Here is a 105,322-nt window from a genome sequence, read left to right as displayed (position 1 = left end):
TAACATTCTCAATTATCAAAAATTCAACAAAAGAGTTGTGGACCTGTCGTACAACTTTTTATTCTGAGTCAAAAAGAAAACACATTTTCCATGTGCATTCGAAATACAAATGACAAAGGCAGACAAAATGGTAAAAAAATATCCCCGGTGAAAGTTCATCATTAATGTCAAAGGTATTTTGCCTTTTCTCGTCCACTATTGTCTGTATCCCACTGTCCATTGTTACATACGGTGGCTCATTAAGTATATTTTTTGTGATAACAGTACTTTTATTATATTGCTATTAGCGTATATTTTGCAATATGCCGATGTTTTATGTTCAATTTATATGTTAAAACTCACTTTTATAATTCATGTTTTTAAACAACAACTGAGTGTTTCTTCTTTGGCTTATGGCCAAAGAAGAAACACTCAGTTTGTACAATATTAATAACTTTATTACAACTCGAACATTGTTAATCCATTAAAATTTGAACCGAAGTCATAAAAATACACGATTAATATTCTTAAAAGTGCAAATTGCTTTTAGTGTCTGTAATTCTCTTTCTCCGAGCAAATTTCTTCGGTTTGCGAGATCCAACTTTAATAACAAGAATAGTAGACATTCAGCTGGAAGAGTTTAATATTACTGTTACAGCCCGTTTTGATTGCATGCCGAACGAAAACTTGGTAGTCGTACCGAAGAATTGTCACAAAACTTTTTTAGACTGACAATCAAACTAGCTATTTAATACCATCTATTTAAATAAAAGCGTAAGGCAATCATAACATCTCACCTGCAAGTTTCCTCAGTTACCTATTCCGTGACCATGGCGCTTGCAATAGTGCCGAAATATCGGAAACTCAAAATTAAGGCACATGGGAGCAATCCCGTCAGTAATAATAATTATAAAAGCGTAAGGTAACTGACTGACTCACTCATCACGAAATCTCAGAAACTACAGTTGCTAGGAGACTCTGCATGGGGATTCCTTTTAGAACATAGGTGCTCACTAAAACGGGATTTTGCATAATTCACCCCCTAAGAGGTAAAACGGAGTCCACACGCACGCTAGTAATCTAATAAAATTAGACATTCAATAGAACTTAATATAATAAATTAGATATGAGTGATATACTCTTATAAGTAACTTATGAGGCCATCCTGAAATAAGTTACGCCAAGAAATTGCAATTCATCCTGCATTTATTAAATCCAAGGATAACAAACTAGAATAATTTACTATACCCAACAAAAACAATAAATCCTCTTACAACCCAGTACATTTAACTTTCAATTAGAAATATCTGTATCACATCCCGTTAGTGAATCACTGGTTTAAAATAAATTGCACGAAAAGTTTGCTAGCCCGAGCCGTCTGCAAGTGGCGAGTTTTGCGTGAAGTTATTATAGCGCTTAGCATAGTGATGTCTGTTTGCAAAAGCTTGTTTGCTAGAGGTGGGAAGAGTCGCACTACTTTTGAAATTCGAAAAAGATTGAATAGGTATATTTTCATTCCTCGAGGCTCGAATACATTTTCAGTAACCTGCCACATATTTTTACTAAGAATAATTTTGAATAAGAATTTTGCGTGAAGTTATTACGGAGTACGTAGCAACGTGATGTCTGTTTGCGAATTCTTGTTTGCTAGAGAGGTGGGAAGAGGCGCACTACTTTTGAAATTCGAAAAAGGTTAAACACATTTTCAGTACCTAATCTGTATCCTAACGACGGAGGTCGATACTTAGAATTCGTCTTACCCAAATTTTTATAAGAATTTTTAAAACGAGAATTTATCATGAATTTATTCTGGAGCGCTTAGCATCGTGATGTTTGCAAGAAAAGTGGGAAAATTAGAACTACGCGCCTACTTTGAAAAAATTGGTTTTATACCTTTTCTGTCTCTCCCAGTTCACAGTGGAGGGAACTTCGAACTCCTCGTTTAATATTTATTCGTTGCTGGTTTCAAGACATTTAGCTTTACCAGGGTCTACTCAATGTATAGATACTACTAATGCTAGCAGTATTTTATAGTATTCATAGATGACATTTTAACATTTTAGGGTTCTCCTTTAGTTGAATATCTGCCTAGATGACCACAATGAGACCTTACGTGTACAATTGGTAAAAACACGTACAGACAACAAAGTGCCAATACGAGGAAAGTTTGCAAAACGTCCTCTGATAATATAAACGCAAAGTTTGTGACGATCGATGGATGGATATTTGTTACTTCTTAACGCAAAAACTACTGAATAGATTTCACTAAAACTTTACAATGTTTAAGCTTATCGATGTTTATACGCAGTCCCAAAAATATTCGTTCGTTTCGACTTGAAGCCGTCCACTGTTTCCACTGCCTCCCACGGATTTCCACAAAAAACGCTTCTGTACTACCCGCGTTCAGGTGCTTTCAGTGACCTTGTGGTACGACGCGGTCGCCACACGACTACTTTTCTGCCCCATCGGCCATCAATTGTACAGGCTTTGCCATGCCCACTGCCACTTATGGATTTGACTCACTAGATAATGTATGATTAGGTTCTTTGACCTCACCGCAGACCACATTCTAGTATAGCAAATCTTTAAACAGCGCCAAAATTATAAAATAGTTGACATCTGCGGTTATTTTCTAGAGCTGATAGTAGGGCCCAGTATGTGGAGTGGCCGTCAAGACTCAGTCTGGCCGGTTGTTAGCTTAACTACGGGCTGTTATCCACCTGCGGTGCGTCGGGCTGTTGGCCTCAAATTTAGCAGCTCCCGTTAAATTATAATGGCTACGAGCTCTCTCTATTTCAATTAAATACCTTTGTTAGGTTGGTGTACTCTAAAGGTACGTATGGGAGTCTACATTGAGCCAATTGAATAAAATGATATTTTATTTAATGAAGGACGCATTCTTGCGTACTTCTCATAAATAGTGATACGTAGCAATAAACCCTAACTTATTAAGTAAATTAAAAATATTCTAAATTAAGGAAAGAAAAAAATGTAATCCTATTTTTATGATTTTTTTTAAAGTTTTAAATCTTTAACGATACACAAAGCCAAATAAACGTTTCCAAAACCTAACCAGCAAATTCAATGATTCAAAACCGGAATAAAATTATAAAACGTCCGTGGCTGACGTCATAAAAATTCAAATGCTAAGAGACGTGTCAGCTTGCCCCCGAAGAGGGTTAAAAGCCCGCGGCAGCTGACGAAGTTTCCGTATTTCCACCTTCGTGCATTATTATGCTGGCAAAAAGACGCCCCACTTAGTTAACGTGAAAGTAAACATTACGTTAAGAAAATGTGTGGGGGTGACATTTTTTTTTGCACGATTATTATCTAACATGCTTTTGTCCCCCATCCCTATAGATTTCGATCAGTCGCTGAAAGTCTTTAACGCAACACATAGGTACAATGAAAATCACTTGATTTACCATAAGCGTATAATTTTAAGAGCGTTTTCAGACCTTTTAAGAAATTATTGGTTTCCCATATCAACTTTCATCCCCTATTTCACCACCCAAGATTTATTATTACACGAAAAGGTGGTCAGATCTTTTCACATATTTTCAACTCATCTTTGTACGAAAATTCACCAACCAATTTTAAAATAAACAATGCGAGAACACGTAATTTTTAATAAAATTATTTTATTTTATAGCATCAAACCATGGATTTTTAAGCAATCTAATCCAATGATTAGATAATAAACAATAATACTCATGCCGTAAATGTTTCAATTTTGAAATAACGAAATACTTAGCTTTATAAACGGCCTAGTTTAATATCGGTCTGCTGTCTTCGAAATTTTGTCAATTTCCTACTATCTCGATGTGCTTATTCTGGAATGACGCATTGAGATTGTGTTTTGCCCATCTGGACCGATTCCAAGGGTCGATCTTGATAATTGATAGGAATCTGCCCAAACAATTCATAGCTAAATGGAGTAAAACATTAATATTCATAGAAACACCCTATTCCTAAGTTAAACGAAAAGAGGTCAATAGCAATCTTAAAATAAAATTTTAGGACTTGTTTTGACGTTAGGTCTAAAATTTTTAATAACTTAGGTTAAGTTCTTTAGACTCCACCCGAAGTGCATGTGTATTACAATGCTAAATATCGGGTAGAGTCGTTCTATCAATGTAACGTAGTAATTTAACTTTAACTTAAAGTTCATTGAAAATGTCGACATGACGTACTCAACTAATGTCACAAAAGCATAGTCGTTATGCTTCAACCACACCAATGCGTGCAGATCGCCATCGCCGGCGCGATCAAAGGCCAATGACAGGTCGCGCGACCCAACAGTTCACGCGACCTGTCATTTCCCTATGATTGACGAAAAGACAGTAAAGACGAGTCTTACAATTTTATTCGTTCAAGTGAAACAATAATGTGAGACCGGAAAGGATATTCAAGCGAAGAATCATAAAGCAAAAGGTACTAATAAATAGATCCACAACTGTAATATCCATACAGAGACTAGAGCCATAAATCTGGATTATTAATATCATTGCAACAAACCGCTGCAGCGTATCCTTTGATATAGATACGTATCTGGCTAGACCGAACCCAGCTTCCATTAATCCGTCATCAAAGAGCTAGATCAAATGCGTGGCTGGAAATGGTCTAGACTAGATTAACGTTTGGAGGGTGCTGAAATTATATTTTAGTTGGATATTGCTGAGAGGGGCGAAGATTATGAATAGTACTTTTTCTGGATTCCATTAAAATTAAGACGCATCTGTGATCCAGTAGTTAAAATCCACCTGTAGAATCAATTTTATGGCACGACTAGGTAATAAATTTCTAATTGAAATTGAAGCATTGGGTGCAACAAGGGCGTATCTCGTAAAATTGAGTTTCGAGAAAATTGACGATGAAAGTTTCAATGTCTTATATTTTTTTAATGTTTATGATTTGACTTACACTAACTTTATTATTTGTTAGCCCCATGATTTAGCAATAAGATTAAGGTATTATAACTATTTTAAAGCAATCGGAAACATCTTAAAATGCGATTTTTTTTACTCGTGTTATCCGCCCTTGTTGCACCAAACTGGTAAACAGATAGGGCGTTAGTTAATTTTTTATTTTTTATGGAAAATAAATAACAATTTGAATACTTATTTTATTAATTGTAATTAAAATGTAAGTCAAACATGTGTATTTATTTCAATCACCGTTAAAATATTAAACTTTCTTAATATTTTTTTCGAGTTTCGTGTTTTAATCAGATTTATCAAAATATTCACTAGACTGAAAGGAATCTTCCGAATCAGCTGCAACTGGCCTGGAAGGTCCAGCCTGATCCTCCAGGTCTGCCTGGAAGGTCAGGACCAGTTTCAACCAATCATTTGGCTCACTTTTAGCTAGGTCCACGGACCAAGTCGCCGGATTGAATTTTTAAATATTTTCTTCTTTTTTAAACTGGTTGCCGCAGTTTCCAGAGCTAAAAAGGTGAACCTTCAATATTTTTGTTAATAAATTAAACACCAAATCAACACAAATATACTCTAGAATCTTAGAGTGAGTCCATTTGCCGGAGGAATAAATAATTGAAAATTCAGTCTGGTGACTTGATTCGTGGACCAATCTAAAAGGGGGCCAAGTCACTGGAAGACTCAAAATTAGTCTTCAGTAATTTTTCACAATAATAAGTTTTTAAAAACTGCATACAGGTCGATTTAAATGCACTTTTGTTACTGTGTGCAACAAGGGCGTAGCGCCACTTGTGACATAAATTATTCTCACGCCAACAGGGAGCGTCTGATCGAAACCAGTTTTTGGGATGTTAAACTAGATGGTACAGTGCATGTTTTGATATAATAACATCAAAACGGACTTTCGGTGCGGAACGCCCTTGTTGCTTCCAATGCTTCAATTGCAATTTATCTGGGATTTAATTTCGCTGGAGGATAATATTTATTCATGCACACACTACACTTCGAGTGTTGACATTTTGATAGCTAAAAGGCAAAACATACGAGTATACCTAATCAATAAACAGATCCAGTATTAAAATACGAAAAAATGCATAATTCGGCATAAGTGGTAAAGGTCGCGAGAAGAACCTGGATGCGGGCAGCGCAGGACCGTTCATTGTGGAAAACCTTGGGGGAGGCCTTTGTACAGCAGTGGACGTCATTTGGCTGAAACGAATGAACGAACGAATTCTAAGGCTGGATTGCACCATCTTACTTTAATAGGCTAGTTTACTAAAAAAATTTTTTTAGTCCGTCATGTTTAATATCAAAAAATATTGGACACATACATATATATTTATTTCTCAATCTAACAAATAATTACATATTTATGGTGCGTTGAAGTTCCTTGCCACGTCACAAAGTGCAGCACTTTTATGCACTCATTGACGTCACGGGCCTCTTGAAAAATACGTGTAGAGTATTTTTTGAAAAGGTAACTGACGGACTAATTAAAACTGTTGCTTTTTGACCCAGGAAACATCCCTATTGTAACAAACATCAAAAATCTGTCAAACTCCATGCCAAAATTATCGTTATAGTTACTATTAAAGCTAGGTGGTGCAACTCAGCCTTAAACTTTTCCCGCTAAGTACATCAGAGGCACGAAAAAATGACTTTTACAGTCAGCAACATAAGTGGAGCAAGAACTAGACCGTTATAAAGCTAGGGGCAGTAGATTAAATCGAATGACTGTTGGAAATGGTCGCTCAGACGAAATTGCTTTGTTTCGGACGAGGCTCTGGGGACTAGATTTAAACTAAACCAGGACCTGACCAGTAAAATGTTGCTGACATCTGAACGTGCCTCCGCGGGGACGCATCGTGGAAGGTCAAACTGTTTTTTGGAAGGGCATGTCACCGCGATTGATAGTCCGGCAGGGATTGACCTCAACTATGAACATTATTCTAAATTGGTGTCATAAAATCATAATGGCCGATCCTTAAACTTTGTTTTATTTTTGGTGATATGACTCGTTTGTGGACTATTCTAGGAACCAAAGATGAAATTTCTCGACGGGAGAGTGGTAAGTATAACATTAACGTGTAGTAGCGCAACTTAATACATTTCACATTAGAAATACATATTAATTCTAAGGTTTTAGAGTCACGCTGACGCACGCTCACCGTCAGCGTTGACAAAGCGTCGGCGCCGAGCGATCAGCGTCACTCAGGAACATTCCCTTCAATCACATACATATTGATCTGACACAGCGCCGACGATCAGCGAGCGGTCAGCGCGATTGTAAAACCAGCCTAATGTGTTTCTAATGGGAAAATTGGTTCTGTACTGTTAATTATGAAAAATCTAAAACGTTAAAATAACGGTATCGTTGTGGCCAATGAGATGCTGTCATAGTGACATTGACAATACGTCAATGTCACGCTAGCATCAAACGTCAGAATAGAGGGACGCGCGGACACGACTCCGCGCGCTTTTGTGCTAAGTGCTAAGTGATGAATTGTATCTAAAATAAGGCAATATAATGTGAAAGATGAGTATCCAGTGTTTTATTTATGTGAATAGATCGACCGGCCTCTAATAGTACCTATCATATTATGGAGTTGTCCAAACAATCTCTGCATACAGAAATTATCAGAAGCACTAAACATTTCGTATTCCAGCCTCGGGTACGACCCATTTAGTGAATTAATCGTTCAACCGAAGTATCCTAAACACCCAGGTATTTCAAAACACGATTACGTGCAAATACTAAATTCGGAGCGCATCGGTGTGCAGAAATTCACGTACAATTTCCTGTTATATCATTCAACTGGTAAAACTGGGAATATCACGTTACAAATGTCATAACAACCACTAATAATATTTGCACAGCTAATGTTTGGGATAGAAAATATTGTCACGAACGTGAATAATTAATTGCGTTTTGTAACTAATGAGAACGTACGTTCCATACCAAGCTTCTGTGAAAATCCACACCTATTCATATTCATTTCGCAATGTTACATTCTTCTTTATTCTTGGAAAGGTATGCAATTTAGCACTATGTCAGTCATGTAAAGGAAACAAACTAGATTTAAACATCTCAATAATAAATAAAGTTTTAATAAAATCTAACAATTATCATTTTTAAACGATCATAGAATTATTGCGTATAACGTTTACAAAAGAATATTATTTTGTCGTCTTCAAAATCAGTATGAAATAATATTAAATGTCTAAATTGTGGTTATAAAAAGTCCAAATCGAGAGATCGGCAATTATTATTTAGGTCTTGTTTTCATAAGTATACAATCAGAGGGATAAAATCGGTCCCTCGTAACTTCTTTATGCTACTTTTATTATATTACTGCGTTCAGTTTTGTTTTTTTTTATTTTATTATTATTATATTAGATCGCCAACCGGCGCGATCAAAGGCCAATGATAGGTCGCGTGAACTGTCATTTGCCTTTTATCGCGCCGGCGATGGCGATCTGTACGCGTTGGTGTGGTTAAAGCTTTATTATTTTTAAGCATACACGATGATTTTGTCTCGGCAAGTCTTTGTCAACCACCATAGCAAGAAAGATAAATACCTACAGCCTAATTACAATCTATCTCCCCTCTCTCATCCCCCCATTAATATCTGAATCTACTTCCAGTAAACAATTCTATAGAGGTACTTTGCTTGACAATGCTTCAATTAGCCTAACAGGCAATAGTTGGCCCAGAATAAACCGTCCTGGTATAAAGCGGTCCAGGATTATTAACCGTAGCTATTATTCCCTCGGGAGTAATTACCCAGTAGACTCACGATTCCGGTTAGCTCTCCCACTTTTTATTTGGGAACTTTTAATTACTTGTATAAACACATGTATCCCGGATTGGGGATAATTAAATTATATCAATTAGTTTCGAGTCAAACCGGTCGAATTGGCAACTCCTTTGGGGAATTAATATTTAAATGCGGTTTGTTTCTTATTAGCCCTTCAATACGGGTTCTGTCTCGAGGGTTATGAGATAATCACATTAGTATTTTAGACAATTCTGACTTTTCGTAAGCTGCTTTTTAATTCACAAATTAGTCTGGAAATGGTCTCGAAGCATTGGCAGGGTTGATTTTAAAATTATGTGAAATAAAATAATAGATACCTAAATTTTTTAAGTTTTATGTGCGATATTTCAAGTTTATACAATTCTCCATATTTGACTTTTCAAAGTCCACCTACATCAAAGCAATTCTAACTTGAATGGTCTCTAATAAAACAAAAAGTCATAAAACTTTTCTAAAACACATGCTTAAATCACTGCAACAATATAAAACGCGCCTGAGTTCTTGAACTCATAAAATCAATCACAAAGTGAAATTTATAGCTCTACCTTGCCATTTATTTATGGAGAACCATTCGCACTTCGTAAGATAATAAAATATAATCCTAAATCGGTGTTTTCGATTGTTTTAGTTTTATCACGGTGTAACAATACCGATTTTATTTTATTACAGCTACGCAAAAGTAGTACACAATTATTGTATGCCTACTTATAATGTTACAAATAAAAAAACGGAATATTTCTGAAGCTCCTGGTATGAAGTGGTATGAAGAAAAATGCCACTTCTTACAGCCGAATTTGTAGAGCGACATGACTTGATTAACTCCGTACATATTAGATAGGTAGCACACTCCTTAAAAAACGTATTTACAGTAACTGTAAAAGTTTATTAGAATTGATTCAAATAAAGCAAGCGAGACAACTATTCAAAAGGATCGAAGAATCAATACGATTCCGAGCCCTTTCTCATCTCGCTTCAGCTACCTACCTACGTCTAGATTTTAAAAATAATAAAGAACGAAAGGGCTCTCCGGAGCAATTGTACGGGTCCTGCTGTACCAACAAAGAAATATCAACAGAAATAACGGCTATGAGAACTTTTTCTACTTTATATTATTGTCGCTCACATTTTCATCCAAGAAAATGAAACTGTTCAAGTGTTCATTCCTAAATGAATTACGAAAGAATATTCTCTTTCAGACACGGCATGAAAATATCTTTGTTCCACTAATTAACTCAATTAGTATTTCTAATTTAATTGCCAACCGTGAGTGTACACAATGTGCAATCATTTGGTACTTAATTAATTTGGGCTTAATTACTTATGGTATCAATCTTTGGGAGGCCGTGAAGCGTGAACGTTGTCTTACACACGAATGATAATTATGGTAAACAGATTAAACATACGAAGGATAATCCCTAATCTTAAATTAATTTTCCGTTCGCTCCTGAATGCTGATTAAATACGAACCCAGTGGTATGTTTTAATTTGAGATCATAACTTGTTTCAAGCAAACATGATGTGTGATCAATTAAAATTTCATTTCAAAAAGCGTAATAATCACTCAGTTCAGAAATTCTATTTACAAAAATCAGTGCTTGCTATATTTGAAAAATAGTCCTGTAAATGCGCAGTAGATTAAAATCAAACAATAAATAGTTATTGTTCGATAATCTCACAACAATCACTATCCACTTCTGATAAAAGCAAAATGTAATCGCCGACGATGCTCAATTGTTTAGCTCACGGTGCTTTAAAAGTTAATGTAAATGACTACTGCCTAGATAAAATAGAATAACCTTTAGCCCTTTGTTTACTTTCACTAGATTTTGTCACTGCCCTCGCGTAATTCCAAAATGGCGGTTGAAATAACGCCTCGCTCTAAATTAATCCTGATCCCGCTTTTCTAGAGCCAACCAGGATCATTGAAACTAATAGAATACAAACGTCGACTCACTTTAAACAATTTCATGATAAATTAAGATGAAAATGTTTATTGAAGCAAGATAATACGAGTTTAGTATTCCATTTTCGAGATGAGAAACATCTAAGTTTGAATTTTCGTGTCTGCTCCGAATATTTTTCTAAACAATTTTCTGAATTACGAAAGTTTGTGTTCGCTGTAACTATAAATTAAAAGAGCTCTTAAATGAAAGCACATATCATACCAATGGTTTGTGTTAAAACAAAGGTGTCCCTTGTTCGATCACCCATCAAAGTAGAGTAGCTTCGTGGTAGATCGTAAAAAATATTGCTACGCGGAGTGTACTAAGTGGATTACACAGATAAAAGGAATTCTCAAAACTCGGAAAATGAAGCTAAAATGAAAGAATCTACCGTTGAACTGAAGAAAGTACAATAATCGTTCTGAAAAAATTCAGAAGATTAAAGTGTTTTTTTATATCAATTAATCTTGAGAGGTACTAAGCAGTGTTAAGAGTCAGTTCAAAGGATGTGCCGAAAATGTAAGATGCTTTAAAATTTATTAATGTAGTAGGTATTAATGTCTTCAAAGCCCAAAGTTTCATATCTTTCACTCACACGCCTATTCTTTTTTTACAAAGTTTCTTCACTAAAATACCGCTGAGTAGGTGGATGTTTTACGTTTGAGAGAGAATAAAACTGTATAATGTAATTTGAAGGCACCATGTTTTTCTACGCTTCATAAATAAAATAATGGTGGGCCTATTATAAGCTCAATTTACTGCTTATTCTTAATGGACCATGCTCTCATGAGCTAATAAATACATTAACTTTTATGAACAGCGCGCGCAAGGACATTGAACATTAATATTTCTTATAGTTCCAGAAAATCGATATTTTTTGTATGAATTCGTATGATCTCGCAGTTTTATGTTAGTTTAAAACCTGTCGTTTCATTTCGCTAAGTTCAACGAAGAACAAATGATCTCAGCGCATAGCCAGTTACGCAACCACCAGACTGATGCACTTGACATCGGTTCCTAATACAGATATCAAATTTCAATGTATACTTTACGCTCAGTAAAAGAACAGAACCCAATAAAAGTGTCTATGAGCGATTCCCCGCGCGAAAATTTTCAAATCTTTCGCGCGTTACGAAACATTTTCAAATACCCGCCGCCTCGTCGTAACAACTTAAAAGTAACTTTTATCTAGCTTACAAGTGCTAAATCTTACCTGTCAACGTACAAATGAACTTTTGGGTGCCAGAAGGCAAGTGAACGTCACTGAAAATTGTCCAGTCCGAGTCCGTAGCACGCACTTTAAAGTTTATGTGGAGGCATCGGCGCGAAAGTTGCGGCGGGCGGTCGAGCGAGTGGCAGGGTCGCGCGCCGCCCGTGGAGTGGCGGGCGGGCGAGGGCGGGCGGCTGAGGGCCGAGGGCGGGCATGCGCAGTCGCCGCCCGCGCCCGGAGCGCGATGACGTCACGCTCCCGCGACTCAGTGCCGCCCGACTCTCCTCGCACGCTTCGTCTGGGCTCCCAGCTCGTCGTGACTCATGACTATCCATAAAATGCTCGCCGATGTTTTTCTTTATTGGTGCTTGAAGCGCAGAAATGAAAAAAATAGTTTCGCTTCGTTTTTTCGGGCGCGAGATGTTTTTTATCGTTTCTAGACCTTTAAGCAGCTTTTCTCTCATGCTATGAAATGGAATCTTTCAAAATATAACTACTTTAATGAAAAAAATAGAAGGATTGCTTGCTGATAATTATCTATAATAAGTATGATAATTATTTGCTCTGAAAGGTGCGAGAATTTTGCTACGACTTTTGCTATAATATACTTCAACAGCTTAAAAAATAACTCTTCTTCGGCTGTAGTTTAAAAATAATAAGAATTCTGATTTTTTCGAACAATAAACTAACGTCAGAGCGATATAAATTTCGCTTTGTAAAATGTAAGCTTCAAGGTATCTGTATGAATAGAAACAGAAAGTTTAAGAATAGAAAATTTTCCATTAGAGAAAACTGCAATTGTATCGACACCCTACATTCAGTGAGAAACGTTTCTTTCTTACAGACGCAAGAAGGAAATAAATAAATAATTCCCGTTGGAAGACAAACAAATGGCACTGAACACTTTATATAACCAACTCGAGGCGCACATTTCAAAACTTTTACCGTTGAAAAGCATGCGGGATTCTTTCACGGTGGATTTCCGATATTAAAACAGAATCAAAGACATAAACCTATGTTTTTCTCTATAAACCTATGTTTATTGTAGTAATTTCTAGAACCAGAACTTTTCTAGAGATTTTCCAAAAGATTTTATTGGACTTTTTAAATCAGTTTGATATTTTATTTGCAGAAAGGGTAATACAATAGGATGTATTGAAATAACTCCGGTATTAAATTACATAGCGAATGTTTAATGTTTTTTAAAAATTTCATAAAGGTAAGGTTGAGATCTGAAATTAATATGAAAGTAATAATAATTTTAATAACATTCATTTCATTATTTGTTGAACTGACGTTAACTTTCCAAGATTCGGGAATAAACTTATAGATATCTCATCGTAAATTTATGGGATCCCCTTATTCCCGAATGTCTAACGGGAAAAATATGTCTTTCGACATTTTTCTGTAACTTTTTTTTAATATGCTTAAAAGGGACGGCGTGGTTGGCATTAATGGGGCAGATAAAAAGTAAAAACAAAAGGCACGTTTTATTTAAAATCCTTTGAATTTGTTTAATATATGGCTGAATTTAGTTTATTAATTATATCCAAAATGATGCAAAATATTATAAAGTATTTAATCGTTGTTGGACTATACGTTTGTATAGTAGGTACAGACCTACAAGTAAAAAGTTTAAAGATATTCTAGTAGCTGACTTTAGGTAATAATAATGCGTGTGCAAAAAAAAAATCAACATAGTTTGCAATCTTATTAGATTTATACAGCAAGATGTACCGCAAGGCCCGCGAAGTATTATAGTTGAGCTATTATACTTCGCGGGCCTTTAAACTTAAAACTTAAAACGCAATTACTATTTACTTGCACATTTTGCTTACGTGATATCAATACTCATTATAACAATTCAAGCGATCGTGGTCCAAGCAATGCAGGTAGGTGTTAACTCCGCCAATTACAATGAGTCAGTTTAACAAGCATATTAATCGTCCTGATGGCCGCCGCTAATAACCGACCGCGGTTTGTTCAGCTGATGCGAGAGGTAATTTATTCTTGTTTGCTCCCTAGTGCATTGTGTTCAGGGCATCGTAGGATTGTCTGCTGAAAAACGAAATCGCAACTCATTTGTCTTAACTGAATAGTCACGAGAGCTACCAAAGTTCAACAAGAACGATTGAAATATACCGAATTAAACCTAGTTCTTTTTAATTAAGAACATCGTTTTCAGTATTTTCTGCCACTACCAATATACTAATTTCTCGCTTACAATTTATTTCAGCACCGGCACTTTTCTTTTTCAAGGCATCGCAGAATTGGCTGTCGAAAAACGAAATCGCGACTCATTTGTTTTAACTTCATAGTTGCGAACAAAGAAAGTTAACCAAGAAAGAAAAAATATATTAGGCATGCTTACCTAGCTTTTTTAATAAGAATATGGTTTTCAGTACGTTATGCCTTCTTGATTACAGTTTCAGCTTCAGTAATTGATATTTTTAAGACTTTTACATTTTGATTACGAATAAATTGGCTGGTGCAATGAGTTAGAAAAAGTTTACATTGTTCAAAAAAGCTTATCTATCATCAGGGATGACATGTATATGTTACAGGAAATGTATGAAATCCGTCATTGTATACAATTCCTAGGAATTGTGTATAATTCCTAAAATCACCCGGAAATGTGTGATGTAAATTATATTAGACACATTTCCTTGGAAATTTACACATTTCCTAAACAGCAATCGGAAATGTATAAGATTTCAATGAATACGCGTGGACTTGCGGTGCTAGGGGAGGGTATTGCATCATCCGATTATCTATCGAATCGCCAATTTTTTGTACGCCTAATTGTCTATGGCACACAAATTTTAAGCCTAAATTTTTTTTACACAACATTATTTTTATTACGCCACTTTTTTTTTCTCCGAAACTTAAATAGCGCTCGGCGGCCGCTACCGCGGCAGCTGTGTATGTGTAAGGTCGCAAGTCTAAACTAACCTAACCGAAACTTTGTTATCCAGCTACAGGAGTACTAAAACCTTCATGCCAATAATAGTTTAATAAAAGAGATGTTAAAATTAGGGATTTCCAATACTTCAGCGTAATATGCGTGATGCCGAAAGAAAGGTATGCCAATAAATAGGCAAATATTTTTTTCGGCCAGGCTAAACAATAATATTATTGTGAGTTAAAAGTACATATCGGCCAATGTGGTTTGGCTGAATGAAATTTTAGGAGTACCGAGGGGCACCCGATCACGCGACCGCGCTAGTGCCGCTTAGTTTTATACATTTCCTAATACAATCTTGGAATTCTATAAAATTCCTAGGAAAACTATACATTTCCTAGGATATGTGCGTATTAAAAAATCTCTGAAGCAATATTTAGTACATTTCCTAAAGAGCTTCGGAATTTTACACATTTCCTAGGAATACGATACAATTCCTAGAATTCATACATTTCCTGTAACATATATATTTCGTAACCGACCGCTAATTAATGTTTCTTCATTATTTACAGGCAAATTGACGGCAATATAACCTGATGAAAAGAAGTGAGAAAGTGGTACGAACTATAAGATGAAGGTGATGAAGGTGATGAAGGTATGTGATTATCCGAGCTTATTGACTTAGATCGTTATAACACCCAGATCGTATTAAATGCTGCGTAATAATAACACGAAATAATTGGTGTAAATTAGTTAGCTTTAGAAATTAATGGAGTGTATATTTTCAAACGAAAATTTCTAACGTTTCATCTACAAACTTCCGAGCTCAAAAGGAAAATGTATTTCTCTTCCGAGCCTTGAAAATTACACGCTTTTTAAGAATATCAAGATTTGTTCTGTAGGAGGAAAACACTGTAAGTTATTATCTGAACTCTGGCCGATTTTGGGTGAAACATCAAATACGTTTATTAAGAAAGGATACCAGAATTTTATTATAATCATTGAAACAAACAAACTTTTTTTATTGTGTGAGTTGCAAAACTGAGACTACATAGCTGTAACTCATAATATGTAGGTATACCTGTATTCTGTATAGTGTATAGGTTGACGTCATAGAGGCTCAATATGTCCACAGCAAAACACAAATATTTATAACCGCTCTTAGGTCTGGTGGTATGACCACATTGACCACCTGCTTCAGAACTAGAGGTACCGGGTACGATTCTCAGTAGAGGAAAGCTTTCTCGTTATGAATAAAAAGTAGTTCAATTAACAAACGATTTCTTCTGGTCACTTTTTTATCTTTGATTATTTTTCAAAAAGATTCAGATGCCGTTTTTAGTTTTTAGAGGTATCTAGGTACTTTTATTATCAGACGATAAATGTATTAGCAGCACATCGAACTAAACCCAGTGAGATCCTATTTAACTGTACCTAATTAGTGCTATTTTGCAACAAAATGATATAGTATCGACTGTAACAGTAGAGGTCTAAAAACCAAAATGTATTGCCACGGATATGTAAATATAGAGACTGTACATAATATGTAGATATCGCGTTTCATATACCTATTTGTTTATACGTCGTAACGTGTGCGCCGAATTACTGATTCAAATTTCATGATGCGACCATGGAAGGTGTCCGTAGGACGGTTCATTTCTTTGAAATAATAATTTGAATTGTGGTACACGGAATAATGTGTGCCTTTTTAAATTTTACATTATAATCAAATAATGTACGAGTGTTATAATCGAAAACATAATAAAAATAGGAAATCAATATTCCAATTGAATTGTGGTCTGATAGTAGATAAAAAAATAATAGCAATCTTAGTAAAAATAAAACGTGTCATTCCTTAAAATTGTACATCATAATAAATAAGAAATTAGGTAAATACATTTACTAGTCACAAAAGAATTAAAGATCCAAAGAGGTAACTTCCCTCACAGGTACGAGTTTTCAAATTCTTTTTCCAGAGCCCGGTCAGCTTTCAATATAAAAAACTTTTGTAAACAAAAGGGGCATTCCTCCATTCGTATTTGAGTTTCCTATACCGTTTTTCAAAGCGAATTCCCTTTGATAGTGAGAATGCTCCATAAGACTTGCTAAAGAATTCCTGTTCGGCTGTAGGTGCACCGGATGATAGATCAGAAATCGATTTGGTCCTTTCCGATTGTGTTTGCGGACTGTACGGAACTAAAACAGGATGTTACTGTATGTTACGTTCGGGAATTCTGTGGTACATTAATAGTGCTAAAGACCGCTTTGAAGAATTTTTAGAAGTAGGTACGATATTGACTTTATTTAAAAAAAAAGTAAATATCATCATCATCATCATTTCAGCCATAGGACGTCCACTGCTGAACATAGGCCTCCCCCAATGAGTTCCATATTGATCGATTGGTAGCAGCTTGCGTCCAGCGCCTTCCTGACAACGTAATTTATTATATGTATTTAGTCGGTATTTATAAAAATGTTTTAAATATGTTATATGGATAAACTGCTATAAAACCATTCTTAATTTAATAAGTTTCGCCTCTAACATCAGCTACTTATTTATATAAAAGTATAATAATAATGAAACTCCAAGAAATGGTGAAAATTAAACTACTTTATTCAATGCATCAAAGTCTAAAAGGCACGTTTGAAAGTGCAGACATTTGTGAAAGTTAGTGCATAATATTTAGAACGACTGAGATATTACGATGTTAAAATATCAAGTTTTCTACGTGGAAAGGAACTGGGAGCCACAACTTTACCAAAATCGCAATCAAAATTTATAAGGTGGAATCTTCGTGACTATATTCCTAAAGTTAAACGCATAATATTATAAATACAAAATCCAACGATATTTAGGTAAAACTGTTTATTTTTTAGACTACAATAAATTGTAAGATACAGTCAATAGCGAAACAGACAACCTACCTAGTTTTTTTGTTGTAAAATATGTAGAACTCGTATTTATTACATCATACAACATGCCTTGATGTGCCTTAGTAGGCCGCGTGGTCCGTCAGTAGGTAACTCAAATTGAATTTTATAAAAATACGTACGAATTAAATAATTAAGTGTTGTCCTTGGCGTGTCTCTGTAGTATTATAAATATTTTTATCATTTTCCTTATGAAGTACCCATCAAAGTTAATTTCTTTTTTTGGCCACTTCTTAGGCAAATCTTGTATCTACATTTAATTACGTATATTGTTTCATTCAAGTGTACGATCCAAATTAAAAAGGTCTTCCTTTAAAAAGTTAGAAGGTACGGATTTTGATTCCTAAGGCCCGGTTTTTTGATTCGTAGTTAAATTAACCAATGGTCAAATTTGACAGATGTCAAATGACAAGTGGTTAAATATCAGAAAAAAATGTTTTTCGAACAATGGTTAGCTTGACTTTTAGTACATTTTTTAACGAATTGTTTACATTTTGTTAATATTTAACCATTAGTAGCAAAATTTAACAACTAGTTATTTTAACTATGAATAAAAAAACTGGGCCTAAGGCCCGGTTTTTTGATTCGTAGTTAAAATAACCAATGGTCAAATTTGACAGATGTCAAATGACAAGTGGTTAAATAACAGAAAAAAATGTTTTTCGAATAATGGTTAACTTGACTTTTAGTACATTTTGTAACTATTAGTTTACATTTTGTTAATATTTAACCATTAGTAGCAAAATTTAACAATTAGTTATTTTAACTATGAATAAAAAAACTGGGCCTTAGTAGCTAACTTTTTATTACGATGAAATAAGATGTTCTATATTTAGAGTAAAGAGCGCCATCTTCCAACTATGCCTAAAAGGAAATACCCATTGGTTGCAGACTGATATCAAGTGTAGAGTCACTACTTATTGTTGAAATGTAGCGGCCTCTACCGTACTATAGAGACCTTAAATAACAATCGCGTGAAAGTACAGCGCAGATTTGAGAACGGCGTATAGATGGCTCTATTTGTCTTGCAAACATATCGAGTAAAAAGATTCAGCAGGTATTCTGTGATTCGTATTTCAGTAAGGTATTTACAGAAAAAAAAAAGATGATAATTTTTCAGATGGAACTTATATGCTTTTGAAATCTAAAAGAATAGTTTCGTAAGAAGAAATTGAATTGGATCAAATATGTAATTGCTCAAAAATGAATAATAAATAAATAAAAAAAAAAAAAAAATATCCAAATGGTTTGTCTCAGTTCACTTTTTTATTAAAAAAATTAAACTAGCTGTAGCTAGGTTTTTGAACGCCAAACAGCGGCTGGAGCGAAAAATAGAGATAGTGCGATGAATTGGATGTAGCAATCTTTATTGAAATTGGTCTGTAAGTATCCTTGTTAAAAATGTGTTTTTTTTTTTAATTTAGGACATGGGTAAAATATGATTTTTATATTTTCACATTTCAAGATTCTACAGCAAAAGTGGATGAAATAACCTTCACTTTGAACATGGTTCGTTTTTATCAAAATAAGAATTATTATTTTTTGTTTTTATTTACTACTTGATACACTGTGCTGATCACATGGAATGTAACCTTTACTCAATACAGGCGTAGTTTTTTTTTACCACAGAAACTGGCTCGTATCCAACTTGAACTAATCCACTATAAAAGAATAATACAAAATTGGAAAGAAACTTGTAACTCCGTGACCTTGGCGTTCACTGTATGCTGGCCAGAGTGACCAGGGACGACTCCAAAATGCCAATACCTGCCGCAGAATATTACAATTAGCAACATTCCACACAGAAAAACAATGTCGAGGCTATAAAAACGATTAAGATTTACTAAATTGCGAAGAAATAATCGTACATGCGATGCATGGAAACAAAGTTATTGTTTTTCAAAGTTAAGTATTCTGTTAAAACTAAAAATTGTTTCTTTGAGATACAATATTTTTGAGGTTTGTTTTAAAACTTCAGAGTAACTTCAAAAATCATTAAATAAACTCGCAAAACTAACTCAGCTGTAAAAATTATAGTCTTCTTAAATTTACGATCTTCATTAAAAGGTCCTTATTTTTTCAACAGCAAAAAACCCATCACAAAGCTTTACATAATAATTGATAATAATATCTTAACTCCCCACTTGAGAGTTATTTATAGGATAACAAGAACTGGTTGATTTGTCTTCTTAGAAACTTTAATGCGAGGAAGGAGCTGCACACAATTACCGGTTATGTATCCGCTATGGAACCGCAAATGGCTGATTATTGTAATGCAAACAGTGTAGCAGAATGACTCTATAATCTGGGCTTTAGCACTTTCAATTGTTTTCTTCAAGGGTCAAAGACAGAAATGACGCTCACTGAATGAAACGTTAGGACTTAAGAACAGTGACTGAATTTCTTGCGCTGCTTCTTCTCAGCACTGGCCCATTTATTGTCCCGAAGCAGTTGTAGGGTTAATACTGGGACGTGTAAAAGTGCTTTTTAAAAGCCTATTTGCAAAAATAAATGAGTTTTATGAGTTTAACTACACACTAATATTATAAAGGCGAAAGTTTGTGAGTGTGTATATTTATTAGTTCTTTAAGTCTAAACGGTTAGAGCGATTATAATAAAATTTGGTATGGAGGAGGTAGCTTTCACCCTGGATTAATGTATTAATCCAGGGTATCAGCGTTGTCAATGGTTTGACATAGGCTACGTTTTACCGCGGGTAACACTGTGGGTCACAGCTAGTTTATAATAAGACGTTTTGAACAGGACGTCAGTCGAGAGTTTGCAAGACCGGTTAATATAACATACTTCTGTAGTGTTCATATTAAGTATTTGTCTCATTATACTGACCTAAGTAGATATTTCCCGGAACACACATAAACCTTCTAATAATGATTTATAGTTTCTATACTCGTATAAGAAACTTACCTAGGGTAATTCCAGGATACATGCCCCAGTGGGATAGGTGCCGCGATTTTAAGTACACTATGTTACAAGCAACTTAGCCTAAAGTTATAGTACGTATAATAGAAAGGGACCTCCCCGTACCACTTTTCGCCTCGCAAACCATCAAAGAGTGCGTTCGTTTAGCCAGTGAGAGCAAAAATCTTCCGCGGCCAAACCTTAGCGAGCGTCGAAATAAAATTGGTAAGTATCTTTTAATGCATAATTTTTTTGTCAGCTGTAAAATGAAGCAGATTTTTATATAATTTGATAGACTATCTTATAAATTAGACGGGACAGCCATGTTTAATTCGATTTTTAGTGTTATTATATTTTTTATTAAAAAAGGCACCTATCCTATGCTAAAAGGATAGTTGCCTAATTTTTTTTGGGTATAGATGCCCTTAGGGCCATGTCCCATGCACCTAGGGGCATCTATCCTAACCTGCTCTTTTTGTCACAAGTAGCAAGTAGTTAAGAAGAAAAAAAGAATGTAGTACGGCTAACCTTACGAAAGTAATAATAGGGCGCCCTTCTGATCAAATTACCTTTTTACCCGACTGCGCTAGAAGGAGGGTTATGTTTTTCGGGTGGATGTACTATGTACTATTTTTTTAATAAAAAATACTAAATTTCATTTTTAATTCATTCATAACAAACAATCTTAAATAATAATACTTGGCTTGTTTGATTTCAAAATGTATTTTGATCCTTAGAATTCAAAAACTGTATTAAGGAGTCATCTATCCCTGCATCAGGCATCTATCCTTTGAAGCAATCATACAGTGAGTCTTCTATCCCCCACATTAGGCGTCTATCCCACTTTTTAGAGGTCAATTAAAATGGTATTTACTCAGAATCGGTATAACTTAAACTAAAATAATTATAGTAATATCATAGACGAAAGACCAAAGTTTATAGATACTAAGGTCAAATTGTTGATAAAAACTTACTGACTGAGTTACAGAGCTGTTTCAAAAAGTGGGGCATCTATCCTGGACTTACCCTACATAACACAAACAAGTGAGCTTGGCCATATGGACCAAACATATTAGTTACTTTTAAAAATATCAATAAATTAGAATATTTCCATTTATCTTATATTCTGATGTCACTTTTTGCTGTTAGCCAATTAATATCACAAAGGAAATTTTGTTACTTTCCTACCTCATAAAATAATATTCAAGGTTATTCACATCACCTTTATCACAGGCGGTTCTTCGTATATCAAAATCATTAATTACAAAATACGGCTCAATCTTGATAATATCATTTCTGAACTTTGACATCATAGTTCAGTATAGATCAACGACGCGTTGGAGATCCAATGATTTATGTTCCAATTTAAACGTATATCTGAGACTAGCTGTGACCACGACTGCGGCGTACGCGTGCAAATAGTTTGAAAAACATTAACCGTTTTTGCAACATTTTTCTTTACTGCTCCACCCCTATTGACTGTAGAGCGATGTTAATAGCCTAAAAACCTTCCTAGATAAATGGGCTATCCAACACAAAAATATTTTTTCAAAAGCCCGCGACTTCGTACGTGTGAAAATAGTTTGTAAAATATTTCCCGTTTTTGCAACATTTTTCTTTACTGCTCCTCCTTTATGGGTTTTAAATAGCTTAAAGCCTTATTTGATAAATATGCTATCCAACACAAAACTATTTTTTCAAATCGTACTAGTAGTTCTTGTGATTAGCGCGTTCAAACAAACAAACTCTTCAGCTTTATAATATTAGAATTAATACTTAATAGATGGCTTGATCTTAAAATGTTATGCATGGTAAATACGCGCACACATCCGTCTTTCGCAACTGATTCAATCACTCCGGTTCCAAGCCAGCTGGTATCCTCTAATTACCTTGCTATAGGCAGTGTTGCAAACTATCGACGATGAGCAGGTTAATTGATTGCTCGTACCAATAAATACACATTATTTCCACACGTCAGATCAGCGATGGCATCAAGATAAACTGTGCGAAAGGTCGCGATAAATGGACACGCCCTTATCAATGTAATGTTTTATTTCGATTCATCTTCATCTTATTGGTCAATCTAGCACTCACCTTTTTATTAAATGCAACTGTGAAACACCGTAATGCCTAGGGACAAGTCGTTTGTCATTTCTTTGCGGGGTTCATTAATGATAAGTATAATTCTCTTATTTTATCAAATGTTCAGGTTTGAGGTTTTGAAATGGCTTTGAAATCATTTTATTGTTCAAAACCCGACTCAAACTTAGCGTGCTTAAATTTAACAATGCCTTTTTTATTTAAATTATAAATTAGGTTTATTAAAACTTGAGTTTGAATTACCTAAGTATTGATTTGAGTGTCATGTCGGAATACCTGACAAAGATAGGAAAACCGTTGTGTTTAGAGACATACCTAATACGGGAGTTAGCGGGAAAAAACATTTGTATGAAAAAATCTAAACCGCGTAAGATAGATGAAGGGGGTAAAACGGGATCCACGCGTACGAAGTCGCGGGCGGCCGCTAGTACCTAATATTAGCAATAAAATTAATACAGGAAAAGTGCTGATAGGTACATAACAGAGTCCGAAAATATGACAACTAACTTATGAATAATGGGTTCCCCTAAAAAGAAAGCCTAAAAGGCATATAAGATTGATATTTATTATGGATCTCTACTCTTATTTTATCTTTAGTTATGTCACAATCACAATGATTTATTTTAAAAAAATCATTGGTTACGATACTTTGATGTTAATTTGACATTTCACATTGCATTTGAATGGGCGTAGCTAATGTGACTTGGCTGGTGGTAAAGATTTATATATTTCTATCATCATCAGATTCGTGACTGAGCTCAGCTCTATATCAAGGAGCAATTATAAGAGTATGTCAAAGGTTGGCATTCCTTCGGTTTGTCATAGGTCATTGTTTGTCAAGATCACTTTTTGTGACTGACATCAGTGTCATAACTATGTATGATGGGAAGTTACAGGTATTGACCATGGTTTCATTGACTAGGCAATATCCAGTATGAAGAAGACACTTGTTAAAGTTATCTTCTTTCTCGATTTATTAAGAACGTTTGATTGTATAAAATAACTAGGAAAAATATGTCTAGGCCGTGCAGGCAGAAAAAAAAATGATTTTCAAGTTTCGTCTGTGTGTGACAAACTACATATTTGACATCATTGCTTAACAACATGCTTACCTAAGTGACTTATTATTTTGATTATTTCATACCTTATTCCAGGAAATCGGACTTAACTCTTTCGTGATTTATATAGTGTCTACTATACGGCTTTGAATTCCAACTTAAGGACTGATAACTGTTGAATTAACACAAATATTTCAAATGATTAATTAAACTGAGTGTATATCAATCAATGTACAGTCGCGGAATGAAAAGGTTCGTCACCTTAGTGTCGGTTTTCGCTTGCACTAGGTACTGTAAGAGTCAAAGCTGCCAACATAACCGTGCAAGAAACAGTGCTGCTAACATTTAAATAAATATGACGTTTGCTAACGAATAAGGTTTTGCTTGTTTATTTTTCTATCCCATCAGTGCAATGTTACAAAATGTAGTTTTTTTTATTTAATAGATAATGGCAGGTTGAACCAACAAGAAGGTTTTAGTTTATCAATCATAATAATCTTCTTGACAAGTTAAATCGTCAAACAACTTTAATTTGAATAAGTTTGAACTTTACTGAAGAACAGTTAAAGATTATATTCTCTAACTCGAGATTATTCTGTAACATAGTTTCAAAAGGTAATATGTGCTCGTGATTCGTTGAAGGAATCAATTTGAAAACTGACGAACCTTTTCATTCCGTGACTGTACAAAAAGACATACGAAGTGGCAAAAGAATATAATTCATAATTAATTACTTCAGTTAGCTTTTTTTGTCGCTGTTCCTACGCAGTTTACAAGTATTTTTACTGTTTTATGATCAATAGGTGTTGTTGATTGTTAATTGGCAATTTTAGGCGAATTAAAATATTTAGAGATTTATTATGATCTATGGTAATTTTATACAATTTAAGTCTCTACGATATTAAGGCAATAACGTTTTTAGTTTTAGTACTTCTTTATTGTTAGTTTTACTTTTTATACCTAAGTAGGGCGGTCAATAGATTTGCAAATTCACGCAGGAAAAATGGAAATAAACTTGAAAATTATAAATAACTTGAAAAAATCGAACTGCCTAAGGCGGGAATTGAACCCACGACCTTCCGCTTGCCTCCAGATGCGACTCCAAACGCTAAAAAATTTAATAACTAAGGAAATAAACTTGTCGTTTTATTCACATAATCAACTTAAACTGCAAATAGTGGTACTAAAATATTAAAAACATGCATCATGTTATGCTCACCTGTCATGTTTTCTAAATTCAATGCTAAAAATCAAACACATTCGGCCTTACAAACTTGTCTTCAAATGTTAGTCATTTGACCGACAGCCCATTGGATCACGTTTAGTCAACCCTCAGAATGTCATGATCACCAACTAATTTGACATTACTTTAACGAAGTAACATATCAGGTTATCTTTACTTTGCCGTGAGGATGACATCGTAATCGCTGTAATTTCTTACGTATACGTTAGCTTGGTGCCCTCCAAACTGAAATTACAGCCCAAAAGTATGAAGTAGTGTAATGATTGTAGTCGAAAACATATATCACACAATTTTGTGCACGCAAGTGGGACCCTTATGGGTAAAACCATAGCGTACTTACGTAAAGTAGGTCAAAATTCAATGAAAATTGGAAGTGCGTGTAGTAAACGTCTAGCCATATTCACTACGTACACGGGTTGTATTGGATAACATTTATTGTTTAGATTTTGTAAGTTGTTTATATTTATCAATGAGTTCAGTAATCTTCTTGTTTTATCTTCTAAATCTTACTGTCCGTACTGATATTTGCTTCAATATCATCATACAATGCTAGTGATCTTCTATAATGAATTTTCTTCTTAAATCATATCAATCTGACTGACTCGGAGGGCACAATAAGTCGCTGATCCAACCAATTAAGTCATGTAAGATACCTCTAACGGATACTAAAGTCTATCATGGTCATGACCTAGGTTATTTCAACCCTACTATAAAAAATCATATGCCTTAAAACTTGCCTCAAGCTAATTCTACACCAGTAGATAATAGACAATAGCATGAGTCCTAACACATTCGAATTAATATAATTAGCCAACCTTGGGAGATAGACGATAACGCGCTCTTGAACCTTCAATCGCTCGGTGAAATGGTTTGCATATAATAATTTCTTAATCGATACGGCATATCGACTAAATTGGATCATTGGGTTGCGTGCGAGGCCGCGGAGAGCACGACCGCACCAGACTGCCTCTCCATCATTCAGTATCAAACAATACCACTGATGTAAACCCTTGAGCATTGCAACATGAATTCCATAGAGCTTAGGCGAGAAGAAATTAGCTGATTAACCTTGCCGGTAGGCGCACTTTACTTGGGAAATATTCATTAAGAGCCATTTCACAAAAATATTCCGCGCGAATTTAGGTAAAAGCTGTCAACGCAACGTCAAAAGAGTAAAAAGAACGCTGAAATGGACAAAAAAATCTTGAGCCGTGACCGTATTAAGACTTTATTTAAGTTATTAATTTTAAGGTAGAATGAGGTATTCAAACTTGAATAAATAATTTAAATTTTTAATAGAGTTTATTAAGTCTTTTATATTTCGATTCATAATGAAATACGAATATGTATAATATGTAAAATATATATTAAGTACAAAATAAAGACAGTCACATAGTGAAAAATAAATCTGCCCCTTACAGCTCCATCATCGGACCCTGGATACAAATAATGAAACACGAATAGGTATAATATGTAAAATATATTAAGTACAAAATAAAGACAGTTAGTAAATTCGTTTCATTAATGGTCAACAACAAGGATCTACCTATCTTTCGCAGTTATTAAATAATCTCTGGGTGTTGCTTAAGATAGTAATTCATGCTTCCAAAATCTTAGAAATTCGCACGAAAATGTAAAATGGCTCTTAAGACATTTTCGCTTCAAATTTTGACAAGGCTTAAAGGCAGTTTATAAACTAATAATAGTCTGAAATTGACCAATTTCGATAAAGCGTTAAAGTAATATTACAGAGGTGTTCATATACCTACATCTTTCATTTAAAAATAATTAATTCGACCATCCTGTCAAGAGTGTAATATAACTGAGAAGATATTTTATTTTATTTTAATGATATATTATGTGTAAAAGAGCTTTTATAAAGCCAAATTTTATTTGAACTTACAAATCTATGAAATTGCTAATTTCATAGATTTTTATCCTACACACGGTTTTTTCTAATATCATACTAATTACAAATAATTATGTCATTTGTCTCTCTATTTATCAAATTACAAATTTGCTGACCTTTGTTAAGACTGATTATATTTTTATTGCAAAAAAAAATTAAATAACGTACCTACCTACCTTCTGTGTAATTGAAAAGTTTACATGGTCACTTGGAACTTTACTAACATAATATAAAATCAACTAAGAATTCAATCTCTATCAAGCTCATTCAGGATTGCTACTAGCTGCACATGATTTATCCTTATCGTCGGTATCAATAACAGTATGTAAACTAGTTCTTGTCCTGACGACAACTGGTTAACACTTATCCGTTTCATCGGGTGAAGGCAACGAAATGAGTCAACAAGTTTCAAACGATAGGTAGGTACCTACCAACCTGACATCGGTCACACAAATCAGTCACAGTTTTAGGAAAACTATTCATTTTAATAATATTCATCGTCCATTGTCATGTTCGGGGATAACCACGAAGGATATTACTAATTTGTCACGAACTTTAATTTTTTCCAGGACGCCAAATTTTTGCTCACCAGGAAATATGAACAATCGATTCTTGATCCTTGAATCGTAGCTGAACGAACAATGATAATTAAAAACGTACAGCTAAAATTACCCAAGCGTCCAGTGAGCCAGTGCATAATTATTATATCACAGATTATATGAATTTCCCAATAGGCTCAGTAATTGGATCATACATTTGCATATTATGTTTTCCAATAGATCTACACATTCACGCCTTTTCGACGTTACACATATTTTAACAATTGAAGAATGAAAATTACCATAAACGTCGCGAAACAAATACAAAACAGCTGTTCATAACTCTTTGCTTGAACACATTCCTGAGCTGCGCCTGCACATAGCCTAGTAATCACATTTTTTCCGTTCCCTGCCTTCACCACGCAAGGAAATAAAGCAACACTCGCCTACAATTTCAATGAACCGTGACCAATACTTTGCATAGCAATAATTTGCCTTAATCTTGCACAAATATTCCTAGGTGTTCATAGTAAAAATGCATTTTCCATCACGTGCGGAGCAGCGAATCCTCTGTTTTTCTCTTTCCCTTACGTGGTAGAGCGGCTGCAAGGCGACGACCGCAAGGTCTCGCGCGCAGCCTAGAGTCGCAAGCACGCCGCGCACAAGTAAAAGTAACTTTTAACAATACCTTGTCGGCGCCTGCGCGCTGCGTACGTCAGTTTTGCCAACTCTTGCAGCGCGGCACTACGTATCGCTCTTTCGTTTTTTTATGCTTACGTTTGCGCCGGTCCCAGAAACAAACGAGTTTTCGTGTTTACCTTGGACCTTTCCCTGATGGATACCGTCAGAAAACTGTTGTGATTTTCCTATTGCTCGTGCTTTGATTTTATGTCAAGTTGAGTTTGTACGTTGATGAAATTTTGACAATTTCATAGTTGTTCCACCTGCCGGCAAAATTGGATGTTACACTCACTCGAACGTAAGTATAAATATTTTTTAGACTTAATTAACATACAAATTAAATAAATAACATAGCATAACGTAGGTACAAGGCTAATTATGAATATGTAAGGTAAACGCGTTAATAATTCAGTGCGGAAAGAGATTTTTTTTGCATCTATTAATTATATCAGTATACCTACCTACATTCCATCTAAATTAGTTTAACCCTGGAACTAAACATAGATTAAACCATAAAACGATAGAACCTTAATTATTGTTTGCATCGTATTTTTTGTAGCTCTATTCACGAGATATTTTTCTCATGACTTATACTGACCCCTGCACGTATGCATTCGATTTCTACCAAGTGCATTTTCTAGTACGATAAGCTTATATTAACAATAATTACATAAATAATGATTAATAAAATCATCTATTACCACAGCCGAATGCAATACTGATAAATTGTTGTTATGCAGTTCATTTAGTCTGTCATATTATGCTAAACGTACGAGTATCTAGGTTTTAGTACTGTAAATGTACATTATGTAAGGGCAAATTATAAACAATTTCCCGTTTGCTGCGGCCGTTTGTATCGTTTTCAACATAGTGGTTTATTAATGAGGTGACGAAAGTAGCGACTTACTAGTTCAGGGGCGTAATATCAACTCTTAAGGAGACTCGATGTAGTACATACACAACTAGCAAACGCTTATTGGCTTTCATAATCAATGATACTAGAACTTAGCAAAAGAGAAATTACGAATGTCGTTTATTTATTAAATTGATATGAGGAAATGGGGACAACGATAATGCAATTAGTACCCATTTAATTAATCAAGAAATCAATTATCTACACTTTATAAACAAGATTCTCTAAAGTCAAGGTTTTCTAATTAAACCCACTAAACCGTGTAAATCATAGCAAAATAGTATCTAGGTACAATTAAGTGATTTTTTTGCCAATATCGACACTAAAACAATGTTTCCATTTTAAGACCTCGTTGTGCAAATACAATAGTATATTTAACATAGTGTAAAATATCGTCTTAAGAGTATGAACATTTCGACTAGAATATTTATAAAACGTTTTTCCATAATATGTTTGTAACTGTCACAGTCATCTATACAGGGTGTTAGGTAAATGGGTATATGAGCCGACACTAGCCCATGTTAACATGGTCATATAAATGGTATGATGAAGTCAGAAATATGTTATCATCATTTTATTTTTTTAAATTTTCAAACAAAAAAAAATTATAAAATCCGATTTGTATGAAAATTAAAATAATTAAAATGAAGATATCAATTTTCTGACTTCACCATACCATTTATATGACCATTTTAACATGGGCTAGTGTCGGCTCATATACCCATTTACCTAACACCCTGTATAAGTAAATATTTATTCGGTAACATGCACTACATAGTTGATAATACCCACAACCCCGTGAAAAACTCCTTTATTTTCATAAAGATTGAAAAATTAGACCCTCCATATTTGGCTAGTCTATACTATTTTTACTTTTACTATAATATTATAAAGCTTTTCGGATAGATCCAGTTTATTCTGTAACCTATTAATATTTGGCTAGTCTATACTATTTTTACTTTTACTATAATATTATAAAGCTTTTCGGATAGATCCAGTTTATTCTGTAACCTATTATTAATACCGTTCGATAGAGCTTATGAAGCACTTTCAGGATCAGTAACTAGTTTATTGATATCTTGTATAGTTTAGAAATAATCGAGTGAGATCACTTATCGTTTCCACCCTGTAGAAGGGGTCTGTTTTCAAGTGCATTCAGATTGTATTCTTATCTATCATTAGGCTCAACTACTCACTAAATGTCAACCACCATAAGGAGTTAGAGCAATTAATTTACACAATCTTGGTTTGTCTATATATACTGGGCAGGGTAAAAAACTTCGTCACCGCGATGCAGGATTGTATGCGCGGTGGAGTTTGCCATAGTAAGANGCTAGTTTAATTCCATAAAATCAATGTTTAAAATGAACTTTGGCAATAACCCAATATAGCAATACTCACTACATCAAACACTATCTTACGTCCTTATTAATATGAGGTCTCACAGTGTGCGTGAACGCATAGGATGACATACGAACCAATCACAGAACTTCAATCTATTCAACGCTGTGCGTTCCATAAGCTAGGCTTCACTTTTGAGCAAGTATCGTTTGTGAGTACGGGCGTTAGTTTACAATATCTTATCTAAAGCCACATCTTTGTTTGACATTGATAATTCAGCAAACAAGAACATGAATTTGCCAATAAGTTTCAATAACTGTAGTTCATATAAGAGTCGATAGTACAGCCTCAGGCTTGAGGGCAAGTGGTCACCCGGCCAGTCGGCAACCAGCCTAGTGATTAGGCAGCCTGCAATCGGATCAACAGAACTGGTTTGGTTTCTTACTTATTGTGGACACGTGTCGTGTCTTGAATAGCCACTAGTACGAGTACGGCTATCACAATATCTTAGCGCAGCTCTATTATTAATACACCAGTAAAATACGTAACAGACCATGCTGGACTAGTTGTTTCAGCTTATAAATCTGTTATTTAACAACAACACGGACACAATACTAATAAATTAGATTTAATACTGGAAAATATTAGTATATATTTTTACAGTAACTAGACATAAAGTGACAGGTAATAATTTTAACAAAAAATCGCAACTTTTTTGGATCATCGATCAGTCGCTGGCATTCGTTTTTTTTTGTTTTTGTAATTTCTAACTAACAACCAAAATGCATCAAATACTTTAATTTATGTAGTTAGACAGTCAGTACTCATCAACCAAATGTAAAATACGGTCAGGTATGTAATACCTGCTTGCCTGTATGCACCGCATGCCATTTATTAAGACTGTTGCATTGGTACTGACCATAAATATACTTTATGATTAAACAGTAAGAGGACAAATTTTATTGGTCCACAAATTTTATTGGTCCACATATTTTACTGTCTCTTTTCTGTAACACTTGTATTGTACCTGTTCAATGACCGCATAACCTCGTGGATTTAAAAGTTTAAAAGGACAACATTTTAATCCGATCGAAAAAGTATAAAACAAGTAAGGTTGGGTCGCCTAATATGGCCTGCTTGCCAATAAGTCATGTCTTTGAACTGACAGTTACTGAAAAAAAAAATATTCTTTTGCTAACTCTACTTTTCTGAAAAAAAAAACAGGCTAATGACAATAAAAGTGATTTTAAAAGATGGACCATAATTACAACCGGACCTCATTAGGCAAATCTGTCTTAGATTTATACATTTTCGAAGAGACTTTAGCTAAAGTTCATGCAAAACACGTTGACGCTAAACGTTTGTATCGATACAACCAGAATACATATCGCAGAACCTCATGGGCATAACTTATGGTAGACGAAAGCAGTTATATCAACTATCGTATTTAACTCACGAATTGCCCATACGCATACTTTACTTTCCCCTATCTGATTTGCAATGCATAGGATACGATAAAACCTACTAGAAGGCTTTATAGTTGGCGTTTTTTATTCGGATGCCTTCATGCATATTCAGTTTAGATTGCTAAACTCGACGGTAACACTAAGTGCCTATATTGGTACATAAATGAGAGTGTGTGCTACCAGGAAAAGGGTATTTTTATACCTGCCCCATAATATCGAAGTCGCTAATGAGAACCTTTTCGTTTAACTTAATAATATGAATGTAACATTAAATACTTTTTTTTTTTCGGGAAAAATGCATATAATTGAGTCCCTATCCTGTATGTATATACATAATTACATATATCGCAATCAAAATCAAATTTCAAATTCTTAGTATTAGGTATTAACTTGATTTGCTGTCATCGTCATCGTTTAATCCGTAGGTACTTACTAATTTTCTGAATTTAGTAATTCTATTTCAAAATAGATTGCATATTCATCGATTTCGATTTCTTTTCCGTTATCATAGTATTTTTTTGCAGTCATAGTGAGTCGCGTAGTTTACTATACATCTTGCATTGAAGGATAATTCGATTGGCTGCATTATGTGGTCACTGAATAGTGATGAGGAAACATACTTTACCTTCAAATTGCATAGACTCGCCTTATACCAACATACACCCACTCTCGTCTAGGTGAAAAAAATCACAAAAACATGTTAGATAACTAGACTAGCTACGTCTCTACAATCTTGTTTCGTATTCAAGTGAAAACTTTAGTTTGCAAGTCACGTGTAGGTACTTGTATTAGAAAACTCTACGTTTACTCATGTATTATGATACAGTATTAGGCGTCTATTAATTGCAAGAACATTATGAAATCATCTTTATGAATGTCAAAATTCCATCATGACTGTAGTAATTTGAGTTGATATTTTTATGGTAAGTGCTTCAGAAAAAAAATTGGCATTGAAAATAATAGATAGGTACCTAATTATGATAGAATTGATTATGAGATGATATTAGTTATTTTTTCCTAAACTAAAGAAAATTTTTTGCTGAGAAGTATGGCAATTAAAAGTTAATAAAAGTGATCCATAATTAATTAGATTATAACTTCATTCCTTTTGGATCCATGAATTGAATTCGTACGTTAACTTGTTGCACCATGTCAATTAATAAGTCTATTTATTGAAACTGGTATATCAGATGTTATTTAAGACGGTATTTACAAAATCTGGCATTCAGAAGTCTAGTCACGCTTAAGAGATCATCTGGTAGGTGCAGCATTCCTATCTCAGAATATCTAAGAAATTATTCCACAAACCTGTAAAGAATTACTTGTTCCTGCACTTACAATAATTTTCGTATTTTAAACATGATTTATAGCTTAGAACGGAATGAATGTAATACGTTCGTCATTTCAAAATCCACCATCTTAGCATGATGAAACATATTCTAGATGAGCTAATGTCACTAGCGAATTAGGTTAACGATATAGTTTATTCTTTAGGATCAATAATAATTATCCCATTTACGACGACCATAAAGTCTGCTTAGTAAGAGGGTAATAGAGCATTTAAGTGAATTCATCAATCAATTCTCGACCTTAAAGGTGGCGCAATTAATAATCGCACGCGCCCACCGACCCGGTCCACCGAACACTTTCCAACGACCCAGCAACAGAAAGCCTGTTTTTTTAAACCTGAAATAATAAAAAAAAATAACCTTGGACACTTATTGATTTCGAACTCTCGCCTAAAAATAAACAAAACACTGCCTTTCGATCTTATAAACCAAAACGTTTCTTTTGCAAAAACGAAAGTGTTCTACATTCGCATTAATTACAACTGTTTACATTGCAATAGATAGTGTTAATTGTTACGATACAAATAGTTGTAGACGACAAGAAAGAGGTTGCATAATGCATTGTTAGAGGATGCGATACGGTCGGCGAGTGTGTTGTTTTATCTTAATAAATACCATTGACAATAAGAAATTATTTCCAGTAGTGCAATGTGTGTTTTCTTGTCGGCAATTGGATAACGAGGTGTTTCGACACGTCGACAGCTGTTTAGCATGCGGCCGANCATAATACAAAAGTCAATTTCTTAAGAAAGCTTGAGAATAACGAATAAAATAAAAATAAATGTTGAGCTCCATACAAAAAAAAAGGAAATTGTCAATAACTTATTAAATAATAACTTTATCAAGAAACGTTACATAACATAAAATATTCCTTTTTGGTAAAGGAACACATTGGCATATTTATTTTTTCAAAATTCGGCGCTTGATTTTTGAGCGACGCTAAGTCTATGAAGCTCTAATATCAGCCCACCGTGCGACATGGCGGCCTCGGGCTCTCTAATGTTTGATGACTTTGACTCATCCCGGCCTTCACTTTTTGTTGTATCTTGACACATGCATCTATGTACAGACAACAGCATATCAGACTGTACATTCTTGCTGCAAATTAGCACCTATCACGTCTAACATAAGATACCGCCATACTAAGCTTGATATGCCATCGAATGTACCTACATTCTCGGCTAGAACAGGTAGCGATAAAAGGTTAAAGCTGGTTTTGTGTAAGCAATCAATAACAAAGATTTGCCTAAATTGGCAGAATACTGCCTTATTAGTTATTGAGGAAGACATATTGTTATTGTTTATAAATAGACAGCACAATTTGTATGAGAGGAAACCCATGCTATGACCCGAATTTAATTTAAAATTCAAAGATAGTTAAGAAATGGGTGCAAGCCATATGAGTAGCAAAGGGTCTAGCATCAACAGGCCCCCTAGGAGTTTCCCTACAGTTTCTAATCAACCGGTTGACCAAAATATCATAATTTTTCTACTTCAGAATTCATGAATCTGACATAATAGAAGGGTTGAGTGGACAAAGGTCTTAACTAACAAAATGAGTTATGAGTGTTTGAAAATATTAATCTGCTCATACCACATTTGAATCCTGAAATGTATGAATGCTTGTCAGATAACACCTTTGTTAAGGTCTGTATTTTTGACACGTAACAAAATTTGCGTCTTTTGAGCTCATTAGTCGATTTTATCATCACTTAAAACCTATGTTCATGCAAAAAAGTTTTGTCAGATAACACCTTTGTCCACTTACCCCTTCAATTGATTTACAATTTATTGCCTGAAACCTGGGATTAGTCAGAGTTCCTGGACAGTAGTTACGTACCAGCATTCGCTGACGGCCTTAATACTAGCGGGATTAGTGTTACCATATAATCTATCATAGTAAAATATAAATACATAATAGCTAAATGACACAATCAGGAATACAATCATGATGCATTACCTGTCTGAAATCGTCGTGATTCAACCTTAACGCCCACGAGTCAGTATAAGCTCCATTAGCTTATGTAACCTCAGGCTGGTCACTCTCATCATTGAGAGCGTATTTAAATGTTTACTATTATACGTACTTGAGACAGACCCTGGTATGTTATCAAGAAACTGGACCTGGATTCAGCGGGCACGGCTTACACCTAAAGGCTTTGGAGATATCTCGCATGGCTTATCATTTGACACATTCCTTCTCGAATTTTTTATTGAAATAATAGTAGAGTTTACTCAGGGTCTGAGAAAATTAGACCGTTATTTAGACGTCAGATGGTCTATTTAGGATAATAAATAATAATAAAGATATTATGATTATGATTATGATAATACCTGTAGCGACAATAGCCCAATGGTATACCTGCCGATTCGAGGGTCGGTAGTTCCATCCTCGTACTTAGCCAAGGATATTTTCCAAGCAATACGTTTTGAACGCAATAACTTTGAAAATACATAGATAGGTATAATTGTATGAAGCAACAACGTTTAAGAATTTAAATCGAACTTGATTACTTTTAATAGCGAAACTCAGGATACTTTACACCATATTAGGAAAGTATACTAAGATAGTGTTAATAGTTTAATGTCCCTTAATTCGAATAGTTATCGATATCATAAAAACAACAGTCCGGATGTTTGCGCAGTTGGTTATTTTCTAATGAAACATTGCGGTAAAATCTAATTACAAATAATATGAAATATTAATGTCGGCCGTTTGGTGTAGTGGTTCAGAACGGACTACTATGCCGAGAGGTCCCGGGTTCGGTGTCCTGGGTGTGACTATGTATAATATTTATGTATTTAAAAAAAAGTATATAAGTAGTATATCCGTTAAGCTAGCACCCATAACACAAGCATTAAGTTGCTTACTTTGGGGCTAGCTGGCGCTGTGTGAAATTGTCCAAAGATTTATTATTATTAAAAAAGATTTATTAATTACAAATAAAAATATATGTTTATAAAGTCTGTAATTTATTAATTATATTGATTGGTAAAAAAACAAGATTTTCACACTTTTTTATAAAAATAATAGTCTCTTCTTAACCTCCTCAACCTGGCGAATGTTCTGTTTGCCTCTGGTTTTTTTTTAAATAGTTAAGTGTTCATTGCAAGTGCAAAAAGAGAGGGTCGTGCTCATGCCCCTGCCACTTAGTATAGCATCCTGTTTATTTGTAAATATGATAACTCTAGCATGTTAATGTCAAAACCTTTGCTAAGTATCTATCCACATAACCGCATCACCAAACTTCATTCGTACACTCACGGTCATTAACTTTGACATTTGCTCACGCTGATTGCTTTATGCAAAAACTGCATCGGTAGCACGTTCGCACCCATACGGGCGTGATTGCGTTTAGTCGCGAAGGCCGCGGAAGAGATGCGCCCGCGCCTGCACCGTGACGCAAGCGGTGTGGCAACTGCAGTTACGTGCTGCGTGCGCGGTACGACCCATTTGAGCGCCACGACCGAACTTACTCACTGTCATGTTATTATGTTGGTAGATCTTCAGTGCATACAGTGATATGAGCAGTCGATATAAGACTGAGAATCACCAAAAAAAATGAGAATCAGAAAAAATAATAGGTACAAGCACCATATTGAAGCTGAAATTCGACCTCCTCTAATTTGTGCTTTATTGAAAGATATTAAAATCATAATTAAGAAAGAAATACCAACACGGCCAAAAAACTTTTTCAATTTTTTTTAATAAATATTCAACAAATTCACAATTTTATTATAACAATTTATATTAAATTCTCGGTCAAGAAACCATGTTTAGAATAAAATCATGTTTAGTTCTTGTCAATTCCTAAATAACTAATATTTAAGCGTTTAACTCGACCCTGTACTATTACTTATTCTGTGACTCGACTTAGGACATTTCGTAATTTTACTCTACATTGCTTGAATTTAATAACCTATTTTAAGATTAACTGGCACTTGCATTATCGTAATTTTAACAAAATTAAAAGCGGTTGGAACAGATTTCGAAAACGTTACAGCAACTCAACAACAGCCCGTGATTATGGGTTATCTCATCCAGTACTGCTTTATATTACGGCTTGCCGAACAACAATTCTAAAATGTACGAGAAATAAAATTGCAAGAATCCAGCTCCTACAAATTGATCTATTTTCGATGACACAACAGTCGACAATACACTCTTTACTCATGAATCACCAAGGATGTATCATTGAACAGTTCTTGTTTATATCTTACTAGTTTTTGCCCGTGACTTCACTAGTGTTAAACTTTAGATTCCCTTTCATCCCTTTACTCGTAGGGGATGAATTTTGAAAAGAAAAGTCCATTCTAAGTGTCATAATAACTGCGAGCTAATTTCAGCGCAATTCTTTCAGTCATTTCAGTGTCTGTTTATAGATCACTTAGGTCTACTCGCACTTAACGGTTGTTTTATACAGTGTGAGTCACGATAAAGTGTACATATGAAAATAGATGAAACTAGACCTATTTTTAAAGAGGTCAAAAATTTTTTGAGGTTTTTTTTTTTATTTTTTAAAGAATTTTTTTTCTTCCGATTACTTATTGCAAAGAAAACGTAATAACTTTTAAACTAAGAGGTATATCCTGATAAAATAAAAACAGTAATAATGCTAAATAACAAGCAATACTAAAAAAATACATGAAATACTCAGAAAATGGCAACAAATAATAAAAAAATATACTTTTTGAAAAAAGTGTTTTTTTGGTTATTTGATAAATTTCTCCAAAAAAATGCCCGTATATATTTTTTTTATTACTTTGTATTATTATCTATCGTATTATCTTTGTAAAACTAAAAATCGCATGTCTCTATCCCTATCACAACATTTGCTATGCTTCTTAGTTTAGAAGTTATTACGTTTTCTTTACAATAAGTAATTGGAAGAAAAAATATTCTATAAAAAATAAAAATAAAAACTTAAAAAAGTTTTGATCTCTTTTTTGTCAATAAAAATAGGTCTAGTTTCATCTATTTTCATATGTGCACTTTATCGTGACTCACACTGTATTATGTAGGTATGTATGTGCCATATACAAGCAGAATGCAGACTAATAGTTAGATATTATTATTTATACCAATTACGTTACTATTATAATGACCGAAAGAGCCTAGTCGATCACAGTTTCATGTTCAGTGAAGCTTGAAACTTACATAAGATAATCCTTATGATGATTATTTTCTAAATCAGGGATATTAAAATACCAAGTTATTTATTTTTTAGATAAGAAATAATGTGTTTATTATAGACTCTATGTGAACACAGAAATCTCCACGAACGAATGCGCGGTCAAAGGCTAGTTATAAATATTATTATTATTATTCCAATTAAATTATGCACGAACAAATCAATTTTCTGCCAATGTATCGGTTTAATTTCAACAAATTGTGTCAAATTCACCGATTACAAGGCTATTTAGATTAATGTCTATTAAATAGAGTGTGAAATTCGTATTAAAATCAAGATCGTAAATAATAAGCTTTAACGGAGACACGAAAACATTATTACCTTGTTTATAACTAACATAAATTGAAATATTAAAATATGTAGAAATAGGAAGGTAATTGAAGAATAGACTTAGTACCAATGAGAAACTACTTACAGTCGGAGGCAAGACTAGCATTTTGTAAGTATTAAAAATAATGTTATCGAAAGTAAGTATTAAGTATATTTTTATTTTATATAAAGTGTATTTTCGCGACTAAAATGAAAACTGCGATTGAAAAATAAATTTCGTATTTCGAAAATGCAAAATTTGGCGCACTAAAATCGCAAATGATGTGAAGTTATCAAACTTAATAATATATGTGCGATTTTATTTTTTATTTATATTGGGCGAAGTATTATTAGCAGTTACCAAGAAAAAGTTAAATAACAAAATGGAACGCGCACTGCTCACTAAAATCTGCATTAAAAATCGATCTAAGAGAATGCTATTCAAACATAGCTTTAGAGAAGTAGCTGGCAATCTGAATAATTACATGACCGGAAAATAGCATTGATCGATATAGCACGTATCGACTCGGTTATTGTTGTTCTTGGTTATTAATAACTCGATAAGTAATCACGGCTGCGCACGCGACACTCAGATGCGCGGTCGATGCCCCGAATTGTTGTGCTCGCGTTTTAGGAACGTTTATTTGGGACACGTTGCGAATTCGTTTTGTAATTTTGCATGATGTGCGAATTGGGTACCGACTGCCGACCGCAGGCCTCAGTACCGGGATGGTAATGGTGCCGTTACGTTTGAAAGAAAATGTATCACTACTGTTTATTTGTATGAACTTTCTCAAAAACAACTTTAATTTTTTCGTTCTAGTCTTTTCTTTTATTCGCAATATACCTATTGCGCAATATAACCTATTATAGCATCAGACACCACAGCCGTGTTTTAGCTTGGCGTGCCTCTGCATTGCCCGTGAGATATAACACTTTACATGAGGAAAAACTAGCGTCTGTATCGCGAAATGAAAATAACTATAACATAGTTTAAATATTGAAATCAACCAATCTAAGGCTTGAATTCCTTTTATAAATATTTTTATAACACGGGCTTGGGATTTAAATATTTCTGGAAAATTTGGATTTTCCATAAGCAGCTAGACTTACAGATACATTAGTTTATTCTCTACATAAGTATGTATTTTTCCCTACACACTTGTAAAATAAAAACAATAATATTGGCATTAATGTTTTTCATAGACTGGTCGCATTAACCTCGGCCTTTATTAAGAACATAAGGTTATTTACTCAGTATACCTACAAGTAGACTGATCATATTACAGAACATATTTACATAGAGTTCATTAGTAAACCTCAAATATGAAGTAACTCTATAGCCAAATGTTGACTCCCAATTGGCAAATATTAGAACATGTTCCTAAATTAGTAAATAGAGTAGGTTAGAAAAAAACTACCTACAAAATACAAGTTTTAATGAATTATAACAAATTAAATCGCCAAACAGTGCATTAAATAGCCTCTTTACTGTTTTAAGCAAAATATAATGTTGTCTACTAGTGGTAAATATCCGTAATAGGCACTTGTATTTTTTTATGTGATAGGAGGCAGACTATTTTATTTGTATAATTTAGCCCACTTATCTTAGCATCACGGAATACACAAATCACTACCTGATTCACAAATCTTAGATATTATGCAGATTTTGTATTCCTAAAATGTAATATTATTAGGTAAACATTTCATTTACATCTAAAATTTAGTCCTCCTTCTTATGTAATTCTGCATAAATACGATGTGAGTAACAGTTACAGTATGTAAACGCACGAAACGCAACATTTTGTGCGTAAGCATGTGAAGTATTGTGCCTTTAAATGTTAACATTTTGTTCACTTTTAGCACTCTAAAACAAAAGACGCTAAGTATTGAGGAAAACAAATGAAAGCTATTTGAAGTTGGCAGCGTGGTAACCCTGTTCTCGGGCGAATACCTAGCGATGACGCCGCATTCCAGCAGCATGTGTGCATTGAAAATGAGCCTCACTGCCGTTATAAATAAGCTCATTTTTATTTAATTATGCAATCTTGCGCATTGTTCGCAGATCACGACTTGCCCACACGAACTTTTACTCTCTATTTATTATTTTTTCTTGACATGTTCTTGGTGTAAAAAGTAACCTACGAAATGCCTACAAAATCTATTTTACAAACTCAAATAAATTGTGAAAGTCGTAGAGGCACAGCGCACCGCGGCATTTTTGCGCCAAAATATTTTTGCGTCACTTTTACGATGCCGCCAGAAACAGACCGTAATAAATTAAACTTGTGACAAAAACCTAAAAATTGTTGCCTCTAGACGTGAATTGCATAATTTACGCAACGTAAAATAACAATATGCTGAATTTTACATGGGCAGTTACCTCTGAATAACTTAACTAGACCCAAAATAATGTATGACAAGATTTTTACTGCTCTAATTTTTGTTTATGTAAAAAGTTATTCCTATAAAATGTAACAAGTAGCAATTATAATTTAATGGTAAAAAATTTGCATCGTAATTGAAATACTGAATTGTTTTCACCGTTGTTTTTCTTGGTGTGACGCGAGTGTTACAATTTTATTGTTCTCTAATCGAGTGTTACAAGATGGCTCGCGAGTGTGTCTTACATTGCGCAGGTTGATTGTGAGAGTGTCCAGGTGATAAGTTATCGCCATCATCAATGGTCACGACCTCCTCAGACAACTCACTCGGTCCTTAACTTTCTACTAACCATTACCAAGTGACATTTGCGGGCAATTTATAGCCCTCTTTCGTTGTTAGATGGCCGTCTTAAGAAAAAATTAATAGACCCACATACACCATAAACACTAAATTTCATAGAGCTATTATGACGTAATACGTATAAACTAAAGACCACTAAAGAGCCTACCAAAGATTGTTACTTTAGTTTTATTATTTTGAGTCGTATCCGCTTATTATTATCATTACTTGTTATACGAATATATCCAATTTTTATTTTAAGTTTCATCAAAATCCGTACCGCATTATTAGCGTGAAAGATTTCTCACGAACTTCCGCGTTTTATTTGAAAGATCACGATTTAGATATGGCTTGCTATAATTGTAACATTACACAAATAAACAAATAATTATTTGGAGCAAAAATCGTGTTGAAAGCCATAAAGTTTCGTCTAGACAATTGTACGTTGCAGAATTAGTATGATTAAAGCGGTAGACGTATTATCCGCTCTAATCTGGCTTGACACAGCCACTCTGCTGTTGCACCTTTGACCTTGCACGTGCTACTTTCAAAACACCGCATTCCTTATACACGGCGCGATCCGCCATCTATTGTTCCTTGGTAAACTTTACACGGTGGAATTCAACATATTCGCGCCGCCTTCCGGACCGCGCTAACACTCGCTCGTACTATTCTCAAGTCACTCTTTTAAATTGTTTGCGTTACATCTTGACTATTCGCTATTCAAGCGGAATACCATTGCGTTTTGTTTTGGTACTAACGTGAATTTAAAGGATGCTGTTAGATAGGTATCTAGGCTGTGAGAAAATGGTTTAATAGCATTCTAACTTCAAGAACACAACAATTATATCTTTATAAGGCAACCAAAGAATCGTTAAAATAATCTTTAACTTTATCAGTTACATTACAAATTGCGTTCATACGAGTATTATGAAGCGGAACGATTAAGTTATTTAAATGCGTTCTACTAAAACATAACAATATAAAATAGTTAATATCGGGCATATCCGTGATACCGTGGATAGGTAGGCGTATCTAACGTTATTCGCGTTGACGCAACAACTGCCGGATTTAATGGCCATATCGTGACAGCTGGCTTCCAGGTGACACAAAAAGTTAAAACCAAGCAAAGAGTTCGCGCGCTAAGTGGACGGGTTCCGTGCGGTACACAAAGTAACAACGTAATAGCGCAGTTACACTATGCGGGAAATTGATTGAGAATTCGAGACGTATAGTGTAAACACTTTTCGTCGCCCATACCATAAAGTCTGTAAACTCTTGAAAAAGAGGCTGACAAAATAGTGACTGAGTTACTTGCACTGCTTCTTCTCAGCACTTGCCCATTTATTTTCCTGAAGCAGTGGTAGGGATATTGAGACGTGTAAAAGTGCTTTTTGAAAGCCTAACTTGCACAAATAAATGAGTTTTTTTTACTTTAATGTGTGTGCTCGCGGTTTTCTTCGATTGATTTCCCGCATAGTGTACCATAAGAACTATGTAGAGCACTAATTCTTTCAAGATAGAGCGAGCAAATGTACATACTAAGATACCGATTGTAATGCAAAACATCGCCGTAAGCTTAATATAGAATCTTAAATAAGTAAATTCGCATTCTATGATTATCCGTTTATGCAGTTTAGTTTATGTAGAGTTTCTTGATTCTTATGAAAGCTTTTGGTTGATAATTTGGTTTATTACTCAAAAAGATAAAGAGAAACGATATCAGGTTACGAAACAGGTACTATTACCTGTTTCGTAACCTTGTTTAAATACAAATTCGTGAATCGTAATCTGCAGCCCGTAAGAACTAACCGTGGGAGATTTTATTTCTGCAATTTTTTATGATACGGAACCCTAAAATTCGGTGTACAGAAGCGAAAAGAACTCGTGACTCGCGTCTAGTGAAATTTGCAGCCACGCCAGGGAAACCGGACTATTTTTATACTTCTCACTTTAACGCGCAATTTGTTTTTGTTTGTGTAAATCACCGGTAAGCGCTCGGTAACTATCAGCGTCATTTCTTACACTTTTATCTTGTATCGATAGTTTTTTGTATTTCCGCGAGTGTTGAATCATCTTGTCATCAATACGTAGAGAGATAATACTACGCCCGCACCTCCTCACAAACGATGCTTGCTTAAGGGCTATATTTCACCGGGACACCATGGCGGCGCAACCAGTCGCAGCTACCAACAAAATGTATACAGCTCTATAGAGAGTTACTCACCTGGTGTCCGTTTTGTTGCGCAAAGCTGTATACATTTTGGTAGCGGCGACTGGTTGCGCCGCCATGGTGTCCCGGTGAAATATAGCCCTAAGTGAAGCAGCAAGTCGAACGCACAGCGTTGAAGTGTGCAGTGCTCTGCACTGTTATTGGTTCGCATGTCACCGTGTGCGTCCACGCGCACTGTGAGACCTCATAGTAATGTTTGTGAATAGTAGCTTTGATAAAATAAAGTATACTTTACGATAGGAAACCATCTTACAGATTTATGATAAATAGATAATGTTGCGATTACTAAACACAACACACTACAGTTAAAATAAAATAACGCTTAAAAGATAAAGCAAATTGATATTATGTATGTTTCATACTTACCTACATACATAACAAGCAGGTAAAACAAAACACAAACAGTTTAATTGTGATTTCACTTCATAGTAAGATCTTTATCATGACAACAAACTGTTTTTCTCAGTTATGTGATCATTATGAACGCGTGCAATTGTTAAATTGGACCGCAGGTGCAGCTGTTGACCGCGAAATGCTATCTGAGAAATTAAATAACTTTATTTTATAAGATTTTTAAATTTCGCGTTCCATTTCAACTAGGTACGCGACACGACATTTATGAACGCCCAAACGTCAAGCCGTGAGTACATAATGTAACTCATTCGTAAATGTCGCGTTAATTTAAGACCCGTCTTTCTATTTTAACTTTATTTTATTTTATAATTCTTGCGCAGATTGAAAATATTTAGACAGTACGTACGACAGTATTTATATGCATTTATTTTGTTTTGATACAGTGTAAAATGATTAAGAAAATAAATTAAGTTTTCCTTTAATAGATCTGTGGCCAACAAACAGACAAATGATCGTATCAATTATTTTTATGCATTAACTAGCGGCCGCCTGCGACTTCGTATGTTTGGAATACTCTCGACTCTCTAAAGCACAACATTTATAAAAATTTTGCTGCGGTAATGCACTCTATTGTAATTTGATAATAAAGACAAATCTCGATTAATATGATGTGTCCTTTTTTTCCATGACTTGGTATTCGGTATTCGGCCGAATAGTACCTATTATTCGGCCGAATACCGAATACCAAAAAAAGTGGCCGAATAGGCCGAATACCGAATAGTAGCCGAATATTCGTGGCATGTCTAGTTTGGATCTCGTTTTACGTATCGTACGCGTGGAGTTTCGTAAAATCCTTTCTTAGCGGATGCCTACGTCATAACAATTACCTGCATGCCAAATTTCAGCCCGATCCGTCCAGTGGTTTGGGTTGTGCGTTGATAGATATTCACTATGTCAGTCAGTCAGTCACCTTTGGTTATACTTATTTATTATATTTATATTTAGATGTAAAACTAAACGAAACCTTAAATCAGGACGCAGGACGTCTTGTTACTCTACATTAGTACAGTACTGCAGTTGCGATCTTCGTGGTAGAGGTCAATAACGCTCCTGAAATATTAAAAAATATGCAAAATCCTCCAAAACATTGTCACGCGTGTATCTTTAAAAACTACTGGACCGGCTCGGACACAATTAACCTACTATTTCCATTCCAACCCGCCCGAACATGTCGAAATACCATTAATAAGGCAATATTATTTATAACGACCGACTTCATAGGCATCCACTTAATTACTGGTAAACAATGGCAAACTGGTACTAAAGTTGTCATTACACACTTTTCTGAGCACTTTTATAGTTCTACTCTTAAGCATTAAAAACGTAAAGTTGATTGAAATCATCAGAAATTTCAGTCAATTAGAAAAGTTTTCTCAGTCCGTTTCTGAATCATTTTAGATGTTACTGGCATAGTTCATTATCAGGTCATATTGTTTTCAGTACAAGAAAACGACCCTCTCCAATAAATCAGTTGAGGCTATATAAGACCTACTACCGTATACAGTTAATGAAATAAATAGTCATTGAACGCTTATTTACCGATCAACTTTTACAATTTGTTTGTTTTTTTAGGTATGATTTATGTTTATACATTTTGTTTCTGTTTTACATCGCCTGTATCAACCCTTTTAAACACTCGAGGTTTTTTAATTCATATAAGTAAGTCATATCTCTCAACACTATTATTTATTTAATTATAAGATAAACTTTAGCACAATTAAAAGGAGCGCAATTAGTTACTGACCTTGTTATTAAAATAATTTTGATAACCCAATTTTATGGTTTTAAAGATAATCACGGAAACAGTTTTTCAATTGCATGATCTTTTGTGATGATACATAAAAATATTTATTTTAAAGTTACTCGAAAAAATTTATGCGTAAACGTATATAGTCGCTACATTGGCGTAAAAGGTATTTGTTTGAGAAAATGTGTGCGACGAATATAGTCTCATTAAATGCTTGTTATGGCGGGCAATTCGCAAACAAACCTGTGTTTTACCACAGATAAATAATACTAGTGTTTTACTAATCACTGTCAATGGTTGCGCAAGTTCCATAGCACCATAACTGATGTTGGCAACTGCGTAAACTAGCATGCCATGGAAAAACGTTTGTTCCCAAGCGATATACGCATATTAAAATGGCATTAAACAGATGCTACTTTTGTATTTACTCAATACTCAATACTCAATATGTTTATTGCTTCCATAATAGTAGGTAATATAGGTGTTACAGTGTGATAATACAGTTAATTATGGACCCTGTTGGGCGCTGCAATTTAAAATATAAAATATAAGAGAGGAGGCTTTTTTAATTATTAGATTAATAGACTGATCTTATTTTATCATCTAGATATTCTTTTATAGTGTAATAACATTTTGTACTTAAAAGCTCTTTTAGTTCTTTTGAGAATTTGTTATCATTATTTTCTTTCAATAGATAATTGGGCAATTTATTATAAATCTTTATGGCCATATTATAAGTACTTGAAGAGGATAAATTTAGGCGGATGGTTGGTATCATTAACTTATTTTTATTTCTTAAATGGTATTGTGGACATGATTCTTCACGTTTTGTAAAAAACTCAAAGTGGGAACGGACAAAATTACAAATATTTAAAATATAAATACTAGAAATTATCTTATATACTAGAGTCCTTTAAAATACTTTTTAGTCCACTTTATCTCGTATAATATTCAAATAATACAGGATGTTTGTTGATTTCAATCATCGCCATATTTATTTAGGTGATTTATTATGACTTACATAAACGCATTATCAACTAAAAAAAAGAGTATTTTCCGTGCGACATCAACTGTACTGTGGCTCGCAATACTGCAATACGTCTACACTGCGACACCATCGAGCTACACGCGGATCGTTCGCTTATCATGTCGGATAGCCTACTGAAGGAAGCCACGTAAAGTAGTTAGTGTAAATAGGTATTTTTCTTTGACCAACTAAAGTTAAAGTTTTTTCGAAGTCAATTTTTTTTACTGATTCGTGATCAGAATAAGCTACCTAATCTACTCTGTAAATATGGCGAGGATTGAAATCAACAACCTGTATAATGATGCTTAGGAAACCTTCCTTTAAAAATACTTTATGCATTGGTCCTATTTATAATAACATACCGAAACTTGCTCAACAAAATAAACATACTTACACATTCAATACTCTGTATAGTTAACAAGGTAGGGCTCTTACAATGCAACATTTCATATAAGCTTGATTTATTAACGTATACATTTACGCAATTAACTACGAGTATGTAGTGTAGGGTACCATGAATGAAAATCATACAACATTGAAGCAAGTAAACAGTTTGTAAAACAAGGTACTTAATTATATCAGTCAGATTGCCGGCGGGTTGCGCACACGCACGCCTGTAAAAAAGACATCAACGCAACGCAATATTGAAACGATATTACAATTTTTCTATAACGTTACTGGTGATTACATAAAGTGTTCTATGAACAATGTAGACATTTTTGAGCATTATAGGGGAACAGTAAAATTGATGTATTATCACAATGAAAGAACTTTATATTCTTCATATCGAGTAGGTACCTACAAAATTAATTGGGGTTTAAGTTGTTGTAAGTTAATGTGATGCTGATTCTAAAGCCCTACTACCTACCTCGTTAAAACCGTAATATATTTTAAAATCTCATTAATCATAACGGAATCGAAAATGTTTGCTCGAATTTTGCAAGCTAAAATATTTTGTAACTTAAAATGTGAAGCCAAAAGTAACAGTCTGACATTTATTTTTACTTTTGTCATACAATCGCCTTTTGATGCCTTGACCTTTGACACTCCTGAAAGTCAAAATGAGGCAAACATTCTACGAGCTTCATAAAAAGCTCTGCTTTATGAAATTATCACAAATCATACGTTATCTCAGAGCTAGAAAGAAAAATAAATCTTTTACTCATTACTAGCGTCCCAAAGCAGGCTTAAAATAATACGGGATTTGTAAAAGCGCTTTTAAAAATGGCTATTTGCAAAAAGAAGGTACTTATAAGATTTAAAAAAAATCTTATTTATTCTTAGTTTTGACTTTGAAAGTCGCGGTGTGGAAAACGGTAAAGTCATCGTTTTTTTACGATAGGTCATAATTTAACACTTTGATAATCTCATAGCAAGGCATGAGCACGGTATGACATTATCATACAGTTTGGCAGCTGTCGCTTCGCACCGCGCCACACACCCACTGTTTGATAGACAGGAGCTTAATAAAATTAAAACAATAAATAAATAAATTGACAGCCAAATAGAATTTAAGTATTACAACCACATAAATAGTTTCAGTCGCCTGGACATAGAATGTTAACAATTGAGTTATGTAAGTGTGTCATTTGATTACTAGTTATGGTGTATTACTTCTGTTAAAAGTTTCATCAAAAGTTTACTTAAATTTATGTTTAGTATGTGATAGGAAATTAATTAATTAAATTAAATTTTAATTTAGGTAGTAAATAAGGGAAAATGACACATCCAGTGGAATAATCGAGTGACAATAATTATAATAGGTGCATCAGTGTGCTTACCATGAGTTTACGTTAGGTGTGCTCGCTAGCGACTGCGTAAAAAAATGACATTTAAATGTATGACATATTGTGCAGCGCCTCTAGCGGCTACTTTCAAGAAATAAAATCTTCATAGAATTTTTTGACGTATTCGCTAGCGAGCTCACCTAACGTAAACTCATGGTAAGCACACAGAAATACGTCAAAAACGTTCAATAAAACGTGGATGCAAGAGGCGACTAAGGATAAAAAATATAAATATCAAGCCGGGAGGTTGGTCTGGTCTGTGGTCTATCCTCATCTGGATAGTCATGGGTAGTGTAGGCCAAATTATAGAGTCTGGTAATTTGGAGTCGTGTTTCTGCAGTGGAGACCAAATAACCAATGGTTTTATGATGACGAATGTATAATGTTTTTTGATTTCTGCATAATGTCTCTTTTTGTGCATAATTCGATCAGTTTTAGAAACCCACTTAGCAGCATATGAAAGTTGCATAAAGCATTTAGGCCCGTGCTGCCTTGTGTAACAAATTATTTGTTTAAGCAACAGTTTATAGCATTACTTAGTCAATGTAGCCTGATTTTCCGAAATTGCTTCATGAATATGTGCTGTCGAACTTCACGCTAGTGTTTGTTTTGAAATAATACTTAATGCTATTTAGATTAGTGACTAAAATCAAACAAAACACCCGAAGTCTTTTTTATATTTAGTCATATTTCTAATTTAAGTAATACATAAAAGCCTTAATTCTGGTAAGAAAACGCTTTCTGAGTCATCGCATTTCTTATTATTTAACCATAAACAAAATTATGAATATATTTTATTCAAATCTAGAGACATTTGAGAAAGACGACCAGCAGTAAAAAACCAAGACTACATAAACTTGACAAATCATTCGTCTACATAACATATTATGGTACAGTAGAACCTTGATAAATATCCTCCTTCACTTTATAGACACGTAATTTGGATATTCCATAACTTTTAGTTTTAAACACGCTTAAAACTAAGTTAAAACTTGACAAGACCCATCACTGATTATAGCCTTCATGTAGAGTTTTTCTTACTGTTTGCCGACATCCATGTCTAATTGCAATCGGATGCAACATTAAAATAAATATTACATGTACAGTCGACAACATTTATGTCAGCTTTGTTGTAAAAATACTATTTCAACCATAATAGGATGCCACGGTATTTAGCATGATGTCCGCTGGATTAACAAACACAAGCGCGATCGTAGCGCCACCGCGGGGTCAGATATGGCACAAGCGCGGCGCGTGGGAAAGGCGGTGGCATTTAGGTGTCAGTGGACGAGGCATCTCCGTTACCTAACATTACAGACGACAGCACATCACACTATACATTTCCGTTGCAAAATCGATTCTATTACAACTACATAAGGTACCGCAGTATTAGCTTGACGTGCTGTCATCTGTACTATGCTCGACCCGCAAATATAATCAATTTACTGAGCTACGTATGATTGACAAGCCTTTTTTTTAATGTAGCGCCGAGAGGCGTCCGATGATTGTGTGCAATTAAAAATGGACAAATCGATTATTATTGGGCAATAGTGCAGTGAATAGTGACTACTGTTCGCCAATATTGATAGTTCTACATGGAGATTAAATGAATTATGTTCAGCATAAGACGTCTAAGGTCGAGTGTACACTACGGTTTTTACACTGTTTTAAACGCGCGACTGTATCGCGATATTAAAACTTCATAGTAGTAAAACTCTACTTTATTTATTTTAAAGTGCCTATTAAGATGCATTCGGTCATATGCAATAAACAATTACGATCTTATTGCTCCATTTGCGCATGTTTTGCCTACTTTTACGATGCATTCTTAGAAATAATGAAATATGTAGTTAAAATATAATAATGACCTATTAACATCGGGGGTGGTTTCACGTTTGCTTCGATAACGTTAGTGAAGGTAGCTATATCTCCACTGCATTGTATGTAATTGAATCGCTCCAATAATTCACAGTGTGTAGAGGACCTAAGTCTGGATGATAAATAGCATCTTATAGAAATCACTGCAAAGTAATTCCAATTGCTAGGTAATAATTTTAAAATATTACTTACAACAACAGCGTTATGAATATTATCGTTAGATAACTATAAAACAACTTGAAATTATATTACCTGACAAATTATATCGATAAAACCTACATTATAACTACATTTTGCTGGACGGAAAAGAAAACCTGTAAAACGACGTCACATCCGAAGAAGATATCAAATATCGTTTCTACAAGCGGACGCTTTTCTCACGAGTGCACGGCACTTGTGACAATAATTAACAGTTGTTTACAGACATGTAGCACGAATCGTTTGCCAAAGATGTTTCCAATTGATGGCATCGCTGTAGCGAATACCGATTACCTTGTGCAACAAATTTTATCGACAATTCCGGAAATCGATATGCGATATCGGTATTAAAATGTCATTTTTAACAATTCGTCATGTTAGACATTTTTATCGTTTGGTGAAAACTTTATTAGTAGACGAATTTTCCGTCGTTTATGTAAGAGATGACTAGTATACTCGTAAATCCATTTACTGAACGCCGAATATAAGTTAGCAGTCAAATAAACGCATTTAAACGAAAATAATAATATTTGTGGTGTAATTACTTAAATATTTTAAAATAAAATAAAGAACAATTTTTAATTTCAATTGTAGATTCATTCATTCAATTATGAAAAAGACCTTTATAATTCCTAACTCCACACACAAACAAAATCAAAATCGATTATCTCCGGTGTATTTGATTTCGTCAGATACAATGACTGCTTCCGTCAGTCTATCATGTATCTCAAAGATCGTGATATTAACTTGAAACAGAACAATGACATTTAAGGCAGGATTAATAGAGTGGTTAACCGTTGCCGACTCTATTCCACGCAGTGACCGATTGATCAATGTGCAAGTTCACTCACGAAGTTTTCTTTCACGTCTTTATAAAGTTATTTATTCTCTACATTATAACAACCAAATAGTTCCAAATAATAAACCTTTTTGCAGATACGCACATACTCAAGGCCACCGCTAAGTTATTTTAGCGATAATTTATGCAGTTAAAACAAAATGTTATAATGCAGCAAACACGATGTGAGCCTTATTCACGTGTTCTTAGGCTCGCCAACACCGGTTTGCTCGTTTGCTTTGCAAATAAATGCTAAGCCGAACAAAAAGTCTCATCTTACAAGTGGCCCTACTAGTATTACGATTTCCAATACCATTGTTTGATTCCGAAACGCGGAAGATGTAATGTAACCACCGGATTAACCCAATCTGGTTTACCAAGGCTCAAAAACAATGCGATGAAACGAACACGAAATACAATTTGTTACACTAATGCATCAGGTAGTTAGTTACCAGAACATGTTTAGGCTACAGCACGAATCGTGATTTTGTATGAAGTCATTAACTTCAATCATAATATAACCATTCATTTCATTGATTAATATTACATAAAGTGATCTGTCGGCCATTTGTAATAAAGATGTTCTATCTACCGTAAGATATTAATCTAAACTTTGTTGTAGTTATAATGATATCTACGTCATTATTCGTTTCCGGTATTAGGGAATACTTAATTCTTTAAGCAAATCTTTTATCATCATCATCGTTCATGTAGTCTTTAGGAACCTACTGCTGTAGCACGACCCTGTCTAATTCACTCTAATGGAGGATTTGGCTTCCACTTCCCACTCTGGTCATACTGGTTGGGAAGGCCTGAAGTTCGCATATTTGATCCTTAATCGCCTTTTACGATATTAAAAGCAACTTACAACAACGCTTTTTAAGAAATCAAGCAACTAGGACGACAAGCATGCGTGGGTAAAATACGCGAAGTGTAGGTACAACATTTTTGTTCTTTCTCCCCAATCCACGTAAGTGAAACAAGCATGATTGTTACAAATGTAAAACCTCACGCACTACTAAGTCATGTTGCATCAAGCGGCGCCCTTCACTTAGCATGCGGGGTGGTGCTGGGCGCCTATCTGTAGTCGGCGGGCGCTCCGAGCGGGCAGCCATTAATTTCTGACGAGCAAAGGAATTCTTCACAATACAAGTAAACACAGCAGATCCATGTTAAGAAGATCGATTGAGATTCTATCAAACTGGGGGTAGAGGGACATTATCTCACGACTTGACTTAAAAACACCCCTGAAATCACACAAAAATGGTATCAAGATTGCCTTCACGCGTTAGGTAGGTAGATTGTTTTGAACATTGCAGTTTTGAAACAACCTGAATTGTCTCGTATAAAAGAAAAATTGCATCGGAAATACCTACGAAGTCTAGGCTATTGATTCGGTTTGCTGCATGCTATCAGTGTGCCTACCATGAGTTTAAGTTAGGTGAGCTCGCTAGCGAATACGTCAAAAAATTCTATGAAGATTTTATTTCTTGAAAGTAGCCGCTAGGGGCGCTGCACAATATGTCATACATTTAAATGTCATATTTTTACGCAGTCGCTAGCGAGCACACCTAACGTAAACTCATGGTAGGCACACTGATAAAAATGTAAAAAATAATGTAACCGGCTTGCCAAATGGAAAAACACGTGTTAGCCGCGAATTGCCTCCGTCTTGACCTTGCTATCACCGCGGCGTCGTCAGATGGGTAATGGAAAACCCTATGGCGCCCACGCGTTGCTAGAAGTACTAGTCCTTCTCTGCCCCTCGATTTAGAGTAGGTATTCTCCGTTTACAACAATCACGTTGGGTGAACAATTATTGTATTGTGTGATTGGTTATTATTCGACGAGGTCGGAACGGGCGTGAGGCGCGCGACCCCGCGTATGCCTTGAGACTCATATTTTTTGCATCGGACAAATCGGACACCCAAAAACTAGGCGCGCTTTCTGTCTATGAATGCGGTGACAGGTTTAATTAGGTATGTGGACAATACGACAATTGTGCAGATACAGCCTTCGATTTTCGATAACCAGACAGGCTCTAGTCTTTATCGATGCAAAGAGAACAATAGGTAATCATAGAACTCGTTTTTGGAATGACCTACAACCACCATCTACATCCTCCTTCAGAGTTTCCTAAATACACTATTGGGGTTTTCAAGAAAGAGAGTAGACAGGTACACTTTAAAAGACGGCAATCTTTTCTGGTGTCACGAATGTCAAGGGTAATTGCTTATTCAGTGGCGGTGATGCTCTTTTGCTCTAAAAGAAATAAATGAAATGCGTTTAGCATGTGAGTGTTTTGAACAAGGTACTAATTCTGTGTGTCGGGTAATGCTAAGGCATTAGATTTAAAGCTAGCTATTTAAATACAAAGTGCCACAATCTTAGGAAACCTAGATTCCAGCCCTGGTGCTCGATTTAGCTTTTTCAATTTAACATGTTGTATTCCGGATTTTAAACTATACAAACAAACCGCGTATTAGTGCATCGTGCATCGTAATAGTGAAAATGTAGGTAACTGGGTAAGCGTATACGTAATTGAAGAATTTATGGCTATTTGCCAGCTGATATATTTCACATTGTTTGTTCTTTGGTGCTAATAAAAATGTAGGTATATTTGCTTTTCCTTAACATTGGAACTCCTCGACTTTATTATTATTTTATTATTATTATTACGCATTTACACGTAAATAAATAATTAATAGCACATTAAATAATTCAACAAACGTGGAAATGTTGTTGTCACTTTAGTTTAATATCACAGCAGTGATTAACTCTACGTAATGTTATAAACTACAGAGAAAGTAAATTAGCACTTTGCTTTTCCGTGTGTCAGTTTTTGTTGTGTATAATCAGGCTTATTTCTTCTATTCGAATAATGTATTGACTTAAGTAATGATGCGATGTTAAACTGCATTAAGTCTTGAAAATTATTTCTGATTTTTATCGCTTTGACGCTGTGGAAAAAATGTAACTAATATTTACACGGTTGTGGCGATTAGCTACAACCAATATGCTATTTAAATTAATATCTTTTTGACAATCATTAATTCCTATCCATTTGACAAAAAATATCCTATACCACAATCAAATTGATAAATCTAATGTCACTGACATTGACAGTGACCTTTTTTCAGTCGCAATCGNCGCAATCATAATAATTAATATTGTAACTGGTTCTTATTAAGAACATTGTCAATTGGTAAAAATACCTTTTTAAATGGAATTATATCATCGGAGAAGCGTGGAAATGGGCACGGCCCGGACCGGTTCAGTGACATTCGACATTTGCCTCGGTAGTCGTCACATGAAGATGACCCCACCTCACGCCTTTTAGCATCAAAAGGACTTAATTTTACAAATTACTTTGTCGCCACAAAAATGCTGACATTTCGATGTTTCCTGTCAATCTGGGCCTCTGGTCGTAAATTCGGTGAGATATGTGACCTATCACATGAATTTAATTTTGAAGATTTTTACGAGTTTCTTGTACCTATATTGTAATCTACTAATAATGCGAACGTCTCTATGTCTGTGCTATTCTGTTTTTAGGTATTATTTTCACGTGAAGCCGCATAACTGACGTGAATTAAAATGTAAAAAAAAGCACTGAAACAAACAAAGTACGGGAAACCTAATATTTTCCTTTTTTTCCTGGAGAACTTCTAAATCATTTTGACTTATTTTTACTTAGCTAGAGTTCAAGTAAAATGTTTACAACTTATTATTATTTGGTCATTAATAAAGTGCGTGTTCGACCGTGGAAATGTAAAGACTTTCTTTAACAAACAAATGTCTACGCAGACGAAGTCACGGGCGAAGATTATACATTATTATAATCTTTGATTCGATTGGATTACTATCGTCAATGGAATAGTCGTTGTTAACACATCATCAATAAAAATATTACATAATCAAAATATTCACACAAAAAGCTAGTTTAGTGTTTTGACAGGCTTTAGTTTTGTACAGTCAGAGTCAAATAGTTCGTTACACTCAAAGTGACCAAAAAGTTGATAACACAACCTTATTCCGATTGCAACAAAGACGTGTTGAGAACCTTTTTTTTTACTACTGAATTATTTGACGCTGACTGTACCGTCATTCCAAACTGATTTGAAGCTTTGTAGTGACAGTAATGATATTGCTATTCGAGTAACGAGTACACTTTCGTAGTCCCAAACGAATCACGTTACATAATAAAGTAATCACTTAAAGCTGACCAATTTAGTTGATGATACTGATAGAGTGATAGCCATTGTTCTTATACAACTGACCTACAAAGATGACAATCGATTATACATATCGTAGGTTGATAGACGGTTGTGATTAATAGTTTCGAGCCAAAGATGGAACTTTAATTGAAAGTGGGCCTTCCAAAAGTAAGACGACAGATTAAATGGCACTTATGTAGTTAAAATAGGTACGATTTTGCAACAAACATTCACCCGTATTCACAAACATTACAATGAGGTCTCACAGTGCGCGTGGACGCACAGGGTGTCACACGAACCAATCACAGAGCTCTATTCAACGCTGCGCGTTCGGTTTTCTACTTCACTTAAGCAAGCATCGTTTGTGAATACGAGCATTAGTCTGTATCCGTCTAGTTACAGTACAGTTGAACATCGTACGAGTACAATTATTATAATTACTGTAAAAACAAACTATCGAAAGTTAGTGGACCATTAACATTCTGTAACTGCCCAATTTATCGTTACACAATTGTGCATAACGCACTTTTTTACGGGAAATCTTACCTCCTGTAACCGTAACACCTTATGTTAGACCACGCGAATGTTACAGCATTACACACCTTTCCTAGAAATACGTAATTCTGAAACACAGATAAATCTACTAAAATAAATGATGAAATGCATAAATGTAGTTAAATTTTAATTTGATTGTTGATTTTATTTAATAGTGAGAACCAATTGATGAATTATTTTGGTAGAGATAGATAAAATTAAGTCAGTATGTGAAACCCGCTAAAATACTGAAATCGTGTTAATTATGCTGAATAGTTAATTGTTATTTGTTACGTTTGACAGAACCACCCACTCAAGCAAAACCGCGGACAAAAGCCAGTAAGCACATAAATTACTGCTGCCCATATTTCTTTCAAAACACCAACTCTAGTTAGAAAGTAACACAAATGTCCGTAATTATTTGTCTAACATGTTCAGCCTTGTCACAGCCAAAACAAAAACTGTGTCACAATTTAGACAAGCGAAAACCACGTTGTCGATTATTATTTTGGCGTATCTAAAGGTCTAGTACCCAAATATGTCTGAGATTTATTACACTGCTTAAGTTCGCCCAACTTTACGGAGGTGGACTTATAACGGGTATCTAATTTAAATGAATAGATTAAATTAAACTAAATTGATAGGCAGTTAGACGTTTAATTCAATAAATTGATCTTTGATTTAATTGAAAAAAAAAAATGTTTAACAAACAAAATTATTAGAAATTGAGAGCGAAAAAAAAACGTAAATGATGAAAAAGTTAATGTGCATCGTGCATTTTCGACGATGCAAATGCTATGCCACATCATAATCCTGGCCAGTTTCATTTTACTTTTTGATCAGAATTAAAAAAAAAGGCCAAAACGTCAGGGTGACATCGAGCGATAACATTTTCTCTCCTATTTTCTTNTTCTATTTAAATTTTCAAATATGGAATTCAACTACACTTTCTATTGTTGTTCTTAATTTAACGATTGTGTTTTGTTTCAGGGAATGCGTCGGTGGGTGGGCTAGTGCGTTCGCCAGGCGCGGCGGGCCGCGGTCACCATGCCGAGCTCACCGGTCGCGGCCACCGACTAGCCGACACGCTACTGTTTTTCACCGGTTGTTGAGGTAAGATTCATAGAATCATTTTCAATTCAAACAAAGAGAATTACACAAAAAAATTTAAGATGGAATGGTCTCCCGAGGACCTTTACTGGATTACTTTTACTTACCTACTTCAGAGCACGCTAAGCTCTGAATTAAGATAAGTCTAAGTCGAAAAATAATAATGGAAAAATCTTTAGATATTTATGTAGTGTTGTAATACTTTAACCCTGGGTTTGGTAACCAATTACTTTAATATAACAAACATCAAAATTCTGTCAAACTCCGTTCAAAAACACCGATTAAAGTTGTAGTTACGGTTAAAGTTAAGGTGGTGCAACTCAGTATTAGCTATTTTTCTTCTATAATTTGCGTTTGTAGTCCCAAATGATTACCTACGTTATTCGTATCCTACAATTATATCAATGTATGAAAAATTTATACTAAGAATAATTTACGAAACTTTCTCAAGGGAACGATATGATTCTTAATTTACAATGGACATTAGGTATTCCGACCACGCACTTTTGCCGTGAGATTTATTGCCCAAATTTAATAAAGCTTATCGCTCATGTCATCGTATCACGTAAATTTATATTTTAGGTACAAAAAATGCTTTTTGTTATATTTTAAATTCACCTTGTACGCCTTTTCAACCTCTTTGGCCAGAGTGCAAAATGTAGAGTTAACAGACGCCCGTATTCACAAACATTACTATGAGGTCTCACAGTACGCATGGACGCACAGGGTCACACACGAACCAATCACAGAGCTCTATTCAACGTTGTGCGTTCGATTTGCTGCTTCACTTTTAAGCAAGCATCGTTTGTGAATACGGGGAAGAGTGTACTTTGCAGTTTGCGTTTATTGAACTAGAGTTGGTTGTACTTCTGCAATGGAGACTAACGCCCGTGTTCACAAACATTATGAGGTCTGACTTGGTTAGATTCTCTAAGGGACTGACAGTGCGCGTGGACGCAAAGGGTGACACATGAACCAACCACGCTGTGCGTTCGATTTGCTGCTTCACTTAAAAAAGTGTCGTTTGTGAATACGGGCGTAAATGACCTGGTGATATGTTCTTAAAAAAACATATTTTCTAACAGCTAGGTTGCTGAAAGAACCCCAAACAAAATATCCATTACCTGGCATAAGGAAGGAATTAGCATTTTGTAATTGTTCGCTTCGTGACCATGACAATGGGTATGTTGCAAGCCGCATATTTCTATTTATACTTAAGTACTTAACCTAGTAACTGAATTTTTTAAACGTTTTTCAATATGTGGATAATACTTTAATTCGTTCATTTGCATAATAATTACCAGCCTTGATTGTTAATCAAAGCCAATTGGGACACGTCATAATATTTCATACTGCTACTTTAAGTTTTTTAATCACTTTTGGTGATAAAACTAAGGATTTAAATTCTTTATACAAGGATACTACCATTTTATTTGTCTTTATACCAAAAATATCTTTTTAATTGTTAATTATGGATTAATTTACATAAATTAAAGCATTATAAATATCTTAATGCAGTTATAATCGATATCCGAAACAAAATTGGAATGATAAATGCATTCTTAAAAAGACTTAAATTTTCACCATCTTCTTCTTCTTTTCGTGTCGACAACAAACCTACACAGTGTCAGCCCAAAACTCCGCCACAAGAGTGGCGTTGTCAGTAGCACTTATCAAATCCTCCTGAGTGCAGTTGCTTGGGCACTCAGGGCATGACATCAGGTGCTTCATTGATTGGGGAACAAAACCGCACCTGCACTCCGTGCTCAAGCCATCCAAGAATCCCCACCTGGCCAGATTGTCCTTACTACGGCCAACCTGCGTCCGAAATCTTTGTGAATCTTTCTTATTTAATAGCACCGTATTAAATAAGTTTCATCATTTCTTAATCGCTTAAATTAGCATTAAAATCATGTTGATCCGTAGATCGTATCATAGATCGAATCTGGTCACACTACTGGTATTATTTTATATTGCTTTTGTAAGGATTTTGGTAACACTTTTTTAATTTGACATTAATATCATTCGATGACGAATAGGAAAAATATTCCAAAAGAAACTCGGATCTACAAAATTTTTACGAATGAAGTGAATTGTTATTTCTTTTTTTTATGGAACTTGGAGCTTATAAAGGAACTTGGAGTTTTTTATATTTTTTTTTGNTATTTTGGATATTTCACATTCTTTAACCTAACATTTATTGAAGACGTTTTTATCACTATAACATATCCACTATAATGACTCTATTAATCATTTGACATGAATACCAAACAAGCAAATAGAAAAGTTGAAAAGAAACTGAACCGTACGAGAATTCGCACAAATCACTCATGTCGCAAGGCTGTAAAAATGTGATAATTATGAAGAACATTACGCGACTAGGATTTCCCTAGTAAGTCATACTGTCTCTGGTTATGAACAAAAAGAGCTGTCCTCATTCCGTAGTGAAACTCTAAGCTACCATGTCAAGGGCGGCGGACAAATTGATATTACATCTGTGAGAGTTCGCTGGCGACCTGCAACTTACCTGTTGTCACGTTTTTATTCGACCTGTTATCAAATAGTCGCTGATACAATTTTCAACTCTCGTTTATTGTTTTATTATACAGAAAATCAAAGTTATGGGTAAAATAGGTAACATAATTAGATACTTGTAATATGTATGTGTGTAATCGGCATATTATATTTATTTCTAAGCACCGTAAGACCTACTGTACTAGATCCTAGATACGATGTTATCTAAATATTAACTTGACATACAAGAGAAGTCTGCTTATTTTACTATACTGAGATAATGTAGGTACTGAACCACGTTCAGCAATTAATTACGGTCATAAAATACAATAAAAACCAACTTCGTTGATTTTTTTAGTTAATAAATTAAACTAATTTCTTGAAGTGAGCATGTAATTGTTTCCCAAAAGGGTGAATACAATCACGTACATATACTTAAACCTTGACTTCCTTTTTGCAGTTTGCTGATTTATATCTAAAAGTAATGCTGAAATCGTAGCCCAAAAGACAGTGACAGATCTCGGAGCGTGAAAATTAACGCAATGATTTTATGACCTTGAAGAAATATCTTGGGAAAATAAAATGAAAAAAAAAAAGAAAAAATTGTCATTACTATCATCAGATCATTTATTTTATAGCCTTTTCTGCAAGAGCATGAACCTCTCTAATTAACTACAAACAAAAAGTTGGGGAGACCTAGGTAATTTTCGCATTGTGCCACGGTGCTCCCGCGACATCCATGGGAAGAGTTGAGGTTGCCTCATTCTACCCTGCCGGAACTTCTACTAACTACAAACTATATTTTACACAATAGCGTCTATAGGTATGCGGATTCCTAAAAAGCAAACGTGGGCATTCGTGACCCACACGTAATTGAACTTTAATCGGGTATTTCATAGGAGCAGAGCACGCCGTTTGATAGGTCAACGAGCCGCGCCGTTCTAAAATTAGCATCTGTTACTAATGTCCTCTGATAAGGCGTCCGTGCCTTGTTAATGGACGGTAATGCGACCATCCGTCTGTCTGCACTTAATTAGGACTAGGCACGGGGAATGATTAAAGCTTAGGTCGTATTCTTACTCCAAACTGTGCTCTAAACGTAGGTACATAAGTAGATCTATCTCAACTAGGTAAATGCATTGGATTGGTTATTGCCCTTATCTGTGTTATGTTATTTAAATACTTTTTGAACCTGTCTGCGTTGTATAGGAAAGCTTTTTTTAAACTGACCGATAATCTAAACCAAGGCATCAGCCTCAACGAACCTAAGAAATCTTCACGTCAAAGAGTTTTATACAACAACGCCTTCCAATATTTAAAAGGCGCCGAGGCGAGGTATCATATTTATTCATAGCACCTCAATGTAAAGTGTCAAACGATTGGTTTCGGCAAAGTCACCAGTCACCGGTGCTCAGATGTTTCCACGTTAGATAGATTACACGTCCCAATACCTCGCATCTGACATCCCAGTCGCTGGCATGTCTTGGTGTGCTGTTATTTGAACATCCGCAAGATTCTCTGAAAGCCTTCTTGTTTATTAAAATTGCCATCTAAGGGCCATAGCAGATTTGCTACTTTTAGTATGTGCGAACAGCGATTTTGCGACTGTATCGATAGCATCGCGATTTTTCGGCTTCAAGCGTTCGGACGCGGTATTGGAATAGCGCGTTTTAGCGACTGTTGTCACTGCGTCGAGCTTCCGAAAAGCGACTCAGTCGCCGCCGTTGGCGTTTTTAAGTGTGCAGGTGGAATGTCTGGTCTCTACATTCAGCTTCTAAAAAGCAGCTAAATCGCCGATCGCCGATGCTTAAAGTAACATGTGTGTTGTGGCTCTAATGTGTTCACATTGTCGCTCACCTCATAAAAAGTGTATTGACAAAATAAGCTCGGTAGAACTGGTATATCTGAACCAGGAAAGGCATTGCATTAAAGGCTAACTTAGGCAATAATTGGTATTTACAGTGTCAAATAGGTCATATTTTTTGTTCCTACATGGATTTCAAATGTCACAATTTGTATGAATAAACAAGAGTTCTTTTCAGAACTAGCATGCATAATTGTTTTTTAGATAAACATACATAAATGGTTAACCACAGCGAACTTGAAATAATTAGTTTAAATTAGTATGTGTGAAGAGAAGTAAGATTTATTAATAGATTCAAAATCACACACTAGTATGTCTATACTTAAAGTTTACTATTAAATATTCAATTGACCACTATGACCCCATTATTGAAACAACAATGCTTTTATAATACATACACGTTATAAACATTAACTTTAATAGCACGTTTGTTATTACTACGATATCATAAATCTTTCGTATGGTTAATGATGTCATAATTAAGGTTATTAACGATTATATTATCGGATTTATTCAGTGGATATTGCGAGGTGGAGATGAAGATTCATACAGACCTTACAAAGGCTGATTGAATATTGAAGCAATCTATTTCGAAACGTTTATTGATCTCCTTTTGAACTTATCAGCCGGGTGACCGTGCAAATGTTAATTCTCAGTATTGCAAGTATTGCGCTGGCTGCAAGCGATCCGCACTCATCGGCATCAATCATCGTGATGCGATTTACGAATCGTTAATGACATGCAGAAACTTCAAATCATATTGTTTTGACCCACTTACAAAACAATGTAATGGTACTTACATTATTCTGTTGTAAATAATGAAGGAATGTTCTGGTCCGAGTGCCCAGTGGACAAATGACTAAGGTACCAAACGTCCCGACTTTCTTCATAAAGCTGTGAATTATGGCTAGTGTTATTGAATCTCTACGGTTTGTTTTGCCAAGTAGTATTCGCGTTTATAGTCTACACTTATTCATATTATGAATTTATATAAACAATAGTGTTTATTGCGTTTATGTTTTGACGTTATCGTAAAAGCATACATCGACAATTTAATAGCCTTGCTCTGCAATGTTAATAGCTGGCAATTTCTATTTTATTACTTTCTTGGATTGAGATTACACTAGGTGTTTATTTGAGGTCACATAACAGTCAGTTACGTGGTTTTATCTAAAAGCAATATAAAATAATGAACTCAACTACTACACTACAACAACCATAATATAAATAAAATGGGATTTAATCAAGTATATTATTAAAACGTTGTACCTTTAAATGGCAATCCAGAAATACTTGAACGATTTATATCAATTTATAATGGTTTTGACTTCGATAAGTACCATTTTATTCAGATACCAGTCATAACTTATCACAACCTTTTGTTTAATAGATACTTGCTATTTATGTATTATTAACACAAAAGCACGACGTCTATTTACTACAGCTTTTAAATTCGATTTCGTCGAAGATGAACTATCTTGTTCTTATGAACTCTCATAACGAAAGAGAATACTTGGCTATAGTAATATTATGACCCATGTTACAACACATGATAGGAGAAGGTAAAAGTTAATTTTATGAAAATTAATGCTTTTGCTCATAGAAACAAACCATCATTATACTGATTTACAATACTTTTGTCTAGTCTTATTAATTCTGTGGCTAGAATCTGACACACTTCCCACGTTTTCCTGGTTTTATTACGGCAATCTGCCGGCTGAAAAAATGAAAGATGCTTAAGCTTATCCATTCAATTTTGATCTAACTCGGTCATCCGTTCACTCTGTCTGGGTCCCCCGATATGTCAAGTGCTGACACCCGCTAGGTTTACTTACCCACTTTGGTAAGCTTTCTCTATCATAATCTGAAGGTAGAAATTGAATTTATACCTTACATTATTAATTGATGTCATGAGAGATACTATCGAGATAAGATTTCTCTGTATTCTCTGTATGTAGGTACATAGGAAACCACATTGGCATTTTTTGTTTGTTTTGAACTGACTCTACGTTTGCCCTCGATCTCAATCTGGTACCTAAATGTTAATCAGATCAGTTTTTTTTTTCAGTAATACCTGTTCAATCAAATCATAAAGTCATTCTCGTTATCGAAAAGCGTCAGTTCAAAATGTTGTTCAGTTCATAAATTGATTTAATTCAAAGTAGATCTAGCGTCATCAATGCACATAAATATTTTGAAATAAACACAGCAATTACTTCGTTTAGGTAATCAGGTAATAATGATAACGAAAAAAGATGATCTCTAAATTAGCTAAGTATTTAATCTATTTCATAATCCTTAAGTGGCCCCAACATTTAACAAGCACTTAGATTCGAATCGTGTTTGAAACTGGCCGATAAAAATTAAAAAAGTTTTATTCTGAAACCGCAGAGAGCACTTGTTAAGGTTTAGCCAAACCAACGCGTGCAGCCGGCGACCAGACTTAAACGCATTGATCGCCATCATGCACGCAGGCTGATCTAGAGTAGATGATAGTAGTGTTTAGTTTATTAATAAAAAAACATTGAATGTGGGCCCAGTTACTGGAAGAAAAAATGTGTATTTAAAAATTCAATCCAGTGACTTGGCCCGTGGACCAAGCTAGAATTGGGCCAAGTCACTGGAAGACTTGTTGGTTGTCGGTTTGGCCGAACCTTTAGAAGGCGTTGATTGACACGCGCTGCGTGGGCGCAGCCTTGGGCGCGCGGCTACCGGAACACGCTACCGGCGTTATCAGACACACATCGCCAGCTTATGCAGTGATATAGCACTTTTTAATAACAAATCTTTGCATTGTTCGGTTCAACCGGACCCTAAACGTTTGAAATATATTAATTTGACTTTGGAAACCTTTTTATGGGTACAAACGCGAATGGTATCAGAATTTGATTTTTTGTTGCAAAATATCACGTAAGTAGTTATTACCACTTTGAAGTCAAATGTTTATGTTTATTATGTCCTCTGTGCATAATTTTACTCTAAATTCGGTATTTCTGAACTCGTAAGTCTTCATTACTTTTAATAGAACCGTTCATACCTAATTTGATCTCGAGTTAAAATTTTGTATTAGCTTGTCTAACTAACAAAAGGATCGTTACTTCGTGAACTATACCGAATAGAGAGGTAAGGCAGATAATTAATAATGTAAATGCGAATGAGCAAAGGTTCCAGTGATGCGGCGAGCTGGAGAAGTGTAACGAAATGTCAAGGGCGAAGCATCGCGGAACGCGAACGGTTGCCTCACTAGAAATTACGATCATCCGTGTTACCAAGAGGTTTAGGCACGTTTACAGTGCGGGGAATATGCGGGGCGTACTTCGGTTTTCATTTATTAATAAGATCTTTACTCTTCGGTCTACTTTGTAAAAAAAAAAACAATAAACGCGAACAGTTGCCTCACTAGAAATTACAATCATCCTTGTTACCAAGAGGTTTTAAGGTTTTAGGCACGTTTGCTGAGCGGGGAATATAAGGAGCATATTTACTTCGGTTTTAATTTGTAATAAAACCTGACAATATTGTCGGCTGCAAGAAATCTCTTTACTCTGTGGTCTTCATTTGTTCTAAAAAACAGTAAACTCAACGGTTGCCTCACGAGAAATTACGATCATCCGTGTTACCAAGAGGTTTAGGCACGTTTACAGTGCGGGGAATTTGCGGGGCGTTCTTTGGTCTACATTTAAGAGATCACTAAATAGAAATAAGTTTACTCTATCATAATAATTTAAATGTATTTACAAACTAATAATAATATAATTAAATAAAAATAATAAACGAATCGGCCTACCTTATATGTATAATTTAAGACTGAAAACGAGCCCAAATATCTTTATGTCGTGATCTGTAGCACCTAATATAGAAATAGGTAAATGTCGGGCTCTATATTCCTTCAGTGAAATCCAATAAATCGAATCCGTTATTGATAGAGTTTCAGACCGAAACGAATAAATTTCATAGATTTAGGTCGTTCTACGAGACGCCACTTAATTTTCAATGTGCACATTAAAAAAAGATTCAAGTAAGTATGATTGCGAACTTCAACAAGAGGCTTGAATCTATAGTTAAGTTTGGATCGAGCATTGAGTGTCATTCTAATACAAATCTTAACAACGACTTACCGATACCTATACCTGTTTAACTGCCGACTCATTAAGTAGGTTAATATAACGAATGTGTAATTGTGTAATGCCCTTGGAGGGTAGGTAAATAGATCAACCACAAGTAATTGTCTTGTTCTATAAAATATTACACCAACTAATAATAAATTACGTCACTTAGTAGCAACCACTAAATTGTTATTGAATCGAACGACTACCTTTAATCCTTGGGTCAGATAGGTAATTAATCTCTATTGTTCAACAATTTTGTTTTATCTGTATATCGAAGGTTCAGCTAATGTGTTGTGAATGGTATCACACCTGGTTCAAATATCAGGGCCAATGTCAATCTACGCATATCAAGTTTTCGATAGGCGACTGTCGATTCCGCTCCAATAATGTTTATAGTGAAAAAATAGTAGATACAGCATAGTATACATACAAGTTACGTACAGGTTGATGGTTTTATTGCCCTCTTCTTATTCTTCAAATTAAATAATAACAAAGAAGTGGCATAAAGATGTCGCATAATTAATTATAAGTATAGACGCTATAACCTTGAGGATTAATGGGAGATTTTGCAAACACTGGAAAGTGTTTTCTTCGCCATGACTTTTATGAAAGCCTGTTAAATGCGACTCTTAAAAATGACGGTCACGTATCATCATGTGTGTCAACTTTAAAAATAAAAAGCTGATCGTATGAAAGCAACACGCGTAGAACATTAGCGAGCTTTCAAAGTTTCGCTTTAAAAACTCATCAAATCAACAGCCTGTATAATTCAATTAGATGTAAAATGCAGTGGAGCAAAAAGTTGTATCTGTTTCAAAATAAATGTAGTTGTGCAAAAACACTTTATGCCTACCTACCTACTACACTTAGAATTAATTAGTATCCTTATTAAATAGCTACCAAGCTAGAACTAGGTTCTTATTTCTATCAAATTAAAAATAACGAACGCCATCCAGCTAGTAGTAAATCAATCGCTTCACTGAGTTTTCGGTTTTTTAATCGAAAGTAAACAGACATAAAAAATCTAATATCAATATTACAAAATTTAAAAACGGGTTTCAAACTTGTAAACAGACATTTTACAAACAAGATAATGCAACAAAAACCTAATAGCTCAGTAGATACAGAAAAGTATCATTTTTTAGTTCATACCGGGCGTTACGAAGAAAGTAAAAGTTTAGTTGGCTTGCATAAGTAGCACCATTTATCGAGTTAGGCTTAGATTTATTGCATGAGTTATGTAAACTACTACTTGGAGAAGAGCTCTTTGATCTACATTTACGAGTAACATTACCTGCTTGTAACTAACTACATCTATGTAAAATAGTCGGAACACGTATTAACTCGCCTGATGGAGATTATAAAGATGCGCCGCTCTTTCGTTTAGTATGCAACAGTCAAGGTTCATAATCAACATTTGAACTAAGTCTTGAATAAAGTTTTTATAATCTTATGAAGACGATGATTGACCAATCATTAAATCTTTTGGAAATATTCTCATGCAAAGACCGTCAACAGTAGATTAAGTGTAATTAATATCAGTATTTTTTAACTATATTGCAATTAATTCTAAGGTAAGTGGCAACACACTACCTCAACTAGCAGATATCTCAAAATTTGCAATCTTCGTACCGGGAATTCACTGAAAAACAATTTAACCCAGACTAAACATGACGATGTTACGAATTGCTAAAATAGTTTTCTTCATCCTATTAACCATCTACCTGCGTTGCTGAGCGACAAACGCAACCCTACGGGACGGTCACGGTGCGATGCGCCCGCGCAGCGTTGCGCAGTCACAGTCACACACCCCGCTTTTACTCGCCCGTTTTCATGAAACGGTTCCATTACGTAAACTGTATCAAAAATTGTATTCACGTAGAACAGCCGGTGTCTCTGTAATGTTACAACATGTATTAAGGTAATTGATATTTAATTAGGTGCCCCCGGTTTGTAAATTAGTCGCGAAATGCTTATATGGTTGTAATAACGAGCCGCTATTTGTTATTGCATGGCACGCACGCACGCATGTTGTTCGTATGAAATGCCAGAAACATAGTGTTGCAAGGTACAAAAAATATGGGCAGTGCGATGTTACTATACTGGCCCAAGGCTTGTTTATGACTAAGCTATCTACAATCGATATAAGCTTTTTGTAAAAGTAAATTATGTTTGTTTATGAATACCTATGTTGTATACGTAACGTAGCCTGTACCTTATGCGATAATGGTCTTGTACCTTTATATTTCTCAGAAAATCAGTAACATAGCACAGACTGTCTGGTTGACTAAGTAATGCTGGGCTGAGAACATTTGGTACACTTTCATATAAACATGTTTATGCCAAATACAATAAACGTGTCCCTAAAGTGCACTAACGTAAAAAACGAATTGCTCAATTACAAAACCCTTTTAAATTAACAAACAAAACTTTGCCAATCTTTGAATTGATCTTTCTATATGATGAATAAACACCTTGAAGATTAGAATAAGTCATGGAAAACATAATTGTTGCCCTTGGCTTACAATAACAATGATTTGCAGTACGAGTAGATGCACATACCCACAGCCGCCTACCGCGTGGAGGATCTCTCTGGTGAATCACCAAAATACTCATCATGACTTATCTAATTGATACATAACTTTTAGTACTCATTTCCTAAAAGCTTTAAAAGTTATCAATCTGCTCATTTAAATAATACAGAGTGTTTCTTTAAACGTGATAATGTTTTTGGCACAAAAATAAAATAAGTCCGACATTAATTGGGGATGTGGAAAGCATTGGGGGAGGCCTATGTTCAGCACTGAACGTCCTATGGCTGATATTATGATGATGGTGATTAATAATTGTAACTAAGGTCCTATATGGACCAGGATTATTAAATGAAATGGTTTTACAGGTTCATACGATTGTTGTACCTTCTTAAATTTTAAACAGTTGGTAGCGACTGAGACTCGAACCCGGTATCCAATACAAAGGAAATAAACCGTGTCATTTGCTATCATACGTTTATGAAGGTAAAATTACGCCCTATATTGTTGATACCCACTCGGTAATTATGCATAAATATTTAGGATCGATTGACACTGAATAATTAAGGCTGGGTAGCACCATCTTACTTTAACTTTGTCGAACGTCAAAAATCTGTCAAACTCCATACAAACAACATCGGTTATCGTCAAAGTTAGGTGGTGCAACTTAGCCTAAGAGTCTTTTGCAGGACTTAAAGTTCTCTATACTACAGATAACGTTTTACTTGTTAATTTTTAGACCACCGTTAATAGAAACATAGTAGTTAATAAACATAACACAATAGCTTAACATCCCGTAGTACGTCTTTAAAACGACAGCCACAATATAAAGTTATTAGACAGTTAACAAGATAACACACACAATACACGTATCATAAATTAATGTGTAGATCCTTGTGTTGATTGCGCTAATTGCACGTTAATTCACAGTAGTTCCTATATCTATGGTCGAATCGATAACTGTGATTATTTGATAAGATTTTACTTCTAATTACTTACTATTAACTTTATGAATCTTAAGCTGGGTTGCACCATCTTACTTTAACTTTAACAAACGTCAAAAATCTGCCAAACTCCATGCAAAAAGCACCGGTTATTATAACGATAACAAATACTTTTTTACAGTTAAAGTTAGGTGGTGCCATTTAGCCTTAGAATTTATAATTTTGTGTGTGTTGTGCTCTCTTGAAACGATTGTTTTTATCTTCCATTATGATAAAGTAATTTATTCATAAGTCATTATTACAGAATTCGTCTCACTCGCAGAAGACTCCAAAGAAATTGATTGCAATAGATGCTTTCTCCATTGTTGATGGTGGCTTGTATGCGAGATGTCACTTTTGTCGTTGGCTGTTACGCCCCAGATACTGTCTGCGTGAACAAATACAATACCTTGCCCGCCATACAGATCGGAGTTGCATAAAATTAAATTAATAAATTCAATAGATAAATTTATTACTACAGAATTAATAACTACATTGGTGCAATTAATATTTCTCCACGCGTTCCACTTGAGCAAATGCAATAGTTACTTCCTAAATTGTTTGCAGATTTAATTGCAAGTTAAATTGCATCTCCACTGACGTTTGCACGCGATTCAAGAGTATTGGGCTTCACGAGGAAGTCCTGGAGTACGATTTAGCAATTTGTACGTCATGTCAAATCGTGCCAAGTTTGTTACGGCAGCGGCCTGTATGCCATCACGTATCGTTTTTCGTTATGCTTGCTCATCCGTGAAATTTACTATTCAATATAAATTTACCAAATCATTCCCATTTTTTCCTATTGCACTGGCTCGTGCCTACAGCTAGCACAGTTTGAACTGAAACTTTTTACTTTTATTTATTTCACTTGAAGACCACCTTGAGCAACTTGTGCTTATTGAGTGACAAATCATTATTATGTATTTGCTTTAGTAGATTGTATACCTTCCAATTTGGTAACAAGATTTCGGCTGCTAGGTAATTAACTCGTTTCCGTTGCAATTATGTCCGCACAAGGTCAGCACGACGAAAAATAACTTACTTTCAAGTCAATGCAAATGTTTGAATCTGCCAAAGTCTTGGATCACACATATGTCATTAAATATATTGACCCAATTTTGTCTTATTTACATATATAGAGCTCTTGTGGCTTTGATTGCACGTGAACTTCAACAAGCACACGTCATTATTATTCTCCATAGATATTGACAGTTACAGTCTTTTTTTGTTGTGTACCAGCTTAGTTAGATATCTAGGTAGGTACTCAATCTCTGCATAATTGTACAATTTTATTTTACCAACAACAGAGCAAAGAATCCTTAAGTGTTTAGCATATTCTTATGCTCATTTTAAAAACAAAACGATGACGTATTGTTTTGTGTCATAGCCCACACAACATTAGAATGACAAACGGATGTACAATCACATTCAATTAAAATACCTCGTGGAAGTACATTACGGAAGGTATACTGCAGTAAATAAAAAGATTAGCTTGTACGGATACTAACGAAAGGTCATGGGAACATACATCTGCGTAGAAGTTTCGTTTCACGTTACAGAATGACAAAATAAATTTTAATGACCATTCCGAAGACATGCTGCGTTTTCGGTAATAAAATTATTTACGGTTACGATGTTTTAGTAAGCTGGACGGAAATAACTCATTGGCTTCAGGATATTATCCAATGCAGTGAAGGTAGCGATGTATACTGAAGAGTGCTCGGCTAATGATTTCAGTTGCATAACATAATTAGTATAACCAAACCATTCGTAATTTAATATAGAGCAGATAAATTTAGATAACGTAATCGTAGAGCAATGATTCCTAGCTAGGTAAATGAACATAACAAAAAAATGGGATAAAAAGTATAAAAAATAAGCGCTCAATAGAGTTCTTCAAAGTGGTTCGCAATACAGTTTATCACTAAGAGATCTGCCATTAAAAAGATAGAAAAGCTGATAGTGGCGGCTTATTCTGATTCTCACGATGTTTCAGACCTTTATGACTCTTATGTGTTGGTATTAGCAACTTTTGAGATTAAGGGATAAGTAACTGAAATAAATGCCAAAACTTATATTAGCTAGATGAACTAGCTAATAACAATAAACTAAAATTTTGTGAAAGTACTGTGTCTAATTTTTCGTGGTACTGTCATTAAAAAAGTTAAAAAATAAGAATTGCTAGAATAAATTGCCGACCGATTGACAAATGCGGGTTCACACGCATTCTTACCCTTCGTCTCTGTTCGCCATAAATCCATTGTTTTTGTCCACCTTACGCTGAATGTGAGAATATCATTCTCCATTAGAACTGCTAATAATAGACATAAAATCGACAGGAAATCGCGGCTTACATAAGCACGGTGGTCGAGCGATGCTGCAAGCAACTGTTCTTACTCCATGATATTATAGTAAACTAAATATTTGATGACAGACTTACAAACTCTACGTTTGTAAATGCTAATGACTTACATCTGTTTTTCGGAATATTATGCAATGTTTATTATACAATGCCGATTTCGGCTGCTGCGAGATTATGCGGGTACAATTTCGATTCCCAGTAGGACACAGCTAGGCTTGAATCAAGTTAATTATAAATTCGTCACAGTTTCTCCTTTACAAGTGCTTTTAATAGCCATATTAGGCCTTATTAAGTTTTTTTTATTTCAATTCATTCTCTTATGAACCTCATATTTAATAGGTACATGTTTAAATTCCAAGTGAAAGGTTTAAAAGTAATGTATAATAACAATAAAGATACGTTAGCTAATTACAGTATTTATTTGCCTACCATTATCCAGGGACATCAGTATAGTTTGTAAGTACACTGGAGGTCAAATGTCGTCGCGAGACGTGGTCGTCTGCTTGATATTATATAACGACGGCAACGCATGGGAACTTTTCTGTCGAAATGCTACTTGAGGCTCTATTCCGAAAAACAATTGAAATGTATTCGACTCAGTCCATCTCTCTCGTTTACGAGGTAGCTGGAGTGGAAAAGCGAGAAGGGTAGAGCCGATATAGAAATCGATTTGCGTAGTCGACCCCAGAATGCAAATGCCAAGTATGCCGACTGAGGGACATCGCACACGAATCAAATTATGCAGCGTGCGCACTGAAACTAAATAAGAACCTAAGATACCTTACATTTTAAACTCTAAGAAAACGCAATAAGTTATAAATTAAATTACTGATTGTAAAAGTGGATATCTCCAAAATTCATTAATGATTTACCTAAGTACAAATAGTTTTGTGAACTCTACTAAAATCATCATCACTATCAATATAAATAATAACAATGATTAGCCCAACATAATACTCTGGCTGGTTGTAGCCTGCAGCGAACAATGCTAGCGTTAAAATGAAAAATTTGTAATTGCCTTCTCTTCCCACCTAGCCTTATGTGTGCGAACTGCCTTAAGCATTGAGTAAGTAATATCCACAGAAATTACACGCGTATGAATGACATTATTCCTATTTAATATGGAAACTTGCGTTTCTGTATTACTCAATCTCACAAAACCTGTTGACAGATTAGCGTATCGGTTAATAAACAAATTTGTATGTAAATTTGTCATTTAATATAGAAGAATTCGCATAACTTCTTAATTTATTGTTGTGTCGCACATCAATTTAGGATATCCTGTTAATTACTATATAATTCACAAATATTACATAATAAAATATAATTATGTAATACGAATACGAAAAAGACCGTAGATAAACTTCTGCAAATATTTTATTTTTAATCTATCATTGAAGTAATTATAAAGTGTTTTATCGAAAATATTTTACTTTTAGCATAAATCATGTAATATTCTCGATACTAGTACATTCACGATTCCATAGAGATAAGAAATGCATCTATTAAAAGCTCCATCTGCATATTTTAAGCTACATAACACTTGTAGTAGTAGACTACTTAGAATTCTAATTTGAATGTATGTGGAGCTGTATTAGAACTTAGATTAGATTTTCCTTAATTAATGTCTAGCTACCTAGATTATGTATTCAGTTTGTCTAATATGCAACTTCATATATAAACAAAAGCTTACCGTAGTAATTAGAAATCGGAAAAACAATGAAAACAATAAGGAAAACGCACGTAATTCGCATTTGGTCGTGGAACAAACTTACACACCAACCTCGTTACTGCCACTTGAATGAGGAGCGAGTTGGTCACGGTAATTATTCAATCAAAAAGACATCAATCATCGTAGACAAACAAAAAAGTTTTGAGAAGTGCAGAGGAAACGTCGGGGAATGTGACGGAGGCGGTGACCTGTCTGTGGAGGACAAGTCTAAAGAGCTAGAGTGTTGCTAAATTAGTGTAAGCGTATAAAAAAAACTTTTCTGTTCTTGCATATTTTACACTGACTTCTTGCACCACCTTACTTTAACCGTAACTCTAACCATAATCGATGTTTTTTGTGTGGAGTTTTGACGTTTGTTAAAGTTAAAGTAAGATGGTGCAACCCAGCTCCAAAGCTTGTATCATGGGTTGCACTGTCAAGGAATGTAGAATTGTAGATAGCCCACTGAAATAGGGTGATCGCTATAGTAATTAGCCAATACATAGTTATTGGCCAACTTGCCTAAAATGAAAAGAAACAAGCCTAATGGAAGTTATTAAGAGAGGAAAAGAGACAAATATTTTTTCTGAGCAATACGCAGTCCAATGTAGTAAATATTTTTGTCTCTTTCTTATTAACAATCCAATATGCCAATAACTATGTATAGGCTAATTACTATAGCAATCACCCTACTTATTTTGGAAATGCAATATATTTTTTCTTACAGAAGTTTTTTTTGAGCGTTGATAGAGCCAGTGAGTTCTCACACACAGCTCTATATCAATCTTTACTTTCTAACAACATCAGTTAAGTCTTTAAAGCCATCAAAGTTCAAGTCTCTTTCATGGTCTCAATGACATAATTATTATAATCCATAAACAGTAAATTCATCAATGGCAACAGCTTATCCCTTACACCAAATCCATGACGGAGACGTTACCCACGCGTTCCCGGCGTCCCGTGCGTACTGACCTTCATCCTGCCGACTCATCAGGATACGCACTATTTGCCACCAAGGGCAACGACCTGCATTAGGTAGTCACGTAACTGCCGTTATCGCCGTCCATTGTCTGCTAGAGATGTTTAATCATTATTTGACGTTAAACTGTCTGTACTTCCAAATGTAAAGTTTGTTGTACGATGTCAATTGATGCATGCATGTTTTACAACTTACATAATTAGTGACACGAATTANACGAATTTTGGTGAAAATTGCAAACAAGCCGTTATGAGGATAAAGATCCTAGTGTAGAAAATACAGACAGCCTTTTCGTAGAGCCTCCATTCTCACAGTCAAAAAGTACACTTGTGATGACTAGAACTACATGGCAGACCTGTAAATAAGTGATGATACAGATATTCATTACTTCAAACCAGACTCAACCGAACTGTCCCACGCACTTACAAAATGGATCCTGTACAGTCAAAGATCGTCAGCATAACAATCAAAGTGCTTCCTGCATTTTGACGGATGCTGAGAGGAAAACGCGTGACTCAGCTTCAATCAGTGTCTTTCGGGCGGCGCAATTGGCGCGGCATCCCAAACAAGACACTTGCTCATATTTCCTACAAACGACGCACGATTATATTGTCCCACCGCGTTAGGGCAAGCGCTCACGTTCGCGCTCATTCTCCCGCCGACCTAGTGTTTACCGAGCTCCTACACGGCATATTGCGAAAACAAATTGGGCAAAGCAGACCATTCAGGTATGTTTAACTTTTCAAGCTGTTGCAAATTTCAGAAGTTTCGCAATTGTAACAGATGTGATTTAAGATGCTTTTTAAAATACCCAACATCCATAAACGTAACAATTGTACGTGAGGTGTAGGCGAGACGCTTACGATAAGCGCAATCGAGTCGTGAATCAGTCGCGGGATTAAATACATAACCGGTAGTTAAATGCTCCTAATATGGCCCAAATAATATTTTCTGCGCGTGTCGACATAGGTCGCAATTATTAACTTAATTGTGTACTGAGTGGGTGACCCATTGTTTGTGGTTTTGTTGTTGCGCATATCACATGCGCTATCTATGACCTGTCTTATTCGTTATTTATTCCAATACTTCGTGATCTCAATCGAAGTGACACAGATTTCTTAATAAAGGCGATCTTGACAGAGCTGCCCAATCATCGATCACAAATGTCGATATGGAACTTCTACAATAACTGCACTGCACCTACTTATTTTCTTCGTCACGATTCTGTCTGGACGTTGCGTATCAAATTCGAAATATGACATTTGGATAAGTGCTATCATAGAGAAAGGATCGATGACCGAATTGATTGATTTCGTTATGTGTCCGATTCTAGCTTTGACCGACGAGGAAACATGTCAATTAATTAATTAAATTCGCATTAATTTAATTCAAATATCTGATGGTTGATATGTGAAGTTACTAGATCAAAAATTAATTCGTTATTTACACCTAAACACGGAACCAAAGATTTTCTTGACTAATTTATACGCACATCATTTATTTCATGGTTCATCAGATTCACTGGCGATGGTAAGTTTGATTAATAACGGTCCGAATCAAAATGTCATAACCACATGTGAATCTTGACCCGATGACCCTAGATCATATCTGCGATTAGACAGATAATATCGAGAAAAATACTTTTGAATTGCGTCATTATGATGGACATCATCTGTGTCAGTGACTTTGTATACATGGAAAGCGTTTTTCACAGTAGAGCGATTTTCAACTTCATTACTATAAGAAAATATACTAATAAACCGAAAACATTTTAAATATCATACTTACGTAACATCGTTTACTTTTACTTGATCACCTAATTACTAAATACCTAAAGAAAAGAAAAACGCTACTAAAACTTATTAATACAGATCACAGAAAATAGTGGTTTTCCAACAAGTCTTGACAGTCTTCAGGTGATCGTTGCAGATTATTGCAGATCGTTCGTCTTCGTCGACATTTCACGTGCAATTAAACCTGAAAAGAATAGCATTCGAACTAAATTGGTCTCTACTATTTCCTTCGTGAGGTCTCCTCCGCAAAATTTCAACCGAACCCAGTGCTCTTGATCGAAGACAAAATATCGAAGATTTATCAACCAATGCTATTGGTAGGAATGATAAACAAAATATCAATGATATATCGACCTGATCTTGCAGAGTAGACCCCTATTTACGAGGTGAAGTTCGCTATTATCTTTTCAATCACAAATAGGCGCGTATTCGTGGCCTCCGGTAACACGGTGACCGCCATCGGGCGCGAACATCGCGACACACTTGATGACATAACGGACTGCGCCGGCGCAAGTACACCGTTAGTGCTTGTGCACTGTCTACTCAAACTTTATGTCCACGCAGTAAGGTCCACATTTCGGACAATGCTGAACATTACCGATATTTGTTCATGGAGATCAAACTGCCGACAGCTTTTAAAGGTGAAGTTAGTCTATATTGACATAAGGTAGTGGCTGAGTTTGTGTTTTCCTAAGGTATGAAATCACTCGCCCATTTTGGAGGCCGAATTATGTTGTTAACAGAATACTCGTAACAACATGAAAATGTAGGTGTCACNTGTGTCATATACAAGTACAATTGCTTGCATAAAAGACTCTAATTTATTTCTTTATCTTTTTTTTTGGTGGTTTTCACGATTCTACGTTACTACTACGAGCCGTTGACAGCTTTCAGTATATCGAATTTCTATTGTACATTGGTATGCTCACACAATGCAAGACGTTTTAATTATTTACTCAATACAATCCAGCATTAATTTGTATTGTACTCCACTACCTCACTTTTATACCTTTAAGAAAACCCAACACTAATGTAACTTTCTCGGTACCCAATTGTGTAACATGTAAGCACAATCTTCAATGGACTAGTGTAACATTTATCAACCGTAACCCAATAATTTATTGTTCCGCATTAAATCAATAACTTATAATTATAATTATGAAGACGTTACTGAGGCCGTTAAGCAAAAGGTAATTATGTAACTGGATGCCTCCTCAGTCATAATTATATCAAACAATGTTTTAAAGGTTTTGGTATTATTAAACCTGACACCTGTCTTAAATTAATGAAACAACAAGTAATTATAGTGGCGAATAGACCACTCTTGTCTTTGGATAGGGCGTAATAGATTACATAATCTAATTAACCAAATTGTGAATGGAGCGAAATAATGAACTCTGATGAGCATCTGAACCCGACTCTATGTTTGACTTGCGCCACTGAGGTCAAGCTAATTTAAAAAAAATTGCCTACTGAGATGATGGGCCCCAATAACTTGAGTAAAAAGTTTCAGATGCTGTATTTACATAGGTTACTTGCAAATACAGCATCTGAAACTTTTACATTTTAAATTAATTGTAGGTAATGCTTATTTTTAACATTTATAGTAAAGTGCGAAATACTAGTCATTACTACAACAACATATTTAAATTATGCATTAACTACCTACAATTTATTCTGTCCCTACATGAAATACACAGATATGCAGTAGTAGATGTGATTTGGCAAACAAAATATAATCTGATGTCCTGCTGTATAAGGCCTACTAAGTTTGAAGCAGGCTAATTTGTGCCATAGGTAGAAGAAGAGTAGCAAAGCATCGTTACTTGCCAGCATACATTACCCACATCTATACGTCATCTACTTTCATCAATCATCTTGTTGCCGACGCGTCATAAGAGCTTTCTACTCGACAATTGCCGTCAATTAACGTACTTGTCTTGTAACAGGCTACTTGTTCCCGATATGTCAAACTTGCCCAGCTTCTGTACAAACAGAAAATTAACAACGTACCTATACAACTTTAACTAGTAAGGTTACACGTTTCCCTTTAGTTAATAACACCATCACTTACAAATTTTCCACTGTTTACTTTTGTACAAGATCATTATTTTCAAGTTAACTCTATTAAATCTTGTTCATTGATTAAGCTGTAAAATTTGTTTATAAAAATGGAGTTTGTCAATCAGCATGATAATAAAAGTGAAGTGGAAATAAATAAGTTAAATCAAACTAATGCTGTCAGGTGTAATTAAACCTACAATGTGGAAATATCAAACGACAAAATAATAAAAGAAACATTAGTTAATAAGTAATAAACGACACCTCTTGCGTTAAAACTAAATTAATTACCAGAAACACTTAATTTAATATTACCGCTTAATTTAGGAAACTAAAACAAAGTGTTGTCATAACAAGTTTACTAATTAAATGATAAACTAAAATATATATTTTATAAAGACATTATCAGTGCTACTAGTAGTTTCTTGACAAGCGTTTCATCACTCGCAGGTAACTATGCAATTTATTTACCGGTCTATTTCCATGTTACATTTCAACAATTACTTTGTTTGGTGAAACATTTTAGGCTTGGAGCTCACTATCGAGGCCTTTGCTGTATTAAAAGGAAAATTGGACAAGGTCAATTTGCATAAAATCATATTGAAAAGGCTAATCGGCAACTTTCACGTTGACATTTACTCAAACTTATATTCAAACTCAATAATAGATTTTAAAGTTGTTGGGTTTCAATTTTCAGTCACCTAAAAGTTGATTTTTATTGTTAATCATATTTTTAGAGCGTCAGTTTTTAAACATAAAAATATGTGATTCCCGAGAAAACATTAGAACTTCGCAAACAAACATTACATATTTGTAACAACGAGAAAGAAACATGCATGGAAAATTAATTAGTACGAAACGCGTCTGTCGATCATGTTAGTTTTCAATTGACATGGTGTTAAGCGCAAAAATCACAATATTAGTTTATACTTTTTAATCAACTTTATGTAAGGACGACGGTACACCAAGCTACACACTGCGAAATGTAAATATTGTAATATGCCGTAATTTTGCAATAATACAAACTGATTTGCTAACTGTTTACGCATTTAAAAACAATTTTATGTTCAATATATTTAATTTGAATATTTTATTATTATAATAACTTAACAATAATAAATTGACAAATGATAGATTTGCTCGATATTTGATAACATATATAATTTTGCCCGCGGCTTCACTCGTGTGAAATTTAGTTTGTCACATATCGTCATAAATTATAGCTTATATGTTATGCTAGGTTATAAACAATAATACTGTAAAGTTTCATCAAAATCCTTTCAGTAGTTTTTGCGTGCAAGAGTAACAAACATCTAGACATCCAGATATCCAGACATCCATACAAACTTTCCCATTTATAATATTAGTAGGATAATATAATATCAGAACTATTTTAATACGCATTCTTGATTTGTTATTCGTTCCTTTTATTAGCAACGGTGATGTGACCAGTGAGAAATGTAACCACAACTTAACTGTGGTATTAAACTGCTTAGATTGTTAGTAAACAAGTAACAAAGGCTGTATCGGGCTCTAATTACGAGTCCACAGGACATGGCGCAACGTTTTTGGAATTCATCAACGTAGTAAAGGCTGACTCGAGATCAATCCGTAATTGAGCAAGTTTCGCATTTTACAAGGATATTTTTTATATGACTTCTGTTCGAATTAATTATAAACTGCAAATGGTTAAATACCCAACTTAAGTAATAAAATATTTCTGTTGAATAATAATAGTTCATTTTAGGTTTACGAAATGATAACTGTGACGGACAGTCAAATCCAAAATTGGTTTCTGATTAGGCTACTGTACCGTTTCTATTTTATACTCATACTGTTTATTTCCTTAATAAACAAAATAAGAAAAACAACTGAATGAAACGCATGAATCAGCATCCCATCAAAGTAGGTACATTTTGTGGGAGTCACGGGGATTAAGGTCTAAAAGGCATACGTTCAAATTGTTTGAAACGTGGAACTCTACCATAGCAAAAGTATTTTACGTTACAGACTGTGTTGTATGTAGAGTTCCGTCAATCCGCCCTGAATACACCTACGCATATTATTTATTTACTTGGTCGATGTTTACTTTTCTATGTTACATTGAAAAATATTAATTTATTAACCTGAGAAAGTCTACGGAGAAACCAATAGCTTTGTAGCTTAATTAGATTAGGAAAGCAGTTGCCTTGGTAGCAAAAGTTTTCAATTCCCATCGGTGCTTTTTTCAATGTGCAATATTATTAGCATTGTTGATTCTAATTAAACAATACAACAACCATTAATCTAATTAGCATCGTTAAAACAATATACAGGGTGGAAACGATAAGTGATCTCACTCGATTATTTCTAAACTACACAAGATATATAAAAACTGGTAACTGATCCTAAAAGTGCTTCACGAGCTCTATTCAACGGTACCAATAATAAGTTATAAAATAAACTGGATCTATCCGAAAATTCAATGTTTCCAGCTTTCATACATTTAGTACGGCCACAGTCATGGCACGCATGTCTTGATAATATTATAGCAAGTAAAGCCTAAAACCAATGTTTTCCATGAATAATTTTAAATTTGAATGCAAATTACGAGTTAATTTTAAGTGTTTGTTATTTAATAAAAAAAATTAACACTTCCAATATTGTGTGGCTGGCATACATTTAGTATGGAGGCTGAAAACATTGAATTTTCGGATAAATCCAGTTAATTCTGTATCCTATTACTGATATCGTTTGAAAGAACTCGTGAAGCACTTTCAGGATCAGTAATCAGTTTATCAATATCTTGTATAGTTTAGAATTAATCGCGTGAGATCACTTATCGTTTCCACCCTGTAGACGTAGTTTTCTAATCAATACAAAACTTGATTGTTCATATTTCAGTACCTTCTGAGGTAAATGAGTGAGACGTATAACTCACAATATACTAACTCCTCTGTAGCCAGGATCTACAGACTGACCGCCAATAAAAACCCAAATTTTAAAAATCTGTCAAACTATACAAAAATCGGGTTAGGTATTATCTGGCCCACCGAAAATCTGGTCCGCGGACCAGTTAACAACTTTTTTAAATACTAGTCTTCATCTCGTCCGAAGGTCCGGGCCAGATAATACCTGTAAAATCACTAGGGTATAACTCGCCCAATCTATAGTGATATTTAACAATCTGTTCTTAGTTAAAGGATTCGTGATAAATTCTTAGTTAAATAGCAAAATTCAAATTTCAAGCCCTTAAAATTTTAAACTAGGTAATAAATGACTAGTGCATCTAAAAAGTGGAAAAAAAGGTACGTTCACGGTCTGTTGTATAAACCATTGAAAAATTTAAAACAAGCATCATTTTTAGGGTTCCGTAGTCCTGTCAAGGAACCCTTATACACTCGACATCAAATAAATCGCACCTCCCGCGACAAGCACTTTCAAACGTATGCATCCCCACTTCCCACCAATATTGGCACCATTTAAAAGCCTAGTTCTAAACTTCATTCCATTAAAGGAAAGGTTTTTACCCCAAAAATGTGTCTTTAGAAGGATCCAGAGTCACTTAAAAAAAAAGGTAGTTACGCTTGAGCCAACTTTTATGGCTATAAAACTGTTAAGTTGGGCTTGGGATCTATCGCTATCCATCTGTTAAAGAGGACATGTGAGGTCATTATTTGGTTTTAAAACCATAAAAAATGGTCTTATTGATCCCAGAGGTGAGCTCAAAGTGAGGTCTTTTTTTAAGTCACATTTATGGTATATGTTAATCATTTACTAAGAAATTAAATGTTATTTTCGTTAAGGATATTTATTGGGCTTTCAAATAACACCAATATAGTTGGGTGATTGTGTCAGAAGAAAATCTTTAAAGTTCGCGTCGCGGAAGGTGCGGTTTATTTCATGTTGAGTATAGTTTTGATATTATGTCTGTCGGTCTGTCCGAGGTTTTGCTTGGAAACTATTGAGAATCACGCCGACAAAAAAAAAACAAAATAAAATTTTGAAAAACAAAATTTTTTTTAGGGTAGCTCCCCTACATGTAGTGGGGATGATTTTTTTTTATCTACCTCATTGTGTGGGGTATCGTTAGATATGACTTTTTGATTTAGGGGTTTCTAAGACTATTTTTCCTTTTAGGGATCCGTTTGCAAATGATTAAAGTTTATAGTGCCAATTTTTGTTCGAGTAGGGCCTACTTTTAAAAATTGCAGTTTTTTGGTTTCTGTGTCTGGGTGTATTAATTAATTTTGCAATATCTTCCGATGTACAGGACCTATAAGCATAAAAGTAAAGTAAATTCGTTCGACAGCTAAAAGAATATGCAATAATTGACATTAAAAAGTCTATCAAAAACTCTCATTGAAATCTTTATGAAACAGTTGAAACATAAAAAGGATGCTTGTTTTAAATTTTATATATTCAATGGTATAAAAAAATAGACCGTGAACATAGCTTTTTTTCCACTTTTTAGATGCACTAAGTCATTACCTAGTTTAAAATTTTAAGGGCTTGAAATTTGAATTTGGCTGTATAACTAACAATTTATCACGAATCCTTTAACTAAGAACAGATTGTTAAATCTCACTATAGATTGGGCGAGTTATACCCTAGTGATTTTACAGGTATTATCTGGCCCGGACCTTCGGACGAGATGAAGACTAGTATTTTAAAAAGTTATTAACTGGTCCGCGGACCAGATTTTCGGTGGGCCAGATAATACCTAACCCCAAAAATCACCGGTTATTATTATTGTTACGGTTAAAATAAGATGGTGCAACTCAACCTCTCTCACTGCTTTGTGCGCATATGAATAAGACGAGTGTATCTCAATATTATCGAAATCTATTGACAAAATCGATAGGCCAGTTAGACTGCCCAACTAGCGTGTTAGTTGCGTGCGCGCAGGCCGTTCTAGACCGCGGTTCTGCTCCAGATTCGTCGGTCCACCGTCTTGCATAGGAAACCACGCCCTACGACAATCTGACACAACCATTGCAACAGCTTTCACGCTATCGGATAACATTCACCACTATTATGTTAACTGGATTTAGGGCACTGATTATTAAATAGCCAATATGACACTTATCTGTCCTTTAGTACTATTTTGTAACTGCAATTCGAATGATTGGATATTTTATTCTAAATTTATGTACGTTGATTGACTAACGTTTAATGGATTGATTGAATAATAGCATCGTTAATGATCGAACGCAAAAAGGGTTAATAAAAGTAGTGCTACTTTCTATAATGGACGTGAATCGTGCAGACATATATTTTCTTTTATCGGCTGTCAATAATCATATTTGCTTTCACACTTTGATGTGTTGTTACATAAAATAAAGACGATTGACCCAATAAAAGTATCACGCCAACAATAATCCAATGAGTGTTAAATCACATCGTAATGTAAGCCGAAATACTATAGATATATTATTCGTAATAGCTTTCAAAATCGAATTGTACAATCTCATATTATAACTAGGTACCTAATTGGTATCGGCAACTAATTAGTAACTTTTAGATCAAAATCAGCGCGGACTATTAAGTTGTCGCAAAATTAAATGTAATCTTGTCAAATCGAATATTATTATCGAATTTTAAAGCCTTAATTATAATTATTGGTGGCTTATCTATCCGGTCCAGTAGTTTTCATTCATATCTCTATTTCCCACATATTAAAAATTCTTATTCAGAAACAATGTTTTAGCATAGTTTCGTGTTCCACTTCCTCTATTTCGTAAACTGGGAGTATTCTTCGCGTTTAATTATTTTTATTGTTATTATGTAATTTTGGATGAGGCATATTGGAACATTTCATTGTAGATTTTTAATTGTAAAGTGTCGCAAGCTATTGTTGTGATCAGCGTGCGAACAATCTGACCGCCTATTGTTGGTCGTATATCATTGTTTGCTTTAAACTTTTTGGAGCACAAGAAAGCATCGATTACTAATTATCGATCAAACGTTTAGATAAATGTTACAATGAATGCCTCGAGCCTATAATTAATACGTTACTCTAAGCTACGGCAACACAATGCGCTTTAATCTCGACATCGGCTTAGGTCGCAAGTTTTAATTGCCAGTCCCTAACAAATTCAATGTCAATAAGACTTTATGATGTGTTAAAGATGTGGAGTAGTGTGGAAACAGGTGCGAATACCTCACTAGCTATTTATACTACCTAAGTTTAGAGTTAAGTTCAAACCGAATGATCTCCTGATTTCAACCGAAAGTAAATAGAGACAAAATACTAGAAATCACTTATGTAGTATTTGGCCCTCCCTTAGGAGGGCAAAAGGGTTCTTATCTATCAGATTCTCGTATTCAGCAAGCAAAAGTAAGTTGTTGGCGACAAGTCTATCAAAGAGAAATTATCCACGCTACCCAAATGTCGTCATTAGTCCATTGATTCGGTGGTTTTCCCACGCTCCAACTTTGGTTTGCGGTCTAAATAACTTGCTTATTTTTTTCCCCCATCTGGCACCAATTCCTGACTAGGTATAATCTATTTTTATTTGTTACTAAGTCATATTGTTTCTATTTTCCAGATGCGGCGGCAGGCTCGGATCTCAGCCGGCGGCGCGCTTGTGGTGCGCACCGCCTCCGCCCTGCAAGGTGTGATCTTTTTATAACATAATACCTATTACCTACCTACGTACTGTTTCATCCTACTCATAATGAGATTCTATTGAAATTCAAGCATTGTTTTAAATTGCTTTCACATTGATTTATTGAATTTCAATATCTGGATCACTTGTTTTCCTATTTTGAGAGTTTTCAGATCAAAATCTGTATTGTTTGAAAGTTTGAGAAATAAGCAATCTAAGAACACTTTACATTCGATTTCGCGCAGGTCGACCTACCTAAAATTTATCACAACACTATTGGATAAGATTAGTCGTATTTTCTCATCATTATTCATCTTTGTTCCTTCGACTAAGTAACGGGTATTTAACCAGTACACATTTTATAAGTCTTCATTGGACGGAACGTTATTAAATTGTGTGTTATTACGTTTCAGTTTGGCTGTGGTTGCTGATATTCATATTTCAGAATGAATTTCGAATATCAAGGTCCATTAAACCCGGGGTAAGCATTATATCATACACTTTTTAAACCAAATTACAATTTATTATATCCTAAATTGCTTAGATTAATTAATTGATAATATTATATGCTTAAGAATAATTTATAATTAATTGGAAACATACTCGTACATAAAATACCTATTTATCATCATCTAAATTAGTATTACAGTAATTTTCCACATTCTCTCTTCAAATTCTACAACGGCAATCTAGTGCACTCGCTTAGGGCTTAGGGTAAGGATAGTTCTCTTTGTGATACCGGTACCAAATTTTAAATCTGAAATTGTAAAGTGCCTGGATCAAAAGTAATGTCGTCATCAAAATGGCAGACGATGCATTTTGAAAAATACAAAGGACTCTGATTCTATGAAGCCTTATTTACACATTAGCGGAAGAATGGTGGGATGCATCTTCGTGGATGAAACGATCTGTAAATGTTGTTGTAAGAATTTCAGTAGGCAAATAATATCCCTTCCCATCCTTACACTCTATGAAGACACACTCAGCATTATAATAAAATTTTAATCGTGTTTTTCTCCCAATTCCAGTACTTGGACTTCGACAATCTACCCGAGACGAATTTCACATGCGCGGGCAAGGTGATCGGCGGGTACTACGCTGACCTGGAGACGTCCTGCCAGATGTTCCACGTGTGTACTGTTGGCCAGCAGGACGAGCCCATGGATATCAAGTTCCTTTGTCTCAATGGCACTGTGTTTGACCAGGTACGGCCTCAGAAAAGTACATATACAGTGTGTCCGGGCATGTAGGTAGTGATCAAACTTTAAAGGCGTAATCTATGAACAATTTTATCGATGAAAATTCCTCTTAATTTGGGGCTTGACCCATTTCTCGAAAAATTACATCGATTTCAGTTTTTAATTTTTAGTTTACACCTCTTCTTTAAAAAACAAGTGAAAGCGTGGGTAGCTTAACATTAATAGGCAAATATTATACACTCGCGAGCAAAAGTATGGAATCACTTACATGAAGTTGTTTCCACGCGATCTTGTGTACTAACGAATTTGTTAGTAACTATAAAAGTAGCACCATTTTAAAGATTAAACTTTTAACTTTAAATTGGTACCAAATTCATTTAAATCACACCAGTATTTAAAAAGATATCCCGGCTGATGTGGAGAAGTAAGAAAAAAGACATGTACCAACTGTTTGATACGTCGCGAGTTGCGGCCTATTTACCCCCTATAAAAGTACGTGTTTTCGGATTTTTGCGTTCACACGTTGATCCATACACATCTCGGCTTCTTTTGACACTTTACCTGGGATTCTACACCTTCAGAATCAGCACAAATCGTTGCACTATTGCAAGAAGGGCTAAGCCAGCGGGCTGTCGCACGTCAGCTCCACATAAGCCAGTCCTGGGTTTCAAAAGTTTTCAGACGCTTTCGGGAGACTGGTGGCTTTATCCCGAGACCAAGTTCTGAACATTGCCGGTGCACATCGCAGAGGGAAAACCGTTTTTTCATGTCAACTTCTCTACGAAATCTTCATTTGACTGGTATCGACGTCCAGCAAGAGCTCAGAAATTATCGTAGGATAGCTGTTAGCGAGTGGACAGTTCGTCTAAGATATGAGCAATAAAATTTGACTCCAAAAAGGCCTGCCACAGGCTGGAAACTGACGGCAGGTCGCCGACAAGCACGCTTTCAATTAGCTCGCACTCGGAAGGCGAATAATGGAGGCGAGTTTTGTTCTCCGTTGAATGCAGACTGTTTTTGCAGTGCAGCAGTCGAAGAGGTCGGGTCTATAGACGGCCTGGGGAGCGATTTGTGCAGTCCTGGTTCGCTAAAACATTGGCTTATGGGGGTGGCTTGCTCGACTTCCCATCGAGATGTGTAGGAGCAAATTGAAAGCGTGCTTATCGGTGACCTGCCGTCAGTTTCAAGCCTGTGGCAGGCCTTTTTGGAGTCAAATTTATATCATGCGATAGCCAATAAAATTATCTATTAGTAGAAGAAGAAAATAGACACAAATTTCATATATTTTATGGGAGTAAAAATGGATTGAATTAGAATTGAATTATACATTACTTTTTTCACTTCTTTTTCAGTTATTTTCCAACACAAGAAAAAACAGGTCGTTAAGGTATGTTTTATTTGCATTGTATTATTAGTATTTGAGCTATTCTACAGAACGAATGTAAATTTATTAGTCAACGTCTATTAGTTTCGACGTAATTGTTGAACAAAGATACCCCTTCCCAGCGGTTTCCATAGCGCACGCGACATGCGAAAATGCACTGCCTGAAAGAATCACACAACCTATTCCGATTACTATGGAAACCGCTAGGAAGGGGTATCTTTGTTCAACAATTACGTCGAAACTAATAGACGTAGACTAATAAATTTACATGCGTTTTGTAGAATAGCTCAAATACTAAAAACACAATGCAAATAAAACATACCTTAACGACCTGGTTTTTCTTGTGTTGGAAAATAACTGAAAAAGAAGTGAAAAAAGTAATGTATTTTTCTAATTCAATCCATTTTTACTCCCATAAAATATATGAAATTTGTGTCTATTTTCTTCTTCTACTAATAGATAATTTTATTGGCTATCGCATGATATAAAATATTTGCATATTAATGTTAAGCTACCCACGCATTTATTTGTTTTTTAACCTTTAACCGACGACGTGCGGTCTCACAGACCGCTCCGGTTTTTTAAATTTGTGGATTGCAATGTTCTACTTACTCCCGTGTCCCGGGCGTCTCAGTACCTTCGAGTTTAGTTGCCCAAACGCCATTACAGATAGTGGTTACATCGATGAGGGCAGTTTTAATAAGATAATTCGATTTAAAGTTCAACAGCGGTCTGTGGGACCGCACGTCGCAGACTACGTGACTTTTTTGTACCATACTAAAACTTGATTTTTTTTTAAACGACTCATTTTTCGTAAAAATGATGGATCTTGGGCCACTACAACCTAGGAAAAGGCATTTCCTAATGATATATTGATATTTGGACATAATATTATGCAAAAGATGGTAGTCTGTAAAAAAATACCGCGAAACGGGTGGTAAAGCAAACAGTGACATGTATTCTAGGCTCTGACTTGCCAAATCAGCCTGATGTCATTGCACTAGCTGCAAAAAAGACGTACATTTTAGTCCACTAAAATTGAAAACGAAATTATCTTACAGGTGTTACCTATGCATACCGAAAATGCTTGGCATGCGGTAAAAAAAATATCCTGATTGTGCCTAATGTTCACCCTACGTCAATTTTTTTTGTGCCTGTAATGTACGTGTCATTTATTTTTATTATATTCATTATATTCACTATATTTAGGAAGGAGTATAGTTTTTCTTGGTTTGATTCAAATTTACAAGTTATATTGGTATTATTGAGCTCTAATGTAATTTCAATGAAATTAAGGATCAAAAAAGTTTTAGCCATATTTAAATAAATAATATACATTGATTCCTCACAAATTATACGTATGTTTATTTGTAATAATAGTATTACATCATCATAGGATGTTCTCAAAAAATATAAAACCAATATACTTTTATACAAAAAAATATTACTTTTTGAGTAAACAATATAGCGGTCCCACAGACCGCACGTCGCAGACGGCGTGACAAAAAAATCACGTCGTCGGTTAAAGGTTAAAGAAGAGGTGTAAACTAAAAATTAAAAACTTAAATCGATGTAATTTTTCGAGAAATGGGTGAAGCCCCTTTGAAGTATTTTTATCGATAAAATTGACCCTAGATTTTGCCCTTAACCCTATACATGGCAAAGACGGTTTTGGTTAATATTTGTGATTTACACTATGAATATTGGATTTAGGACGAGTAAAAATCATGTAAAAAATACGAAAAAAAATCTTAGGTATGTAGTTTTGGAATTATAGTATGTATCTTTAAGTGCACATTGCCAGCTTTGTAGTAAACTAAAAAATGGTTTAATTGTTAGTAAAAATTAGTTATTTAAATGAAAATTACTACAAAACCTTAAGCTATTCCTTATTTGAGAAATAAAAAATAAGTATATTTTACAAGAAACTGAAAACAAAGTAAAAAACCCACTTCAAAGTCTGTAACGCCTTGCAAGTATAGCTGCATTTGGATGTATGAGAACCACTCCATCAGCGTCGTTGGAGTATCTCCTGAACCTCACACCCTTCTTACCATCCAGGAGAAGCAAATGCAGATAGGACACATAGGAATCCTGCAAGAGCATTAAAAAAATACGAGGGGTATTGATGCCAACTGGTACCGAACTGTGTTCACGTCTTCGATTGAAGATAATTTGATACCCAACTTACAGTGGAAACGCAAGATAGCAGAAATGGATCCCTGGAACTCTCTGGGAAACTATGCAGCAGTCGAACTGGCTGAAATTCTTCAATCACCAGCTTTATAACCAGAAGCATGCAGCAGCCTGCATAGGCTGCTCGCTTTTTGGGGGTGATCTGGGTTGTTTGGAGTAGGAAGATAACCACCCAAGAGAATCAGGAGGCTAAGTGTGGCTTCTGATTCATCAGCTGAAGTGTCACCGCCACTAACTTTCGACCTGGTTCCAGATTTTGGAACCAGAACCAGCATTTTGCGCGCCTGATTTTGTTGCTGAAGCACAAAGTTGTCCAAAAAACAACATTCTTTATAACATGAATTAAAACTCACATCGGCATATAATTTACAGCTTTAAATATTACTAACTAATAACATGATCCCTTTTTTATGCGATAAAATCTATGAAAAAAATCATAAAATAAAGTCAACGAGAACCTGGCAATGTGTCTTTAAGGATACNAGTGTTTATTATTTAATAAAAAATATTATTACTTCTATTATTGTTTGGCTGCCATACATTTAGTATGGAGGCTGAAAACATTAATTTTTTGGATAGATCCAGTTAATTCTGTAACCTAATATTGGTACCGTTGGATAGAGCTTGTAAAGCACTTTCAGGATTAGTAACCAGTTTTTCGATATCTTGTAAAGTTTAGATATAATCGAATGAGATCACTTATCGTTTCCACCCTGTATGCACATTAGCGGAAGAATGGTGGGGTACATCTTCGTGGATGAAACGATCTGTAAATGTTGTTGTAAGAATTTCAGTAGGCCAATAATAACCCTTCCCATCCTTACACTCTATGAAGACACACTCAGCATTATAATAAAATTTTAATCGTGTTTTTCTCCCAATTCCAGTACTTGGACTTCGACAATCTACCCGAGACGAATTTCACATGCGCGGGCAAGGTGATCGGCGGGTACTACGCCGACCTGGAGACGTCCTGCCAGATGTTCCACGTGTGCACCGTCGGCCAGCAGGACGAGCCCATGGATATCAAGTTCCTTTGTCTCAATGGCACTGTGTTTGACCAGGTACGGCCTCAGAAAAGTATATTAAGTGGTGCTATTTGGGGATTTTAATTCAGTCAAAAATCTGACCTTAGTCCAGATAGCTTAATCAAAAGCATTCATTACGCTATCTGGATCAGCTGTATGTCGTAAGGTTTTGAATTGCGTATTTAATTTGATATAATGTACGAGTAGATGACGATATCTTTCACATTCTTCTGTGATGTTACTAAAACCACAGAATAATAATAAGTCTAAAACTCTATAGCAGGTAGCTTTTATAATTTTGTTAAATTATGCTATCATTTATATTCATCCAACTTAATTATGTATTCGCTTACTAATGAGATATTTTCATGATTTCAGGAGACCAGAGTATGTGAAAGGGTAGATGAAGTAGATTGTACAAAGTCTGAAAAGTTTTACAGTTTAAATTTAGAATTATATGGTAGCACTGCACCTCCTATTATACAACCAGAACAAAATAAACCTCAAGCTGAACCAACAGAACAATCGCAACAACATGCTAAACCAAGCAGTGGAGAAGCTGATCCTTCGATAGACGAAACTCCTACTACAACTCAAGATAAAACACAGGGTCATTCCTCAGAAGTACCAGATTCTACAGAAGACCCTGTTCAAGAGTTCAAAAAAGATGAACAGCCATTCAACGGACAGCCCTCGCAACCACCTCTCCCGTTATCCGAACATGATGAATTAACTGAAGGTAATGCTATTGATCATAATTCTATTTATTAAAATAATAATTAAAAGTGAGTAATTTCTAAGTCTGTAAGGAAATCCTTAGTTAATAGTTGCTTGCAGCATTTTTGTAAACAAAATGTGTAATATTTAATCCCGTTTTAATTCTTATTTTCTTCCTCTTACAGAATATCAAGATGAAGACGAAGAAAATACCGAATACGAAGAAGATTACTCCCATTCCCAAAGCTCTACAAGTTCAGTAGCTCCGACCACGACAACTATAGCAACGACCACCACAACGAAACCACCGCCGAGTTCCGCAATACCGCCGCCGCCACCTTCTATCAACCCGTCGCCGCTGCCCCAACTAATATCGTCACCATCACCAGCAGTATCGTCACATTCCCCATCGTCCTATCCCTCACTGGCACCATCGGCTTCACCAGGGCCAACGCTAGACCCATCCCTGCTGTCTCCACAAGAATTTATTTATCGACATCAAGGACCAGGATCTGAAGCGATATCATTCCAACGAAATAGTTTTCGACCGGCAGATGGAGTTTACATCACACATGCCCCACCACAACAATTTGATCACTTCCAATATGAGTCATCACGAACTGCACCGCGACCGGCGGCAGCCAGGCCTGCTGCTTTTGTACAACGACCGCAGCCAGCACCTTTTCGACCGACGACGCTTGATCCTAGAGACCAGTTATTAAGACCTGGCCCCACATTCCAGTCATCTGAGAGACATGAGACGGCGGTTAAGCATAATAAACAACCATATCCATCACCTCTGCCAGCTCAACGCCCGTTGCCATTCAATCCTTACTACTATGATCGGAAAAGAAGTGATGATTCTTCCCCTGAAGATAAATCTTCGCTTTCAGCTCGATCAGTGCCACCACCGATCGTAACCGAACGACCTCCGACTAAACCAAAAAGTCCCCCGCGAGTTATCGTCACTGCAAGTGCCTCCGTCAGCGATAGTAATGGAAAGAGACTAAATTACACTGTCGGCAATGTCGTCAGTGCGGTGAAACCTATAGTGCCTATAAACTATGACGACTATAAAGAATCTGATCTAATATTCGACCCATTCTTTCTCGATGTGCCAAAACTGCAAACTCGACGTAAAACTAGATCTAATAGCAAAAGTAAAGTGTTCACAGTCCCCGCTACCGCTACCGTGTCTTCGGAGACAACTTCGGCAAAATCTGCTGTAACAACATCGCCTGTTACATCACGAGCGACCACGACGGAAAGATCTACTTCAACCACTACTCCAACGACAACGACTGCATGGAACCCGAACGATTATGTCGACGATAATTACGAGCCGCACGCTTACGTACCGCCAGTGCCTCCATTAGCAATATTAGTGCCGCACGATCGCAATAAATACAGGAAACAAGATAGGCAATCGATCAACGACCTAGTCGAGGAAAACTCTCGTCAGGAAAAGTCGAAAGTTGGTCGTGCGGAGCAGCAGTCTAGGCCGACGTCAACGTCTGCAGCGCAGACAAGCTCTAGTCAAAATGTGGGGACGGAGTCGGTGGCGCCGCCCGCCGCCGCGCCGCCCCCGCCGGCGCCGCTCCCGGCGCCCGCCTGCGCCACCTCGCGCTCCACTGACTGTCGGACTCGTGCCTAAAATTAGCTCATTTTATACATAGATAGTTCCATAATTAGATAGGTAGTGAATTTTAACAATTTTACGAGAGAGGTAGCATCGAAACTGTTTCGCGCAAAACACTGGAACTTCCGTGAAACATTTTAATGCAAGTGATTTGTACATTGATAACAGAATCGTTTACGCCTAGTATATTTATGTCTCAAATTAAGACCATTGTGTAAATATATATTTTTAATTAGAGATGTTTCTACCACTGTGTTTAAATGTTGTCATATTTTGTGTCTAGCGATATTTATGGATGTTTTTGTAAATATCTTGAATTAAACGTTTCTATACTGATTCGTATCCATTTATTTTAACTCGGACTTTATAGAGTCAAAAATAATATGTAACGCTGGATGCAAGCCGTTTCCAACCAGCCAATCTGGGAATCATTGGAGGAGGCCTATGCTTAGCAGTGGACGTCATGTCCTGTTGACGATGATAATAAAACATTTCCTCCAGGGTATGACCCGAATTCCACAAAGGCGGTGCAGAGCAGAGCGGAGTGGAGAAATGTTTAGAATACTTATTCAATCAGATTTAATTGTTTCCCTTTTATTTCCACATCTCCTCTCCGCTACGCTCTCATAGAGATTTTAATTCACCAAGCAACCAACCGATCTCTTTCTTAAAATCACGTAAACATTGCACATTTATGTCTTGGCTATCGCAATGACATTTTTTAAATCAAACCAAACGCCAACTCGATTGTGTGCAAAATATTATTTCATTTATAATAATTTATTATTAATTTCTAGTAAACTTATAATTTGCGATACAAAATGACGGACGCTTCAAGCATTATGAGCATTAGGGAGTTAATAGATACAGCATTTGGCGATGCCAACGTAAGCTGCATTTTCATCTTATTTCCTTTATTAATTCAAATTCAAATTATTATTAAGTCCTTTGTTTACGTATCTATTCATGTACTTATCTTGTAAATACTTAATTATAATACTGTAATACAAAAGAATTGATATTACAGGTGAACATAGTGAATCACAAGCTCATACAAACTATACTTGTAATTCTGGCACGTCAACTTCGGCTGTTGGAGAGGCGCGTTGAAGTTGAAATACCTGCAGTGGAATACTCTTCAGGAACAAGCCTTTCGGTGACCGAAGTCAAACTACAAGCAAATGTACCCCGTAAGAAAAAAGGCAAAGGAGCTGCCACTAGTGCCACATTCGCTGGAGCCACCAGTTCAACCACTGCCGCTGGCCAAAAAGGCTTAAGGCCAGGCCAATCTCAGTATAGGCCAGGCATGCAAGAAGTTGCATCTAAAGCATCGGCAATGTCATATGATAAAACATCATCTTCGGGGACAAAATCTACAACTGATAGGTCAAAATCAACCTCAGACAAAACTAGCACGGAGAAATCTTCATCTGGTTTCACGTCATCTGCTACAAAATCAACGACTGACAAGTCCAGCTCAGACAGAACTAGTTCCCTTAAAACTAGCTCAGACAAAACCAGTTCAGATAAAACATCAACCGAGAAAACATCATCTAGTAAAACGCAATCTGAAACCGAAGTAACAAAATCATCATCGGAGAAAAAAACTACGTCAGATGAAACAACAACACTTAAAACATCTTCCGGTACTAAATCTACAACTGGACCCTCTTCTACTGACAAAACATCAGGAGAGAAAACATCGACTGAGAAATCATCAACGGATAAAACGTCTACAGAAAAAACTTCAACTGACAAAACATCCTCTTCAGATAAGGTATGAATTGTTAATTATTATTAGTCTCTGTATCTACACTCGACAGCAAATAAATCGCACCACACCCGCGACAAGCACTTTCAAACGTATGCATCCCCACTTCACACCAATATTGGTACCATTCAAAAGCCTAGTTCTAAACTTCATTTCATTATAGGAAAGGTTTTTACCCCAAAAATGTTTCTTTAGAAGGATCCAGAGTCACTTCTTCAAAAAATAGATAGTTACGCTTGAGCCAACTTTTATGGCTATAAAACTGTTAAGTTGGGATTAATCGCTATCCATCTGTTAAAGAGGACACGTGTGATCATTATTTGGTTTTATAACCATAAAATTTGGTCTAGTTGATCCCAGAGGTGAGCCCAAAGTGAGGTCTTTTTTCAAGTCACATTTATGGTATAAATGTTAATCATTTATTAAGAAATTAAATATGTTTTTCTTTAAGGATATTTATTGGGCTTTCAAATAACACCAATATTGTTGGGGCACCATTATTGTGTCAAAAGAAAATCTTTAAAGTTCGCGTCGCGAGTGGTGCGATTTATTTGCTGTCGAGTGTAGTTCTGGTCACAAGTTTTATTCTTTTCACTATCTTAACTTGTAGTCTGGTTCAGCCTTTACCACAGGATTACCAGAAGCGGCTGGAAAAAATCGAAGAACAGAGGGAACGAGAGCTGCGAATTATCCATCAGGTGCAGTTCAGAAAGCGATAGTGATTTGTTTTTTCTTGTTTTTTGCCGTTTCAGCTTTTTGTTTACAACAGTGCAGACGGTGATTTATTTTTAATTTTGTATTAATTTATATTCTGGTAAGTGACTTTAGTCCTTAAATTGACATGGCCTTTACTAATATTGCCTAATGAGTAGGTTAGTAGGTATGTATGGTGGGATAAGTTAATACCTATTTACTATTACCATTTCCTATATCTAATACCTACGCTACGAATAGTTCTGTTCATGGTCAGTGGCGTAGCTTGGGGGGGGCAGGGGGGGCCATGGCCCCGGGCGGCATATGAAAGGGGGCGGCGGATAAGAAAAAAAAACATTGCATGAACAAGAAAAAAAAAAGTTACTCCAAATCGCGTCGTAATATGTTACGTACCGATAAAGCGAAACGAAACGCACAAGTGTGCGCAAGAGAAGACGATAACCGCTTGGTCGGCGCGCGACGAGCTCTACAATATGCTAAAAGTTTATGTGAAGAGCTTGGAATTTCAGTAGAACCCCCAAGACAAATCAAGAGAAAGCATCTTTTCGGCGATGGATTTTTAGACGTTGGGTTATCGTACGAGAATGAACTCAGGCGAACAATGTTCAATTCAATAGACAGAGTAACTGCTGAAATTCGTGATCGATTCCAACAGCTGCAAAATCTAGCGCAAAAGTATTTCTTTTTAATGCCGGCAGTAATGCTGGGCTCAGAAAAACTTAATCTAGATCAAGCTCCTCGAGACATAAATACAGATGAGTTCCAACATGAGCGCGCACGTCTACGAGCGTTCGTAGCTGCAACAAATCCAGACTGTAAAAAAGAGCTTATGAAGTCCGGCTCTCTGGGATTATTAAAATATATTATTGACTCCAAACTTGAAGATGACTGGATGATTGATCCAACGATCATAGCAAATGTTGTGATAGGGATAGAGACATGCGATTTTTGGTTTTACAAAGATAATACGATAGAAAATAATACAAAGTAATAAAAACCACCTGTTATAGGGGCATTTTTTGGAGAAATTTATCAAATAACCAAAAAAACACGAATTTTAAAGCAGATTTTTTTCAAAAAGTATCATTTTTTATTATTTGTTGGCATTTTTTATGTATTTTTTTAGTATCGCCTATTATTTAGCATTATTACTGTTTTTATTTTATCAGGATATACCGCTTAGTTTAAAAGTTATTACGTTTTCTTAAAATAAGTAATTCGAAGAAAAAAAAAATTCTAATAAAAAATAAAAAAAATCTCAAAAAAAATTTGACCTCTTTTTTGTCGATAAAAATATGTCTAGTTTAATCTATTTTCATATGTACACTTTAACGTGACTCACTGTATATAATTTAAGATAATATTTACTCTCAATTGACAAATAAATACTTTAATACTTGTTATTATTGTTTATTGTTATACACCTAGTGTTACATAATAAAGCTGAGCTATTTAAGAAAATCAAACTTCCTGTGGGTTTCAAGCAATAGGGATGTTTCCTGGGTCAAAAAGCAAGAGTTTTAATTAGTCCGTCAGTTAACTTATCAAAAAATACTCTACACGTATTTTTCACTTTTTCAAACTAATGAAAATTTAAAGAGATAAAGCGCGCCAAAGTTCATAAGAAGAGGCCCGTGACGTCAATGCGTGCATAAAAGTGCCGCACGTTGCGACGTCGTGCGGAACTTCAACGCACCATAACTATGTAATTATTTGTTAGATTGACAAATAAAAATATATGTGTCCAATATTTTTTAATATTAAACATGAAGGACTAAAAAAATTTTTTTAGGAAACTAGCCTATTGCTTCTGAAGCAGTGCGTGGTAGTTTATTTTGACTTTCAACAAATAAGGTGAATAGTGTACCTAAAGTCCATTCAATATAATATTTAAACTTTAAAATATTTATAATTAAAATAAAGGGCGGCGGATTTCCGGACGGCCCCGGGCGGCAAAAAGCCACGCTACGCCACTGTTCATGGTGGTTCTAAAATGAACTCATTTGTTGTCTATTTCTTGTTACCAGACTATCTCTGAATTAGTCACTAACTTGTATCACTATGAGAGAGCCACCTGACTAATAAAAAATACTTTTTAGAGAGCCGATTCACGAGAAGAGCAGGAAAAAACGCCTACTCCGATGGCTTCCTTAGAATCAATGGGTACGAGTTGACTTGTCATTCTTTCTTATCAATTTATTAACAAAAAAATATTGCCTTTATTTTGTTTAAGAACATTGTAGCGAGCGTTTTCAGCATAGTTAATGAAAAAGGATTCCTCATTATTGCCCAATACTAAGCTGTAATTTTTTCGTTGATTACAGAGAAACAGTATGAAAAATTGTTAATTGGTTAGTACTTAGCACTTTGTTTCTTAGGATAAATTATTTATATTTTAGAAACGTGTAATTATTAGAGTACACGTAAGACTATGGTACAATTTATTATTTATTAAATGTAACTTTTAAATACAGTGGAACGTGTACCATCAGACAAAATAAAAGCTGCAGAAAGTGAGTTTAAACATTTCATTATTCATCAAATCTTAATTACTTCTTACTGAAAGAGGTCACAATCAATTCACCATGATTATGAAATCAGGTCGATCACAAGCTGGAGTTGGCGGAAAATCGAAGCCGTTATCTGTCGTGACTCAAGATGAATTTATGGAACTTGCTACAATAGTTCGCCAACTGCAAGACCGATACAAAATAGCAGGAGCTCCAAGCTTTCCCGAAAATGCAAAATTATTGAATGACTTACGCAAAGGTGCTTCACTAACTGACGCAATGGCCGCATTGCAACTTTCGGCTAGAGTAGAAGCTGCAGAAAAAACTTTGGAAAGACTGCTAGCAGTGGTAACTGAAATAGTCGTCAAAATTTATGTAGGGGGAGAGATAACAGGACCAATAGATGTTGAAGCTTTGATAAAGTTGGTATGTGTGAAAATGATATTTCTATTCGTAAATAATTTGAATACCTAGTACTCATTTGCTTATTGTTTATGTAATTTGAGTTTTATTTTTTAACAGAGCCAAGGACTTATTGCCCCAGAACAATTTGCAGAAGTCATAAATGAAATAAAAGAAATGGAAGAAACAGAAGAGCCGCCTCAAGCTGCTCCAGTCCCCGCTAAACGTAAATCTACTATGCCAAAAGAAGCTTTAGCCAAATCGAAAAAATCCATTGTATCCAAAGCAGAATCAAAAGAATCGGTAGCGGTATTATCTATGATGGATACAAAACTACCGTCAGAAACTGAAGTAACTGCTGAAACAGCACAAGAACCTGCTGCGCCAGAAGAAGAATCAAAAGAAAAAACTGACTCTGTGACTTACGAAGAACTAGAGTAAGATTTTATTTCAACAGAAGGGTTTTGCTGAATATATTTATGTAGGATTGTAATATCTATGGCGTAAATACTCCATTGTCTTAAACTCTTTGGATGTACGAACGAGTGTGAGCGAGACGAATGTACGGAGAGTGAGTGAGAAGGAAGGAAAAGGAGTCATGGCGGCAAGACGGTTATGAGTAAAGTGTGGCTCTGTATTTTATTAAAGAAGAATAAACATATTGTTGGAAGAAACTGATTTTCCTTGCGAAGCCCCGTCTCTACATTTATTATCATTCTAATGATACTAATTTATATTTCAGTAATGCACTGCAAGAATTGTATGATGAATGTTTGAAAATGGTTACTACTTCGACAAATCGCAGTAACACGAATGCTAACAATGCAATAAAAATTGCTAATAGATTAGGTTTGTAACACATAAATGCTTTGTTACCCATATAATAAAGTGTTTAAGTGTGTATTTAATATTACAATATTTCTGAGTAGAAGGAAGATTGGAAGACTCTCTGAACCTAGGAGATCGAATGTTTGACTTGGAAAAACTAGTCTCGGAGTATGCTGATCAGATAAATACCCTTGACACTGGCTTGTCGTCACAGGTAAAATATTTTTAAGTGTATTTATCTAAATAAAAAGATACATTGACCGACTCTAAGTTTAAATTTAACAGATGACTAACTATCAAGAACAATTAACACAAATGCAACACGATCTTGAATCTGGATTAGAAGCCATGGCAGAAGCTTTAGCAAACACAGGAGGAGATACGGCAGGTAAAAGAATCATTACTGATATCTAAGAAAACTGGAAGCTAGATTGCAGCCATACGCCTGCCGTAAAACTACGCTGTATTTATTGCGGGTTTTTATAGATTGACTAGGATCATTATTAGAGTGAATCTTGTAGGTAAGAAGTACTTGTAGTAGAGCATATTCATTTACAATTATTTTTGATTCAGCTGTTGCTGAATTGAACAACCACTTCACAAATCTACAAACGGATCTCGACACTGCTGCATCAAGACAAAAAGAGCTTAGAGATATACAAAACGCTCTATCATTGGATCTTCAGGTATCCCCAATTTCCGTATGCACGAGAAGATTATTTTTATAAACTCCTACCTAAACTTCATCACTTAAATACTTTCAACAGTCTCTGTGGAAACAAATAGAAATACTACGAGATACCAAATCGGATCGAGATGAAGTGGCAGATGCACTGCGCGATAAAGCTGGTCTTGGTGCTCTAAATGGATTGGTGTCTCGTCAAGAATTTGACGCAGTACGAGGAGATTTTGAAAAACGCATTGGATCAGCTTACGATAAGTTTAACAATCAAGAGATTGTTTGGCAAGTTAGTTCTTTTTTAATAAATAAAGTTACCCTATTAATAGGTGTTCAAGATGAATTTAAGTATACCTATTGTATGGCAGTTTTCATACAGTGATTTTATATTTCAGAAAGCAATAGATGATCTAATAAGAGAGCTGAACGAGAAAGCAGACTGGATACAAGTGGTTTCTTTGCAAGGTAGCATCAATAAGTACCTTGAAAAGTTTCGAAACAAGATTCGTGAAATGGAAGAGGTTGTGGGTGAACCTCGCGCTGCCACTGTTTCGAGAAAACTACACCGCGACGCTGAATGCTTATCTTGCGCCACTGCTGCGCATATGGATATAGAAGAACCCAACAAGTTGCCATTAATGCCCGGTTTTCCATCTTCACGACCACCGGCTATTGGTGCGGAAGCCAAAACTAAGCCGTCTGAAGATGGGGATCATAGAGGCGTTTGTTATCCTGGCATGCCAGTACCTCATGCTATAGATCCAAGGTTATTATTGTCTGTGCTAGTTTAGGATTAAATCTTCCCTTAGAACCAATTTTAGCTACAAGATTGTTAAAATATTTTCCGTTAAATGCTGTATACTGATGTCTTGCGCAATTTTCACAGAGCCCATGTCTGTCATCGATACTGTGGCGGTTCTCACACGTTAATAAATAATACATTAAGCCGCGCCCCAGCAGGCATGATAATAAACCCGGCCCTGCGAGAAGTCAGCACCGCAGTTGGGACTGATGGAAGGGTAAAAGCGACATTAATAATTTGATTCGTCGACTTTTATCTGAGCATTAATCTAGACACGCGGCAGCATGTCAAGCCAAGTTCAAGCAAAGGAACTGGCTAGCCAGCGCCAAGTGTAATGTTACACGAACCATTTGGTGCCACTTTTGACCGTTATTATCTTATCAGGAGATTTAAGAGCCTGATGCCTTAATGTGTTTATTTATAAATTGTTTTATAACAAATGCGCCTATCATAAAAAATCTGCGTACCTACCTGAGTCTAGATACTTCAAACTCTACCTTTATTTATCGTATTGTAGCCTGAACCACGTAGGCGTAATTTAACTTAAACTTATTCCTACTTATTCACTTTCAGCTGTACATGGTTGATGGAGATAATGTGAAGAAGCCTTGTCTGCCATGCAACTATAAGAAAACTTTCACAACTCCAGAGCCTTCGGAAGCTGAACCAGGTAAAGGTCGCCACCGGCATAATTTACATATACATTTTTGTGGCTACGATCCTTAAAAAGTGTAGTGCTTGTGTCTGCAAGTACCTACTTAGTCATTGAATAAACTTCCGTCTCATTTTAGCTCCAATGGTGATGCATGACGATTTTGGATCTGATATGACGCCGCAGGACTATCGACAACAATCAATGCAAGCCACTGGCGGATCGGATATCGTCTCCGTAACTCCACCGCCGCCGATGGACGATGACTGAGGCTTTACTTTATTAATCATATTTTATTAACTTTAATAATAATTAAATTTCTTGTTTCTTTTCTTAAATACTCATACTCATTTACAAAACTCGTTCTCTAAAAGTTATACACTGGACAACCTGCGCCTTCCTTCCACTCCCAAGCTAAGCAAAGCATAGTAGGTACTATGTACCTACCTACTAAACAACTAATGTAAACAAAGGTACTAATATAAGGTACTTTTGTGGTAAATTACATAGGTAACATAATTTATTACACATAAAGAATAGGTACCCAATAATGTTGTGCGGGAATCGAACCCGTGACCTCTGACTCTAAAGAAGAAGAGAAGCTAGAGATTTTTTTAAGATCATTCATCCATTAATCGGCAATCCATTATCACCTTTATTTTTTTTTAAATCGAATTCTAAGTTGAGTTTTTTATCGTGGTTTGTACTTTTGTTTTTTGACTAAATAGGTACATATTCGATATTAATATCAAATAAAAAAAGCGGTTGAAAACACGCGAGAAAAAAAATTGAAGCAGTTTTCAGGTCAAAGGAAAGACAGTGCCAATTCATGTATGGAAGTTTGACCAAATGCTGCCCAGAATGAAACTATTAGTGCATTTTGTTCCTCAGGCCAATACTAATGTGTAACCGGAGCGCACTGAAATCTATCCCTGGAGTTAAGAGAAAAAAAGTTTTGTTTTAAGTTATTTTACATATCATCGATATACATAATTATACGTACTACGCATAAGATTTCGCGATTGTGGCATTAAATAACACTCGATATGTTGAACTTAACCATACTGGGCCCCGATTACGCTAATTTTTAACGTCTCCAATACAGACGCGCTTCTTCGATTCTGCGATCGATTGGTAAAAACAGCTGACGTCAGCTGTTTTTAAACCCGTACCGTACCATATAAATCCGTATCGCAGAATCGAAGAAGCGTGTCTGTATTGGAGACGTTAAAAATTAGCGTAATCGGGGCACTGCATCCGTACACCTTACTTTAGTGCGACGAGCAGCTGGACAAGCTGAAGGTAAGAAGACCAGAATCATGCACAAGCAGCTGGACAAGCTGAAGGTGAGAAGACAAGTCATGCACAAGCAGCTGGACAAGCTAAAGCAAAATTGACAATAACCATGCACTAGAAGCTGAACAAGCTGAAGGTGAGAAGACAAATCATGCACAAGCAGCTGGACAAGCTAAGGCAAAATTGACAATAACCATGCACTAGAAGCTGGACAAGCTGAAGGTGAGAAGACCAGAATCATGCACAAGCAGCTGGACAAGCTAAGGCAAAATTGACAATAACCATGCACTAGAAGCTGGACAAGCTGAAGGTGAGTAGACAAGAATCATGCACAAGCAGCTGGACAAGCTAAGGCGAAATTGACAATAACCATGCACTAGAAGCTGGACAAGCTGAAGGTGAGAAGACAAATCATGCACAAGCAGCTGGACAAGCTAAGGCGAAATTGACAATAACCATGCACTAGAAGCTGGACAAGCTGAAGGTGAGAAGACAAATCATGCACAAGCAGCTGGACAAGCTAAGGCGAAATTGACAATAACCATGCACTAGAAGCTGGACAAGCTGAAGGTGAGAAGACAAATCATGCACAAGCAGCTGGACAAGCTAAGGCGAAATTGACAATAACCATGCACTAGAAGCTGGACAAGCTGAAGGTGAGAAGACAAATAATGCACAAGCAGCTGGACAAGCTAAAGGTGAGAAGACAAGTCATGCACAAGCAACTGGACAAGCTAAGGCAAAATTGACAATAATCATGCACTAGAAGCTGGACAAGGTGAAGGTGAGAAGACCAGAATCATGCACAAGCAGCTGGACAATAAGCTAGGCAAAATTGACAATAACCATGCACTAGAAGCTGGACAAGCTGAAGGTGAGTTGACAAGAACCATGCACAAGCAGCTGGACAAGCTGAGGTGAGTTTGACAATAACCATGCACTAGAATCTGGACAAGCTGAAGGTGAGAAGACAAATCATGCACAAGCAGCTGGACAAGCTGAAGGAGAGAAGAGAAAATTCGAGCCATGCACTAGCAGCTGGACAAGCTGAAGGTGAGATGATAAAAATAAGAACAATGCACAAATAGCTGGACAAGTTGAAGGTAAGAAGACAAAATTAATGCACAAGCAGCTGGACAAGCGTAAGGTAAGTTGACACCATTCACAAGCAGCTGGACAAGATGAAGGTTGGAAGACAAGAGCCATGCACAAGCAGCTGGACAAGCTAAAGGTGAGAAATTATTAAAACAGCGCAGCGCTAAATCGGTTAAAGAATGTCTAAATCGCACTAAAGTAACGTGTACGAATACAGTACGGTTAAGTTCAACATAGCGAGTGTTATTTAATGCCACAATCGCGAAATCTTATGCGTAGTATATACAGGTTGGAATTTTGTAATGCCACCTGGAGGGAAAGTACTCTTAATACTGTAGATAGAACATTTTACTCAAAGAAAACATTCCCTTATTTTTTAAAAGAAATATAACCGCATTCAAAGATTTTCAAAAATTTGCTTGCCATACCCAGGAATCAAACCAACTAAAATCCGTTAAAAATTACACCCCTGTATTTTTACAAGCTATAAATTGACTTCACTTGTTAGTATGTGTGGGACAAATCTTGCAACTGAATTTAAGACCAGTTCTCCTCAACCGATTGAGCTGAAATTTGGTATACTTATGTAAGTACGATGACAATGCAATATTATGGTACCATTGAGCTGGTCTGATGATGGAGTCGGGAGGTGGCCATAGGAACTCCTAAACAAAACGGCGGAAACTCATCGAGTTTGGGTTCGTTGGATTTGTCTTTTCGAGCACTTTAGTGTTAGATAATGTCCAGGGTCCTGAGATTAAGATATAACTAAAAAAAAGTGTAAAATAAAATTATAATAAAAATAAGGGTTCGGACAATATTTTCATTGAATAATGTTTCCGACAAAGGTTGTTTAATTGACTGACATGTTTGTTTATCGTATAGTACAGTCCACTATGAAAATTAGCTGTGGTTTGTTTCAACTACCTATTTTAAAGTTTTTTGTCACTTTCTAAGTGTTGAATTTTATGGAATGGGAAAAGAAGTACCGAGTTTGAAGCGTTCATGAGCAGACATTGCAGTTGAATATTCAAGTTCTGAATTTGATTATTGACGAATAATAAAATAAATCCTACTAACTCGATTGATGGTTTCATTTAATTTATTTAAACCAGGTTACCTATAATAATATTTTTTCGTTAATTTATGAAAATATCAAATTAGCCCGTAATCCAGAATCCTGATACATAAAGTTAGCCTATTAATTTAACACAGGTACGACTGTACTCAGTGTTGCACTATCAGACGCGCCTCTTCGCCAGGGTTTTTATGTTCCTGGTCAGGCTATAAAGAAAAAGTCACTTAGGGTCAAATGGGCGAACTTGTAGTAACCTTACCTATACCATTAAGTATTCTGTGCCTGTACATCCACGAAGTTTGTCTAATTTTCCGCCAAACACCTTGTTTAAAAAACTCGCGTTGTCTACAGACTACGCCCGTCAAAATCAACTGGTATGGTATTTTTAT

General features: G+C 35.4%; 2 protein-coding genes across 3 annotated transcripts; both read left to right on the top strand.

Moving 5' to 3' along the window:
• The first annotated feature begins 28,163 nt into the window (after positions 1-28,163).
• Positions 28,164-93,298, top strand: LOC114361783 (mucin-5AC). 2 transcript variants are annotated; one of them, XM_028316965.1, is made up of 7 exons: positions 28,164-28,467; positions 57,327-57,449; positions 84,884-84,950; positions 85,357-85,424; positions 85,972-86,148; positions 91,129-91,489; positions 91,653-93,298. In XM_028316965.1, the coding sequence occupies exons 3-7, from the start codon at positions 84,884-84,886 to the stop codon at positions 93,119-93,121; spliced, it is 2,142 nt and encodes a 713-aa protein (XP_028172766.1). In that variant the 5' UTR covers positions 28,164-28,467; positions 57,327-57,449; the 3' UTR covers positions 93,122-93,298. The 2 variants fall into 2 exon arrangements, with proteins under 2 accessions (XP_028172766.1, XP_028172776.1); XM_028316975.1 differs by lacking the exons at positions 28,164-28,467; positions 57,327-57,449 and adding an exon at positions 78,768-78,803.
• Positions 93,299-93,854: 556 nt separating this feature from the next.
• LOC114361753 (uncharacterized) lies at positions 93,855-101,734 on the top strand. Its single transcript, XM_028316907.1, has 17 exons — positions 93,855-93,993; positions 94,134-94,717; positions 95,488-95,575; positions 97,691-97,754; positions 97,916-97,942; positions 98,066-98,104; positions 98,211-98,527; positions 98,624-98,940; positions 99,246-99,352; positions 99,433-99,545; positions 99,617-99,719; positions 99,905-100,017; positions 100,099-100,299; positions 100,406-100,776; positions 100,897-101,029; positions 101,386-101,482; positions 101,604-101,734. Exons 1-17 carry the CDS (start codon positions 93,928-93,930, stop codon positions 101,732-101,734), a joined length of 2,871 nt encoding a protein of 956 aa, XP_028172708.1. The 5' UTR covers positions 93,855-93,927.
• The last annotated feature ends 3,588 nt before the right edge of the window (positions 101,735-105,322 follow it).

Source organism: Ostrinia furnacalis, unplaced genomic scaffold, assembly GCF_004193835.3.
Source record: "Ostrinia furnacalis isolate ACB-3 unplaced genomic scaffold, ASM419383v2 OfSCF0375, whole genome shotgun sequence".
Taxonomy (NCBI): Eukaryota; Metazoa; Arthropoda; class Insecta; order Lepidoptera; family Crambidae; genus Ostrinia; species Ostrinia furnacalis.
The sequence above is the reverse complement of the archived record's forward strand: the minus strand, read 5'-3'. Positions and strand labels throughout refer to the sequence as shown.

Bases quoted from the DNA above. Each gene is read 5' to 3' on its own strand.
- LOC114361753 (XM_028316907.1), top strand. From the start codon at position 93,928: ATGACGGACGCTTCAAGCATTATGAGCATTAGGGAGTTAATAGATACA. The intron at 97,943-98,065 runs GTTAGTACTTAG...TTTTAAATACAG, and splicing joins GTATGAAAAATTGTTAATTG to TGGAACGTGTACCATCAGAC. The intron at 99,720-99,904 runs GTAAAAGAATCA...TTTTTGATTCAG, and splicing joins CACAGGAGGAGATACGGCAG to CTGTTGCTGAATTGAACAAC.
- LOC114361783 (XM_028316965.1), top strand. From the start codon at position 84,884: ATGCGGCGGCAGGCTCGGATCTCAGCCGGCGGCGCGCTTGTGGTGCGC. The intron at 85,425-85,971 runs GTAAGCATTATA...TCCCAATTCCAG, and splicing joins CAAGGTCCATTAAACCCGGG to TACTTGGACTTCGACAATCT. The intron at 86,149-91,128 runs GTACGGCCTCAG...TCATGATTTCAG, and splicing joins ATGGCACTGTGTTTGACCAG to GAGACCAGAGTATGTGAAAG.